Consider the following 109913-nt stretch of genomic DNA (forward strand, 5'->3'; position numbering starts at 1 on the left):
CTTCTTTTCTGCTATAAATAATGAATCTATTTTTTGCTGCAAAAGCAGTCCCATTGGGGGAAACTGATCAAGGCCATTTGCAGGGTTTTGGAGCTTTTAATGTGTTTTCCAGCTGGGATGCTTTTTCTGCTGTGCTGGTCCTCAGGCTGAGCTGCTCTCAGTTGGTGTGACACAGCCTCAGTGCAGTGTGGTCACCCTGTAAAGTTTGTCAGGGGCTTGGTTTGTGTTACATCTTAAGAACTGGAGAAATCTGTGAGTAACTTCCCACCCATTGCTTCCAGGAGTAATCTGAAACACCCTCCCTTTGCCTGTGTCAGGTATGTTTTACTCTTTTAGACTTGAATGGATCATTATCTTGTTGTAGCTTGATCTGTGAGGATTCACTGATTGTTTGTAAAGCAGTCTGTAATCTATTACTGAGATGAAATCATGTTGTCTTATAGCTGTGAAAATGTAACTGGTGTTGAGTTTAAAAGCAATAAGGCTTCTGTCAGGCAAGCTTTTCCTGACTCTTTTCTGAGGATAAATTACTTTTTAGGAGCATTCTATTACACGGGGTCGTGTGGGTGGGAAGACTCACAACTCTGCTGCTGCATCTGTCTGAGAAATTAGAGGTGCAGCAGTTTTAAACAGTCTTTGTGGGGAAGGAGTGGTGTTAGCTGGTGCTCTTGCTGAAGGGCAGTTTGAGACCCTTTAGATGTCATTTGAGTGTCAGGTTGAGACCCTTTAGATGTCATTTCAGTGTCAGGTTTCATGTGAAAGGGCAGCAGGGGAGTGGAGGAGGTTGAGGCTGCAGCCGTAGGTGCTTCAACCTGGCAGTAGGTAAAGAGGTAAAGATTGCCTTGGAGCATTTCACTGATACTGCTGGAGACAGCAAAGCATGGCTTCAATGATCAGAAGCTCCATTGGCAAATTCAAACGAAAGGGAACCGTTTCTGTTGTGTGTTGTTCGCACAAATTCAGCCAATAAATAGTGGGTTTGTGGTTACGGAATGGTTTGGCTTGGAAGGGACATAGAGATCATCTGGTTCCAATGGGCAGGGACACCTTCCACTATCCCAGGCTGCTCCAGGGCCTCACTGCCCTCACAGGGAAGGATTTCTCCTCAATATCCCATCCAGCCCTGCCCTGTGTAAGTCAGCAGCCATTCCCTCCTGTGCTGTGCATCCCCTGCCCTGCAGAGCAGTGCCATGGGCTGTGCTTGCTCATGCTGGGGGGTGCCATCACTTCTGCTGCTTTTCCATTTTAATTTGCTCTCCCACTCCAGCTCTGGGCGTTAAATACTTGCAGCTGGAATGGGATGGGCTCTGATTAAAATAAACATGATACAGCAGTTAGGCATGTGATTGTAGAATCTGTGCTCCCACCATTGTAGGTGGGTTTAAACAAAAATGAGGATGCGTAAAAGTGGAAACAATTTGTCCTTAAAAAAAAAAGTTCTCTTCAGGGCTGTAAATCAGTTTGTCAGATTTTTAAGTGCTTTGATTCAAGCAAAGGTTTCCTTTTGGTGCCCTAAAATCAAAATGAAGCCAAAAATCACAGAACTGAATTAATTATCTTTGAGTTAAATCTTGCAAGTAATACTGTTTAAACACTTGAGATCCAAGGGGGATTACAGGCAAATACTGAGCTGGTGGAACAGTTTAGGGATGTTCTGAATTGCAAACCAGGCATTTAGAAAGCATTTCTGGAGCTGCTCCTCTGGGCTGGGAGAGCATGGAGGGCAGGGTGAGGCAGCTGAGGGCAAACTCAGAAGGAGCTGGACTTGGCTGAGCCTGGAGAGCCTGAATGAGAGGAAAGAGAATGGCTGAATGTCGGTGTCAATGAGGCTTTGCCCCCTGCTCCATCCCATCCGTTCTCAGTGATGTTTGCAGTGCTCCATTTGCTCAGGGGGTTGGGGAGTTTCTCTCAGGAGCTGTGGCTCAGGGTGGGTGGAAGCTCTGCCTGCTCCAGTGATCTTGAGGAAACATCTTTGTATGGATCTGTTGGCTCATCTGGGAAATGAGCATCAGCCACAGCAGGGAACTCAAATCAACTGAGCATCGGGTGCTTGGGATGGAATTTTACTTTGGCTCATTCCTGAAATAGAGTGAGGTGTGAGATTAAGTGTTACTGTGGTGTGGCATAAATCACCTCACTGTGACAGCAGGGCAGGGGAATAGAGAACTTAGGTGTTTTTTGTGCTGAAGGAGAATAATTAGTGTATTATGTAGCTTTTAATGCTATATCAGGACAGGTATCAAGTGCCAAATTCTTTCTTGTTCAATACAAATGAGTTCTTTATCCTCTCTGTGTCTGTAATAAGACTACACATGATTAAATAATGGTTTCATTTCCCAAAGAACAGTAGATGAATCTAAAGTCTCTATCTTTCCTGTACAGGCACCTAGAGTGATTTTATATTTGTTATAGAAATAATTTTTTCTAGAATTGAAATAATTATATCAAAACAATAAATATTTTCTTATAGAAAATAAGAAATAATTATTTCTTATTAGAAATAATAAGAATGAAGAAATGAACTTCATAAGTGAAATGTTACTTTGTTTTGCTAGCATTGTGGGGTTTTTCCTCTGTTTGAAATGCTTTGACTTCTCTGCTCTCATTTTTTGCTGCTGTAACTAGTGGTGCAAGCTCTCCCTGCCCATTTCATTTTCCTGGATGATTTATTTACCAGTGACACTGCAGAGCCCTTGACACAGTAATTGCAATGATGTGATCATCCAAACATCAAAGGCAGGAGCCCCTGGTTTCTCATCTCCCTCATGCTGCTGCAGTCCTCCCACCTCTGCCTTTGTGCTCCCTCTTTGTTGCTTTAATCCTTCAGGGGAAGGAAAGAATTATGTCACAATTGGATAAGAACTGGGGAGTGCAGGAGCAGGTTTCTGTACGTGCCTGCCTCCCTGGCTGGCTTTGCTCAGAGGTGACAAAATGCTCTTCGGGCTTTGCTGTCCCCATGTCCCCTGGCTGTGTCCCAGCAAGGATGGGCAGAGAGCAGGATGGTGCCTGCTCTGCCCTTCCTGGAGAAACACTGGGGCTGGGTGGGTGGGAGAGCCCTGGTTTTCATCTTCCCCACCTCTTTCTGCATCTTCAGGGCTCAGACACGTCTTGTGCAAGAGGGGAAGGTGCTCTCCCCTTGGTGGGCTGAGCAGGACCTGGCTGTGCTCCATTCTGCTCCCTGAGTCTGATCTCAGAATCACTGAGGCTGGAAAAGCCCTCTAGACCATTGAGTCCCACCATTGTCCCAGCACTGCTGCTCCAGCACTGAACCTCATCCCTAAGCACCACACCCACATGTTTTCTGAGCATTTCCAGGGATGAGGACTTCACCAGTTCCTTGATTTTCTCTTTGCCTGCTGCCTACAAGCTCAGCCTGGTCTCAGCCTGTGCGGGAGGGAGACCTGAGACTGGTGCACAGCTCAGACCTCTCTGTCCTTGTCACCTCTGCTCTCTGGAGCCTGTCCCAGGCAGAAATGATGCTCTCCCTGGCTGTCACTGACCCTGGCTGGGGCTTCAGAGCAGTCCCAGTCCGCTCCAGTGTGTGCAGCAGGTCTTGGGTACAGTGATTGCTGCAAACCAGAACCTGAGCGTGCTGCATAAACACAGCATCCTAGAAACGTTTCCTTCTCTCTTTGCTCTCTTCTATCATACAAGAAAATACATCTTGCAGGAGAAGATGCTGGCAGGATGAAGCAGAATCAGACTAGGTTTCATTCAGCAGGAAGGAATTTTACTTTTAACTTTGAGGCTCTTTGCTGGTCTGAGCTCATCTCGTGCACGCTCTCCTGCCAGTTGCTGTGGGCTGGGCAGATGTTGCAGATGTTCATCCCCCTGCAATGCCAGCTCCCTCTGCAGCTCCTGAGCTCAGTGGGAACTGGGATGCTGCTATCTTGAGAACAGGCTCCCCAAGAGCTGGTTCTGGAAGAGGCCCCTCAGCAGGGAGCTAAATGTTCATGTGGGGGATTAAAGACTGCTTGGAAGGTGAAAGTCTGGCAGTGGTGTTGAAGTGCTAAATCACTGCTCAAGGCATGCTGGTTTCACCAATTCAGGCTGAGACCATTAATTAACTTGTTCTGTGAGTGTGCACATCTCATTTAAGCAGCTTTCTATTATTTGGGAGGAGAACAGAAGGGGAGAAGGTACTAGGAAATATATGATATTTCTTCATCTCTTGAAAAGCAGCTGGAGACTCCAGTTCCTGCTGGGAGCAGAGTGGGGTGAATTCCCACTCCCAAGATAATGTACTCTGGGATTTGGAGGGACCAGCTGACCCAAGGCAATGCACTTAGCCCTTGGCACAAATTCTCTCTCTTCCCAGACTGCAGGAGCCAAGGCTGCTGCTGCTCCATTACATGCTAATAGTCTGAGAAATAAAATACAATTATTAGTTGAATTGTTAAATGGACCTAGAGCCTGAATCAGAAATTGCTTTCCAACAGCAACTGGAGCATACAGTAACAAAACAAAACCAAAACAAAAAGAGGCAAAAGAAGGATTACTGCAGGGTTTATTTATTTTACATGCTTAAGGACCGTGCAGTGGACTGTTTGGTAGGGGGGATGCAGCTCTGGGTGAGGCTGGGATGTAGCTGTGCTCCAAGCTCTGGAACTGGCTTTTTGTGTGCAGCCAGGTCTGTGCTTCACTTCCTTTATAATAAAAGAGTGAGGTCTGTGAGCAGATGGCAAAATCTATCAAGTTTAATGTGGTACTCTGCATTGAAGCAGTGAATATCACTGTGTTCAGCCCAATGCATGTCAAGTCCAGCACTGCCATCCTAGAGCAGAATGGATTTTACTCTTCTGAATCTGGCTGTTGAGTGCTTCAAAACAGCCAGCAAGTCCTGGGGCTGCATTGGGAGGCCTTGTGGGCAAAGCTCCCCTCTCCCAGGGGATGATAGAAGATGGGACGGGATGGAAGCAGGTCCAACATGGAAGAAACCTGGTTCTTTGCTAGGTGCTGGTGGCTTTGCTGCAAATTTTGCTGTGGGTTATATCCTTTTGTCTCTTGGTGAAGGTGGTAGGACACAGGGAGCCACCAGCCTCTGCCTGTTCCCCTGCAACAAGAAAGATTCTCTTGGGAGACAGCTGCCCCCAGTCTCTCCCAAAAGAAGCCAGGCCAGCAGTGTTGAAGCTTGTCTGCAGAGCTGCAGGTCAGCATGGGATCTGCTCTCCCCACAATGGAATGCACAGTGGGGTGTGGAGGGAGAGCATGTTTGGTTCTGAGGGCTTTGTTTGTGCCAGGAGCTTGGCTGGGTGAAGGCAGATGGAAGTAATTTCAAGGGACAGGAGCCAGCTGACAGTTGCATCTTGATTCTGAACAACTGTGGGCGAGCCAGTCCTTGGAGGAAGCTTTTACCCTAACCCCTGTCATTTAGTGGTTGTTCTGTGCCCTAACAATGAGGGTTTCTGCTCCCTTACTGTCTGCCCATGGTGTTTTTAGATGCTGTTGCAACTCCAGCCCTTCCTGGTAATCCCAGAATGAGAGATCACAGATGATGGGGAATGAGGACTTCCATGATGTTTGTAGCTCTTAAAGGGTTCTGGCCCTTTGCTTGAGATTTCTTTTCTTAAATCTTCAAGTCCAGACTCCTGGAGTGTTGATACTGCAGTAGCTGCTCTCCCTTTGGTTGGTGTGTGACTGTCAGGGCAGCTGAGGAGATGCTGGAAACAGGAACCTCAGAAGGCAGATGGAAAGGAGCCCAGATGATGATAACTGGTATAATGCATTTCTCACTGCTTTATGCTGTCTTATCCCAGACAAAGCTTTATCTCTCATCCCATAATTATGTGATTCCCTGTAGGCAGCTTAAAGTGAGCTTTCCAAAGGTCGATAATTTTATCTATTAGATGCCTCCTATGATCTCTAAGTGCAGACATGGGTACTTGAAGGAAGGTTTCCAGGGCAAATTCCTGTAGTTTCAGTGAACTTCACTTACGAGATTCAATTGCTTTGAGCCTGTTTAGCAGGATTGTCCACATTTGCATTTGTGATATGGTTGAGTAATTAACTGCTGGAGGGGGTTCCTTCCCCTGCCACCTTCCCTTTCAGCTTAAGCTTTGAATGCATTCCTCCAAGATCTTTTCTTTTACCATACCTGTCCCAGAAAATGAGCAGAACCAACAGCTGGCTTTATTTTTTTAATATTTGGAACTTCATGGGCATTTAAAACATGTCCAATTGTTTTTGCTTGTGATTTTCTTCTAGGTTGCATTATGTGTTGTGGTTAGACTAAAGGAAAATAAACTTTCATAGGTGGTGAAGGGAATAGATGTTTTCCAGGCTGAATTCAGCTGCAGCTGTGAAGGACAACCCTTGCAGAGAGTGGCTCAGCAGTGTGGTTCAGGGTGCAGGGAGCACTCAGAGCAGTGATTACAGAGGCCACATCCATTCATCCCTCTGTGCTGCCCATGCTGGGACGTGGCCGTTCCCTAAGGAGAGGGGAAAAGAGCAAACCTGTGAGCTGCAGGCTAAAGCAAACAGATAAGAAGCTTTGAAAACAGATGGGACTGTTTTGAATCAAATCCTGCAAGGGGGAGTGGAAGGCATTGGGGGCTGATATGTCTAGGGGATGACTCAGTGCTGTTGTCAGCGAGGTCTCCTCTTGCAGAATTAGTGATTATTGCCTGAGAACATCATTTACCAGAACCCAAACTGGAGACAGAAGTTTTTAACCTGAGACCCCTTAGCACTGGGTCATTTCTCCAGCAAGGTGCCCCTGACTCTTGCTCAGTGCTGCAGAGGGTCCTGCAGGCTCTCAGGGCTGGAGATTCACCAGCCCTGCTCCTTGGGAAACCACAAGCACGAGGAACCCTGTGGGATTGCATTGGGGGTTGATTTGGCTGATGCAGGCATGAAGTGAAATTGTTGGATTCGTGTTTGGAGGGAAAAGTGCCTCTAATCCTGAAGTGCCTGATGCTGTGGGGAGCCTGGGTCTGGAGTGTGCTGCCAGCTGAACCTCTGCTCTCCCCTCAAAATGCTTTCCTTCCTTTTGTCCCGGTAATTGTGAGTTTGGATGTGGTACCTGCAAACTGGCCCATCATTGGGTAGATATGGAGGATGAGGGACTCTGCTGCCATCCTCTCACAATCCTGTCCTGGCTGTGTCTGATGGGTTTTTAGGAACAGCTTCTCTTGCTGAGTCTCTGCTAGATCTGATCTTTAGTACAGCCTGAGTTTTATTTAACTACAACAGATGCTAACCAGTGCTTTGGTTAGAGTGCTTCTGGATGGAAAAATATCAGAAAATTTCTTTCAAAACGCCCCTACCAAAACCCCCCAAAAAAATGCCCCTACCAAATCAGCCAACCCGTACCCCTGGAGATGTCACAGATCAGAAGAAATGAAGAGCTGCCAACCTCCCCACTGCTGCACAGGTGCCTGGTTAGAAGGCATCACCTGGAGAATGTAACACCCCTGGCACACAGAGCAATCCCAGGGACAGGGATTCTTCCTCTCCTGGGTGATATGGCCCAGGTCATGTGTGCTGTGTATCCAAACAGCCTCTTGAGAAATTTGGCTCAGCAGCTCGAACCAAGCCCCTCATTGCCTTGTGGGGCACTGCAGATCAGTGCTGGGGCAAGATTGGGCTCTCACCACAATCTCAGTTCTTTAATTAAAGGAACATGGAACAAAACAGGGAGAATTAGTTAAAAACAACAACTCTCACAAGTACAGCTTGTCTTTTTATTAGGCTTGTCCTCACTTTCTCTGCTGCTCTGATAAGGAGGATGTTCTCCCTCTGGGGTGGAGGGAATAAACTGGGATGGAACTCATTTGTTGGGGCATTATCCGTTAATTAATTTTGAACACTAATCCTGTTCCCCATACACTGTTGCTTTTTCTCCTGGTTTAGAATGTAGAACACAGTTCTGTTCAAGGAGAGGAGGGGCCCCTTGTGCTGTGGGGAGGTTTTCCCTAACCCTGTGCTGCCGCTCACTTTTGGGAAGGCGGGAGCTTTGCCAGAACATGGATAATCTAAAATTCACCTTAAAGGACACCCTGAGCCTGAGCTGCAGCAGAAAATTATTTAGTTGATGAAAAAGAAAATATGATCATATATTTTTTCTATACATTTTTCTTTTTAGAATAATCTGAAAGAATATTTGAGCCTCTGGACCATATGAGCTGGTTTCCTTTTGTACCCAGTCTTCTGATGGAAGACATTCTGGTTTTAAGTGGTCTCTTTAATCTGATGGGAAGTTTGCCATTCAAACAGGGGGGAATGTGGGCTTTCTTTAATCTTTTTTGATTAAGTGATAATATTTTTTTTCCTATTCTTTTTAGTCTTTCTCTGGCTCAGCAGTTACTCCTGGCTGCCCCTGCATCCTGCTCATTGAGCTTTGCCTAGTCTTTCAAAATCAATATGTGCTGCTAAATTACTGGAGTTGGAGAATAAAATAAAAAAATAAATCCAATATGAGGTTTTGGCATGTAAGTATGGCTTGTAAAGCCCTAGGATGGTCTTTAATACAAGCCATCTTGCTTTCTCATTTCTGGTGTATACATAAGAGTCCATAAGTGAAAATCCCTGTTCAAGGAAAGGAGTAATAATAATATTCAGCAATCCTGGAGAAGGGCTAATTCTTCGTTCTGTCCAAGTTTCTAAGCTGCTGCAGGTGTCTCAGGCAGTGACTTCATGTGCTGCCCTGCAGATCCTTTCCCATAGTGGCTCACTTTCCAGTAACAGAGTGCAGGGTGACCTCTGTGCTGTCATCTTGCTTGGAGTTCAGGTGGATTAAGGGACAGACTGGAAAAAATGTGTATGAAACAAATTCCAGCTTGCCAGGGTGCTCTTAGAATACACAGAGCAGGAAAACATTAATTACGTGCTGGCTATGGGCAAGGCTGATTTCTCACAGGGGAATTCTTGGATATGGTTTGTTTCATTCCTTAAAGCAAGGAGGCATTTGGGATCAGGGTATGGAATTGGGACCATGATGGCCTTGAAGTGCTGAGAGCGATTTACAAGGAGGAAAATTATCCTCTTCTTAAAAAACAATGTTCTTTTTGGCAGTGTATCTTAAATTATGTTCCTTTCTAGTCCGAGACCAATTTTCTTCTAAGAGAGATCATTTTTTGAAGACTTTTATCTGTAATAAAACTGAATTTGGTTGGTTAAAAGGTGGAGCAGAAGTGACTGAAGGGCAGGCCCCGCTGAGATGGGGTCATCCAGGGGGTCTGTGCTGGGTTCTGGCCCCTCAGAACCAAATGTTGGCACTGGAGGGGCTGACCCAGCCTGGGAAGGCTCCAGGAAGTTTTGGCTCAGATTGCTGATCACAAAGGGTCCCCTGGGAATATCTGATCTGTTTAACTGTTGTTCTAAGCAAATCAGTCCCAGTGGAGGTTTTGAAATCCTGGTGAGAACTGACACTATCTGCCTTAAATCCTATTCCTGTGATATTTCCTACTAGGACGAGGTATTGTTGCCATACAAAGGCAATTACACCATGGTGAACATTTACTGTAAATACCCAAAATGCAGAGCTCTCCCAGCACTGGGGTTTGATCTCTGTTTCTGGCATGAAGGAATTCAGCTGGTGAGGTCCTGGGTATTCCCATGGGAAAGGGGAACTTTGCTGTGCTGCTGTTGATTCATTGATTTATATTTGTTTGGTATATAAAACAAAATTAGGGCCTAGGTTTTTTTTTTTTTTTATGTTTGGTTTTTTGTTTGGGTTTTTTGTTGGTTTTTGGGGGTTTTTGTTGTTGTTTTTTGGGATTTTGTTGTTCTTTTGGGGATTTTTGGGGGGTTTTTTGTTGTTTGGGGGTTTTGCTGTTGGTTTTCTTTTTTTGTTGTTGTTGTTTTTTTGGGTTATTTTGGTTTTTTTTTTTTTTGGTGTGTGTGTGAATTGCTGGGATTCTTCCTGAATTTGTGTTTCCCCTCTGTACGTAGCCAAATAACTCTCTGCCTCTCCTGGTATTGTGGAGATAAATTTAGAGGTTCTGTTGAAAAACCTGAATTGTCCAGTAAATATTAAATGCACTTTCATGGGGAAAACCATCAAAAGCTGGATTTGATGTTGGAGCTGGTGAGGGGATTTGAGGAGTGAGGGCACTGGGAGCAAGGGATGTGCCTCTGAGAGTGCCTGTCAGAGCCACACCACAGGCACAGAACAGTTAATAAAGTATTTTATTAACAGTTAATAAACTATTTTATTAACTGGCCCTCAGTATTTATTATAAATAAAATATATTTATTCCTCCCTCACCCCACTGTCCCTCCTGAAGTCGCTCAGTGCATTCGTGCTGAGCTCTGGGAGCTGCAGAGGTTTGGTGCTGGCTGCCCTCTAGTGAGGCACTGCCCAGCAGGAATAAATAAATGAATGAATGCAGAGATCCCTGCCCAGCCATCCTGCTCTCCATCTGTGGCATCCCCGGGGTTTTGATCCATCCCTGGAACCTCAGCCTGGTCCTGCTCTGCCTTCCCGGTGGCAATCTGCTCTCAGCCCATTAGTGGGTGTTAAATGAGAGGGGAAAATTCGATTTTCCTCAAGAGCATCACCACTGCAGGGGGTGCAAGGCATCTGTGCGGTCGTGGTATCCATATAGTAAAATTTAATAAACTTTTGGGAGGCTTTGGACAGCTGGGGCAGTGTGTGCCCTGTGCTGGGAGCCCCCTCTTCCTCTCAGTGTGCTGGCATCCCTCTGTGCCAGCCACACCACTGGGAAAGGCTTTGCTTCGTGTCCATAGGGCTGAAATACCTCGGGATGGGCTTTTTTTTTTTTTGCTTTGTGTCCATAGGGCTGAAATACCTCAGGATGGGCTTTTTTTATCCTGTATTTCTCTGTCTGTTTGTATATTGTAGTAATTGTGATGTGGGGGGAGTGCAGTCCTGCCACCATCATCATTGTGATCACTGGGATTAAAAATGCAGTTTTTGAGGTGAGGTTGGCAATCCTGGAGTCCTTGGGGTTGGGAATCCCCAAGAAACGTGGGAAGCTCCCCTAGGCTTGAGGTTTATGTGTAAGGGCCCCCAAAACTGTGATCCATGCACGCTGCAGCTGCTGAGGAGAAAAGCCAGGGAGAGCAGGAGGTTTTGGCAGGGCTGGGTGTTTTTGATGCTGGAGCTGCCCTCTCTAAGAGCAGGTGTGTGGATGCAGGAGGGGAGCCCAGCAGGGGAACTGGACAGATTCCTTGCATAAAGGCAGCCTTGAAACCCTCACCAGCGCCCTGGGCCATGGAGAGACCGGTCCTGCTGCTGCTTTTTGGGGATACCCAAGGGCTGCAGGAGGGAGATTGGGCAAACAGGGCTAGAAGAGCTTAGTCAGGATGTGTTTGTTTAAAGGATCTGCTCCAGCCTGACTCTTGTAATTTGGTAACGAGTGCGTTTCTGCTCCTTGGAAACATTTCATTCATTAGCCTAATGGAGGGGAGGATTATGCAGAGGTGAACCTGAAAGATGCCAGGCAAGGAGGGGTTTGCATTGGGCTGTGCAGCAGGAGTGGCTGCTGGGCTGGGGGACACAGGAGTGTCACCATGGGGCTGTGCTCTGGGTGCCAGGGGCTCTCGGCTGTGTCCCTGGTGTTTTCTGTCTGCTGTTACAGGCTGGGACATGGAGCTTGCTCTGTGTGACTGTGGATAAAAATCTGCAAAAATGGTTCCATTTAGGATGCATGAGGTTTTTGCAAGGGAGAATAGATGTTCTGCCTTGTAGTGTCTCATAAAGACACTGCAACAATAGTGAAGAAATGAAAAGGATGAAATCTGTACAGGGTGTATAAAACTGAGGATGGAGAACTGTGAGGATAAACTGATCAGGTTTCTCCCAGCAGAGCAGTCCAGCAACAGGCCAGAAGCACAGATGCTTTAAATCCTGAATGTCAGAATCTCCAAGTGGAGCATTCTGGATGCTGCAGGCAGGGCAGTGGCTCCTTTGGGGGTGCTGATTTTGCACACACCTCTGGGATGCACGGTGAAGCAGGTCAGTCTCTCCCCAAAAAGGTCTCTATTAGAGGGCTGAAATGCAGCAAAGCACAGGCACTAACAGTGCTGCAGTGGTGAAGGATGAGGTGTCCAGTGACTTCTCCCCAGAAAGTCATTTTATTGGGAGAAATGAGGAAAAAGCATCCCAAGGTCTGAGCTCATTGGGCTCTCTTGAGGAACTGAAGTGAGATTGTGTCTCTGATGGCATCAAGGGAGAGTCCCCCAGGCACAGGTGGGCCAGTGGCTCCTGTGCCAGCCTGGCTTGGCTGGAACCAGCCTTTGCCTTGGCTCTCTGCTGGCTCAGAGCTGTTCTGGTGCATTTGTGTGGTGCATCCCTAAGGCAACAAAGCAGCTGCTGAAACCTGCAACCACGGGAGGTGAGATATTCAAGGTGTCAGGAGAATATAACAGGTTGTACTTCCAGATCAGCTGGACCTTTTTGAAGCATTGGTGGATCCTCTCTTTTCCTTCCATGGGAGATGAGGGCAGGTTGTTTGTAAAGTGATGCCATTGTCTGGATTTCTTACAGCCTGTGACATTGATGGGGCAGGAGGGAAGAGAAGTGGGAACAAGACTCCCCATTCCTGACTGAACAGTAAAATTAGGGCTGTAGAAGAGGAGGTGCTTATATGTAAAACAAAATCTGGGAGGAGAAAGGCTTTGTTTTGCCACAACTTTGGCATTGAAATTCTAGGTCTTGTTTTGCCCTTATTTCAGTCATCAAATAACCTCTTTGAACACAATTAGGTGAAAGCCTTAAATCCTACGAAACCACTTGATTTTTGGGTTTGTTTTTTTTTTTTTTTCCCCAAGCTGGGGCAGGAGTGAACACATGACCTGCACCCCTCCCGTGCCGAGCTGGCCCTGAGCAGAGGCAGCAGCAACAGGCTGAACCAGTTTGCTCCCTGCTTTGTGTGCTGACAGGCGCTCTCCCTGCTGTCCCGCCTGCCCTGGGAGGTGCTGCAGGAATTGCCCAGCCTGCAGCCACAGCTCGGTGCCCTGCTGTGTGCCCAGCAGCTCCGGCCAGCTGCAGCCACCGGGGGAAACTGTGCAGGACGGCCAGGACAAGGTGGGGACACTGAGAGGAGCATCAGCACACGGATCCAGGAGTTTTATGGCGTGTTGCAGAGCGTGAGGAGTGCAAGCAGCTTTCCCTTCCAGGAGGTGCCTGACTGACTGCTGAGGCTCAGGTGGGAGCAACTTTGAGCTGATGTTAATTGAACCTGGGGGGCTGTTACCAGCATAGGAGTTGGGGGAATGTGGTCAGTGGAGGTGCCTCCTGGAGCTTGGGGCAGAAGGGACAGAGCATGAAGGGTATCCAGAGGGTTCTCCCAGGTTTATTTTGGGTGTTGCTCACGGCAGAGCTGCTCCTGGTGTGGTTCCTGAGGCTGGGCTGCCTGGTGGCTCAGCTGGCCATGATGTTGCCCGTGGCTTTGAGGGGATGGAGGCTCACAGCCCCACAACACTCCGTGCTGCTCCAGCTGAGCACAGAGCCCCACCAGCTGCTCTGCAGCAGAACAGCAGCGATTTGGGGCCAGTTGGAGTGAGGGCTCTGCTCTGTACTGTCAGTCTGTCCAGCAGCAGCTCAAGGGAGCTGCAGATGGGCTCTGCACCCCAGCACTGGCGCCCCCTGAGCTCCCCATGGGGATGGCACCCTTGGGGTCAGCTCTGTGCTGGGCTTTGGTCACTGTTTGAGATCTGAAACCATTCACACAAGAGACTGGCAGCTGCCTGACTGACATCTGAGGCTCCCACAAGCACTTGTGTACCAGTCCCTTGAATTTCAGTCTAAAGATGTGGAACTGTTGGCTGCTTTTCTCCTCCTCCTTAATCATAGTGGAAAATTTGCAGCAACCCCCGGAATATTTAGAAGAGAAGCTGCTGATCTGAATGTGCTCTGGCACAAGGCACCAACAGCTGGAAAATGTGCCTTCCCCTGCAATGTGTTAAGGATGTGTAGCATCATCAAGGGCTATTCACTGGAGCTGGCACTGTGGGCCTGTGCTGTGTGACAGAAAATAAATGTTCTGTCCCCACCTTTCAGTGGGTTGTGTCCCCGGTGGGGAGGTGACAGATCCCTTTCTCTTGTGACAGATGCTCTGCCCGGGGAGGGCTGAGGGAGTGAATCCCTGCCATGGAAGCTGGCAGCAAGCAGATTGGGAAACAGATGGTGCTGTGCTACAATTTTACCTGCTGTGGGGCCAGTGCATCACTCAGCAAGGCAGAAACAGGAGTTGCAGTCCCGTGGCTGCTGTGTTCTTGGTGGGGGGAGGCATAATTTGATTTAACATTCAGCAGCAGGGGAAGGGGGAAAGGATGTTCAGTGTAACTCTTTCTATATTATTTTTTTTTTAACTCCCTGAGGATTTGAAAATGTAGCACCAGCCAGATTTGGTTTTGAAGCCCAGAATTTATTTTCCCTTCCTGTGTGAATTCTAGCCATGAGTTAGTTCTGTGCAGAAGGGAACAGATGTCCATCCCCATGTCCCTGCCAAGGCCACTGGGTGCCTGGGGAGGGTGGGAAGGACAGGGCTGTGATGGGGGGACAGTCCCCTCTACCTGTGCTCCTCAGGAGCAGTGTTACTGTCTCTGCAGGCAGCCTGTGGGACATTGGAGCCCCTTTCAGCCTTCAGCTGTGCTTTCTTTGCCCTCCAAAACCCCAGTGCTGGGGCTGTTCCCACCCAAAAGCTCCTGCCTGCCTTGAGGAACAGGTACATGGGGAGGAGGGAATGAAAGTGGGTGTAGAGGGTCCAGCCAGAAGCAGCTGGAAGTTCTTCCTCCTGATGTAGAAGAGGACCAGGTGCTCTGGTTTCCCTGGGCTGGATGTTCCTGTCCCCCTCAATCCACATGCACAGGATGGAACTGAGTTTCTGGGAGCATCCTCCAGGACCTGCTCAGACAGGCAGGCCAAGGGCCCTTTGTGCTACAATTCTGCCCGTTAATGTGAATGAGAACAGCAGGCTTTTAAAAAAAAAGTCAGTTTGATCCTCTGACCGGGCGTAATGTAAGCACCCCAGCTCTACCTCCAAGCATCCTCTTCCTGCTCCAAATGGCTTCCTTTTTCCTTGGCTAAGGTCTCATGTCCTCTCCAAGGAGGAAGGGGAAAATTCGTTATAATTCTGCAGTCTTGGCAAGTGAGGAATCACACCCATGAAAACAAATAGCCGCTAATTAGGGCCGTGAGAAGCTGATTGAATCACAGCTCCGATAATGACAAGGGCAGTTTTCAAGTCTGCTTTACATCCTAAGGGGGCAGGGAGAGGGAAGCAATGGGATTTATTCTTTTAGGAAGAAAAGAATTCTTCTTTAGGAAGCCATTTTAGCCCCTCTTTTCCATTAATTTAAAAGTTTCTCTGCCAACAGGTACTACTCAGTCCACAGTCTGCATTGTTTCCATTGGAAGTGAGGGAGGAACTGAAGTTATTGCCTGGGATAATTGTTAACAAATGCAGAATTCTCATTTGTGCCCATTATAGCAGGAATAGCTTCAAAAGTGTATGGATGGTGTCAGATTGACCCCCATTGGGGAGTTCATGCTGTTGCAGGATGGCCAAAGAGAAATTAGGGAGCTGTGGGAAGCCTGGCTGGGCTAAAGCCCCCTCACAGCAAGTCTGCTGTACTTCCCTTTTTGCCAAGGTGATGAGGAGGGAAAAGCTAAAAGGAGTTAAAAACTAGAAGAAAACACTGGGTCTGAAGTAGATTGAGTTTTAACAGCCTGTTTTATCAACGGTCCTTTGGCAGAATGGGAGAATGGGCTTTACCATTGCCTCTCCCCAGTCAGCCACAAAATGAGTGACTGAGCTGTGGGCTGAGGTGACATCCCTGCCTCTGTATCCTCGTCCTCACCCTCCACAAATGCTGGGCTAAGTAAAAAAAAAAACAAACAAACAAACAAAAAAACCCACAGTTTTTCCTGAGGTTTTGGCCATGGCCACCAGCTGTGGGGACAGATGTGCTGGCAAGGGGAGAGTTGCTGTGCCCCCTGTGTCTGGTGGGGCTTGTGGAAAGGGTATGAGGTGTGGGTGAACCCCACCTAGCAGGGACAGGGCTCCATGCCCACTCCTGCTGACCTCCGTGGGCTGCCACTGCCCCCGCGGCCACCCCAGCTGTGCCCTCAGCCTTTCCCTCCCTCTTCCTCTCTCATTGTTTGTGTTTCTGACATTTCCCCACGTCACTGCTCCCACCCCGCAGCGTCTGATAGCGCTGCTGGCGTCAGGCCTTTCTCTTGGGGATTCCTTCATAAAAAAGAGGGAAAATTGCATCAGGACTCGAGGCTTTCAAAGGAGGTTTGCTCAGTCTAAACTTGACCTCTCTTGGTGAGAACTTGGAATTTCTGGAGCATCAGTGCAGGTTTTTGTCCAGCTCCTGAAAACTCCTGGGCAAACATGAGGGTGGCAGCTGAGAGGGACTGAGCTGTGTGGTGGCTCCAGAAGCAGAATTCAGGTTTTTAATGCAGATTTTGTTGACAACAGCTACATCAGCAGTAGGTTCATGCCTGTATGAGTTCCTGGGACTGCATAGAAAAAATTTATTTTTATATAAGTATATTTAATTTATACTTGTATTAAATAAGTGTATTTAATATAAGGGTGGCTTGAATAGCTTGTGTGGCTTGAATAGCTGTTGACTGCAGAGTGCCTGCTGGGGCTGAGGAGAACAGAGCAGCAGTGGCAGGAGGAGCTGCAGGAGGTGAGGAGTCCCCACTGGGGTCACTGTGTTTGTTGGTGGGGCAGCTCATGGGGCTCCCAAGGCATGCCCAGCCTCCCCAGGAGCCTATTGAGGGCATCTGGAGGCTTTCCACTGCTCTCAATGGGCTTTGGATGGAGCCCATGGCGTGCTGCTTGTTTGTTTTGGATGCCTTGTGAGGATGAAAGCATCCTTTCAATGGCTGTTCTTTCTCCTTCTCCTTTGGACCAGCTGCTCCTTGCACCCCACAGCCACACAGTGACCCCGATTTGGGAAAATGCCACGAGCTGCTCCGCTTGTTTCCTTCTCCACAGCCAAATTCAGCCAGGCTCACCTTCAGGAGATGCCTTACACCACAGCTCATCTGGTCTAACAACAAGACATCCCAACCTGCCTCCTTTCAAATTTTAGATGGTTATTGCCCATTTATTTGTCCAGAGCTGGCAAATGAGCACTTTAACAGGTACTTTGTTAATAAAATGAGGCGCTAATTGTTGTAGCAACAGATGAGACATTGTGAAATGGTGTTTTTGTGTTTCCTAGCTCTGGAAGTGCGATTGCAGCAGACCTGTGCTCACAGAAAACATCAGTCCACAGCACCAAAAGTGTTGGCAATTCATTATATGGACTTACAGCACTAATTTATTTTTGCCTCTTCTATTAACAAGTGCTCTCTCTTTCCCTTGGTCAGTGGTTCTCCCCTGGCTGGGAAAATGCACAGCTCTGCCTCAAAGGATCTGAACTGAGCTCACCTACAGCAGGTGCAGCAAGATTTGTTCACTTCAGGTTGTGCAGGATCAAATCCCAGATGAAAACGTCCCCAGGACCATTCTCTTGGGTGTGCTGGAGTGTTGGGGCTGGGCCCTGGGGGAGGTGGAGTGGATGTCACTGTAGGACACGAAAGAACACAAGCGCACACCGCTGTTCTCGAGGTGAAGAAAAAAGGGGAGTTTATTTTCTGACTCCAACATTTATGGTTTTCTAGAAGTGACAGTGGATTGGAGGGTGACAGTGCCACCTCTCCAATGACACTGGTCAAACCAACAGTCCATCAAATTTCTCCTCTTCCGTAAAGGAATGCAAAACAATGAGCTATTTACAGAAAGTGTGTGAGAACATTCGCTACAAGAATGTCAGCATCAGAAGGCTTAGAAAATCTTAAAAAATCAGGGTAACAAAGTGGGTGCTGGTGGCCCTGGGACAGCATCACCTGTGCTGCTGCCCTCATCCCTGCCAGCCAGCAGCCCTGAGGATGGGCTGCTTTAAATGAGGATTTTGATGGTATCAGCACTGGTGCTCTGCTGTGCCAGATGCTGAATGGCCACAGGAGTGAATCCTGCTCTGCTGGGTTTGTGGCCTGGAACTGGGGATGGAATGAAGAAGCAGAAAGGCCTCCAAGATGTTGTCTTGGTTCGTGTTTGATGGAGTGCAGTGATCTGAGCTCTGTCATCTGCTACCTAGGGAAGGGTAAGTCCTTTCCTGGGTGCACCTTCCCTGGGCTGGGCATGACCCATAAAGCCTAATCAAGGGCAGAGCATTGCTCTGAGTCATGATTTTTCTGGAGGCTACAGCATCCTGAGTTACTCATGCTAAGAGAATGAATGCACTGAGGATATAATTATGAGAGTTAGATATCACTTATTCTCACTCTTTAAGAGATTCTTGTCAGGAAGCTGGTAGGTTTGGGCTCTTATTTTTGTCTTTGTCCATATATATCATGCAGAATGCTGAAACTTTACTATCTCATTTATGCTTCCTCTTACAGAGCTGTAGATCTCTGCCCAGTAATTATTTATGTACTAATTCTGCCTCATTTGCCACAGATTAACGAGGCTATAAAATCATCCTAAAGCTGGGGCAGCCCTGGCTTTCCACGCTCCTCACGTGCTCCCATCTCCTGTGAAATGCTTCACCCAGCAGTAATTAGCTGGCTTCTCCAAGCTCCCTTTAATGCCCAAAATGAGGGAGACGCTGCTGCCCCATGTTTGTCTGGGACATTATCAGGGCAGTGGCAGCATCCATGGTGGTGCCTGGGGGAATCTGGGCAGGTGTGGCACCTTTGGGGAGCACAGTGTCCACCTGAGTGACCAGAGCTGGGGAGGAGCCCCTCCTGCAGCCAGGGACAAACCTGTGGGGCTGGATGTGTCACCTGCCTGGAAGACTTGGGACCTGCCAGGTCTCTGATAAGACCCTGAAGCACCTCATGGCTCCAGTGAGGTGATGGGCAGGGGAGTGCCCAGCCACAGAGAGAGAGGGACCTGGCCCTGCTCCAGCTGCTGGGAGGTGAAGGGACTGGAATGACTCGCCTGAGTAATTGGGCACAGGAGGTGGAATTTTGTCAGCATGGTGTGTGAGTGCACAGCAGATGTTACAGTTTTGCCTCCAAAACTAGGATGCTGGAAGTATTTTGTGCACTTTATTACTCCCCACTGCCAGTCTGAGGGAGGTAGAGGTACAAGACCACTGAGATTGGAGGTGCAGAGGGTGTTCTGTCTCTTTCTATAATTTATTGTCATAGGGTGTAATTTATTTTCATGGGGTATAATTTGTTTTCAAAGGGTCACTTGCCCTTTGCTCTGCAGGGTCTCAGTCCCTCTTTGGAGGCTCTTTGTTCCTTCTCAGGCTTGGGGACCATCTCTGAGGGCTGGTATTGGGGCAGGAGGCACAGCACAGCCTGCATGGCGGTGAGAGTGACCTGCTGCTGGGCTGGGACCTAGTTAGGGAGCACTGAGGTGAGATCAGCACCTTCAGGTGGGTGAAATCAGCAGCTTGGAGAGGAATTGCTTTTCCTGCCCCAGCTTGCAAAGGCAGCCAGAGTCTCTCCCCTCTGTGCTGTCACTTCCCCTGGATGTTTCCCATCAGGACAGCCCTGAGCTGGGTGTTGGGGTGTCCTGCCTCTCACAGGGGCTGCTGGGCTGAATCGTTTCCTCAGGGAGGCTTCTGGGTGAAGCCCTCTCTGTTGGTGGTGCCAACCTCTGCAGCTCTGAGGATGCTCCACGGTTCCACCCTGTGCCATTTGATCTCTGGTTTCCTCCAGATGTGACCTGGGAGCAGAACCAAGAGCAGGATGGTTTCCCATGTCACTGGTGATGACTGTGCCCTCCTGAGGGAGCTTTCCTTGAGAAGGAAGCCCTTCCCACAAGAACAGGAGGGTGGTTTTCCAGCGTCCTGCCCCATCCTGGAGCAGGGAGGGCAGTGTCACATCCTGAGCTGTGTCCCTGGGCTGGTCTCTGTGCCCACAGGGGTGCAGATGGTGCTGCTGGTGGCTAGGTAGGTGTCAGCCTCCCTGCTGGTCCCCATCTGCTGTGCTGGCCATCACCATGCACCTGAGAGAGGGCAGAAACCTGTATTTAGAAAGCATTCTATATTGGATGCTTTGTTGTGTTTGATAGAGACAAACCCTCTTTCAGCTGGAGATCAAACTCTTCTCTCCCATGTCCTCACCCTTCTTTCCCCACAGGTCTGGTGTTTCTCCCTGCTAGGAATCTTTATGTTACAAACTGACTTTGAGGCTGTAAAGTTCTCCCACCTTAAAAATTTAAATTATAAAAATTTAAGTTTACAAACATTTGAATACAATTTGTGTGTAGCTACATGTTAATAGTGACCTGCATTGAAGTCCTGCTGCCAGATGTCACGTAGCCTCCTCGAGCATCCCCACCTGATGGGGTTTGGACACGTGAGGTTTCACTGAAGCCAGTGGAGCTGTGCTGAATTACAGCCCTGCTGCACTGGCCACAGGGCATGGAGGAACTGGGTTTGTGATCTGGGAACTGGGTGGTGTTGTTCTGCTGGTGATAGCGTGGCAGTGCAAGGTGATAAACCCTGACTCGTGAAACTGGAGCATCTGCTGCTTGTTTTGAACCTGACCTGATTTTGTACTTCTGGGTATGGCAGGTATGAAATTTGCTGTTTGAGGAATCAGACAGCAGCTGCTTAATCATTTATGAAGTTAAAAGACTGTGGCACTTCGTTTCTGATGTGAAGTGCTAATTAGTTTACTGTGGAATCCAGACTGCAGGAAATTTGTGTTTCTGGCACAGTGGCTGTTCATCTTTAAAGATGTGTTCATCACGGTGTTGTGTTTATATTATTAGTGTAGAGCAATATAGTGCAGCCCAGGCTCTGTGAGAGGAGGGAAAGCAGCAGCACCTCCTTTAGAAATATGTAAGGCTGCTGTTAAATAAGCTTATTAGAGGCTGTGCCTCATCCACGTAGGCATCAGCCTCCCTCTGGAGCTGTGCATTATTTTGGCTGTAGTTGTGGCTTTCAGCTACATCAGGCACTTGACACAGGTGCAGTTCAGTGGGCAAAAGCTGGGCATTGAAATTCCTGGTGTAGAACCTGATAAAGAAATAGCTACACTGGATGCTGTTGTTTGCCTTAAAGAAGAGTAGCATGGCCCTTTCATTCTTTCTAAATTAAATTTTGATTATGTGAATGGGAGTGGATAAATCTTTGTGGAAGTGTAGAGTTTATTTCTGAGAGGTCTCCAGATTTGCACAATGTGAAGAATTAAGTAGGTTGGTTAGAGGCACATTGTGATTAATTCTTTTTTATAGTCTCAAGGAACAAAATTGGTTTGCAAACACTTTTACCAGAAGTTGAATCTTCCATCAGCAGCTCTCGAGCAGGGCAGGCTGGATTACAGATTTATCCTGTGCACTGGTGCTGCTGCTTAAGCATCTTATGTACTGAGAGGTTAGAACATCAAAGAGAGGGTGCCCAGTGTCTGCATTTCACTTTATATTTAAGTTGGTAATTAAGGGCCAGAGTGTAGCAAAACCGATTTTTGAAAAGTCGCTTCATCTTTATTTGGGATTAATTGCATTAATGCTCACAGCTTGACAGCCTTGGTTCATGACAGGAATTTAAAAAATAAAGTTGTAGGGGATATACAGCCTTCAGCATTGTCTGAAAGTCCTAATTCCCAAGTAATCCTGTTGTTCATGCTCACAAAACCGCCTACAAAACAGCACCTTTGAGCAGTGCTTAAGTTTATTTTTAAAGGCAGTGCAATTGTGTGCTGTTGGCTTCTAACTTGAGCAAAATGGGAAGATTTTCATGCAGATTTGCACAAAGATTTGTACAGAAAGGAGAAGCGTGTCTGGGTGAAGCAGGATGAAGTGGGGCTGCAGCTGGTTCCTGGTGGCAATTCAGAGGACAAGGAGGTTTTGGGGTTCTAGCACAAATCTCAGGGATGCTTCTCATTGTCCTGGGTGGGCTCAGGGCTTCAGGGCTGGAGCCCTTGGAGTGCAGGTAACAGCAAATGTCAGTAGTGGTGTGTGCCATGAACCAGAATTGTCTCTCATAACTTTGTGAGGGCTCCTTGTGGGTTTATTTTTGTGTTCCCTGAAGTTTACTGCTCACTCTACAGAATGTTACAAATATTGGCTGCAATCAGGGGTAATCAATATGAGTGCAGAGTATGGATTAGAGCATGTTTGCCAGCTCTGGTCAGGACAGACATCTGTGAGCCTGCAGAATTATTAGACATTTTATGCATCTGCACAATAATGCACCTTCTTTTATGGAAGGTTCAGAGACTGAGAATGATCAAAGCTTTAATTTCATTTGCTGTCACCAGGGACTTTGTGTGTGTGTGTCCTTTCCTGTATGCCTAATCAAAAGTCCTGTGTAGGAGCAATACTGCATTGTAGATTTAAAAGCAGATTGATGCTCTTGTCCTCTGGCCTCACAGGCAGATGAATTCTTTATTCATCTTTATTCTGAACTTCATATGAGCAACTTTGAAAAGAGGAGCAGCAATTCAGCTAAGCCTCATTCCATTAATTTTGGCATAGAAGATAACATGCAAGGAAGCATGAGAATCCACTTGGGATCATCTTTTCCTATTATGTTGGTAGCAAACCTTTGTTCTTTTTATTACTCATTATTCTGGATCTGCAGTCAATAATGTGAGGATATGCATGAGTCTGCCACACATCAAGTTTTCTGTTGCCTTTTCAAGTGACATTCTCCTTAGATCACTGTTGTGTAGGCTCATTCCTTATCAGCAGTGAGTGCTGTGTTGTTCATATGAGTGCACATCAAACAGATCTGCAGTAGCTGTCTCCTGTGCTCCCCTGACAGTGGTACATGGATCTACAAAGACATTTTCTGAGAGCTCTCTCCCCCTCCTTCCCCTCACAGAATAGAAATCTGGATGGTACAGCCTTTGGAAACCACCTGGGTATTTATCCTGCTGCCTTTCCCTTGCTGAATGTTGTTTTCTGTTCTGACTCTAAGGAGCCTGGGTATTATTTAGGAATTTCAAACTAACCCACATGCAGTCAGGTTCTTAGAGTGGAAGTCAATAAAAGACTCAGACTGATGTGAATGGATAATTCATCAGCTGCATATAACTCCACCCAAATGATCCTAAATTGCATTTAGCTGCCCTTTGCATCACAAACTTCTTTTGCTTTTTATTTCTGTGTGTGTTTAACACTGCCCAGGTTCAAGGGACAGTGCACTCCTGTTCTTGGGTCAGCTGGGAAGGTGAACTCCAGGTGGGACTTAATTCTTACTTGTTTTATCACCTAGGGATGAAAAAATGGGTGAAGTTTCTGTTCGTGAGACTGCACTTGAAGTCCATGTGCCCTGAATCAGGGTGGAGAGAAGATTCTTGCCTTGCTCCAGCAAACCCATGGAGCTGTAAGTTTGCTGTAGGAGCATAAAGCCTGCACAAGGTGATGGGAAAAGCAGCTGGGAGCACTGAGGACAGAAGGCCTGAGTACCTCTGGCTCTGCCCTCTGAGATGGAGCATCTGAGGCCATTGCTCAGGCTCATAGGAGCTTGTGAAGCATAAAGAAAACTGTGCAGAAATGTAATTTAAGTGTAAAGATAGCATGGATCACAGAGCTATTGAAAAAAACCAAATATGCAAAGAAACCCAAAACCAAAAAAAAACTAGCACAAATCTGCTGTGCTCTGTTGAAAGAGAAAGTCATCATCCTTATTTTTCAATCTAGTTAGGTAATGGGGGGAAAAGGCAAAACAAAAAGGCACTGAGGGCAGCAGGCACAGCACAAAACCACATAAACTTTTCCTGGTGGGCTGGTTGGATTTTCCTGGCACAGGACAGTTCCCTGCACTGTTTCTTTAGCTACAAAGATCCTTTTCTTTTCTTTCAGAAATGGCACTTGAAAACTCAATCTTTTTTTTTATCTGTGTTTAAATTTGGGTATGACTTGACCGCAGTGAGCGGATGCTATTGGAGATTTTCCTGGCTGATTCCTCTCCAGAGCAGTGTTCTGGGAGGGAACAGCAATTCCCTGCTGCCGGCTCGGGTTATTGGAGTAACCCCATGCATGTTTGTCACCACTCCCTCCCAGTGGAAGAGGCAAACCTTTTCTGTTCAGTACCTGTGGATTGCTGTCAAAGTCCTCTAAACACAGTGGTGGGCAGCACAGGAATAGGAGGAAGTTTTTTTTTGTGGTTACAGGCTCTAAGTAATTCCAGGGGATGGTAAAACCCATGGAGTGGGAATATGGATGCTAGATTTCAATGTAGAGCCCAAATCTTTGCTTATCTCTTGTTACAAGCAGCCATATCCTCCTGTGCTCGGGACTCACTTTGCAGCAGCTTTACCCATTTGAAATGTGGTTGCTGTTTTCCCCATATGAAAGCAAGGCTTGGAGCGACCAAAACCACCTGGCAACAGCACAGCCGGGGGATATCAGCACCAAAAGCACCAGGGCTGCTTTCACTGTGCCGTGCATGAAAGGGAAGAGCGAGATCTCGGAGACACAGGTCCAAAGCCTGTCTCAGACACGCAGGCAGGCATCTGCCTGCAGAATTACATCACCCAGCTGCCACGGCAGCGCTCACCGTGTGCGAGCTCCTGCAGTTGGGAGCAGGCTGATGAATAAGGGATGAAGGGGGGTTTGTGAATGCCTCACGAACTGTGCTGTGGGCACACAGGTGTGTTCCTCCCTGAGGGCATTCAGGACAGGCAGGCAGTGCCCTTTGGGGAGGTTTGGTGGGATTTAGCTCTCCCACCCAGCCCGTGTGCCGCCTGTTCTGCCCCTTTCCATTCGTTGCACAGCACAAGAGTTCGCTCTTACAGGTCAGCCTTGCTGATGATTTTAGCCAAAAATCCGCTCCTTGAATCGTTTCTTAACAAGGTGCTGATGGTGGCTTCTGTCCCAAAAAAGCTTAGAAAGTGTCAAATCCTTTGAGGAGGGGTTTAAAAAGATTAATCATCTTTTGTCTTCCACCTTCCTTAGCTTGTAATAGGGAAAAGTGCTCAAATGGAAGGTTTGGGAGCTTTAACACTTTAACCCCAGGAGGGCAGGGTGCTGTTTAATTTCAAACTGGCTCGGGGCAAGGCTGGAGTCTCTCGAGGGTGATTATTGCAGTGTTTATTTGCTGCGGGCTGTTGTGAGGAGCTCGGCTACAATGCCCAGCTTTGTTTTTCTCATGCTGTGTTAATGGAGTTAGGTGAAGAGTAGAGTTTAATCATCTCTTCAGCACGTTTGGGGTGTTTTCCCCATATGATGCAACAGCCAAGGGGCAAGTGTTGAACAGAGGGATGGCTCTGTGCTGTCGGAGCTGGAGGAGAAGTTGGTGCATCTGTTTTACTGCGAGGCACTGGCACAAGTTGTGTTCAAAGCCAGCTTGGATGGGGCTCTGAGTAACCTGATCTAGTGGAATGTGTCCCTGCCCATGGTAGCAGGAGGTTGGGGACAATATGAACTTTAAGGTCTCTCCCAAGCGATTCTATTTCTGCAGGACCGATTCGCCACCCTCCCCTCCTACCCCTCCCTGCTTCCCTGCGCTTGCTGGTTTCCCGAAGTGCCTTTTCCAAGTGGGATTTCTGCTGTATAATTTGAGCACGGGCTGCGCCGCGAGAAGACGATGACAGCTTTGTTCCCTGTATAGCGGATAATGAGGTGTTGGAAGCAGACAGCTCGGGATTCGTGTGTGCAGCGCCTGCCCAGCTCACCGGAGTGCGGCAGCGCTCCGTGCCCTCCTCTCCTCCCGCAGCATCTAAACGGGCTCCCTGTCGGGGCATATGGCAAAAGGGTTAACATTTAATTAGGAAACACAGTGCTAGCTAGCGGAGCTTAACGGAGCTTTATATAAGCTGCCGAGGACAAGGCTGCTGTGTGAGCTGCTGGTCGCGCCGAGCTACTGCAGCCGCTGGCTGGGCGTCAGGAGCCGGGGCATGCCCGGGAATCTGCCCAGGAAGCGCCGTGAAAGAGGAGTTTGTTTGAAGGCTCGGCCCCGGCTCTGAGCGGCAGCATAAAGCCGGGCAGCAGCCTCATGCCAGGCGTGTGAGCGGCGCGCAGCCCATGGCTCCGGTGCTGATGTGCGGCGTGGAGGATGTGCTGTTCAGCGGCGGCCGCCTGCTCTGGACCGTCACCGTGGCCGCGCTGCGCCGCTGCTACTCGGCCCGGCTGCGGGCGGCACGCCAGGCGCTGCGAGCCTGGTGCGGCCTCCGCGATGTCTACCAGGTAAAAATCGATATATATCCAGCTCCGCGTCCCGGCTTTTCCTCGCAGCAGCATCCCGGCACCTGCCCCCGTGCGTGTTCTCTCTCCGATGGGGTGAGGATCCATGAGGCGGCGCTGGGAAGGTGCTCGGAGGGTCCCGAACTGCCTCTGAGCTGGTCCCGGTGTTGCTCTGCAAGTGCTGGCGTTCGGGGGTTGGGGGGATGCTTTCTGTGCCAAGTGTGTTTTGTCAGTCAATCCACAGGTGTGTTGGCCAGCTGCCCCCCCATATAACGCGCCCTGGGAGCCCCTCTTGCTGCTGTCACCATCCGTGCCCTCGGGATTTTGGGGCAGAGCTCCGGGAGCTCCTCTCTGCCTGTGCCCTCTCCCATGGGAGAGCCTGGCTGTGGCTTTTCTTGCTGTGCTTGTGTCACTGAATAGCGGCAGCTTGTAACGTGATAGTTCTGTGCATGGCAGAGGGATTGCTGCTTGGGAGGGATGCGGTGGGTCCTGGAACAGAGGGATTGCTGCTTGGGGATGGATGCAGTGGGTCCTGGAACAGAGGGATTGCTGCTTGGGAGGGATGCAGTGGGTCCTGGAACAGAGGGATTGCTGCTCGGGGGGGATGCAGTGGGTCCTGGAATGGCAATTAGGGGGCTGCCCTTAAACACAGCCCTGTGCTTGCAGTGACTGTGGTGTCCAGTTGCAGTGAGGGTGGTGTCACTCCTTCTCCAGTCTGTTTTTGCTGGCATTATTTATTTCTGTGTGTCTGTATTTCTGTCTCGCATGTGAACTTGTGCTGCCTGCCTGCTCTCAGCCTCACTGTGTGTGTTTGCTACACCAGGGTGAATGTTCCAGAGCAGCTTCTCCCCTCTCCTGGGTGTGTTGCAATACAGAGAGTGGCACAGCTCATAGCAAACAGCTCTCCAGAGCCACCGGGACGCAACTTGCATGGGAAAGTCCTCATGCTAAGAGGACATCTGTGCCTGTTTAATCCTAAGGTGATCTGCTGGTATTTAGCTTTAGGGAGGGCTCAGGAGTGGGAGAGCAGCTTTGCAGTGGTAAATGTACCAGTGCTTGGATGTACCTTGGGCAGATCATGCATGGAAACACTGTGGGGTGTGTCTGACACAGGTGTCACTGTGGATATGGATCCATATATGGATCATGATTAGTTAGGGAATACAGAAGTAAAGGTGTCATTGCTCATCCTTTGCCCACTTTTACTGACCTGTAGGGATGTGGTGGGATGCAGCCCTGACTCTATTATTCCCCTCTAAGTAAAATCCAGCTGCACCTGTGCTGTGTGGGTGTTATTTTCAGGTCCATTCACATACAGAGCATGCAGCCTAGACTGCCTTCCCTCCCCACTGCATCCCCATGGAGGTAAAACCCCATCCCTCCAGGGCTGGGATAAAGACTCAGTGAGGACCAGCTCAGACAACAGCTGTATTCAGCCTCTTCATCGTACTCTGATGGCTGGCTTGAGGTGAAAAGAGATTTTTTTCCATACACAGTGTAGCTGTATCTCTCTGCCCAAACTTACTGTGTCCTGGTGGCTGCTTTGTCTTCTCTTTTCTTTATGAAAAGCATCACTGACATTGTGCCAGTGTCTGAAAGTGGGGATGTGAAAATGGGGGAAAAGAGGAGATTGGGGGTATGAAAATGATTCTTCTTTCAACCTTGAGCCAGGGAAGTGGACAGGGAGTGCCCTTCCCCTCTGCCCACAGCTTGTCCTGTTGGGGACAGGCAGGGACCTGTTGCTCCTCACCTGCTGCTCTGAGAGCCCTCCCTGGGAGGTGAAACCTGGCAGGAGCAGAGCAACGCTCACATTTTAACATCAGGAATTTGCCAGCGGCAATTTGGGGTGTGTTAAAGTGAGATGGCTGAAGGAAAGCCCTGCAGCCCTTCCTTGCTGGGTTGTGTAACACTTTGCCTTTTGTGCTGGTCTTGGCTCTCAGCTGCTCAAGCCTCTGGCTGAGTCCAGTGAGTGCAGGACTGAGCACACACTGCTAAAGGTCACCCAGCTGCTCAGATATCAGAGCCTTGCAGGAATCACATTGGTTTTCTTAATTTTTTAAGCACTTCAAGCTATGGAAACAGCTAGAGGCAGTGGCCCCTGCTTACAGGGAGGCACTCTGAGCCACCCTGGGTTACTTTTCTTCACCTCAGGCTCAGTGGAGGAGCAGCAGCAGTGCAGAGCACTCCGTGGGGCTGTTTCTCTGAGGAAGTGGATGTTGCAGTCTGTGGAACAGGACTCTAATTTTGGGTGTGAGATTTTGTGTCCCATCATTATCACAGATCCTTGTTTTCCTCTGTTCCCCTGTTCTTTGTGGAAAGGGTATAGCAGCACTCCTTCCTGCCAGGGATGCTGTTTGTCATCTCAGATTTTTCCCTAGAAGTCCTGTAGTTATTGCAGCACCATGAAAGCACCTTTTTGCTCTGTGTTCTTATTAAAATTAACTCCTGGACAGGTGCTTAACATTTGCCACCTTGGCTTCATGGAGAACACTCACATTTGTGTGGCTCCTTTGCATTCATATCTCAGATGTGAAAAATGCCATGGGTATCATATAGAGGTTTTTGTGGTTACACGTGGGCTTTTCCCCTCTCTGAGGGTTCCCTGGACTGTGCATGATGTGACAGACCAGGACACCAGGCAGAACTCAGAGCACTGAGCTGCATGCAAGGGATGAGCAGGGTGAGGTGAGGTGACAGGCACTTGTGCTGCTGATCAGCCCTGGAAGCCCCAGTTTGCTTGATCAGTATTTGGGGGTCACATTTTGTGGGCCAGTGGCTGTTTTTGTGTGGGTTGGATGCTGCCAGTAAGTCTCTATTTCATCACCAGTACATCTTTGTGGAGAAAGGAAAGCAAACAGGATTCCTTCTCCTTGGGGTGGCACGTGTGTTATTGTGGTGAGGGGGATTTTTAGTCTTTTTAAAATATGAAATATTTGGTAGCCTGGTGGGCGAGCTGAGCTCGAGCTGCAGCACAGAGAAGCCCCAAACACCTCTGTGTGTCTGAGCAGGGTCCCAGCTGTGTTTGGGAGCTGGCAGGTGCAGAGGTGGTCACGGGGCAGGCTCCAATCCTCTCTGCCAGCATAAAGCCCTTACCTCCCTTAGCAGCTTTAAGCACAACTAAAACCCACCCCAGCAAGCACAAACCAGCCTTTGTCAGTCACCTTCTCCTTGGCCTTTGTGTTTCTGGCATGTGGATGTGGGAAACCTTTTCCAAGGCTTTACCTGTTGTCTCACCTGGGCACAGCAACTTCACCCCAGCCCAGGCACTTCCCCAAGCTGATCCTTGCTCCAGGATGCTCCCCATCATCTGTCAGAAGGGATGTCCTGCTTGCCCAGAGCCCATTCATCTGGAGGAGGCTGTGAGCCAAAGCACTGCTGGGGTTTCCCATTTCACTCTGAAATAACCCCAAACCCTCAGGAGGGAAGAGGCTGCACAGTGTGAGAGTTGATTCTTGAGCCCTTGGCTTCTGTGCCAGGGAACATTATCTTGTCCATGGCAGGGAGCATTTAAAGCCTGTCCTAGAAATAACAGATTTGCAGAGACAGCTGATGGAAAAGCTGGCACAGGTTGTTTTTCTAAGAGCAGCAAGTCAGTATGAATTATTGGGGCCGTTAGGGAAAATTCCTGGAGGAGAATTTGGCATAGAAACCTTTACTGAAGGGTTCCCATTTCCTACCAGAGAAAGGACTGAGGGCTGTATTTTGATGTGGAGCTCTGGCACATAGTGCTGTGGCTTTGGGGGGGTCTTCCCAGAGCCCCTCCTGATGCCCGAGATGGGACAACATGGCATTTCTGGGTGTCCTGATGCTATTCCCAGAGAAAGCTTTCTGCAGGACCCTCCATGTGCTGGGTTTATAGGCCACCTGTCTTAGATTTAATTATAGGGCAGTAAAACAAAGTGAAATTTTTATATAAATGAGGTCAATAAGCAGCTGCAAGGCCAAAGACTTCTAGAATCAACATTTATCCTGTGTTTAGTTACCTACATTACCACTGGCCTCATTTTCCTTGGGGTACTGACACAAAGTTTTCCTCTGAGATATCAATGCCAGTTGCCACCAGTACATCCCACAGCACAGGGATTCCTCAGTGGGGTTGAGCAGGAATGGGACATGGCATCAAAGTCTATTTAATGATGCAGCCAACTCTTAAAAAATAAAAACTGGTCAAGTGAAAGGTTTAGGGTCAGGGTTGAATGTGTGTCAGTCAGTCTGCTCCACACAAAGTGGTAAAAAATTGGGAAAACTGTTCCCAAACTCCCTGCAGAATACAATGGCAGGTTGAGCTTGATCTGTTGGATTGATATGGGAGCATCTCTGTGATGAAGCAGTTTAGGAGTAACTGAAATTACCAATTGCACTGGTAATTAGCTGATAAATTATGGCATAACAGTGTAAACTTTTCACATAGGTCTTTTGGACAAAGTGCTTTTTAACCTCTGAAAGGTCATTTCCTCTGCATGAAGTGAAAAATGTTGCTGATGAAGCACAAGAAATCAGCTTTGTCCGTGTGTCTGGCCCATGGCACCTGGGGTGGGAGAGGAAGTGGCTGCCTTGTGTTTCCTCCAGTGCTAACGTAGTTGGTTTGGATAGTGAGCACCATGCTTCCTCTGCTGCCACGCCTTAACTTTCCACTATGAAAAGTGCTGACAACAAACTGAGGTGCCTTTTTTCCTTTCTCTTTTCACAATGATGAAAAGCAGTGCTGGAGTGGTGAGGGAGAGCACAGAGCTGGGGCTGTGCTGTCAGGGCAGGACTTTGTTCCACACCACACAGACCCCAGGAGTGATGCTCAGCAGAAGCATCTCAAGGTGTTCTTACAGGTCAGGGCTTTTCAAAGGGAGCTTGAAAACCTTGTTAGAGGACACTGAATATGTGTATGTGTTCCTTCAAAGATTTCAGCATGTGCACTGGGGATTACTGGTTACCCTGGGAAAGCTTTGCTCTGGCTGCTTTCATCCATCCAGCTGTTTTTCTTTTGGAAGGGGTCTGGTTTAATGCAGTGGTGCTGCTCCTGTGTCACCTGCTGAAACTCCATCATGCCCAAAGCTGCCGTGGGGAGGTGTCCCCATGGCTGGGACCTTGGGGCACTGCCTCCTGACAGCTTAGAGTTAAACTTGGCTCTGCACACTTCCAACAGCAGCTTTCCAGAGCTCTCTGCCAGATCCATTTCCATCTGAGTTCATGATACAGCGTTTTCTGTTCGAGAGAGCTGATTCAAACAAAAATATAATTTCTTTTTTATGGCTTCTCCCTCTTCCCTCGCTGACAAACTTCACAACCAGACTGTGAACTCCATCTCATTTCCTTCGGGGTGTGATGGTGCCAGTTTCAAACAGTGCCTTCTATTCACACACCACTTGGGCCTGTGTAAATATTTTCCCCCTGGACGTGACGCAGCTCGCAGAGAACGTTGGATTTTGAATGTCGCTGGCGCCGCTTCCCAGGGGCAGCAGCTCCTGCACAAAGGTGTCACTGTATGGGCTTGCCTGGATAAATCTCCATTCTGGCCCTTGCAGAGAGGCAGGCCAGCTTGCTCTGACTGGACACAAACTGTATGGAAAGGTAAATTTAAAAGTATTCCAGGCACGTGCTGGTTTTTCCAAGCTTCATTTTCATCCTCCTGTGTGGTTGTGTCTCTGTCACCCCTTTAGCTGGCAGCACTTTGTGATCTTGGATGGACTGTCCATGTGCTTAAAATAACACTGTGCTATCTTTGTCCCCTCATTTTCTGAAAATCAGGCCACCCCTTGTACAGTCTGCGTTGCTCTTAAAACCTCTGAGTCATAATTAGTGATTAGTGATTCTACTAATCTTCTGTACAGATGGAGGCCAGTTCATTCTCAGAGACTGCAAAGAGGATAAAGCTATCAGTGTTGGAATATATTAGCTTAAATACCCTCCCACACACAAATACACATGTACACTTTTCCCCACTAATTGATCTGTCACTCATTTAAATGTGCAGCAGTGCTGTGTTGGGGAAGGAGATGGGGAGAACAAGTGTCACCAAAAAGCTGAGAAAAGTTTGAATGTGCTGGATTTAGCCATTAAAAGTCTTCTTTGACAGTCCAGACAATGCTAGAATTAAGACTGTGGTGTTTCTGTTTGGGACTGCTGGTGCTGTGCTGCTTCCTGAGCATCCTGGCTCCACCTTTGCTTGGCCCAGTGGTTTCTGGACAGCGGGTGTGAGCTTTTGAGCAGGCTAGTGTTTGTTAAGCCATAGTGAAAGTGGCAGTAATTCCTCTCCCATATCAAGCTCAGTGCATCTGTTCACCTTGCTGAGGGGGCCAGGGTGTGTGCTTCATTCCCTGTAGGGTCACCCTTCACTGAAGGGTTGTGGCCCTGCTGTCCCCAAACCCAGCTCATTCGTGCCTCAGAATTTCCCTATGCTCAACTCCCAACAGCTTCCTACCTCTTACAGGTGTGCTGTATTTCTTTTAAACTCTCATTTTTCTCAGTTAAAATAAGTTCTCTGTGCAGCTGAATTATGCAGCCCTGCTCTGTGTATGTTTGGAAGGCACGGATCCTCTCAGGATCTGAGCTCTCCCTCCTCCAGCTATTCCTGTCATTGTGGTTATCCCAGCAGGGCAGGAGCTGGCACCACCCAGGTAACCTTCACATCATGTCTCTAAGGAAACATGACTCACTGTCTATTTTCCATCTTATTTTTGGGGCTTTGGAGTCTGTTTTGAAAACAGATGCAAGCTGGTTGCTCTGAAATCCCTTCCCAAAACTGTCTCTAAGGTTGCTGGTGCAGTCTGGACCAGCTGGCTGGGCCTGACCTGGCACCCTCCTGCCTGATGTGGGGCCAGCTTATGGTTTTTTCATGAAACCTGTGATATTGAGCACAGGGTGGAAAGCTTTTGTAGTCTCATGACTATGAGAATGTTGGCTTTTACAAAGTAACTTTGGGAAAAAAGACAACTCTTTTGTCTGCAGCTATTGAAGGGGTGGATATTTGATCAAAGCTGGTTCTTCTGAATTAAACAAGGAGGGTGAGACACCTCTGGCACCTCTCTGCATCCCAGTGTCTGGGGTAGCTGCCCCTGGAGGTGTCTGGATTGATGTTATTTAGGGAGAATGTGAGGGAATGCTCTCCCAGCATTGTTGGGAAGGCTCTGTCCCTACACAGTGCTCTGCAGCTTCATGGAACCTGTTCTTGGCCTCAAACACTGGGCACAGAGCCTCCTGTTTGGGGCACTTCAGCTTGGCCAAGGGGCTTTAGGACCTCTGAGAAGAGGGAGCCACATCTGAGGTGTTGCTGTCCAAAGTTTGACCCGTTTTCATTCTGGGAAAAGCAAGGTAGTTTGTTCCAGGTGTTGAACTTTAGTAGAAAAAAAAAATTAAATAGATCCCTGCATTTTTAAAAGTGGGCTAGGAGAGTCTTCATAATTTGTCCTCTGACTGCTCAGTTGAGAGCATAAATAACTGAGTAAGAGCATTCAGATTTTTGAAGTAACTGCATGTGTAAATTTGAGACTGTCTGCCTGTTCTGTACCTCTGCCTGAAGGTCAGCTTGGAACTCTGGACGGTGCAGCTTCCTGGAGTTGGGTGCACAGCTCGTTGTTGTTCTGTTTTTCCCATTTTCAGTGAAAGCAGCGTCACTTCTTTGAGTTGTCTTTGAGGAGAGCTGTTTTTGTGTGACACCTGTGCTGTGCCTGACCCAGTACCACAGTTTGTGCAGCCTGCTGGGTTGATGTGCCAGTGGGGAAGCAATCAGGCAATCAAAGCAGAGCTCAGTGTTTGGCACACAGAGAACAGCAGGCAGGTGATTTACTCCTCTGCCAGCAGCCAAGTGCACTCCTGTGGAGCAGGAGCAGGTTCACAGCGATGGCCAAGGCTGTGACAAGGCCATCGCAGCCATGATGTCCGTGCTCTCGGTTGGACATGAGAGCATGTTGCTCTGAGTTCCCTCCCCAGAGTGCAGCAGCCAGCTCAGAGCAGCAGAGCTGTGCTTTGGGGGGCAGTTTGGGCAGCCCAGTGCAATGCTGTGCCTGGGGGTGTCTGATGCAGGGAGGCACAGTGCAGGTATCAGTTGATGGATGGGGTGAGGGTGGCTGTGCTGAGCAGAAAGCTCTGGTTGTCTCTGTATCCCTTCAGATGCTGCCACAGGGCTCAGCCTTGCTCCAAGGGGTTCAGACTGGGGGTGGATTGAAGTTTTAGTGCCAAGTTTTAACACAAAGGCCCCTCCTGACCCCGGATAGGAGTGTGTGGGGTGGAGGAGCTGGAGGGGTGATGGCAATTCCCAACAAGCACAGAGCTGCCAGCATGGGGCACTCTGTGACACAGGGACCGTGATCCCACACTGAGGTGTCTCCCTGCCCCAGGACTGCCACCTGTGCTGTGCCTTTGCTCACTAACTCCTGCTTGTTCATTCAGTTTTGTTTTATAATAAAGGGGTTAATATCACAGACAGGGAAAAAAAAAAAAACAAAACCAAAACCAGCCAGCCCACAATTGTAATGCTTTCCCATTTTTAACAATCCCATTTCAACCCCTTGTGTCCCCTGACTCACTCTGGAAGGGCTTTTGTTTCTGAGTATAATCAAAGCACAAACGCTAAGGTCACTTCCTTCAGACTGTATGGCAACGGAAGGAGCCTGGGATCGTGTCTCCCTTCTGCCCCCAGCTCACATGCACAGAAAACATGAAGGCTTAGTGCATGCATGCATGCTGGGGATACTCCTTGGGTTTCTCCAGTCCATTTAAACCAGCAGGCTGTGCAATGTGGAGGTAAGAGGCTGTATTTTAATTTCTGATGCTTAGCAGTGACAGATAACGTTATTTAGTGCTCCTGCAGTGTGTCCTGGGTTAAACATCGTGCAGAGCTCAGAGCTGGGAGCCCCAGAGAGCCAGGAAGCAGCACGGAGCAGAGAAAGTTTGGGGTGGGGTGGGTTGAAACCTTTCTGCTTGCTCTTCTCTTTGCCTTGGAGGATCAGTCCATAAAAATCTCTTTGCGTCTTTTGCACTCCATTGAGGAGATAAGGGGCTGCTTGTTTATCCCTGCATTTACAGCTGCTTTTTCCTGCCTTTGTTGGAAATGCTGCCTTGGCTACTTCAGCTAAATCCAAGCTGGATTCTGGTAACTTTGCTGCAGCTGGAGCAGAGATCTCTAACTTCTGGTTAGAGAGAAACCTCTTTGCAGAGATTACCCTTATGGGCTGCCCTGAGATGTGATTTAACCCGAACAAAGCATGGATTCATGAGACAAGGCGGTCGGTGCCTGGTACAGTAACTCCTTTCAGAATTCAACTGTTAAATATCTCCTCATGAGGTCCCCTCCTCTCTCACCCCCTGAAAAACCCCTGGGAAGAGTGGCCTGGAGGTGCAGCAGTGCACACAGAGCTGGGGGTAACGGCTGCTGAGAAAGAGCCTTTGATCCAAGGCACTTGTTTTGCTTTAAAAGTGAAATGTGGAACCATCTGGATCAGCCCCCTGAGTGCCTGGCAAGCTGCTGGCACTGGCAGTGTTGGCTCCTTGCCTCCACAGAAACGCTGCTCACTGCCTGCCCCAGCCCATTCCCACTACTGTGACTTCTCTTGCTTTAATTATTTGCTTTCTGCAATTTTTTTTAAAGAGTTGCAGATTTAAAGGACTTGTGCTTTAGCCTTCTTCTTAAATTATTTTTCATCTCCCTCTTAGCTGATGTCAGTCCAAGGCTGGCATATGGGTTCCTGAGGGGCTGTTGCCAAGCATGAGTGGCTGGAAAAGTCCAAGGGGAAAATGCTGGGTGCAGGGAAGAAGAGATTCCAGATGACTTTGGAGGATGAGATGGTGCCTGGAGGGGATGGTAGTTATTTGATCAGTGCTTGCTCTGCATGTGTCTCCTGCTTTGGGAGCCTTCCCTCAAAAACCCAACTCAGGGGTGAGCAGGGGACAGAGGAGCATCCTGTGAAAAGCCATCAGAAATGGGGAGAGGCAAAAAGGCATCAAGCACAGGGTGTGGGGCTCCAGGGATGTGAAACTACTCTTCTCTAAGGGTATTTTTTCATCTTCTGTAACAGGCAAAGCTGAGTTTGTTCTGTGGGTCAGGGATGGCTTCTGGGGTGAGGTGAAACTCAGGAGTTACCAGAAGCTCTGCACAGAATAAACCCTGAGATTCCTGTTGTGGAGACTTAAGCAAAGAAGCTGGAGCTTAACTGCTTTGCGTCCTGGCTGAGGAGCAGAGGTCAGGACAGGGCACAGGAGGGCAGGTGGCCGCTCCTGCCCTCTGTGGGCACTGCTCATTCAGGGACAGGGGGTGCTGCTCCCTCATGGGCAGCATTTGTTGTGTCAGGTAGCAGCAGGAAAGCACTCTGATCCCACAGGAGACCTTTTTCCCCTGAATTCCCAGGAGATTGCACTGGAACAAAGCACCCCAGCGGGCTGTGTGCAGTAATGACCTGCCTGCAGTGTCTCAGCGCTGCTGCTGCTGCTGAGTGTGTCTCCAGCAGACACCAATTTACTGCCCGTGTGCTGCCAAGGAAAGCAGATGTTGGATTTCATTGACTTGAGATTTCTACTGATTGTTTCCTATTAATTTTCCAGATAGTTTTTTTTTTTTTTAGTAGCATTAGTGTAGAGTTGCCTGCCTCTTCTTTTCTCACTGTTGTTTTAAATACACTCAAAGTGGCAAGAATGGTCCGTCAGCACCTCTGGAATGACATGACCTGTTCAGTTTTCAGCTTGAGACACCTTTAAAGAGCATGCTCCTGCAGTAAAGGTGCTGATCCTTCAGAGGATAGCAAACCTCTCCCCTCTGTCAGAGGGACTCAGCATCTGGGATAGCACTGCCAGGGAGATCCTGTGGCCTTGAGCAGTGCCAGGATAGGTGAAATGCTGCCTGGGCACTGCTTGGCAGCTGGAGAGTCTGCAGAGACAGACTTTAGCAGCAGTTCTTGCCTCTACCTCCTGCACTTCAGTGCTTTCATCCTGTGCTGGTGCACAGTGAGCAGCCCCTGCACCTTCATGTGGGATGGAGCAAAGGCAAGAACAGGAAAAAGCCATCAGGAAAGGCAGCCACACTGCAAGATTTCCTCATGAATAGGAGGGGGGTGAGTTTTTCACACTGCACGCTCCTGGTTGGGAGCATAAAGCTGCAATTCTGCTGTTTATATTTTGCTCTTGGCAAAGGGCTTTAACTCCTGGCTGGGTTGCTGGATTTATTATTTTGAGGAAGATTGAATTAATTGGTTTCCTGGATTTTAATTTATCGCTGTTCTTTGGTTTTGCTCAGTTTTTTGGGGTCTTATTACAGCATACTCATGAGATGTAGAGCCCCATGACCTGCTCTGGTGAGTGGGATCTTTCTAATAACCCCAAGAGGCCGTGCCTGTCACCCTGTACAAGCCATCAATGCAGTGAATCAAAGAGTCCCTTAGATCTGCCATCCCCTGCCATGAGGAATAATAGAATAAATGGGGAAAGGAGGGTTGCATGGAAAGTCTGTTGGCACGTGGCCCTGCAGAGCCCCAGTCCTGCAGTGAGGGAGAGCACTTGGGCTGTTCCTGTGCCAGACTTGTCACTGGCTCAGCTGGTGGGGCTTACATGAAAGTCACTTGATGCTCTGCAGGAGCCAGTTTTTTCATCCTATCTCCAGCTCTCATGGCTATTTTAGGAAGGTGCCATGCAACCCAGGCAGCCTCTCTGTTCCAGGCACTGCTTTATCTCCAGCTCATTGCCAAACTGCAGCACAGCCAACATTTCCATGTAGACCATCATCAAAGGGGCTCCAAAGTGCAAAGCTTGCACTTTTTTCTCCAGCCTGTCTCATCTTAAAACATTTCTGTGCCTGTCATGCAGTTATAAGTGTCTGTCCCTGCCTGGCTGGTGCTGGGAAAGAGAATATCCTGAGGCCTGGGAATGGCTCTGCACAGTCCCTGAGTGCTGTGGGTAAACATCTGATGAGTGTGCAGAGCCCAGGTGGCCTCTGGGGCCCTTGGGAGGGATGGCACCTGGAGTCACCTGGTTGGTCCTACAGGAGGGTTTGCCAGAGCACAGAGGATGAAAGATGCAGCCAGCCACTGTGCAGCATCACTGGCTATTGAGCATTAGGCAGATAGTGGCTTCTGTTAAAGGTTAATGCTGAGATAACAAACGATTTAAGGCAAAACCCTGACCCTACTAAAATTAATGGCAAAATTAATTGACTACACTGGAGACAGAACTCCAGCCAAAGGCTTCTTTATGGCTTGGAGATTAGGAAGGAGAGGCAGTATGTCTGGAGACATGGTCTGCCCCCATAAAGCTGGTGGGAGCTCTGCCCCTGCCCTGGAAGGGATCAGTGCAGGTTTGTTGTGTCTGTGTGAGCCAGACTGTGGCGTTGTGGCTGCCACACTGGCTGGTGGGAGCAGAGACTGGGGAAACTGGAGTTTGGGAGCCAGAGCTGCCCCACTGGGCACTGCAGGAGCTGTCAGTGAGTCCAGAGGGGCTCTGCTCTGATCTGAGGCTGCTGGAGAGGCACAGTGGGGTGGGATGTGCCAGTGGCTTGGGGCAGTGCTTCCCTCCCTCACATCTTCACTCGTGGCAGAGTGGAGCATTTCCAATCCTCATCCATCAGTTTCATCTCCCACCGTAGGACACTGAGTGGTGGCACCCACACTGGTTGGGGCAGACAGGCTCCCCAGAGTGTGCATCAGGGTGTTTTGGGAGATCTGTGCAGATTGATTAAAAAGCTTCCACAGCAATGCTGGTGTAGCCCCAAACTTGTGTCTGTTTTTTTCCTGCTTACTCCTTCCAGCTCTGAGTGACTCCAAGTGCTGGAACACGATGAAGCTTTGCTCTCCCCACAGACACACCAGGAAACTCTGAGGTCATTCCAACCATTATAACTTTTTCCCTCTTCCCCTCAGCTGCAAGCAGGCCCCTTCCTTCCAGAAGGACAGGCAAAGGTTTTTATTTTCCTGAGATGTGCCTGGCTGGGGCAGCTCCTTATGGCAAGACATTCTTGCGTGTGATTTCACATTTTGATCAGGCTGTGCACGTTCAGGGCCAGACATCAGCTGGCTGGTTGTACCAAAGTCAATGAAGCAGTGCTGATCTGAGGAGCTGATCCCAAATGCCTTCAGAACCAAAGGAAAAACCCACCTCAAATGCCAATGAAAATCTGAAGTGTGGGGGCTTCAGTATTAAGCTTTGAAATCTCTTACAGGCTTATGAGTTACAGAAGAGAAGTTTGGATTATAAAAACAGAACCTTTACAAGAAATTACTGGTGATGCTTTAATGGGTGGTAAAGTGCAGCTCAGGCAGGGATTTGGACATGGTATATCCTTTAAAGATCCAGGCTGGTTCTTTAGTGCACCTGGAAAGCAGAGCTGCTGCCTCTGTGCCAGTGCCAAAAGCAGGATGGAGGCATTTTGGGAGGCTTTGTGAAGTCACTGTGCAAAGGGACAGCATTGCCTTGTGAGAGAGGGAATTCTGCTTTTTGTTAGCTGTATTATTTTCTCCAGTGCTATGACTGCCTGAGCCACTGTGCTGTGCCTGTTTCAGGAATAAATGAGCCAGTTTTTATAATCTATGTGTTAATCATGTGCCACAGTCCAATTTCTCACTCTTCCAACTCTGGGTTTAAGGCTGTGTGCTGCCCATTTATGTAGTGAAAATGATTCCCCTTTCTCTCTCATCACTGGATGCATCAGCACAGGTGATTTTTTCCTTCTTTTGGAGCTATCCATCTGCCAGTGAAGTCTAATTTCACACAGTTACCCTGCCAGGAGCTCATGGAAATAACATGCACAGTTCAGTGCACCTGGGACCGAATCCCTGGTGTCACCTGGGATGTTTCCAGGAGCACCCAGGCCTGTACAAAGGGGTTTATACTGGGAGAAAGGAAAGAGGAGAACTGGGGGGAGAGTCCAAAATACTTCTCATGGAATTCAGAGCATTAGAGTGTGAAGCCTTGCTGGATGTGGGTGGTTTAAAGCTCTGCTGATGAGTATTTAGGTGGCTGCAGGAGAGGGCTCTGAGCCTCAGCTCCCAGTTTTGTCTTAATTATGTGCAGCTTATGTGTAATCCTCTCTTCTTTGGCCAGAAAGTTTGTAGGCTTTGGATCTTGTTGGCTCCTTTTCTTCTTCTTTTTTTTTTTTTTTTTTAATTTTCTTTCTCTAGACCTTAAAACAAAAAAGGCTTAAAAATAGAAGTCAGTGTCCATAGGCCGAGTAAATTCTTTGTAACTTGCCCCGTTCTGGGAGGGAGAAATCTGACCTGGAGGGAATACAGCACGTTGGGGTTTGCTCCTGACCCCAGACCCTTCAAAATTCTCCATTCTTGAGCTTCCCTTCAGGAGATGTGTTATTCTGACAGCTTTGGTTTTGTTTTTTTTTTTTTTTTTTGGCTTAAGGGTGTTTTTTTGAGATTTCCTGTTTACACCCTGTCTAATTACTCTTTTTCTTATTTTTTCCCTAACGGGATGACACACATGGATGTCTAAAAATATTGCATGTAACAACCAGCTTTGCATAAGGAGGATGTTTCTGTCCAAGAGAAATAGCATAAATATCCTGCATGTGCTGTTTTCCCAAATAACCAGTCAGGCTTAGGATATTGTAGGGAATTTGTCTGAGTAGCCAAGAAGTAGGGGTTTTTATTCTCTGCCTTCTCTGATGATTTTCTTTTTAAAGGATGCATGTTCTGGAAAATCTGCTTTGATTTTAGGTGGAGAATTTGTCTTTTTTTTTTTTTTTGTGACAAAAAGGGAGGGCAACATGTTGTTTCCTCCCAGCTAATGAAACCTTTATGATAATGCTAATTTTCTATGTAGAGCTACAATCTCACCATATGCTTTAATTTCCACACATGAATATTTTGAGAATTGTTTGTTTCCCTTCATTATCTGCCTTTTTTACTGAAGATTTGGGTGAATCAGATTCTTGCTGACAGCCTGTAAATTAGGAGAGCTGCAGTTTTTTGGTGTAACTGTATTTCTACAGTGGAAAGCGTGTTTCTCCTTTCAGTCCTCTCAGTTTTTGAGGTTTTGCTGCTTACTTGTGTACAGAGAATACAAGTGAATTTGGAATGCTGGATTTTTGTTGTTTCCCAGTCTCTCAGTATGGTTTTGCCAAAAATAGGGCTGTGTAATGTCTCTCTCCTAATTTCCTGTTGGGAATGAGATGAGACACAGAGATGCTTCATGAATTTTATGTTGCTACTTCTTTTACTGGATAATAGCTCAAATATTAGCAGGCTTTTAAAAATAACTGCTAAGATGACCAATTTGGGGGCACGTTGCAAAAATTGTTCATTTGTACAGACAATGCCAAATCAATGAGAATAAGCTGAAAACAGATGTGTGTGTGTATAAATATCTCAAGACTGTTCACAGCAGCTCTTGACTGAGGCAGACAGCTGTGCTCATCTCCTTATGGATTGGTCCAGCACATAGAGAAAATCAATTATATTGTTCAGATTAGCTGGGTGTCCTGAATTAAAGATGAAAGAAAATACATTAGTAAGGGGTCCAGGGCTTTGGGTTTTTGAGGATCTTGGTGCCCTGGGATTGGGACACAGCACAATTCCCTTCCCACAGCCTGAGGAAACAGACCTGCAAGCAGATGTGCTGTGGGGAATAAATCTAAAAAATCACCCCAGTGTCACTGGGGGAGTTAAAAAGGAATGCTTTGCTGCTGTGGCTCCAGGAGCTCAGTGTCTCCAGCTGCTGAGCTGGGGGCACCTTTCCCTGGCCAAAATCCATGGATGAAAGTGATGGAAGCCTCTTCAAGAAGCTCTCCAGCTTTTCTCCATGCAGGAGGATTGGGACCAGGTTATTGGTACCTGTGACAGTGCTGGGGCATTGCTGTGCCTCAGTCATGTCACACCTGGGGATTGACACTCCAGAGCCTGTGGGGTGAGCTTGCAGCTGCCACAGCTTCCAAAGCTTTTTGGTTTTACCTCCTGTACAGAAAAGGGTTGTGGAATGAGTGCTGCCCTGTAGCTCAGAGCCCTGTGTGCACAAGGAGGCAGCTGGATGTGAGGAGAGAGCTGTCTCCTGGAGATGACCTCTCTGGTGGGCGACATTCCTGCTGTGGGACGGGCTTGTGCTCCCCTGTGGTGGTAATTTGGAGTGATTTCCCTCTGATTGCAAGGACAGGGTGAGCCAAGTGCTGTGCTCTCTGCCCCACCAGGAATGGGGTGGGGATGTTGGAGTGAGCTCCTGCCCAGCTGCAGGAACCAGGGTGCAGGAGGAGAAGGGCTCAGTCCAGGCTTTGGTTGGGGATTGGAGCCTGCAGATGCAGAGCTGATGGTCACAGCAGCAGATGTGTGCTCCTGGAGCAGGCTGTGGTGGCACACACTGAGTATCCCTGTGTCTCATCCTGGCTGGAGGAGGTGTCTTAGCGGCAATGTGGCCCTCAGGTGTTCGGGAATGGGCTGGGGGGGCAGAGGGGTGCAAGCAGCTCTTCTCAGAGCTACAGCCACAGGCATTTCATGGCTCTGGACATCGCTGTGGCTTTGTGATTATGTCCCCAGCTGTTCCTGGGGTGACACGAGCGCTGTGGATCCAGGTTTGTCACAGCAAAGGCATTTCACAGTGCTTTGTCATGGGCACCTCGGCATCTTCTGCAGCCTCTTCACTGAGCTTCCCACCACTCTGGGAAGTGGATGTGTGATTTCTGAGCAAAGATTGCTGGTGCCTCAGGTTTTAAATGTTGTCGGTGTGTATATTTGTAAATGAGGCTTCTAAACTGTTTCCTTATGTTGTCCTCATCAATAAAATCAGGGATAATTATATCTTGCCTACTTTCAGGGCTGTTATGAGTTTTATTTACTTTTAAGGTGCTTTGCAGTTACCTTGGATAGCTGAATTGAAGCACAGATGATGCTTGGTTTTTTTTTTATATTTTAATCCTTACAGATACCTTTCTTTCTCCTCAGCATGAGGCTTTGTGGACGTGTTTGCTCTAACAGAAACCTTTTTTACTTAACAACAGACAACTGAGGCAATTAAAACAGTCAGAAGTGATTGATGTGATTCCACTGGGTGAAAACTGAAGCAGCTCACAATTAAATAATGGCAACCCTCGTGCTATCTGAGAGCAACAGATGGGGAATTATTTAAAAACAGCATTGGATCTGACACTTCCCAACAGGGGCAGATTGGTAACAGTGTGTCAGAGCCAGAAATCTGCTGCACCTTGAAGGGTGTGCTGATGAAATGATTAATTGATGGTAATGGGCAACTTAGTTATGAGCCTGCCCTGGCAGCCCTTCAGCTCTGGGGAACAAATGGAGCTGGGAGTGGATCATGATGGGTTTAAGGGTGCTGTGTTTGGGCAGCAGGGAAATCTCAGGGAGCCTGCTGCAAGCTGGAGTTGGGGTGCTGCAGCTCTGCTTCCAGAACTGAGGGATGGATTGCTGGAGGTGTGCCTTGTGCCTGGGGATGATGCTCTGCAGGGAGCAGCAGCAGGGGATGCAGCTGTGGGATCACTGCTGGCTCTGGGCTGGAGCAGCCCTGTCCTCTGAGCTGCTGCTCGCCGTGTGCCACTGCTCACCTGGCACTTCTGCACAGGTTCATGATTGCAGCAGCAATACAGGGAAAAGAAGGGATTTCTGTCCTCTAGACTCGCTCTGCAAGCAGTCCTTGTACCAGTGTTGCTGTTTTATGGGCGGTGTGATGCTCAGCAGTGCCCAAAGTTGCTGCTGCCCAATTTTCCAGACCACTTCAGGGAGTTGTGCCTGCAGATGCTCCTCTCTGACCTGCCTGCAGAGCTCCTCAGGAGGGCACTCCCTCTCGCTTTGTGGTCCAAAGGAGCTCAGTGAGTGGGACAATGGAGCTTTGTTGCTGTGGGAGCTGGGGGCAGAGGCTGGCTGGTGGCAGAGGTGGCCGTGTCCGGGCAGCCCTGGCTGTGCAAACGGGGGCAGAGCTGCGAGCTCTCTGCGGCCCCACTGTGATCACACAGAAATCGTGTTTATTTTTAAGTCTCTGCAGCGTGCACAGGGGCAGGAGGTGATGAGAGGGGCTGATGGCACCACAGCTCAGCCCTGTCCTTGTCCCTGTCCCTGCAGAGCCAGAGGGATGTGAAAGGGGAAACCATTGCATGCTGCTGTTTAATCCCTCTGGGAGCCTCTGTCTAAGCAAACACCCCTGGCCTCTGCTCACAGCTCACAATTTATGGTGTGCTGTCAGGAAAATGAGCTACTTTGAGGCTAGGAGAACAAATATGAAAGCCAGATTTCCTTCACCAGTTCTTGCCCGGAGAGTGTTGCAAAGCTGGTCCTCACTGGAGCTGCTGAAAGGCCCAGAATTAGAACAGATATTAAATAATGTAAAAGCTTTCATTGAAATGTATTAGATTTCAAAGAGCAGATACTAAAAGGGCATAATGGGCAGCTATTTCTGAATTGCTTGTCTGCTAAAGAGAGGAAGAGACTTAGTTTGCAGGAGATAAATGTGACATGAAAGAGGTGGCTCAGATATAGCATCACCCCATTCTTAGTGATGCAGTTCAAGCACCTTCTTGATGTGTGCAGCTCCTGTGTAAGAATCCCATGGAGGTGATGACTTTCAGTAGCTGCTCAAGTGAAAATGTTACTCCATCTGTTCTACAGACAGGTCAATGGACCAGACCTGGGCTGACCCATCTGCAGGGAGGTTTGGATGGATCTGGGTTTCTTGAGTCCCTGTCATCTCCTCACCAGAGCAAAAGCCCAAGGCTGTGGCACTGGCCAGCCTGGTTCATCCTCACATTTAATTCTCACAGCATTTATGTTTTTTTTTAATCTGATCCTGAGTGCTGCTAAGCACCCTTAATTCCAGCGTGGGGTTGACAGGAACTGCCAGTGCCGAGGCAGCTCCCAGATGGAGTCCTTGGAGAAGGACTCGGCTCTGGTACACAGTCAATTCCCTTATCCATCAAAATCAGACACTGGCTTCACCCTGCCCTTGTCCCCAAGGCTCCCATGCTCTGGTGCAAGCAGGAATGCTGTCCTTGCTGACAGGCTGTGCTGCTGTCTTTGCAGATGACCGAGGGCCGGCACTGCCAGGTGCATCTCCTCGATGACAGGAACTTGGAGCTGCTGGTTCAGGTACTGACCTCGCTCTTTTGGGCACTGGCAGCCAGGGCCAGGCTTCTCTGCCTGTCTTCTTTTGGGGGCTGAAGTGAGGGCTGAAGACAAGTCATTCTAGAATAACTCACAGAATGGAATAGGTGTGCTGAGGCAATGTGTGCTTCTCCTGACACTTGGATTGGCTGAAGGATTTCCCCTGCCATCAGTTCTGCATTCACTTTTTGCTTTCACCAAAATTCACACGGGACATTAAACATACCCCTTGTGCTGGGGTTTTTTTTTGTCATTTAGATGGGAAGAAAACACTGTGGTTTTGACGATGTTTTTTTCCCATAACGGAACTCAAAGCACGAGATCCTCCACTACACAATGTTTTCTTAATTGCAAAATCCTTCCTGCCCTAAGTGCAGGAAAGCCTGGATGCTGCCTTCTCCCCCAGCAAGAGGAAAGCAGCACTCAGTCTGTGCCCTTCAGCTTAATGTCATGGATTAAGCACAGAATTGCCTCTCCATGCTCCACACATCCCACACAGCTCCGCTGAGACACCCTGAGTCTGGTACATCACTTCTGTATTCACTTGTACAACAGGGGTTTAGCATGGCCATGTGTACTTAAGTGTCAGTATTTGTACAGAAAAAAAAAATATCATTTTTTATTAAAAGCCTGGACTGAAATGAATAAAATTGATTTTATTCTTTCAACAGCCCAAACTTTTGTCTCGGGAGTTGCTGGATCTGGTGGCCTCACACTTCAACCTGAAAGAAAAGGAGTATTTTGGGATAACATTTATTGATGACACGTGAGTGTGTTTGTTTATTTAAACAGCTGTGTCATTATTGCAGTGTAAATCCTCTGATACTGTGGCAGCTTGGCATGATAGAAAAATTTCTTTTTCTTTCAAAGAAGAAAGAGTTTCCTACTTTGTCCTTGTGCTGCTTGGCTGGGGAGAGGGGAAGGCACAAAATAGAAAATATTTGGAAAATATCTTCTGGGCCCAAACCAGAGAATCCTTGTAAAATATTTTCCTGATGATTTCACATTTCATATTTGTCTCACACAGTGAAAAAACGGATTCAGGGATAATTTCCTATTTCCCATGTGAACACCCTCAGCTTTCTTCCTCTGCACTTTTAGTAACAATGAAAAGGTTTTGCATTTATTTCCAAAATGAATTGCTTTGCACCTGAATCTCAAATATGTCATTGAGCCTTTTAACCCCAAATTTCCCGAGCAGAGTGAGCTGTGAGGTCAGTCCTGCCCAGGGACCATTTTGCTCTCTCTGAGCCTGGCTGTGATGCTGTGGGAGATGTGTTCCTTGGCATTAACCCAGAGTCAGATGGGTTCATTACCTGCAGTCTCACCTGGTGCTCATCTCTCAGCAGGGCACTGAAATGCTTCCCCACATCTGCTGGCAGTGTCTCTAGTGGAGTTACCTTCAGCTCCCCCAAAAAGCTGGAGCAGAGGTGCTCAGGGCAGTGGGGACGTGGAGCTGTGCACTACAACAGCCCCTAAATAAACCTCTTGTCTAATGGGAATAACATTGTGACAGTGGTCACAAGGGTGGCAGGATGAAGAGAGAGACAAGAATGTTAACTTTATGTTCAGAAGGCTTGATTTATTATTTTACGATATATATATAACATTATGACTATACTAAAAAGAAATAGAAGGAAAAATTTTCAGAAGGCTAGCTAAGAATAGGATAGAAAAGAATGAATAACAAAGGTCTGTGTCTCAGCAGAGAGCGAGACTCAGCCTTGCTGTGAGTGGTCAGTAAATCCAAACATCTACAGGAGGCCAATCACAGATGCACCTGTTGCATTCCACAGCAGCAGATAACCATTGTTTACACTTTGTTGCTGAGGCCACAGCTTCTCAGAAGAAAAATCCTAAAGAAAGGATTTTTATGAAAATATGTCCGTGACATAACATTGCTTCCTGTTGCTCTCCATCCCCACTTTCTATGCAGCCCTGGATGGAAGCCTCCACCTACAGATCCCCTCAGAGCCGTGTTTGGGGCCACCCTGCTGATGCCCATCCCATGTGGGACACCCTGGAGCTCGTGGAGCTGCTCCCTCTGGGGCCCTGACCCCAGCCCTCTGTTATTTTTTACCAGCCACTCACATCTTGGGCTATCCCTGGAATATTTTTGTCCTTTCACTTGCTGGAAAATATTACCCCCAGCTCTTCTGTAAATCCCTTGAGCATACTGTTAGTACTTGGCTTGTTTTTTTGCCCCAGAAGAGCTGCCATGAAATCCTTCTGGATGTTTTTGGTTGCTGGCACCGAGTCTTGGTGAGGTTTAAAGTGCTGCCGGGGGATTATCTGAAAGCTGCTGGATTCCCCAGAAACTGCAGTGGGGTTCCAGGGCCTGCCTTGGTGTGTGTGCACAGGGCTGGGTGCTTGGAGGGAGTGTTGGCCTCTGGAGGGCACCCATGGCTCAGCCTTGCAGGGTTAAGGGTTAGGAAAAACAAAAAAAAAGGAAATTATTCCATGAAGTGTTTGCCTGCTTGGGGGCTGAGGCTTGAACTTTTTAAAGTAACACTTGGACCAATTGGGGGCACTGAAAAGAACCAATTTCTGTGTTTTCCATCGCAGTTTTTAACCCTCTCCCCAACCTGTTTGCACAGAGGTCAAAGTGTCTGGCTGCAGCTGGATCACCGTGTCCTGGACCATGACTTGCCCAAGAAACCAGGCCCAGCTACTTTGTACTTTGCTGTTAGGTGAGTAATTGTTTCCACCAAGCAAACATCACCACTTGGGTTTATTTGTCACCAGGGGGTTTTGTTTAAAGGAGCTGATTACAGATTTGATAAAGGAAATAAATGTCAAAGCAATGTGTTATTTTTAGAAGAGATTAGGGCCTGGCTAAGTGCTGCTCTCTTTTGTATGTAACTGTGAAATAAAGTAGGTTGGAACCTGATACTTTTTAAACTCTTATTAGGACGTGATTCCTAGGGTGGGTTTGGGTTTTGTTTTTTATTTAAAGCCTCATTTTTTAAAGTATCTTCTTTGCCTGACGTGTCTTTGAGTGTGCTAAATTTCAATACGCTTTATTCAAACAATTTAACTTACTTTTTTCTTTCTGTTTACTTAAGGGCTGTGTGTATTTTAAAGGGATTGCTGATGGCTGTTTTGCTCACAGCTTAGCCAGGCCCCAGGAAAGAATAAAATCCCTGGCAAAATGATGATTTTGGCCAATGTAATTGCATTACTTTAGGGCTGTTGCTGGCAAAGCTCTGCTGGTTAAGGGCCTGAAAAAAATCCACATCCTATGAAACAGAGTTGGCAGAAGAGCTCAAGCATCATATTCTTAATATTGTTGGAGTCTTTGTTTTCCTTGAAGTCTGTGAGGGAACGTGAGAGCAGACTGACCTCATTTGCTTTTCAGATCTGGGTAAATTTATGCCTGGTGTGCTTAATTATTTGAAGCACTTCCAAAGCAGAGCCTCTCGTGTAGCTGGGTCAGTTGGCGCTGGTGCCTCCCCGTGTCCCCCACTGTCACCAGGGAGTGGGACAAACAAGTGGCACTTTGTTCTGCCTGAATACGTGCTGGGGTGTGATGGTGTCCAGAGCTCCTCTTCCACACTTTGCAGAAAGAAAAAGCTCCATTTATTAAAAGGGGTGATGGGCTCTTCACTGTGTTTGCAATGATCAGGATCTGGGAGGCCAAAACCTGTGGCTGCCCAAGAAAGTTCTGAAGGCAATCCTATTATAACTTGAGCATTCTTTTGGTTGGAATTTATGCTCTTTGCTCATTTTGGCCCTCTCTGTTGCAAGATGGCTCTCAGCAGGACAGGGTGTGCAGAAACTTGGGCAGGAGTTAATGTGTGAGGAGTGGGCTTAGAAAGATCAATATTCAGAAAGGAATTTTAAGCCTGACTTACTCTGGGGTCATGAGATCCAAAACAGGTACCCAAGGAGGCGGGCAGTGAGATGCAGAGCAGGAGGAATAAGATACAGAAATAAATAGCACTGCAGAAACTGCCTGATCCATGGAAAATAGGTATTCCAGCAGAAATGCCACTTCAAAACCTGCAGTTTCCAGTTGCATTACTGGAAATGGAGGAATCTCCAGATTGCTGGTTTTTCTTCACCTCATCCCTGAAATTTGCTGTTCAATAAGGAAACATGATAATCCTTTGAGATTTTAATTATTGCCAGCTGGCATAAAGTCAATCCAGTCAGGTTTTTGGATGGCACACTCAGCTGAAGGGCTCTGTGATGCAGATTGAGGACTTTCAGAAATGTCATTTTAGTTTCAAGGGTGCTGACAGCACTGGAAGTAGAAGCAGAATTTGCCCTTTATGGTGCTCCCAAATGTGCCTGCCATGCCCTGAACATCCTTATCTGTCCTGGGGTGATGAGAAGGTGCAGCTTGTACCACAGAGGAAATGGAGCTGGGATTGGGGCAGTGCCCCCCGTGCCCTCACCCTAAATCCACAGATCCCACAGCTTCCTGCTTTGTGCAGGAGTGACTGGGAGCTGCCTCTCTTCAGAGCCAGAGCTGTCCTGCTCCTGAGCCACACCTGAGCCTGGCTGAAAGAAAGTGGAAGTGCACATGAGGTCATCAGCTGAGGAAAATCACTTCAGGGTGCAGGGAAGGCTGCAGCAGGCTGAGGAAGGTCCACTCTGAGAAGGGCTGGTCTGGCAGGAGGATGGGAAGGGAGGAAGAGTGTGGGTCCTGCCCTCTGCTCTGCATTTCTGAAGAGAAACACTCAAGGGTGTTTAAAGTAAAATTTAGCAAAGCTGTTGGGGTAAAAAAAAAAATATATCAGGTGAGATCAAGAGAAGGTTGAAATACCTGTGGTTCATAGAGTTCATGGGGAAAGGTGAGTCATGGAAATGTAGAACAGCTTTTCAGATGTCTGGGGCTGCCCCTTGGCCAGGCTGCATGCCTGTGAAATGGGTAAATCATCTGCAGAGGCGTTCTGGAGAGTACTTTAAAATTAATTCAATGGGACACGCTGCAGGAATGTGAAATATTAAAGCAATTACCATTTAATGCATCACTTTCCTGAAGTCACAGCATAAACAGTGCAAGCATTCCTGACACCTGTGGCAGGTCCCAGCTTCCCTGCTGCCTAGCACGGGCTCTGTGCTGCTTGTTCAAGTGTCCTACAAACCATCCATGCCATGATCATCGGTCAAAATTCAGGGGATGGAGCTTGAGGAGCTTGTCAGGAGCCTCAGGAGCAGCCTAGGGAGAGGTTGGTCTGGCTCTGGTTGCCCTGTGTGGGTCACCCAGCCCCCTGCCCCCCGGGACAGGACATGGGGAAGCCCTGGGTGATCTGCATTGCTGAGGCACTGGTGGGCCAGGTGTTTGCTTGGCTGGGAGAAAGTTGTGTCTCCTGCCTGGCATTTAGTGGGAGCTGGAGTGAAGTTAGGGGTTCTTACAAACATCTCTGCTCCAACCCCTGTCCTCCAGCAGAGTGCTGGACCAACTTCCCCACCATGTCTGGAGTGGCTTTTCCACTGCTGTGACTTTCCCTGCAGAGGAGAGATGGGCTTTGCTCCTGTAGCATTCAGAGTTTTCATCTAATTTGAAAAGTCATCAGATATCCGGGATCTGTTGAACCAGGAGTCCCTGTGTGCTGTCAGGCTGTGATTTTCTGCTTGCTCCCTCCTAAAAGGCAGGAAATTAAGTGCAGTAGCTCGTAGTTCCTCTGTGCTATTTTATTGCTGGAGAACAAAACACTGAGGAAATAAAATGACTTGGGAGGAATATGAAACCTATTCAAGAGAGTCACTCATGGGTTTTGGTTCTTTTTTTAATTTTCAGGTTCTACATTGAAAGCATTTCCTTTCTCAAGGACAAAACTACGGTGGAGCTGTTTTTTCTGAATGCCAAGTCCTGTGTACACCAGGTAAGACTTGGAGCATTTTTGTGCATTTTTCTTCTATTGCTTTGCCACATGCTCCATCCTGACAACTTGGTAGGAGCTGTGTCTGATTTCTAGAGCTAATTGAAGTATTAAGATCTCAGCATGTTGACTCCCTCCTTGCCTTGAAAGCTGATGTTTCGTGCACATGAATGAGGCTGATGATGGTTCCAGCCCTGCTGTGTGCTCAGTGCTCTGCAATGAGTCTGAAATACTCAAAAGCTTTTAAGCTTCTTGAAATCTGGGCTGTAACTTCCCAGGTAGGCTCTGCTCAGTGGCACATCCTCCTGCAGTCTGCATAGCAAACACTCAGTGCAAGTGTCTCTTTACTGACCTTTAATCAAACTTCTCTTAAGAAGAAAAGGCCTGTGCGAAGGTCCTGTGTTGTGGATTTGGTCCCTAATTCCTTTATTTCCTGCCTTAATTCAGTGAGATAGTAAAGTAACAGTAAATAGTAATAGCAAATCCTATAAAGTAGCAATCACAACCAGTTGTTTGAATATTTTCTGTATTTACTTTCTGGTTGAAAAGCTTCCACTGTTTTCTTAAAATATTCAGATTGGTAAAATACATGTTTTTAAAAGGCACATCAGGATGTGGTAATGAAAATCTAAAGAATAAGGTTGATTTGCTGCAGGTGCATCTTTCTCTGAAATAAGAGTGGTGTGACAGCCATCTTTGCCATGCCCCTACATGCAGCTGCAGTTCTGTGAACTTTACTCTCATGCTTCTGGCATTTTCCAGTTAATGTCAAACTCTGGTGCCTTTTGTTTTCACTCATGGTTCAATCAGTCTGAGAGGGTCACTTGGTTCTTACAACCTTTCCTTGGGACACAATCCTAGGTGGTGGAGCTCAGTGTAGCCAGCCAAAGCTTTCACCTTCAACATGCTTCAGATTTTGGAGGATTCTTATTCAGGATGCAGTGTTGATTGTTTTATGAAAGAATACAGAAACCTGAAAGTGGTGATGGCAGAGCTGTAAGTGCTTTGTACAGGAATTGCTTTCTGGAGGAGTGAAGGAAATTTGGTGCATTTTTACAACATGCTGAAGTTTGAAAGATGCTCAAAGAACTTGGGGCCTCACTGGTTATGGTTATTAAAAAGCAAATCTCCATTTGATATATCTGCCACTTAAAATGAAGGGTCTTGGCAGCTTGTAGCCATCCTTAAATTGCTCCTTAACTGGAGCAGCTTAACAAATAATTTTGGAATTGGAAAATGGGTCTGGTTTTGGGATGGAATGTGGTAAATGCCACTGCTGTTGAAACAAACCCTATCCAATATTAACACATTTGGGTGCCAGTATATGTGTTTATGTGTAGGTATAAGACATATCAGAAAGCAAGGGTGAAGAGAAGCATAAAAAAAGAAATTTGAAGGCAGGCTGGCTCTTTTATTTTTCCCTATGGTTTGCAAAGTGTGTGCTCTAATTGTAGCCACCCAGAGTGTGGCATCCCTGTTCCTGCAGGCAAAACTGCCAGAAACAGGAGGTATCTGTTGTGTCCAGTTTCTGTGGGCAGCAGAGGGATGAGGAGCATCCCTTCCTCCTGAGAGGAGATCTCTGTGCAGCTCCGGGTGATTCAGCACACAGGGAGAGCTGGGGATGCCTGGCTCTGCTGCAGCCCTCTCTGTGCAGTTTCACAGCCCAGCTCAAGCCTCTGGCTCCTCCAGCAGGAGCCAGTTCCTCTACTCCCAAGCAGCTTTTAACCTTCCAATTAACTCCTGTGAAAATATTCTGTTCTACGTGACAAACTTCGGGTCAGTCCCAGGCAGTCTTGAAGGGCACGTGGGTCCAGCCTTCATCCTGAGCCCTGGGATGGGGCAGGAGGATGCACAGAGGCCCCTCAGATGTGCTCCCACAGCCTGTGCTCTCCCCTGGTGCTGCTGGCTCCTTTGTGGGGCAGGGAAGGAGCCAGGGGTGTCTGAATAGGAGCATCCCCAGCTCCGTGAGGGAAGTGGCTGATGCTCAATGATGACAGCCAGGAATGTTCCCTGGCACTGCTCAGTCCTTAATCCAGCTCCAGGAGGTTAGCCTGCCTCAGCTTGGCTTTTTGATTTTCCCTTTTTTTCCCATTCCTTTTCTTGTTGTATTCTTGGAGTGAGGAACCCCCAGTGTGTGAAAAGCAGCAGCTCACACCCAGCCCATGTGCCCAGGCAGTGCCAGAGGATGCCCTGCCAGGGCAATATCCTAACCTGGATCTCTGCAGGAAGCCTGTGCTCTGTGTGGGCCAGGAATGTGGTTTGGGATAGATGCTGCAACACCTGGGCTGTGCTGAGCCCTGTGTGGATGAGATTGCTTCAAAGTCAGTCGTGTTTCTTTGCTTTCACAAAGGTGTTTGCAAAGTTTTCGCTGCAGCTTTTCCCCGTAGGGGAAACCCAAATCCAGGGTGGTGCAAATGCCTGATGCTTGAGTGCTCTTGTGACATTCCTGAGCACTGGCACGTGTTGACAGCACAGCAGAGTGTGGGCACCTGTGCTCCCTTGTCTTCAGGGGGCAGGGATGTTTTTGTGAGCAGGGAGGGGGTGATGCTGCCCTGTGTGTGCCATGGGGTGCCCGTGCTCCTGCTGGCACGTGGGCACACCAGGAGAGCCAGACACAGCCAGCACAATGGCAAAGCGCTGTGCCAGCCCTTCCTGTGCAGGGGATTTATCCTTGGCTAACAAAGTACAGAGGCTGCACTAGAAATGTATTTACAGTGTTCTTTGAGATGTCTGTGTGTGAAATCCTGTAAGGGGCTGTTTCTAATCAAAGAGAATGGAATCCTCCTAAGGAAGTCCAGCACCTCTGGGGTCAGGCTGGAGCTGCTGGGCAGTGTGTGCTGGGTGTCTTGTAACAGCTGAATAAAAACTTAGGGTAAACACTATACCATTTTATATTCTTAGTTACATAATATATTACAAAATATGATCATGAGTAATAAATAATGAAATCAAAACCTGCGTGGCAGCTCTGAAAAGGGTGAAGGCTTGCTTGGTGTTCTGCAGTGCACAGCCATGATTCTCTTCCTCACCTTTCAACCCCACATTCCTTCTTGCAAGTCTCTCTGCTCCTTTCTGAAATCAGGTACTGCTTCACCCTGCCAGGACTCGGAGGAATCTGGGCCTTGTGCGTTTTGCAATCTCTGTAGACATTCTGGCAAGGAAGGGACAAGACAGACAATGAAATCTCAGCTGCCAAAAATGTATTTCTTTCTACTCCCCACCCACTCCCCCACCTCTGTGCTCCTCTACTGTCAAAGCTGCTTTGTGCCTCTGGGACCTTTGCTGGCACGTGCCAGGTTTGTGCATCCTCTGTGACCTGTGCTGCTCTCTGTGCAGTCTCCTCTGCCTGTGGGGAGCTGGGGGAGACCCCTTTGCCTGAGGCACAAGAGGGCTGAGACCTCATTTTAACTTTTGTGAAGCCCCCTTTGCATGTGAACAGAGCACAGCATGTGCTGCTAAACTTGGTGCCCCCTCACTGCACAGACCTTGGCATCCAGCTGAGACAGCAAATGCTGCCAGAGCTCTCACCCTGCCCTCTGCCATGCCAAGCTGCCCGTTTTCCCCTTGGTCTGGTCCCTCTCAGTGCTGTGTGGTCCCAGCAGCTGGCTGGCTCCTGCTCTGCAGCATCCACGCTCCTGGAGCTTGGAGAACTCGCATCCATTGCCAGGAACAGCTTGGACCACCGAGGTGGGAGCTGGTGGTAATTATATATCCAGGTCTGCTCAAGTGCTCTCCAGTCACTTGGTTAAAAACTCATTTATCCACATGTATTCTGGGAGAATGCAAAGGCTGCAGTTGCTTTGTGTACATCTGGCCTCTCTTTTCCAAGGCTTTGAGTGTCGCTGCCTGAGAACCTTCAGTGGTGACAACTTCACTTTAAAAGCCTTCTCACCCACCATTGACTTCAAGAAGCTGAGTTAAGATTTATAGCTGTCTGAAACCTGCTGGAATTCAGGAGAGGGCAGCCTGGTGCAGTGGGTATCTGGAATGGCTGTGTTTGCACAGGGAGCTCTGTAAATGTGAAGTGTTCAGTGTGTTATTGCACAGCCCATGACCATAGCTGGGGTGCTTGCAGGGAGGTGGGTCAGAGCTAGTCACGCACATGCTGGTGATAAAGTTGGAAAGATAAATTAGTCTTTTCTTCTTTTGAAACAGCCAAGTTTGGAAAAATAACACCCTGCTTGGCTAGCAAAGCACTGTCAAGTTTATTATGCATTAGGGCTAACCTCCATATAGCTCTGCAGTCGTGTGGTTGAGTCTTTGCCAGGCCTTAAAATATGTTCTGTAAAGTTAAGATCTTGGTCAAGTTGGCTGTGTTCCCCATTTCCTCTGTATCTCTGGGTGTTTTGGGGGGTTTATTTAAATTCCCATTTGTTTCAAGGACTTGTAAGAATTGCTTTAAAAAAGGGAAAAGTTAAAGGAAATGTAAGTTTTCAGGGGAGTCTGTGCTCGCTCCATGAACAGCAATGCTTGTGAGCACTTGGCAGCCTGGGGACCAGTGCTTACCAAGAAGAGCTGTTGAAACAGACCCCTGGTGTGAGCATAAAGTCTGGCTGGTTCCCAGCTCCTGGGGAGCACAGTGGTCATATATCAGAGAGCTCTCGAAAGTTTTATAATGGATATTTCCTAGTTCTCCCCGTCCTCCAGGGAGAGGGGAACGTTCCCGTGTAGCCCTGTAACAGTGTGTAGTCTGATCCTAGCCAAGGCCATTAAACAGCCTCTGTCTCTTGCCTGAGTTGGCTGTTCTGCTCCCAGAGGCAGCACATGTGAAGCCCAGGTTGAGGTTCAGCAGGAGCACTTGGCTTTTTCCTCCTCCAGGGCTGTTCTATCCTGTGGATTCTGCTGTGGCAGCCACCTCCATGGCCCAGCCTTCATGTCAGCAAGTGAGGAGGATGGAGCCTGTGAATAAAATGTGATAGGACCCCACTCTGACGCAGTTTGGCAGATCTCCATGGGGCCCCCATTGTACCCCCAGACCTCACCTGGGGCTGTGCTGGTGGCTTTGGCCATGGTGTGGGGACAGTCCAGGGCCTCCTGAGAGTGCTGAGGTCAATCCAAGTCCTGCTGTAAAGGGTGCCCCAGGGACCTGTGGGACTCCTGGGGAGGTGCAGGTTGTGTCCCAGCTGGGCTGGCCCCATTGCATATGAAAATTCAATTGATTTGCAGCCAGAGTTCTGCTCCTCACATCTCTGGATGTACTCACCTCCTCCTGGGACTAACACATGGGTTAATTGCCATGGAGAGTCCTGCACCTTTGATGTCCTGGCCACAGAGCAAAGGTGCTGTGACAGCTCAGCCAGTTCTGTTGTTGTGTGTGTTGATATCTCCCTGTGATGGTGGGGTAGCAAAGCAAAAGGCTGTGATTATATGTTAAGGCTAATGACACTTGCTATGTGCCCTGGTTTGCAAACCAGGGAAGTCTTCAGGCCTTTCCCCATTCTCTGCTTTTACTCTTGTATTAATAAGAAAGTCGATGTGTTCCTGTTGCACAGTGCAGGTGAGTCCTGGAGTAGCTGCTCCTGTCCCTGGAGTTTCACCTAAGTGTTGATGAGGCACAAAAAAGGCAGAAGGAAATGAATGAGAGTGGCTGGCAGAGACAGCAAAATAAAGGGTGTAACAGGGAAACCTGAACCTGTCCCTCACCACTAACAGCTTTTATTTTTGAGCTGGGTTGGCCTCAGCCCCTGAGGTGGGAAGCAGCAGGAATGGCCAGGGAGGAGCTGCATCAGCCTCTGCACCTGCACTGAGCTGTGCTTGGTCTCAGCCTGTGCTTGGTGTGAGGGGCTGTGGGGCTCCATACATGAAACAGAACCCATCATGGACCATCTCAATTCTGTGGAGCAGCTGTGAGGCCTTCTGAGCCACCCAGGCTGCAAGGCCCATGGGGGAAGTGCAGCACAAGTGGAAATCCGCAGTGTTTCTCCCAGGAAGGTCGGGAGGAGCAGAGTGCCATTTGCTCCTCTAGCAGCTCGTATTCTGCTGCTTTTGTGCTTTGCTTTACCTCCCTGAGGTGCTGGAGGCTGACACTTGCTTTGCTTTGCTTTTTCTCAGCTCGGTTTGTGTCCTTGGAGCAGAGTCCCAGCTCAGGTGCTCTGCCAAGCCTGGAGCAGCTGCTGCAGGAGGGATGGGATGGTGCCCCCAGTGCCCTGCAGGGCAGTGAGAACAGCAGGTGACAGCACCAGGGCTCAGGTGTAGGTGTGAGTGCTGGTAATTGGGACAGGCAGTTGGAAGCTGGAGTTATCCATGTGTTTGTCTCTGTGCAGTAATTAATTCCCCAGCACAGGCAGGGTGAGCGGCAGGATCTGCCTGACCCAGTTCCTCCTGCACAGCCTGTGTGGTGGAACAGGTTGTGGCCAACACCCACTGCCCTCCCCAGCCTGGCACAAAAAAGCCTTAAAAACGCTGAAAAGCTGCTCAGCTTTCTGCCCTGCTGGGCCGTGCCAGCCCATCTCAGCACACAGAGCAGGGATTCTGCATCCCTGGTGGGAATCACCTCACTGCTGGATCAGGGCATGGGGTGCTGGGACTGCTTTGTTCACTTGTGATGGCTCCACACCCAGATAATTGCCTGCCTAGGTTTGGGTCCTTTCTTTCCCTCTGCTAATTGCACCCTTCTTTCAGCTTTTTTTAAAGCACCTTTCGGTAATCACTGGTAATTATATTCAGTCTTGTGGCTGTCTTGAGGCTATTCAGTCATGGTGTGTGCATTTTTGGGGGTGTCTTTGGCTAACACAAATTTTTAAGGAATTAGTTTGAGGGAACAAGTGTGTTGGTATCTCAGCTCTCAGATCTGCAGGTGAAATGATTTTGTTGTCAGACTTTAACCTCTGGAGGTTACATGTGGTTTGAACAAACCATGTCCATTTCCACTTCTTGCTCTAAAGAGTTAAACACGACAGTTCCTGTGTGTGCTTATTTTTTTAAATCTGCTTTAATCTGAGTTTACAGCCTAAAGATTTGCTTAACACAGTTAATGCTCATCTGACTATCATCACTCTTGATCTGAGTTTTCATCAGGATTTCAGACTTGTATCTCTATGGCAGTAAATTCTAGTGTTGTTGCTGTGTCTAATGAGGGTTCAGTGCTCTATTCATGACCAAGCTTGTGATTTTTATCACATTATAAGTCTATGTCTGTGTAGCAAGAGCTCTTATCTGAACTGGGGGCTGAATTCTGCCCATGGGCACTGAAGGTTGAGTTGTTCTTAACCAGATGCTGAGATAGTGACCCACTCCTGCTCTACCGTAATTGCCAACCAGTTTGGACACCTGCTGCAGCCTTTTATTGCTCTGATGTTTATCAGGATGACAAAAGCCAGCACCTGAATCCGCTGGACCAAGTTCAGTGTTCAGATAAGCCAGTGGTCTCCTGGCTGAATCTGTCTCACTGGTTAAAATGATCAGCCCCTGTGCAGACTCTAATTGAAAAATATCAGTTTCATCCCCTCCCTGGGGCTGCAGTCACCAGTCTGTTTTAAACTCATTTACATCTCAAGTGTAGAAGAGTCAGATTCCATTATCTGAATGACATACATCTGCTTAACCTCGTGCTGCTGACCTTGTTCCCACTTGGATAAATTTAGGAAAATCTTCATCTTCAACATGTGGCTGTGGGAGCCCTGGCTGCCCTGGCTCTCAGGGCCCCCTCACTTGCCCACTGAAGTCTCTGCTGGAATTACCCTGGCAATAGCAGGCAATAAAAATTAATCTTCTTACAGTCATTTTCCTCATCTATTTTTGAAATATGACCTTGCTGATAAAGCAATACTAAGAGAGAAACCCCCATCTGCCAACCTCCAGACTGAAGGATGATTATAAAATCAAAATATTGCCTGAGTGAGAAGAGTCATGATCCTGCACTTCAGAGCAGCACATATCACTGTCTGGATTTGTGTCAAGCCAAGGGCTGTCCAAACTCCATGACAGCCTAGGGCAGACCTGGATTACATTACAGCAATGGCCAATTGGTGAGCCAGATGGCAAATAATGTTACATTGTGATGAAAAAGTACTTGCAGGCTCAGAGGGAATTGCCCAGGAGACTGTCACTTGGAGAGCATTAGTCTGTCAAACACAGGCTGAGCTGGGCTTTGGCATCCTTGGCTTCAAATCCTTGCTCTGCTGCTTAGCTACTGCAGCACTTCGGGGCAGTCCCCTCACTTCCCTGCACCTTTTCTGTGATCTTTAATCCCTTTAAAGGGTGGGTTGTTCTTAATGTTGGTTGGTTGGTTTTTTTGTTTTTTTTTCTCCTGAGCCTTGCTTAGAGTGGCCTCAGTCTCCTTCCACTGTTACTGTGTGGGCAGTAACTTGGGCTGTGAGGTTTGCAGCAGCTGGAGAGAATGATGGCAGCCCTGCCCCTGGGGTGATCTGTTTGTCCCCTTTGCTTGGTCAAGAACATCTTCAAGAGGACTCTCTTGCCTCTTCACTCTTTACAGCTTCTAAGCAAATTTGAAACTGAGAGCACTGGCACAGCAAATCCCTCACTCTGATAGCAAATTGAAACCTCCTCACCTGGATAAGCCAGTCCCCCTTTGTGCTCTCTTTGGTCTCCTAAAACCCTGAATAAAGTGGTTTGTGGAATCACTGTTAACACTTGTGGCCATGCCATGGCAGCCAGTGAAATGACCAGTTTCCTAAGGCCAGTATCTAGGAAAAAGCAAATAAACACAGAAAAGCAGCCTCATAATTATTCTTGCTAATTAGTTAATGGCTGTGAGGTGCTGTGAAGATGAGAAGTGAGGAGGTGCTTGGTTATGAAGTCCCAAACACCCCTGTGAGGCCAGCAGCAGCTCCTGCTGTGGGTCAGCAGAGACTCTGCTGCAGCAGCTCTGAGTGCTCTGAGCTTATCTGGGAGCCAGCAGTAAATCAAGAGGGCTTTGGAGAGTTAAATCTCCTTGAGTTTCTTGTAGGCTTAAAAGGCAACGAGCCCCATGTAGCTGACTCTGCCTTGGGGCAGGGCAATGCTCTTGGTGAGCTTTTAAAGCCCCTTCTGCCCCTGTTTTCCCTGATTTTGTGATCCAGGGCAGCTTTGCTGAGCCAGATCTCACCTTTCCTGCTGAGCTGAAGTTCCCTGTGATGGCATTTTCTCATATCTGAGTTCTTTGTGTGCTGGTGAAGGACACCATGGTGCTGGGGTGACCTGATCTCCTGTAATCCTCTCACCACCACAGCTGGCATCAGAGGTTGCTTGCCAGATGCAATTTAAGCTTTCAGAAAGCCAGCTCAGATGTGCATGACAAAGACTAACCTGATACAGACCTGGAAGTAACAAAGTGCCTTAAAATTGCACCTACATGAGGAGTTTTTGGGCTGCAATCTTGCCTCTTTTCTTAAGCACCAACATGAAAGAGATCTGAAGGAAGGATGCACTTCAAGCTGGTTTTTTTCTCTGAACTTCTGATGTGCCCCTCCTCTTCTTCTAATAAAATATGTCTGGGAATGCTTTGGGGGCTTCTCCTGCATAGCTGGTGCCACACCTGTTGGGAAGGGGAAATTCCTCCTGGTCTGCCTGTCAGAGAGGCCTGGGGGAGTGCTGCTGCTGGAATGTTTTATTGACAAAGCTGGCAAAAACACTTCCTTTCCATGAAAATTGAATTATTTGTTTGTTCAGCTTTTGAATTTAGTCTCTGTGGGCCAGACCTGCAGCTGGGGTAAATTAGCTCAGCTCCAGATGTGCCCTAATATATTTTGAGATGTCATTTCCCTGTATCTGTATGTGATTCTCTAGGTTTTGCTGCTGCCCTGGTTTTGGCATTGTTTCAGCTTTTGGTCTGCTTTGTCTCCTCATTCAGCCAACAGATCCTGGGGGCTAAGGGTGTGCTGGGATCTCAGTGACATGAGGCAGGCATCATGTCCACTGTCTGCATTTGCAGAAGGTCACTAAGAAAAATCTGTGCTCCTGGGCTGCTCCATAGGCTCAGGTTTGTGCTTTGCCCACTGTTTGCAAGGTGCAGGAGGAGTAAAGAGTGCCACTGTCAGTGCATCTCCTTTGCTCTTCCAGTGTCACTGCTGGTCCCTGAGTACAACCAAGGCCAGGGGTTTTCCTGGTAAGAAACTAACGTGGAAAGTTTGTACTTAAGCTTGTAAGCAGGAGAAAAAAAAAAGGATCCTTGTGTATTTTTGATGCTTTGGCACCTGTGGAGTTTCTGAGTACACAGTGCTGTTAGGACAGGGCTGGTTTTGGGGTGGGCTTCAGGCACACATTTTCATCATGGGATCCATGGATCCATGCAGTTTTTCTGAACATTGCTCTAGAGCTCCAGTGGAGTTGGAAGAAAGGAAAGCTGTGGGATGCAGACTGAGCAGGACAAAGGACTCAGTGATGCTATCCTTGTGATTAATCAGTATGGCTGGTTTAGCACCAGGGGCCTGTGTACCACAATCACAGCTAACAAGGAAAGGCCTTAAAACTGTAAGCAGTAAAACTCTTTACGGAGAGATGGATGTAGTTCTTTGGTTTTCTCTTGGCTGGGACAGGGCTATATCCCAGTGGATAGATGCATGCAAATGAGTGGAGAGCACAGAAATGAGCTGGGAAATAAATACTTTTCTTGCAGATGGTGTCAGGGGTTTAGATCTTGTCAAATACTGCTGTTTGTGGAGCTGATAGGTGCTCCTGGGTGCCATCCAACCGTGTATCTGCCGTGCCCCATCCCTGCAAGTGGAACTTCAAAACCAGCAACCACCTTAAAACACATACTCGCCCACCGGGTTCACTGACACATAAGCCACTGCTCTGCATTTTTTGGTTGGGGTGACCTTGGAGCAAAATAAAACCTCCAAAAATTAGACCACACCTCTAGACTGAGAGCAACCCCTCAGCATGCTAACAGCATCCAGACCCAATCCAATTGATCAATGGACCAAGCTACCCCAGGGATAACAGCGGAATCGCAACACTTGGCAGGGATGGAGCGACCTGGTCTAGTGGAAGTGATAGTGGAGCCCTGGAAAAAGTTAGATAGAATCTAAAATGTTAGGCTTTGTGCTTTCCCAGATCAACTGCACCTGCATAAGCAGTATGATAAATTATATAATTGTTAGATGTGATGATTGTTTAGTAATTAAATATAATTATTATATAACCATAAGAAGAATAATGAGAAACTATGTTGGAAATTCAGAGAGGGGCTAAATTTATGTATGCAATAGAACAATATAAGTTTAATAATTAACGTGAAATTTATATAACGATAGACTATAAAAACATGATCATTTCGGATGTATGGTCGGAATCAGATTTGGGTAATACCCCGATTCCTAGAGCACTTTAATGAAAAGCACCGCATATAATCCCCCGTGATTATGTGTTTTTGAACGCTAACAGGAGGTGTCCCTGCCCAGGGCAGGGGGCTTGGGGTGAGATGGTTGTTAAGGTCCCAAACCCAGCCAGTCTGTAATTCCATAGATTGCAGTGTATGACGGCCAGTCCGTGATGCTGTGACCCTCCCCATGAGGATGGGGTGTGCGTTAACATCCTTGGGGTGCTGCACGGCAGGTTGGGGCTGGCAGCGTGCGGGCACGGGGCAGCATCCCGCGAAATGCAGCAGCACCACGGGGCAGCATGCCGCGAAATGCAGCAGCACCACGGGGCAGCATCCCGTGCAATGCAGCAGCACCACGGGGCAGCGTCCCGTGCAATGCAGCAGCAGCACGGGGCAGCATCCCGCGAAATGCAGCAGCACCACGGGGCAGCATCCCGTGCAATGCAGCAGCAGCAGCCGCGTTCGTACCGAGGGCAGGGCTGGGGCTGGGCTGTGAGCACGGGCTCTGTGCGTGTGTCGGTGGCAGCGGGGACGCGGGGCGGGAGCGCCGCTCTGGCAGCGCCGCCTCCGCCGAGCCCCTTCCCTTCCCTGCCCTCCCTCCGTCGCTGCCGCCCGCTCACGCTCCGCTCTCTCCGCACAGGGACACATCGAGGTGGACAGCGAGACCGTGTTCAAGTTGGCCGCCCTGGTGCTCCAGGTGAGTGTTTCCCCCCGGCTGGGTTTGGCTCAGTTTATTCCCTTCCCGGAGTTTTTCCCTCCCCGCTCCGTACCGAGCCCCCGCTGGCTTGTTTGTGGTCTCCGCGGCTAGGGAGCTCAGAAAAAGCTGGAACACGCAGGAGGTTCTTTTTGAAATGTTTGTTTGAGGAGTTTTAAATGGAAAGAGTAAAAGCTAATTGAGGGAAGTCGTTTATCTGGGCAGGTTTCCATTCATTTTATCACTTAACCGTAGTTTAAATGCATTCCAGAGATCTGGGAAGAAAAGTGTAAATATTGTAGCTCAGTCAGCTGTGTTATGCCTGTGAATCTTCTTTTCCAAACATATGGTTTTGATCCCTCTGTTATGTTAAAATATACAGTGTCAGTTTTCCCTTTCATTAATCTAGTTTTGCTCTAATGAGACTTAAATTCCAGTTTTTTACCACTTTCTATGAAATAAAATTCTGCCTGTAAAAAATTGGGGTTTTTCCCCATTGCATTGTCACTGACAAAGTGCCACAGCAAAGCTGCAGCAGCAGCTTGATCTGCCTGAACAGTTGTTTTCATCTCGAGTGAGCACAATTCCTCCCAAGTGCTGACCTGACTGTACAGCCAACCTTAGCCTGGATGGGAGAGGAGGGAGAATTGTATTTCACTTCTTGTGCACTAAAAGCGGCATTTGATTTGCAATGTGAAACTCATCCCGGTTTTGGAAGCAGTTTTATTTGTGCCGTGGGTGGATTGTCTGCAGCTGGGAGCACGAGGGGCCAAGTCCAGCTCCTGAGCACATGCAGGGAGTGTGGTGGGGGTCAGGATCTGCCTGCAGAGCTGTGGGAGTGGGGAAGGGAACAATGCTGGGAAAACCGAGGGCTTTGAAGAGATCGTGTTTTAATTCTGTCACTGTTTTTCAATTGTAGGAAGCTAAAGGGGACTATTCCAGGTAATAACGTTTTCCTTTCTAATACTGGTGTGCTTGATGGATGTGTTTTTCTGTGTTGGCATTGTACTGCAAACAATCACGAATGGGGGTAAAGTCCAGCTGCGAGCAGTGCCCGAAGAAAGTGAAATGTGCTGCTGGGCTGGATAAAATCTGAGTCTGCAGGGTGAGCAATGCCTTTTGTGAGCAAGCTCTGAGTCAAAACAGCGTTTGAGGCCACCACGCTGTGCTCCCCTCCCGAGTGTGGGTGCCACAGTGGGAGAAGGGGGAGCTCCCACACCTCCCTGCTGGGAAAACCTCTGCTTTGCCAAGCTTTGGCCAAGCAAATCATTGCCTGTGCTTCTGCTGGCCTGTGTTTGGGTCCCTGTGGGTGACCTTGCCCACAGCCCTGAGCCATCAGCTGCCCTGGGATCAATGAGCCGTGTTCTCCTGCAGCTGCCCGGGGGCCTCTCCCTCCCCACACTTGACCCAACACTTGTGTTCTGGCTGATGTGCACCCCCCTTGCTCTGTTTAAAGCTTCATCATCAGGCCTGCCTTCCCCTTGGAGGTGCTGCTTACCCAGCTCTGATTGTGATAAGGGGCAGAGGGGAGCAGGTGGGGTCACCTGGACCTGCTGGAGCCACGGGGAAAGACCTTCCATTAGAAACAGCTCGCTGAGCAAATAGAGATCCAGAAGATTGGCTTTGGTCACGTTAATATTTTACTGCTTGCTGAGTTTCCATGTGTGGGGAGAGGTGTGTTTTACGCTTTTGCTACAAGAGCTTTGGAGAGGGCTCAGTACAGACCCAAATGCAGGGAGCAAGTCACGTTTGACTGCCTGAGTGGCTCTGCTTTCCCTCGAGGGGGCAGTTGTCAAGTAAATGCCAGTGCCAATCCCCAGACCCCTTCCTTTCAAAGGGCTGTCTGTTGTCTGCCAGAGGACACGCTCTCTGAAGTCCATCAAACCCCCTCCTCCTATTTGTTGGCATGCTGTCACACCTGCAGGGACAGAAAGGTGTTTTTGGTCACCTGGGTGGGCTGGCTGTGCAGGCCATTTCTGTTCCTGTTCATGCTGCAGACCTGCTCTGTGACCCCCAGTGTACTGCTTACACCTGCAATATGCTGCGTTTTTCTCTAGAAAGACCCCTTATCTTGCCTGATCTCCACAGGGACGCCCTAAGTTTAGCTCAGTAAGGCACAGATAACCAGAAAATCACTGCTGACTCCACAATAAGTAACTTGTTCAGCTGTAGCAACTGGTGGCACAATTTTCTTAATTCTCAGGAACAGGGGTTAATGTTAAAAACCACCTTGGTGGTGAAAAGCTCCCCTTATGTGGTTTAAACCTAACACAGCCTCCTTATCATTTGCCATAAATAGGTTTGTAAGTATGGCTTCACAAGCCCAGGAACTGTGGCTGTGGCTGTTTTCCAGGGACATGTTGCAAGGAGTGGATTGCCCGTGGTTACCTTCAGAAGTATTTAAAGAAAATTGTAGGGAAGAGCACTCTGCTACAAGAGTGATTTCCAAATGCAGCTCTTCCCCTAAGAGTTGCATAGAAATAGCTGCAGCAATTGTTCCCTCTGTTAAACTGAACATATGTTATGCCCCCGTGGCAAATGAGCACAGCCAGCTGTCCCAGGCCCAGTGAGCACACCAGGAGTGAAGGAATTCCATGTCACATATCACAAGTGGTCCTTTGGGCCAGTGCTGATAAAGCACTGCCTTAATTACCAGCATATCTTAGCGAGGATACCGAAGGACTGGCCTCTGCTGCACAGCTTGCTGTGCTGCGCACACTGCGTCCCTGTGCACTGCCTTGAGTTTAGAGTGCTCTCTGCCTGCTGTCATTTGGACATTCTGCTTTGAATCACCTTCTGGAATGTGGCTCTTGCACCACCTCCGTGAGGACGCGCAGGTTGATTTTTCTGGTGCTGGATTAGTGCTGAATGAATGCCGGCAAATACAGGAATTGCCTGGAGTCCTGGAGATTAGCTCTGTGGAAGTGAGGGTTGGGCCAGTCCAGGCAATGCTGGGGATCTCTTCCTGTCTGATTTTTTTCACACACATCCCCTAGGCAGCTTTTCCATGGGGACACATCCTGTGGTGGGGTCACCATGTGGCATTCCCCTGATGTCAGCTCCATACCAGGGCCCAAACACTGCTGTGTTTCTCTCCCGTGGTTCTACAGGAACCTCTTTCCCAATCCTCTGCTCAAATTCCCAGATAACACCCTGATGGCAGGGAGCAGCAGCCTGCTGGGAAACACCCTCCCCTGCCCCATGCTGAGTGGGTGAGCACATTCCTTGGAAATCTGTTTCTTTTCAGTGAGCAAACCTGACACGTGGGCGCTTGGAGAAAGTAAAAATCTTTCGATTTCTGCACCTACCAAGGTCACTCTGGAGGGGCTTCACAGTCTGGTAGAACTGGCAGCATGGGAATAGCAGGGACTTTGGGGTTTGGTCCTTGCAGGTGCTTTGCAGGACCCCAAGGTCCTGAGCTGGTCTCTTACAGGACAGGAGTTTCACAGAATCATGGAATAGTTTGGGTTGGAAGAGATCTTAAAGATTTCGTGCTTTATTATTTGGGGAGAGACTTTATGTAAGATGGTAGACCCACATTCCACTTTGAGAGGACCCTGGTTTTGAAGACATGTTTATAATTTGGGAAGAGACTTTATGTAAGATGAACCACCCAAATCCCACTTTGAGAGGACCCTGGTTTTGAAGACATGTTTATAATTTGGGAAGAGACTTTATATAAAGATGAACCACCCAAATCCCACTTTGAGAGAACCCCGGTTTTGAAGACATCTTTATAAAACTAAAGTACATGCTTCAAAATTGCACCCCCAGCATGTCCTGGTTTGGACAACTCTGGATTCTCAAAGGCAGCCACGACTGGCTTGGGGACACAGGAGGAATGAGGAGCAGAAGTGGCAGCAGGCCACCATGTACCCATTTCCTTTTCCTGTTTACCCAGCTGGTGATCCCAGCCAAGATAATTCCCTGCTGTGTGTGATGAAGAGGATGTCACAGGGATGCTCAGTGAGTTATCCCTCTTCCCCTAACTGGGATGGTGTCAGGGCTGCCCTGGGCAGAGCAGGACAGTCCTGCAGCTCTGCTGTCCCCACGAGGGGCTGCAGGACAGTCCTGCAGGGCTGAGATGCTGCAGATTCCTGCCCCTCTGCCTCCCTGAGCAGCGCTGAGCACGCTTTGCTCAAGAGGAAGGATGTAACGCTGGCTCATGTTTGCTTTTCACGACTCATGCACGGCTTCCAGTTGACTGCTCGTGTGTTTCAGCTGAGTTCCCAGCACTTTTTACCCAGCTCCTCCTGCAAGAGGAACCCCAAGCAAGCATTAGTCATTGATTGGAGTTTTGAAACTCTGCGTGAGTTAATTGCGTTTCTCCACTCTCCTGTTTGCAAATGAAATAGAAAAATCTGCAGGCCTGGTTTTTTAAAATCTTGTGTTTTAAACTCTATGTAAAGGTTTTAGAAAGATAATGTGATTCAAATTGCAGCTTCTGGCATGGCTCAGTTTTGGGGGGAAAACATACATATTCTGTTTATTTTAGGAATTCTTTTTGAATTTTAAAGAGACAATGTTTTGGCAGTCTGTTAATTATTCATCTTGTAGATATACAACATATAAAGCTTGGCCTCCTTGGGAAATAAATAATTTAGCTGTATTTAGTTTACAAATTAAGCATCTGCCCTCAAAAATCCTGTAAAATATTATATGCTTTTATTTTCCCTTGTAGCTTGATGAGAGAGACAGTTTATAACTGAGAAGTCCTAAATGCTGTCTTAGCACTGGAAAAATGTTTATCAAAATCAGATTAGCTACAGGGACTATATAAGGAAAGCAACTTGGGGAAAAAAAAAAGAAGTTTATTTTCTGACTGGTAATCTTGGACTGTATTTTCCCCAGTACAATTTCCAGGACTGAAACCCGGCCCTGCTCCCTGGAAGTTAATTAAATTGCTGGAGGAGGGCTTCTATTTTCTTTAAATAGCTGACACATTCGTTTTTGATTCTGGCCTGTGGGCTGCAAAGATAACTCCCGACTGGTATAACATAACACAGACAAAATAGTGAATTCCTGATAGCTGACATGTGCGAGGCACCGGGGTTTATCGTTCTGGGGGTGATAAAGGAGTTTGGAAAAGGGAAAAGTTTGGGTGAGAGATAGCCCTGCAACTGAGGCTATGGAGTAATTGGTTCAGAGAGTCCCGAATTTTAAAATCCTGCATGGAAAAAAAGTGAAGTTCTTGATCTAGGTGCAGAAAGTGGTATTAACAATTTGCTTTTAATTAAGAGTGCTCAGAGTGGGATTTTTGGGTACTGTTTTGTTGGGGAGCTGAATAATTTGCCCGGCAAACTGGAAGATCTCTTGGTGGAAAAGTATGTGGGAAAGATAACATGGGCAGTGCTAGAAAACAGCTATTGGAAAGAAGTTAATAATTGCCTGATAGCAAAGCACCTGCTCACTCTACCGCTAACCCCAAGATTAAGGAAGGTACCCTCGGGAACAGGACACACCTGAGGTCTGTTGGAGGTGGCTTGTCCAGCCTGTTTCTGGGAGTTTTGCCAGGTTTATGTGACCAAGATTCCAGGTGTGGCCACACCCAGGACTGGGGTTGGAGCAGGAGGACAAGTTTGGGGATGAGTTACCAGGGCCCATCTCATCTGGCCAGAGCACGGTCTGGATCCTGCTTCAGCCCAGCCATTTCCTCACACCTGTGTCAGTGGCTGATACAGAGCTGGTGGGTCACCAGAGGATTCACTCTCAGAACACCCATCTGGTGCCTGTAGCAGCGCTGCAGTTCAGTTTTTGATGTTCTTTTCCATGCAAATGCACTTTTTAAACGCCCGTGCACTGATACCCTGAGCCTTTCTGCAGGCTGTGTCTGCCTGGCTGTAAATCAGTGCTCAGCCCTGGCGCTGCCTTGTGCCCCTTGTGCTCCTGGCCCTTGTTTGCCAAGTGACTCATTGTGTGCTTTGCCTTTCAGCTGTGACTCCCAGCACTTTTTCTTTAAATACCTGCTGAGGCACTGGCTCTGAACCATTAACTCTCTCTTGGTCAAACCCAGCTGTGTACTTTCCTCAGCTCCCTCTTTCTCAATAAACAGCTGATTCAGGACAAGATGAGCAAAGATCTGCTTACTCAGAGCCTGTTAGTTGAGGGGGTTGATTATTTATTTTGCTTTATTTGGGAGCATCTGATGAACCAATGTAGTAAATAAGCACGTTTAGGAAAAGTCATGTTTCATATCTATTTCATATAATGATGATGCTCACCCTGCTGACAGGTATCAGATACCCACTTTCCCAAGAGCCTAATTGAATTTTATACCCTTTTCAAAGAAAGCTGATTGAAGACTACAGTAATTTTTCTCTAGCAGGGTGAAAATTTTGCTTTCCTTAGTGAACCCGTGCAGGTCTGCCATGAGGAACAGGTGCTGAGGGGAGCCAGGCAGGGAACTGCTGAGCTCCATCTCCCTGAACACTGAATTTGAATTGAATTAATTAATTATGAAATGAAAACATTGTTTTCTCCTAGAGTTTTATTTTTCATGCAAACCAGGTGCAAATACAAAGAAAAAGTACTTAAGATGCCATTTCTTGTGTAGACTTTTCATAGCAACAGGGTTTTTTTCTACTGGTGCTACTTGTAGATTCATCAGTTCAAGGCAGACTAAAGCATATGCAGTCTGCAGTGATGTCATTGTAATGGTTTTTTACAATTTCCTATTTTAAAGCAGTTCTGTGAGGACTCTCAGGGAATTCGTATAGAATGCTTATTATGGAGCAGATTAATTAGGTGGAAGCACTGTGGGTGGAAGTGAGCAAAAAGGATTAGATGAAGAGGGGGAAAAAAAGATGTTTGCAGTAATTTAATAACCTGATCTCATGGGATTTACTACTTGTATATAGCAATTTAATTCTTAATATTCACACATAATTATGGCAGTTTGGTAAGGAACAGTGATTTTTAGATTTCATATGTGTGACGTTTGCACAGTTTCCAGAGGGGCAGAAAAGGGGTTACTGTGTTTTGTCCTCTTTAATAGTCTCTCCACAGTACTTTCTTTTCTTTGGTTTTTTTTCTTTTTTTTTTTTTTTTAATTATTTCTAACTCAGAGAGCAGAGCTAGAGTGGGTACAGTCCAGCTACCTAGAGAGGTCTTTTGTGTGTGCTCTGCCTGCAAAACAGATGAGAGACAAGGCAAGCAAGGTGCAAGGAAATTCAGCAACTCCCAGCTTGTCCCCCTGCAGGGAAGAAGCTGTCACATGGGGCAGCATCATGACATCCACAGCCATAGGTAAAAGATGCTTTTCCCTTGTCCTAGAAATTCCCTTAAGTACAGATTCAATATTAAAACACATGGCCTTTCCTATTGTAAAAATAACATTTCATGCTGAAAAATCACGTTTCACATCCATTTTGTCTAATAGCTGAAAAACTTTGTGAGGCCTACAGGGATTTTTTTTCCAGTCTTGCACCCTCAGCTGTGAGCAGGAGTTTGGGCTCTGGTCTGAATCCTAACAACATCCTCACTGTAGAAAAGCAGAAATAAATCTTTTGCTTTTCCTTCCCATGGTGGCATGAGGTGTGTTTTGTGCTTTGAGGAAATGGAGCGACAGCTTTTCAATGTCAGCTTTTTTTTGCTTTTGCAGATTTGTCAGGTCTTTATCATTATTTGGACACTTTATTTTTCTTGTGGTTCCATGTATCTCCATGTATCAGCTGGGCTGTGATAACAAGCTTTAAACTTTGCTACTGTGCTCAGACACACTAAAAACCCACAGCTAATATGGCTAAGCTGACCTTTGTGTGAGCAGGAAGAAAGTGTGAATGTTAGAAATAACAGTCTGCTTTGTGAGGAAGGGCTTGGGTCCTTCAAGCTTTGTATCAGCTGTGAATATCCATTTTTGCTTGGCAGTAAATCCTCAGGTAAAGCTGAGCCATGCTGCTTTTGTCTGGTCTGTTAGGGGAGGACTGCTAAGGGTGATGTTTAAAGAGCAAGCAGCTCTTTAAATGTGGATATTTCATAGCAGGTCTGTGGGATGGGATCCACCACCCATTGTAGGTGGTTGGTCCAAGGACCAAACGGGTTTGTCTTCAGAATATTCATGTTTCAGATCAAGAGCTGCAAAAGAAGACCTGAGGATTTAGGGCAGCTGCAGGTCACAGATTTTCTCTAGCCATGAAGAGCTGCTTCCTTGGCACCCTTGTCTGCAAAGTGGAAGTTGTGGCATTGTCTCACCTGGCAAGGTGGCTCTGGGAGCAGCTCATGTTCCTGCTCACCACGTCCTCATATGGAGAGGTGTGTGCTCACAACTGATGGGAGAAATGTTGCATTTTCCTTGGTGCCCCTGGCCCATCTTCCAAAAGCCGATGTATAGAGTCACCAAACGCCTGCAGATCAGCAGGTGCTGCTGCTCTGCCCAGGAGTTGGGCAGTGCTTGGGAAGCAGAGAAATTTGGCTCAGGAAACAGGACTGGAGCTCAAGGTCAGGCCTGGGAGCCCAAGGCTCTGCTCCAAGTATGGGGAATGGTCATCCAGTCCCAGCCACGCTTTGTGTTTGGTGCAGCTCCTCCTTGAGCTGTGAAACCAAAGCTGTTGCAGCTGCACAAGGTGGGAACCCGCAGCACAGCCTAAATGTCCAACAAGCTGGGGTTGAAAAAGCCCTGTGCACTGCTTATCAGGGCCCTTCTCACAGATGGGGCTGGAGGGCTCTTAAATGCCCCTTCAAATACCTCTCTGAGCAGGCGGCTGCTATCTGCTGCTCAAGTGCAGCCTCTGCTCCCTGCCCCAGCCAGGCTCTGGAAGGTCAGGCTCTGCAGTCCTGTACCAACATCAGCCCCTTGTTCATGGCCTTTCCACATCCTGGGCTCCCCTCAATAGAAAAATAACTTTCTAGAGTGGGCCAGCAGACCATGAACTGAAAGGTTGGGAAATGATGGGAAACGTCTGGCATTTGTCACAAAAGAGGATTTGTCGGAGAGCGCATTTCAAAATCCCGCTGCCAAGATCCTGCTGCTCTGGCATGCTCAAAAGCTGCTCAATCCATCGTGTCTCCCTGCACCTCTCCTGCCTTTTTTCTCCTGCACTTTTAACCCTGCTCATGTTTTCCCCTCCACTGCCTCACTGCTTGCTCCTCACACCTGTTTCTTGTGGTCCCTCCAAGGGCAGAGCAGCCTGGGGTTGTCTTGCTCTTTATTTTACAACAAACCCAAAGCCTACAGAGGAGGCACCTGTTGCTGAAGCAGCCCAGCTACAAAGGAATGGTCCCATGTTGTTGGTTCTCATCTCTTGAGTGTAAAGAATGGGAGAACCTTGGAAACCTTGGTCATGTTTCCCTGAGTCTGCACCAAGCTGAGAAAGTCACTAGATCACTTGAGAACGTCACTTAGGACTAGGCTGGGGTGTGGGCAGCAGCGCAGGATGTTCTTGTACAATTTGGTGCAAAGGAATTTGGTGGTCCTTCTAAAGAAATAGGGCTGTTACTGACATCAAATGAATAATCTGACCCTCTGAAACCCTTGATTGTCAAGCTTTCAAGCATCTGCTCTAATTTTGTGCTGTTTTGGAGTATTTATTTTGCTAGCTGTGAAAATCTTGAAGAGAGTGAGGTGATAAGTCCTAATGGAAATGCTTTGAATCATCTTCATGATGTAGGATAATAGTATATCATACTTTTGCTGTGCAGCTGCACATTTCCCTGAATCTCGTACGTAATTCTCAAATTTGCTGATATTTCAGTGTCCGTGAAATTACTTTCAGGTTAATTTTGAGAGGCTGATTGACATTTCCTAAAGGCAAGGCCACTCTAAATTCTACCTGTGCTATGCCTAAAATTCATTTCAAGAATTAACTGAACTTAAGATAATGACATTTAGGAGAACCTGGGAGTTACTTGTGTGAGGTCAACGAACTCCAAGAATAAAGTTGCTATACAGTGCACTTTCCCTAGTGATAAATTTGTACCTTATAACGTGTTATAAACACAATTCAGGCACGCCTGCCCTTGCTTTAGTCAGTTAAGAGTTGTCTGAAGTCCTGTCCTCATCGAGTTGTTAATATTTACAAAGAATCTGTGGGCTGATAAGCTTCTATGCTGCAGTCCCATATATGGCTGTTGCTGCTGGGTGTGTTGCTTGCTCTTCACGTTTTGTTACTCTCATTAGCCACATCTTACTCCATCTAAGCTCTTTCCTGCTTTAGCAAGGGGCATAAGCTGGTTTTTGACAGTGGGTGCAGGGAAACCCATTGACAAATGGTCCTAATTAGCACAGTTCTGTAAATCTCTGCCTGGCAGGGAGTGTTGTATCATTCCATTACAGGCTGTCAAGATGCACTTTCTGGGGGCATAAATGTGTAACTCTTTTTTAATTTTCAGTAATGTGCTCTAGGCAGAGCATGCCACGATGGTCTGGCTTGGTTCCTTCATGGATTTCTGGTGGGGGTTTTAGCAAGATGCCAAAAATCTCACTGTAACATCAGCAGGGTGTAGGAAGCTCCTGAGATTGGTCCTGTTTTGCTGCTGGAGTTTCAAGTGGGAAGTCCTGTTGATAGTATGGTACATGGTTAAATATTTTTATATTAAATATATTAAATATTTAAATATATTAAGTATTTTTAATCATGTTACCTGGTTGTTTTAGAGTCAAGCTCCCTCTCCATAGAGCTAGCACTGACGAGCAGGGCATGCTGGGGACAGCATCTTGCCCAATGTTTGATCATGTTGGGACAGAGAATTAATTATGGGCAGTACCAGGAGTGCAAGTTGAGGTTCAGTGTGAGTAGGCTCTGATGCAGATTTTCATTATTTCCATTTGCATTGCCCAGATTGATTCAAGTTCTGCTTTGTATCTGCCAGAGAGAAAACTCCTGTTTAGAGGGTGGAATAGGAAGGAAAGGGTCTGTCTGCTGCCTTTGTTTAATTCTTCTCCATAGTGGAAAAATACTTGAGTTGAGAGTTTCCTATATTCTCCTCCTGGGGAATAAACAAACCTTTTGCCAAAAAATGTTCAGTCCCACTGACTCTGGGCAGTTTATATATTGAAATTATGCCAAAAACCGCCAGTCCAGAAACCCCCTCTGGTGCAGGGGTCAGATTAAATGCAAGTTGGGCCTCCCTGTCCCGACCTCCACGTCCTCCTCCTGGTGGGAACCCACCATGGACGTGCCAGATACAGCCCTGGGTGTTGGGCTGGCAGATAATGGGGATGGTGGGACATCTGGAGCCGGGGCTGTCTGCCCTGGGATTGCTCTATCATCTCGTGGTCCTTGTGAAACCAAACAGGAACAGGCCATCATTCAAAGCGCCGCTCCTGCTATCGGGAGTTGTCACCTCTGGGGAACAGCTGGCGCTCAGAGGGCTTGGGAAAGTGATCCTGAAGGTCAAGGGGAGACTTGCTTGGTGCAGATCAAGTGATAATGGACTCTCTGAAGGAGGGGGAGGACCATTTGAGGCTTTCATTATCCCTGAAGCCGTGAATCATCCCTAATCCTGGGGCGTGCAGTCAGCAGATCCAGGCTGCTGCGTGCCAGCCTGCACTGTCTGAAGGCATCCAGCCTGCAAGGAGCTGTGCCCTGTCTCTCCCAGGTCTTTCACATTTTTCTAGGATTGTTTCATGCTTGATCCTACAATTATGCAGGGAGAAAAAAAATCATGTTGCTTCTCACAGAGAGTTTCAGCCCTTATAAGTCCATTTGGATGGACTTCCCTCAGTGCTTGTGGATAGGATGGTGTCTGAACCTCAGGGTGTGAGGTTGGGTCCTGTGAGGAAGACAAGTCCCAGGAGCCAAATTTGCCTCATAAAATCAGTGTTATTGCGAGAAATTGGATGGGTTTGTAGGTTGGCAGAAGAAGAGAGGAGGCCCAGCTCTGCTGTGAGCTGTCCCAGCCCCGTGGGCTCTGCCTGCTGACCGTGTTCTGGGTCAGTGCTGCAGGGATGTGCCCCCTGTCATGGCACAGACGTGGTGACAGCCCTTTGATCACTGCTTGCCCCCCCAGGTCAGAGCCCACAGGCCCTGCTTGGAGCCAGCTCTGCTGGCTGGCCCTCAAAATTTAAATTCAGTGGTAGACATTTTCGTATTGATGAGCTGCTACTCATCACTCGGGCTTAACTAGCACCCTCCTTTTGGCATTGATGAGGATAAAGTTGCTACTTAGCCAGATTTAGATAGTCAGGAGGCCCAAAAACCAAACAGAGAGGTGAGGGGCCCAAAAACCCAACAGGAATGCAAGTAGTGCTGTTGGAGGCTGCAAGTGGTGCAGAAGGAGGCATTTCAGAGCATGGGAGATGCAGCTGCCAGGATTTGTGGCATTTCTCAGTGATGGGGAGGCTCCTGGCTCTGTGATGGCTGGGGAAGGAGAGTTTGGGGCCTCTCCACCCGTGTGTAGTGGTGACAGCTGGGTGTCAGCTGTCCCCTGCTCTGCCCTGGCTCCCCAGCATCAGCCTCCTTATTTCCTCAGCCCTTAAAACCAGGTTACTAAATAAGGGTTTAATGACCACCCGTTAAACCTCTGATTATGAATACGGGGCTGAGAATTGACATTTACAGAAACAGCCCTTTTGTTTGGCAAAAATTAGCTATTTTGTTAGTACTGCCTTCCAAAACCTCTCTCCTCCTTCACTGTAGTTCCCTGCCAACTCTGCCTGCTGGAGCAGCCATTGCAGAGATAAATCAGGTTTAAAAATAGGAGGAAAATTGTGGTTTAAGTATCATAATTATCAATTATCCTGTGAATCCATGATTGAAGTTGGACAGGACCTTGGAGAGCCAAGCCATCCATCTAGCTTTATGAGGGAGTTCAGGCCATGTTGTATTTTTTTTGTTGCTCTTTTTTGTTTTGGGGCTTTTTGGGTTGTGGGTTGGTTTTTTGGCTTTTTGTGGGTTTTTTTGGTGTATGTTTTTCAGGTTTTCTTGTTTGGTTGGTTTTTGGTTTTTTTGGTTTTTTTTTTTTTTGGGGGGGGGGGGTTGTTTATTTTATTCTTTGCTCTGGTTTCTGGGGCCTCAGAAGAGCATGCTCTACATCTGCAATTCCATGTGACCCTACAAACCCCTGGTAATCTACCTTTGCAAGCCAAGATGTCCTGCAGCCTTTTGATCCCATCAAAATAGGCCTGCAAGGGGTGAATAAAACTCAGCCTTTGTGAGCATTGCCTGCATTTGAGTGCTGGAAGGAGAGATCCTGATTTTCTACCCAGCTGTCCTCGTTTGTGGCGCTTGGGTGCTGGCCAGCTCGCAAAGAAAAATGGATATTCCTGGCAGAAGAGTGCAGCAAGCAGCACTCCTCGGTGCTAATTGACCCCTTCTTGGCAGCCTCATCAAAGACGCTGAAGAACAAATAGGCTGCTGATTGAAGTGCTCCCTTGTCCCCAGAGGTGGTTCCCCTTACTCAGGGCTGAGGCTCATTGTCAGGGCTGGGGAAGAGCCTTGCACAGAGCCATTAGCCTGTGCTCCCGAGGAAAAAAACAAAACGAAAAAACCTTTCATCTTCTGCGTTTTCCATGTGGCATCTGGGAGATGGAGTCCTGCAAGGGAGGGTTGCTCCATGTGCAGAGCTCCATCCTCAGTGCCCATGGCAAAGGGGGACGTAGCTCTGGTGGAAACTCTGACAGTTCAGTCTGATGACAAGAGAGGTTGGGAGCAGAAAAACACCTTCAAGGAAAGCCTGGGCAAAGTTGAGGCAGATGCTGGTGGACGGGGCTGGTGCATTCTTTGCATAGAAAAGTCGTGTTGGTGCTTGCTGGTGCTGAAGGCATGCAGAAATCCTGCCCAGATGGGGTGTGCAGGTTTCAGCTGATTAACTAATGGACCATGTGAGGAGAAAATATGAACCATTTTACTGATGACTGTAAATAGGTTTTAAATATTCTACCGGGGTTTCGTTGTGACAAATTGCATTCACATACTTCAGCCCCCCTGTATTTCATTTCAGGTTGGGCCTAGAGTCCAGAATATTTGAACTTTCTGTACAATGCCAGTCCAGGAGAACTATTTTCACTGAAAATGTATGAACTGAAACCCTTTGTTTTGAATCAGATCACTGTTAAACTTCTCTGATTTAACAAATACCACACTGCTTCATGAAATAAATTGTTGAAGGCAGAGCAAAGCTTAGCACTGCAAGCCTTACTTTTGGGCTCTCCTGCAGCTGTTTCAGGGCTCATTCTGCACTCAGCAAATAGAGTGAGGGTGTGCAGAATAAATATTGATACGGTGGTGGCCTGAGCACCACGTGTGTGTATAATGAGCATGACACCATATCCATCACTGTCATGTGAGAGGACATCTCGAGTTACGTTGCTATGACAGCCTGACATGGGGCTGCACTCCACGTTTGTGAGCAGCAAATGCAGCCCTTCCTTCTGCCCAAACTGATGAGTCCATCTCTGATTCACTAGCACTGACTCTGGGCCGTTTTTGCTTTTTCAGTGATGAGAATGCCAGAAAAGACTTGAAGACACTGCCTGTCTTTCCTACCAAGACACTGCAGGAGCATCCATCACTTGCTTACTGGTGAGCTGTTAATTTAAAATGTAAATCATTGCTATGAATGATAACAAGAAGATCACTTTTAAGCAGTCTGCAAACTCCTCTAAAAGTTTTCAGCCCGGGACATGGAGCTGATTGCTCGTGTTCAAGCATTTCCAGTTTTTAGAAGATTATAAATTATGCAAGATCTGGTGGAAATTCCTCCTTGGAAATTTGCTCAGATTAAATTGCTGTGTCAGAAACTGCTGGATCAGAGTATGTGGGGACCCTGCAGTAGGAGATGAATTCTGAACTCCAGCCAGGCCTGGGTTTGCAGAGAGCACCTCAGTTTTCATCTGTCACACAGTGGAGCCTTTGTGGTGGGTGACCTTTGCTGGCTGCCAGCTGCCCACCCAGCTCCTCTGGACAGGACAGGGGAAGAAAATAATCTAGAAAGGCTGGAAAGAGAAAGACAGTTCCAGTTCTGGGGCTTGAATTTGCTGTAGAAGGAACACAGCATTTAGGATGAATCAGTGATATTGTTTCCTTGGAATTTATGCCCTTTGTGCAAATTCAACCTCCTCGTTTGTTTTGGTTTTTTAGGCTTGATGTGTATGTGATGGATTTTCAAGTGTACCATGCTTGCTTATTATTTGTTTGTCTCTGAATGTATACTGCTGGGTTTTTCTTTGCTTTCAAGTGTCTTGACACAGAAATGCATATTTTATTTCACATTCCTCCGAAACAAAAATGTTGAAATATGTAACAGGGAAAAATGCAAAAAGGTCATTGCTGACAAATGTGTGGTTTTTTTTCACCTATGAAATGTCAGGGGGAGAAAATAGACAGGAATGAAAACAGCTCTGGTTGAACTTCTGTCTTGCATATGGAGCATTAACCAGGCTTTGAAGTTTGGGTCCTTTAGAACATTAAGATGAATTTCCACAATTATCACCATTGTTCTGCAGCAGCATCTGCAGCAGAACAGGCTGATCTGAAATGGTTTGTTAATGAGTCTGGAAGGCAGGATGTGATGGTGGGGACCAGCCAGGCAGCTCCACGCTGCCCAATGAAGGGTGGGAAAGAAATCTGCAAAAACCAGAACGTAAACCAGAGCAAGAAATGGGCAGGGGGACCCTTCCCTGCGTGCTGAGCAGGTGGCTGAGCTTCGGCACATGAACAAAGTCACTGAGCCTCTAAATTGGGTTTTGTGCTTGGTTTGCAGTGAGGACAGAGTAATTGAGCATTATACACAAATTAAAGGTCTGACCAGAGGACAAGCCATTGTTCAGTGAGTATGACACTTGTTAATTTGTGAAGATGATATTTTTACTTTTCTCCTGTTCTTTTTTGGTTGAGAAGTGGCAAGGCAGACTCTTTGGGTCATTATTGCCTGCAAATGATGTCGTTTGTATCTGCCAGATTCTCTTTTTATTGTGTTACATTGCAAAGTGGAATTATTTGAAGTCTCACATTTCACAGGCTTGCAGTTCAGCATTTGTGTAGTCATTTGGGTACCTCAAAGACAAAAGAAATTATTTGGATCTTACTTTATTGGAAGACTCTTCTCCATACCTTGCCTGCCATCAATTAATTTTCACTCCAAACTCTTAAGGGTGCATATTACCCCAAGTCCTGTAAGAAACTCTGAAGTGTTCAGAATTTGGCTTTCAAAACATCAAGGTCTTCCAAGCTGCCCACTGAGCCTGTGGAATTTTATTTTTCATTTACCATTAATATTTAGTGTTCCTCCCACCAGCAGATGCAGTAGGATGTGTTATGAGATGTTTGAGATGATGGCCATGACTGCACAGTGCAGACTTCTTGCAGTTTTTCTCACGTGCCTCAATGCCTGTAAATCTGTCTCAGTAATTTGTGGTCTTTTTTTCAGTAGAAACAAGGGAAAAATGGTCTGTTCAGTGGTTTTCTGAATTGCCTCATGAAACAGTTGTACAATGGCATAAATGTATTCATTTGGAACCTGTCCTTTGTAACCAGAGCTTCATAATGGAATAATTATAGGCAGGTCTTTACTGCCAACATTTCCCAAAAGGCTCACATATTCACTTCAGAATTTTTGCTTTCAGTTCTATGACCTTCTGATAAAAGATGAAATTTTCTGTTGTATGAGAAATTTTCCTTTTGCTTTAGCTGGGCCAAAATACCCCATCTTTCCCCAAGCCAAGATGCTAAGTTTTTTTTCTGAAAATATGGGCCTTCAGCTATTAAGGCCTTCAAAATATGCAGATGATAAATGACGTGTCCTGGATGTATGTGTGAAAAAAATATGTTAATAGATATTACTTCCTCCAGAGAAAATAATCTGATATGCTATAAATCTGTCTGCAGGTACATGAAAGTGGTAGAAGCTTTGCCAACATATGGAGTTCATTACTATGGAGTAAAGGTCAGTAACTGACTACAGATAATGTGATTGCTGAGCTTATTATGAGGGATTGCATTCCTAAAGGAGCAGTTGCATGATTCAGTGCCCTTCTATCAGTATGGAACCCCACATTTTTCAACCTCTGTAATTTTTCCCCATTCAATGTACTTTAAAAATTGTTTCCAGACAGCAGAAAGGAATCTTTGTAAAACCTTTATGTAATCCTATCAGCAGCTAAATTCCTATCATCTTAATTAAACTGGATATCACTTCTAGACTTGAAGCAGCTAATAGTTTCCCCAGAGACATTAATCAAGATTAGAAAAATAGAATGTGGAGAGGACTCCTCCTAAGTGGCAGGTGATTAGAGGTGCTTGCTTGGAGTGGGGAGATGCTGAGAAATACTTTTGGAGAGTGATGGAAATGCACCATTTATTCCCACTTGTAGAGCAGAGCCGGGGCCAGAGTGCTTTGTGCAGAAGAGCTCAGCAGAGATGATGTCTCCTTGCTTTTGAGTCATGGCCATGACTGTGGTACCTGAGAAGCTGCTGTTCTGTGCTGGTGTCTCCTCCTGTGGCTGCCCATGCCTGAATTTAGTGGTATTGGCAGTCACTGGCCACAGTTTTCTCTGTCCCCTGTCCCTCCCCTTCACAGCCACTCCTCCAGCAGTGACACCCTGTTGTTCCAGCAGCACTCTTGCTTTTCTGCCCACGTTGCTCAGCCACCACCTGGGTTTGTGCCTCTGGGAGAAAGTTTCCACCTTCACCCCAGCAATCCACTTCACCTCAATTTGTTTGCCAGAAAAATCCTTGCTCTGTACCTACTTGTGCTTGTCACAGAGTGAAAAGGGCTCTAATCCTGGAATTGCCTCATTCTTAAGTAGCTCTTGGTTGACGCAGACATCCCATTTTTCAGGATAAACAAGGAATCCCGTGGTGGCTTGGAATAAGTTACAAAGGAATCGGCCAGTACGACTTACAAGACAAAGTTAAGCCCAGAAAAGTAAGTTTTTTTCTGTATCTGATTTTTTTTTTTTTGGGGGGGGGAACATGGTGTGGTGTTGCATGTCAGGATTTACTCTTTTAAGCTGTTGCTTATTAGAGTGGTGGGCAAAAGACCAAAGGCTGGAGGCAGAAGGAGAGTTCTGCTGGCACTGAGGCAGTAAATCTCTGACTCTCCTAGATAGTGGAAACTCCCTTTGGGAGCTTTGGCTCGTGTGTCTTGAGTTTGGTGGTCTCAGGATGGGGATTTTGGCAGCCCCCAGGGATAACTACAGAAATATGAGGCAGTTGTGTTTCTGCAAGGCCTTGTGCTCGGGCAATGTTTTCACTTCACTTTTGTAGGTGTGTTTTTTTTTTTTTTTTGTGCATGGAACATAAAAGGCTCCACTGATAGAGGCAGAATACAAGAGGAAATGTGTGAAATTGAAGGCTTGTTGAAGTGTGTGCTTCCATAAATTCTAAGGGGAAATTGAGAATAAATGCCAAGTACTGGAGTTCATTCTTCTCCTTTTCCAACCCACTGCTTCCCAGAGTGTCTTCACTGAAACATCTAAGCCATGAGGGGATGGAGACCTGGGAGTTGGCTGTTCTCTCCCCAGGAATGATCTGGGCAGGAGTTCACATGAAGCTGTGCTCCCTGCCAGGGAATTTTTACATTTGCAAAATGATATTGTTTAGTGTATTGGTGCCAAAAAGCACAGCTTAACAAAACTTCCTTGTTAAAGAGTAATCCCCCTCTTCAAGCTTCCAACTTGATCTTGTCTTTTTCCAGAGCAGGCTATGACTTGGTTTCTTTGGGTGTATTTATGTACCTGTGTGTCCAAGGCTGAGCTCTCATGTCCTTCCTTTGCTTTGTTTAGTAAAATACAGAATTTTATCCCAGGTGTCTCTTCCCATGCCTGCACTAAAAGACACAGGAGGAACCCTCTGTAAATCAAATCAACTTGATGAAGCTATTGAATGTCAAAGGAGAGCATCACGGAGGTCCTCTTGCCCTTAAGCACTTCCCTGATTTTAGGCAACACCCATAAGATTTTCCAGCCAGGAAAAGTTCATTCTGCAGCCAAGATGTCCAGCTGTGACCAGCAGTGCTCTCCAAGAAAATGGAGCCTGCCTGGCTGAAAGCATTGCTTCGCCAAGCATTTCTTATGCTTGTGGGATTTCAGTTTACAACATCAACCAGGCAGATTAAGAAAATTTTTTAAGGTCAGCAGGGCCCAGATACCAAGTCACACCCTGCTACAGTTAGTTACGAGGCGTTGCCTTTGAATGCAGCAGGAGTTGTGCTTAAGAAAAATAAAATAAAAACCGGAGGTCATCTCTGCAGTGGAAGCATGACAATGGAAATGAGAATAGTTGTTGGCTTCACTGAAATTATAATTATACCACAGAGCATAGAGATTTAAAGGGGAGAGAGAGGAGCCTAAATGCAGGTGGAAGGTTTAATTACAGTAAGCTCATTGAAACTGTGGGGATGGATATGGCTGTAGTGTCCTTAAGGATTTTCCTGGTGTCAGTGCAAAGGGACAAAAATGATGTAAGCCACAGCTTGTCCTGAGCCATGGTTGCCTTTAATAAGTGGGTAAATATACAAACAGTTTCTTTACATGAAAAATGTTTCAGAGTTTGAAATACAAAGAGCACTTTAGGTAAGTGACTGGAATCAGATCACTTTTGGGAGGAAAAGCAGACTTCAGGTCTAAAGGGGCACCCACACCTGGACTTGGGTTTGGAGTTAAAATGCTGAGATACTGCTGCTTATTTCAGTGTAGCTACAGCCCAGCTGCCTGTGATGCAGCAAGCAGAAATTCCTTTTAATCAGTGTTGTTGTTTGTTCATATTTATGAATGTATCAGAATTTAATTCAGAGAGAGAAGAGCATGGACAGCTTGCCTCAATCTCCCAGGAGTCTCTCTGGAGCAGCAGGCAGGAGGGGAATAGGCATGTGAACTATTCCTGTCTTTTGGAGCAGCAGTGCTAGTTTTGCTGGATTTAGCAGAATTTCCTTGCCTTGCTTTTTGGGAACGGAGCCAAACTCACAACTGCCGTGTGCTGGTGTTATCCAGCTGTTTATGCCATGGATCAAAACTGCTGTTGTGTTTATCCCCAGCCATCTGGGAAAGAGCATCCTCATTGTGCTCCGCTTTTCCTTTTGGTGATGTTTAAATATACATGCAGCTGATAGATAAATAGAGAATAATAAGATGGAAAGGCTGAGTCCAAGTCTAATGAAAACCAAATTGGCCTTCCTGAATTTTAAAGCTACGGGGGATCTCTGAGTGTGCAAACCCCTCTGACACTGGTTGTGGTGGGAAAGCTGCAGCATTTTGGATGGGAAGCTTTTAACAGGAATTGATGCCTGTGCTGCAGTGAATTCACACCAGGGGGATTTATTCAACTCCCTGTCTTTTCTGCAGTGCTCTCAGGTGTGTTTGCTCCACCACAGAATCACAGGCATCCTGCAAGAGCCAAGTCCATATTTAGAATAAAATTTTACTATTAATAATAGAAATAAAATCTACATTAGTTGCACCCATTAATGGAGGCTCAGTTAAATCCAAAGAAACATAACCACCCTCTTAAAAAAAGTGAAATCTTTAGGCTTTATCCAAGTAGGTCTTCAGGCCAAGACACCTAAATCCGAGCCTTGGAGCGCAGTGGTTATCCCGAGGTTTTGTTATTGGATCAACACCAGTGCATGGAGTCCAAGGCTGAGAGCTCCTCGCAGGAAGGAGCTTGCAGGAGAGGCCTGGGTGAAGCAATCCCCAGATCCCTATCAGCCAGGGCTGAGGGGAGCCCAGTGTGTGACTCGGGGCCGGACCTGGAGAACCTGCCCTGGCTGTCTGTCTGTCTGTCTGTCTGTGCAGGGCTGGCTGGGGAGGTTTGGCTCCAGCAATTAATATTCTGCTGGCTGACCTGAGATGGTTTGGACAAGGGAGTTTTGTTGCTCCAAGTCACTCCTGGGAGGTTGTGTTGCTTTGGGAGCAGGTTCTAGAAAAGCCCAAGTGTTCCCCATCGCCCAGGAGTGCCAGCTGAGGCACTGAGGGAAGCACTGGGCTCCAGCTCTGTAACAGACTGAAAAGGGAGAATTATTTTCTGTGTCATTGATGAAAATTGTCTTTGTAGATAAAAGCAATGGCTCCACGCTGGCTGGAGGTTATACTGAGCTCACTTGATTATCATCCTGAAGTCTCACAGGGCATTAAAACAGACTGGATTTGGCAACCCTTGTTCAGATTTGAGCTCAGACCTGGGATTAGCTCTGCAGTCCTGCTGCTTTGCAAACATATTCTCATTCAGTTGCAGTTAATATTGAGAGTCACCTCCTGCTTGGAGAAGTGCCTCTGCTTGCTGTGAGGTGGCATGCCAAGATCCTGTCCCCAGCATCCTCTGAATCAATTAGGAAAAGTATAAAACAGGTCCCAGGACTTGGTTTGTCATTTCAAGCCAGAATAGATCTCCCTTTTTCTCCACCCCATTCTTCTCACTGGTGAGATAAACAATGTAAGTCTTGTCAATGGAGGGTGTATTAAGGCATGAGTGGAGTTTATTCTGCGTTCAGCCAATATGTGAGGATCCTCTGAGGGCTGGAGAAGGCAGCTTGCTGGCTCTCTGACTTGTTCTCCCACTTCATTGTGTTTCTGTGGGCAACTCCCTCGTGATAAATTAACTCTGTTATCTGAAGAGAAGAACTAATCTTGCTGTGGCATTGTTTCAGATGTCCAAGAATATAATTTCTGCTGCTTGATGTCTTGACTGCATTGTGTTTTCAGAAGTGTTTTTATTAGAATGTACTCGTTTTGAAATGATGGGGTTTGTTTATCACAGGATGGTGTGGGCTGGAGAACCTGAAAGATCATCTCATTTCAACCCCCCTGCCATGGCAGGGACACCTTCCACTGTCCCAGGGTGCTCCAAGCCCCATCCAGCCTGGCCTTGGACACTCCCAGGGATCCTGTGCCAGTGCCTCATCACCTTCACAATATCCCTGGCTGGATTTAATACTTTCAGGGCTTTAGCTTTCCAAACCAGACCCCTGGCTGCTCAGACAATTTCTCTTTATTTCTCCCACCCTCTTTGGGGGTCTTTTGGTGACTGAGTTTGTCCAGGAGCTCTTTGTTAATCCTTGCAAGCATCCTGACACTTTTTCATTACTTTCTCTTTGTTGGGATGCATTGTTCCTGAGTTCTGAGGAGGAAGTATTATGATACTTCTTTCTTAAATCAACATATGCGAAGAGTTGATGCTGAAAATTTTCCCTTGCGGAACATTTACTTCATGTAAATTTGCTGTCCTGCTTTGCTGAATAGTTCAGAACACAGCAGCATTGGAACAGCCTTCTCAGCAGGCAGCTCTAATTAGGCAGGGATTTCTTTTATGGTGTTTATTTCTCACCAAGCCATTGATTTAGATAGAAGATACTAAGCTCACATAATTACTTAAAAAAAAAAACCACAGAGGTTTTATGAGGCTGCTCTGAAATTCAGATCTTTCCAGATGTGCAAAAACGTCACCTGCTTGAACGTCACCTGCTGCAAAACACAAATGTTTGGGGGTATTTTGATGTTGAGACATCTCTCAGTCTTACGAGGCCAGTGCTAGAGAGGACCAGGCACAAAAGCATCTTAAGGTATTAGAAAGATACATGATTGAAAAGGCTTTTAGAGGACTGGTTTAACATTTAAGGGATGAAGTATGCCTGCAGGTGAGCTCTGCCGGGTTGTGCTGGCACAGGTGGGAGCTGTGTCTGCCTCCTTCCCTCAGAAGCTGCTGCAGGTGGGGCAGTCTGGCTCTGCTGCCATCTGCTCAGGTGCCTCTCTCCACGGGCAGGCAGAGCAGCAGTGGGACCCAGGATTCCAGCTGAAGGCAGGGTGCCAGGCAGCTGAGAGCAGCGGAGGGGCTGAAGCACAGCCTGTGCTGCCAGGGTGGTAATTTCCCTCCTCGGGCGGGGTGCATTCTTGTGGGTAGAAATCTTTTTATGTTTCCTTGCTCTGAATTGCCAGATTTGTCTGCAGATTGCTGTTCCCAGCCAGTTCCTGAGGTGCTGCTTGCTGGGCACTGCACGTACCACGAGGTGCTTTGGAAGTGCTTCCCGAGGGAAAGGCTGCTGCAAACACTGTGCCATGGCTTGCACTTCATGCTGGCCTTAACCTAAGACCCTGTGGGTGGAAAACCTGAGATTTGGGTCATTTAGCTCCTGGTCAGAATTTGTCACTAACCTTGGGAACAGTTCTGGCACAGTGGGCTGGTGCAGCAGCTTGTGGCCACACAGCCCCTGCACTGAGCTGCTCTCCACATTTACACCTCGGTGCAAAAAGAAACCTTGTAAAAAATACTAAAATATTGTTTTTTAAACAATATCCATCAGGCTCACAGCCATACTGAGCCAGGAGCCTGAGCAGCTCCTTGGGCAGGGTTTCTGGCAGCTCCTGCAATCCCGACAGGGCCGTTTTTCTGAGCCAGTTTGCTCCTGCTGTCAGGCCAGGACAAACCTGCATTTTATTCAAAACTGAATACCAGATCAGCCAGGTGAAAAACCAGCTGCAGCTTTTAAGGTGTTTCAGCACTTAGCCATGTCTCCTTGGGCTGCCTTAACTATTATGGTTCTTTTTGTGCAGGAAGGACGGCGATTCCTTTTTGTTCAGTGCTCCCTGGTATCTGCAATTGAATCCCAGCAGAAATACAGGGAAGCCTAAACTCGTGGGCTGGGTGGGTGGTAGGAGTCTGGCTGGTGCACAGAGGTGCCTGGGTAATGAGATGTGATCAGAGCTGCACCTCTGCCTTCTACCAAAAAAAAAAAAAAAATCAGAAAAACAGCCTTGACCAGGCCAAGTTTTACTCAGAGTCAGACAGGCAGCCCTTGGGATGCTCAGTAGTTTTCAGGAGCATTTAAGGATCTGACAACCTACATGGATGGGAAGGCTATTAAGAAAACATTAATTAGCTCAGGTGGACGTAATCATCTGGTTAAAGGGAACATACATTGCAAAACTTCCACAAAAACATTTTAATTATTCCTAATTGTTCTTCCAGCCCTCAAAAACCAGTTCCAGATTTCCAGATTTTTTTTTTACCACTCTTTTGTCTTTAAATATGCATTTAGTTTAGGTAAGATTGAAATTAGGAATTATTTAGGAACATGTCTGTACAGGGTAGAGAGTATATGAAGGGAACAGGATATCTCTGGAGCACTGACGGTTTCCTGAGTGTTGCCTTTTGACCACGAGTTAGAAAAATTTCAGTTGAAGAAAGTTTATTACTTTATTGCTTTGTCCTTATTTGTACTGAGTCCGTTTTTTCCCTCTTGCCTTTCATGAATCTAAGTGTGCTAGGCAGGAAAGTGTAATACTTTCATTCGGGATTATTTTATTTGCATCTGTATAAATATTACTGGCTCACAACTTACTCTGAAGCCGTTCATTTAATCACCAGCCTTTTTTTACAAGGACCTGAGTTAGGAGGGTTTGATAGACGAGGTGATAGCTAAGGAGCTTAGTTCTTAAGTGAGATAGTCTGAGGACAGGGCACTTTTTCAGTCCTCAAGAGCAAAGATGTGTCTTGGGTACAATTCGCATCTGTGGGATGTGATGGGAGCAGCAGAGGGGGGTTATCCCAAACTTAGTGCAAGGAGGCAGAGATGTCTTTGTGCTGAATGTACCCAGCAGTGGATGCTTGGGGCGCCCGTCAGCTCCTTTTGGGCTGGGATGGATCTCACAGGGTGGGGAGGAAATGGAGCAAAGCTCTGCCCACATCCTGAGGCAGTTCCATGCAGGTTTTCTTAAAAATGCAAACGCTTTTTTTTTTTTTTTTCCTCGGCACTGGAAGTGATCCTGGTGTCAGATTAGCACAGACCCCCGTGTCCCTCTGTCCGTCCCTCTGCCAGGCAGGAGGCTGCTCCAGGGGCTGGGGCTGCTGCATTTTGCCCTGCTGCCAAACGCGCCCCTCCTCACCTTGGGACAGGTGCTCCGTTTTCCCGCAACCCTTTGGAACGCCGAGCGCATCCGGAGAGGGGGGAAAACCCCAAGGAAGTGATAAAAAGGGCACGGGGAATCATCCCCCGCCACGATAAGAGGCAGTTTTTCCTGCAGAGGTCATGTTTGAAGCACGCCCATGGTTTTTACGGGCGTGGGAGCGGCGGCCGGGATGATGCTGCTGGTGGAACCTGCTGCTGCCCTGGGTGTGAGTCAGGGCTGGCGGGGCAGGACGCGGCTCCGCGGGGCCCCCGGGCAGCCCCCACGGCCCTGGGGCTCACAGGAACCTGGGGAGGGCTCCCAGGGGTGCAGCCCCTCGCTGGAATCCTCGTTGTTCGCTCTCTGTTGGGTTTTTTTCCCTGGATCTGGGGAGCAGCGGGGTGTGGGCGGCGCGGCGCGGCGCGGGTGGGCGGTGATGTCAGGCGTGTGTCAGCACTGGGAGGCGAGGCTGCCGCAGCACAGCGGCGGGACGGACGGACGGACAGACAGACAGCACGGCTGTGCCCTGCCCATGCCAGCCCTGGCACTGCCCGGCGGGGCCGGGGAGCCGCGATCGGGATCGGGGCTGCGGGCAGGTGAGTGCGGGGCACGGGAGCAGCCGGGGCCGTGCCGGGATCCGGCTGGGATCGGCGCCCACGGGCACCTATCGCTCCATGTCCTGACACGCTGCCTGGGTTGTTTCCTTTGGCGTTTTTGTAAATGTATTTATTTTCACGCGAGCGGGTGAGTGCGGGACATGGGGAACAGCCGGGGCTGTGTCAGGATCCCGGCCGGGATCACTGCTGGAACACCCACGGGCACCTATTGCTCAAGGTCCTGTCACACTGTCTGGGTTGTTTCCTTTGGCGTTTTGTAAATGTATTTATTTTCATGCGGGCAGGTGAGTGTGGGACAGGGGAGCAGTGCCAGGATCCCGGCTGGGATCGATCTCTGCTGGAGCATCCACCTGGGATCGATCTCTGCTGGGCACCTGTTGCTCAATGTCCTGGCAGACTGCTTGGGTTGTTTCCTCTCTCCTTTTTGTAAATGTATTTATTTTCATGCGGGCAGGTGAGTGCGGGACGCAGGGGGCAGTGCCAGGATCCCGGCCGGGATCAGCATCCACGGGCACCAATTGCTCAATGTCCTGTCACACTGCTTGGGTTGTTTCCTTTCGCGTTTGTGTAAATGTATTTATTTTCATGTGGCCAGGTGAGTGCGGGGAACAGCCAGAGCTGTGCCGGGATCCCAGCTGGGGTCGGCACCCACGGGCACCTGTTGCTCAATGTCCTGGCAGACTGCTCAGGTTGTTTCCTCTCGCGTTTTTGTAAATGTATTTATTTTCAAAGTTCACGCGGAGTTGTAAAGAGGCGTTTCTGACAGCGCTGTGGCTGGGCAGGAGGGCTGTGAGACAAACATAAACTTATTTAAGCAGCAGAGGGAAACTTTCACAACCGTTGAGAAAATAACTTACTAATTCTAGTAAATTGCATTTCCACTCGGCTTCGCTTTTTCTGTGGCAGGTTCTAATAGTCAGTTGTATTCCTAGGAAAGTTTTAATTAAACAGAGCGAAAGGCTGCCGAAAGTGCCACTTTTCCCCTGAAATCAAATGTGCTGGGCTATGTTTCATGGTGTTATAAATGTTTCAGATGCATCACAGCCTAATATGTCGTTTTTTACAAAACCTGAAGTGTTTCTGTAGTGGGAGGTAGCATGGAATGTCAGGTTTTGGCAAGGCCAGTGGGGATGTTGTGTGTCCTGGGGGTTTCTGGTGTGGCGGCTGCACCCTTGGAGGCTTTGGAAAAGCTCCAGTGGGGGAAGGAGGGAGCTGCTGTGAGGGCCTTGGCTGGATCCCTGGTGTCCAGGGCTGATCTCTCATTAACCCTGTCCCTGCCTGCCCAGCTGGGTGGAAGCACCCCCGGTATCTCCGTGTGAGCAGCTGATGTAAACTCCGTCATGCTGCTGCGCCTGCGTGCCCTCCATGGTCAGGGGGGCATCCCTGGGGACACGCCGTGCACATCCAGGCACCCTGGCACTGCTGGAGAGGGTGCTGCTGCCCAAACCTGCGAGGCTGGGCTGGGAAGATGCAGCCCCTGGTGGCTCATCCATCCCCAGGGGGATCAGCAGGGCTGATGCTGCTCCTGCTAAAGGAGAGCAAATTCAGATGAAATTCTGATCCCACGGGTGCAGCTGCCAAGCCCCAACTGACTTTCATCTCTTCTCACAGCTGGCACTTTGCAGGAAATACGTGGGTTTCTAGCAGGAGGATGTGTTGGGGGTGGCTTCCTCCTGTAGCTGCTGTTGTTCTGTACGTGCTGTACCTCTGCTCCAAAATGTCACGCTGGATGTCTCACACAATGTCTTCACAATAAAAAAATTTTGGTTTTTCCAAGCTGCTGCCATTCCCTGGGGATGTTCTGACTAGGGAACTAGACCATAGTTGTCTATACAATTACTTTGTAAAGAGATTTTTGCGTTTAATCAGAGAGAAAATTACTTAAGCTGCCCTGCCAAGATCTCTGGGAACTTCTAGCAGTGAAATTAAATGTGCTATTGATGGAGGCACATGTTGTCACTGGCAGAATCCTCAATTTGCAACACATTGTCTGTAAGAGTGTGAAATTACTGAGGGGGCATCCTATACTTATGTGCTTCTTTTAATTGATGTTATGAATGTAGTTACTGCTCAGTCCATGCCACAGCTGAGGATACACAGGAGTTGTAATTTGCTGAAATGATATCACCTTGGGGTGAGAAGTTTGGAGATTTAGTGACCGTGTTCTGCTTCTCTCTCCCAATTCTCGCAGCTATTTCAATGGAAGCAGCTGGAAAATCTGTATTTTCGTGAGAAGAAGTTTGCTGTGGAGGTGCACGATCCCCGCAGGTGAGGCTGAGCAGGTTCTGCCATGGGGGTTCATCTTTGCCCACCATCGTCACCTGTTGGTGGATGGGGTGGGTGGTGCCTCAGAGCTGACCCCTGAGTTTCCTCTGGGCTTTGGGATTGATCCTGATCCAGTTTTTGGTGGGGCAGACTGGGGCTGTCACAGCTCTGGGTGTCCTCTCAGATTCCCTCTGTGTCCATTCAGGGAGTTCTTGGAGCAGGGGGAGGACTGTTTGTCATGGCAGCACTGGGTGATGGGATGAAGGAAATCTGAGTTTTTTGCTTCCCTAAAATAAAGGCTGAGCCTCACCTGGTTAAGAGAGAGGCATTGTGGACTTTAAACCTCAAAGACCTGTCTTGAAATGGCATTTTTTTTCACCTCCTCAGGATTTCAGTGTCAAGAAGGACCTTTGGTCAGAGTGGGCTGGTGGTGCAGACCTGGTATGCAAACACTTCCCTGATCAAGTCCATCTGGGTGATGGCAATCAGTCAGCACCAGTTTTACTTGGACAGGAAGCAAAGCAAAGTAAGTTATGAGGCATTTTACTGCAAGCATGCGTTTCAACACCTTTCAGCATGTGTTTTTCCAGGGGTGAACTACTCTCCAGAGAAAAACTGCAGATTGTGTTTGTCAGCTTTCTGAGCAGTTTCTTAGTGCTGGTATTGGTATTCAGTCCATTTTAGCCTGCCTGCAGTTAAGGCCTGTGGAAGTGTAATCATGGAAGAGGGAATTCCCATGTCTGCTGGGTGTCTAATCTGCCTTTTCTTTTGTCTCCTTTCCTGTGTTTGTTTTGAAAGCTGCAGAGATTTTGAGCTGGGAGATGGTTCAGGTTTTTGGGGAGAGGGGAAGGGAATGCCAAGCAGACCTGAAATACCACAAGCACCTGTGTGATGCTGTTGCTTTAGCCCTTAATTTTGTGGGAGATGATGTGTGAAATGTCATCTTCAGTGATGTGTTCTGAAGTTAATTAGAGGTAACTCAGTGAGGCTGTTGGGTTTTTTTTTTTACTCCTTCAGGCAAAAATTCCATCAGCCAGAAGTTTGGATGATATCGCCATGGATCTGACAGAGATGGGAACTCCAAAAGTGTCAAAGCTGGTGACCTTGGAGGCCAAGAACCAGCTTATCATGGCCAGCAATGGCAGTTTGATCTCATCAGGTAATACTGCCCATAAATGTGAAGCAGCCAGGTTTAATGGGGCTTGTTTGTAAAAAGGGAAATGAGACTACCAGCCAATTAAAATGGCCTTTACCTGGAAATCCTCTGATAACAGAATGTGTTCTCCAGGCTCTCAGGACTCAGAGGTCAGTGAAGAACAAAAGAAGGAGAAAATTATGGAACTAAAGAAGAAAGAGAAACTCCTTCAGGAGAAACTGCTTCAGAAGGTTGAGGAGCTGAAGAAAATCTGCCTGCGCGAGGCGGTGAGAGAGCTGCACCCCACCCTGGGCTCGGGCAGGTGGGAGCCCTTTTCTCCCCCTGGGCCTCACCTGGAGCCCTGTGTGTTGTTCCCCACCAGGAGCTGACGGGGAAGATGCCCAAGGAGTATCCCCTGGGGGCAGGGGAGGAGCCTCCCCAGGTGAGGAGGCGCGTGGGCACCGCGTTCAAGCTGGACGACAACCTGCTCCCCAGCGAGGAGGTGAGCGCGGCACCTCGCGTGCACACAGGGCTGGGCTGCCCACACCAGGGCCCAAAGCCCTTGGACATCATCCAGCTCTTCCCTGGGGCTTTAAGGGGAGGCAGCTGGGGCAGTTGTTTGTGTGGAGTGGGAAATTTTGGTGGGTTCTGGCGTTTTTCAGCCACGCGTTGAACTGAGCAGGAAATTGGCTGTTGCTAAAGGCCTGAAGTTCACCCAAGCTGAATCCCTGCATGAGTTTTAATGGATGTTTTGCTGCTAATTAGAGAAGATCAGGTGCATAATGCCATTTGGCAGCCCGTGGCTTTTCTGGAGCGTTGATTTGTGTCATGTTGGGATGGTGTTTGAACCCAGAACATGGCAAGGGTGTGCTCTGTCCCCCTTGCAAAATCATCTGTGAGCATAGTTCTGTGACAGGTGACAGGAGGCGGAGTTTTATCTGTGGCTTAATGAAGATTCCACCTGAGTAAAACCTCCCTGCATTGCTCAAGAGGCTAAAATGAACTTTGCTGGCAGGGACTGACTCGAGTGATAGGGTAATTCAGATGTTTGCAGTTTCTGGACACACTCCATTCCCCCTCATTCCTTGTGACATTTGTTAACAAGCTGTATCAGCCAAATAAGTAGGTGTTGGGCACTTGGCATCTGTCTTTCACCAGAAACTCACTGCCCTGCCTCTCAGGGCTGGTGTGCTCCTTGTCTGCAGCAAAGTGGTTTTGTGGACTGCTTAAATGCTATTAAACCAAAATCCTGCTGACCAGATTTAATAACCTGTTGCTTAGCACTTCTGCAGTGCCTTTCATCTGAGCTTCTCAAAGTAGTTTACAAACAATTAATTAAAGCCTGAAACTCCCTCTTACGTAGGTATGGTGATACCAATTTCCATTTTTATGTTCTCTGAAGTAGGGAGAGATTTTGAGTGATGTTTTCAGGGTTGGACTCATAGCAGGAGGTTTAGCAGCCTAAACCTGAATATAAGAGTATGTGTTATGTCACCTGGGCTTCAGAACTTTGGACCTTGCCCAAGAGATCTCAGAATTGTACTCTACTCAGAAATAAGATCTCAGACTTTCATATGCTGAGATTGTCTTGTGTATGAACTTTGGTATTTCTGCATTTTGTGCTCAGAATTTCACTTAATCACCACAAAAATAGATCTTTATATTAATGGCTTTCATTGGTAATTTCTCTCTGGAGTACAAGCAAATAACCTCTTTCATGAATTTGCAGGATCCTACTTTGCAGGACTTGGAGAGCAATTTTATCATACACCAAAAGCTGGTGGAAGCTGCAAAGAAACTTGCCAGTGAGCCAGACCTCTGCAAAAACGTGAAGAAGAAAAGAAAGCAAGAGTATGCTGATGCTGTAAAAAAGCTGCAAGAGATAGAAAACTCCATAAATGAATATAGAATCAAGTGTGGCAAAAAACCAACCCAGAAATCAACTCTGGCTCTACCAGGTGAGAGAATTCCCCATGTTCTGATGCAAACAGGAGGGGAAAAGAGCAATTTGGCTTACTTAGAAACTTTGTGTACGTTTTTCCTGTATGGTTTTTATCTTCTCCAAGGCAGTTAAATAAGAAAAAGGAGATGAAGCTGCTGCATCTGATAGACTCAGTGCACTGGTGTAGGCTGGGGGCGGAGTAGCCGCAGCTTTAGGAGCAAGGCATGTTCCAGCAGCAGGTATGGGCTGAAGGTGCTGTGCACAGAAAGGCTCCAGCAGCACCTTGGGTGAAGCTTTTCTGATGCCCGAGTTCCTGTTGTGATGAGTGTAGTTGTACATCTGAGCTGCCACACGGAACATCTCTCCCATCCCTCCTGTGGTGCTGCAGTTCCAGCAGAACCAGAGCAGGCAGGGTTCTCTGCAGGATGGAGGACATTGCTTCTCGATTCAAAATTCCTCCTTTCCCAGAAAACTTCAGGAGTTTATGAATGCAATTAGTAGCAAACAGATTTTTTTACTAAACCCAGTTGCCACTGATGAGCACAGCAAAAGCAGATACTCCTGGCCCCTGTCTTAGTGTGTTTCTCCTAAGGGAAGTGAGATTCTTGCTGCTTTGTTGATAATGTGTGCAAACCTGTTGGTATCCAAGCCAGTTGAAGGAGTTTTGGATCCTTACCCCTGACACACCACAGCATCACTGGGCTATCCATCATCACAAATGATTATTCTGAAAGGCTGATGATCAGCATTTAATGTGGCCCAGCTTGTTCCTGATTGACAGAGGGGAGGGAGACATCTGTTTTTCCAGTCCCTTGCTCACCAGTGTGGATAGTGATTGTGGAAGGTCCTGTATTTCCTGGGCACCTGGTGTGTGGCAATGACCAGGAAGGCTGGTGAGCAGAGATCCATCCATCCATCCATCCATTGTTGTTGTTGGGTGCCACTGTTGTTGTTGGCAGTGTTTTTCTCTGTTGTCCAAGCCAGCAATAAGCACTGCATTCCCTTCCAGTGCCAGGCTCCCAGCCTGCAGTGTGTGTTTGTTTACCTGGAGCAGAGCTGTGCCCTGCTCAATAACTGATTTTGTGTGTAACCTTGTCACCATCTCCAGCAGTGCTCTCGAGCTCCAGGTCTGGGTTTCAGGAGGCTGAGCAGTGATGAGTCACTCGAGTCTGTGAGTTCAGGGAATTACTTGTTGCAAGTAATATGTTAAACAGTCCCACTGATTTATTGAACCAAACCATAGCTGTTTCCAGCCCCAAGGGATAGGAGGTGAAGGACATACTGGACTGCTTTCCGTGTTCCACTTTCTCTTCCCTTTCCTCCCTCTCTAGCCCAGACTTTCTTCCTCCTTTGCAGGGAGTTTCACAGACCTGGGATTTCAATTCAGATATGTCACCATATCTGAGTATGTCAGCACTGCACACCCCACCGAACCCAGCCCTGTAGCTTTAGGCTGGCTTTTTTCTTTCCCTCAGCAGGCTTTGTTCCTCCCCACTCTGGCCCCAGTTCCACGTTTTACCACCCTGTGGTCAAACCCACGTTAATCAGCTCCCCTGGAGCTGTTTCCCAGTGTCAGGTTGCAAGCAGAGCTGCAGCCCATCCTCGGTGGTCTGACAAGTCCCCCCAGGGCAGGGGCCAGTGCTGGTTTTTGCTGTTTTTGAACAGCTGCTCTCTTTGCTGCATTCTTGTAGCCAGAGCTTTGCTGGCAGCAAGCTGTGACAGCAGCAGCAGTGCACATTGCACTGGGGGCACAGGCAGGTGTCATGCACAAAGTGGCTGCCACTCTCGTTTTTTATTGCTTCCTTTCTCCCATGCTTGAAGATTCATGGAGGTTTTTTACCCCACCAGTGCCATATTTTGCCAGGAACAGCCTAGGGCTTGAGCTGTCCATGGGTTAATTATGGGTTCAGCCTCATTTCTCTGCTGCTGGTGGTCTTCCCCAAACGTGAGTGAGGACAGGCTGCTTCTCATTGTGTAGCATCAAGGTGAGACAGGTACAGTCAAGTGCTGTGAATAAACAACAAAATTTAAAAACCCCAAAAAATTAGTACGCCCATGGAACAGTTCCTGTTTTCTGTGTTGCTGGAATTTGCAATACCTTGATAGAAATCAGTGGAACTACTCTGGATTGATCTTAGTTTAATTGAAACAGGATCTGTGTGCTGATGAAACACTCAAAAGTGCGTGCCAAATTTTAAAAGGCTTTTTTGTACCTACCTGGTGGGGTTTCAGGTGTACCTAGAGGAGATTAGCTGCTAACAGCCAAGATCTGCATGTCTGTGTAGGCTCCTGACTCCTACTGAAGCACCAAAACACCCTGTGAGATCTGTTGGAAGTGGGGTGGAAAACACCTTTGTAAATCTTGGCCTGATTCCTGCTGCAGATTAAAAAAAGAAAAAAAAAATTCTCCTTTGATAATTACCTGGGTCGCTTGCTTAACTGCAGTGAACACACAGAGTGATGATGCACCAGGACTGTCTTTAGGCTAAAGAATAAGGATTGCAGTGTTACAAGTATCAGCTGGCTCTGAAACTCTAGAAAATAAACTGTATTAAGATATTTGTAAGTTGATGTTGGCTCTTTTGTGCTTAAAGTGTTTGTTTTTATTCACAGATGACATAATTCCATCTGAGAGCAGCTCCCTGTCAGACACAACCACCTATGATGATGGTATGGTGCTTATCCTTTTTTTTTTTCCCAATAAGTTTATCCATTCAGAGATATTTCTTTGACTTAATGTCCTTTAGCATGTCCTATCCCTGGAAGTGTTCAAGGCCAGGCTGGACAGGGCTTTGAGCAAAGCATTTTAGAGGAAGATTTCCCTGGCCATGGCAGGGAGTTGGAATGAGATGAGCCTCAAGGTCCCTTCCAGTAAAAGTCATTATATTATTCTCTAATTTTGGCGGCTTTTGATGATAAATTACTTTATAGCAGAGGAAAAAATAGCTACTCAGGAATGTCCTTCCTCCTAATGGGTTAGTTTCTGAAGGGTTCTGCTCTGTGAGCTGGCCTGAGTCATCTTCAGAGAAGGAAGTTGGTGTTAACATGACCAACCTGCAAGCTGAGGACACTGTGAGTGTCCAATCCGTTGTCCCTAGGGCCTGGCCTAGAACTGAAGGACTTACAAATTGGGAGAATTAGCCCAGCCCTTCTGCCCTCACAGCCACCATAAAACTTAGAGAAAGGTGCAATAGTCACAGAAACTAACGCTCTATTTACGTTTATCTGCTCCCTGGTGAGCTTGCATCTTGCATGGGTTGGTGTTTGCTCAGCTTACTCATTTCACACACACACCCACAGACACACTCACACCCTGTTCCACAAGGTGGAAAGGACTTGGCCTGCCTCTCCCTTAAACTGGATAATCATCATTTGGGGACAAACATTATCTCAATTATTACTCACTTTTTGGTTTGGGCCTGATTCTGATCTCACTTTGTCCCAGATTTAGACTTGTACAAACCAGGTGGTGCCATAAAATGAATTTACACCTGATTCCTGCTTGTACAAGTAGAAGTGGAGCCAGGCTTGTGAAGGTGTTCTCTGTGATGCTGGTCCTGCATTTATATGTATTAGTTGGAGTTTCCTGTTGGCTCTGTCGGGACCTGGTTGTGCCCTAAGCAAAGTGAGAACAAGGATCAAACCAGCATCTTCCCAATTGCCTTCAGCCAAATGTGTCTGTCAGTTCCCTTTGCTCATTCAGTCGCTTTTGAAGTCAGTCTCTTTCAGGTTGTGTTTCAAAACTAATTCTTAAAATGTCATTTTCAAGAGCTGGAAGGTGAGGGAGAGGAACTGGCCTTCGCAGAGGCTGAGCTTGTCTGCTTGGCTCTGGGAAGGATTGCTCTGCAAGCAGATGTTTTCCCCTTCTGTGATCTGGCACAGCCCCAAGCTGGGTGTAGTCCCAGTGCTGCTGGGATCTGTAGGAGCCTCCACAATGTCCTGTGTGTGTGGAGAGAGCTCAGTGCAAGCAGGAAATCTCTTCTAGACCCACAGCTCCTGTCATTGTCTCTGTACTGCAAAGTGCTTCTCCTTAGGGGCCACAGATTTGCACACAGGGCACAAATATCAGGGATTTTGCTCTAACAAAGTGCCTATTCCTTTCCAACAGTCAGTGAATCACTTCCTGCAGCAGCACAGAGACCCAGCTCTGCACAGCTTTCTCCAAGGCTTCCCCCACCAAAGTCCCTTGGCGTGGAGAGAATTCACCTCAGGAAGTCATCCATAAACGAGCAGCTCTTGGAAAGCAGACACTCCAGGTAGGCAAATCCCACTGCTGCTGCGCTCTGCACCTGCTGCCACGTCCCTGCTGAGCATCCCAGCAGAGCCCACTGCTCCTTGCTCTTCTGGGATTACAGGGTTTGGAGATGGGAGCTGAATTTCCTGGCTAGGAACAAAAGTGTGTATGAGCAGTTGACACAGTATCTCACACCAAAGAGTACTATAATTTTTGTGAGGAGGTTTGAGATGGGTGAGAAATATAATACCAAGGGCTGCATTTAAGGAGTTCTCATGCTGTCATTCTTTGTGTCAGTTTCTGGGTTTTTTTTCAGTGTTCATTTAACAACTTGTCACTTTCCTGATGACTGTGCTTAGTGGATTCAGGCAGCACCAAACCCTACACATCCCTCCTGATGGCGTCAGTGTTTCAGCAGGTACATTATCAGAGCAGACATCATTCATGTGAGGCCTGATAGAGAATTCTCTGTTTACAAGCAGAGTTACTGGCATTCAGACAGCTTCCATCATTAGTGTCAGCTGTGTCTCCATCCCAAATCTATGGGATTTGAGCACTTTATGAGCTAGAACAGCTCCCTGGAGCACATCAAGAGCAGTAGGTTTGCAGGTGATTGTGTGATCATGTCTGGTGCTAGCAGCTGTACCCAGTGTAGGGATTCTCACTGACCCTGAGATTTCTTGGACTCTCTTGGGTGAACAGGCTGTTAAAGACACACTTTAAAATGTTTTAGAGTTTTGAGCAATGCCATGTCTTGCTTTTTCCCTCATCTGTCCCTCAAGACTAGCGGAACACTCCTGCATGAAGTTCAGAAGTCAAATTATAGCTATAAGTACCCATGTGCTTCATTTGAAAGCCTGATTTGTTTGCTTCTCTGTCACCTGCTCTGTCTCTCCTCTATGGTTCTGTCCTTTGGCAGCAGCTTGTCCTGCTGCTGATCCTGTGAACACCTCCCTTTAACCACAGGAAGGGATTGAATTTTCCTTCCTGTTTACCAACTCTTTCTCGCACATCCACTTACGTTTGTTCCACTGTCACTATAGGACACAAAAGCACATAAGCACACACACCACTGCTCTCAAGGTGAAGAAAAAGGGAAATTTACTTTCTGACTCCAACATTTACAGTTTTCCACAAGTGACAGCGAATTGGAGGTGACAATGCCACCAACAGTCCATCAAATTTCTCCTCCATAAAAGAATGCAAAACAATGAGCTATTTACAGAAAGTGTGTGAGAAAGTTCGTTACAAGAACGTAAACATCAGAAGGCTTAGAAAATCTTAAAAAAATCAGGGTGACGTTCCACCCTTCCTTTTGCTTCTCCGAGACTTCAGGTGCCCGTAGTGGGTGTGCTGTAACTTTTGGGGGATGTTTAACCCCAGTGTGTGTGTCCCCTTTGCTGCAGGGACACGCTCTCGATGCACAGCAGCGTAGTGGGTGTGCTGTGACTTGTGAGGAGATGTTTGACCCCAGTGTGTGTGTCCCCTTTGCTGCAGGGACACGCTCTCGATGCACAGCAGCCGTAGTGGGTGTGCTGTGACTTTTGGGGGATGTTTAACCTCACTGTGTGTGTCCCCTTTGCTGCAGGGACACGCTCTCGACGCACAGCAGCCCGTTCCGCGCGCTGGAGCGGCCGGCGCCGCCGCAGGGCGGCAGGAGCATGCCCACCACCCCCGTGCTCACCCGAAACGCATACAGCAGCAGCCACCTGCAGTAAGAGACCCCTGATTTGGGTGCCACACCTGGCTGGGGAGGCACGGGAGTGAAAGCAAACGGTGTTAAGAGGGCAGAGGGTTGATGGCTGGGTGGTTTTGCCACGGCGGGGTATCAGTGTTTCAGCAGGTGCATTGTCAGGGCTGACATAATTCATGTGAGGCCTGATGGAGAGTTCTCTGTTTACAAGCTGAGTTACTGGCATTCGGACAGCTCCCTCATCATTAGTGTCAGCTGTGTGTCCATCCCAAATTTATGGGATTTGAGCACTTTATGAGCTAGAACAGCTCCCTGGAGTACATCAAGAGCAGTAGGTTTGCAGGTGATTGTGTGATCATGTTATGTGTGATCACGTCAGATCTGGTGCTAGCAGCTGTACCCAGTGTAAGGATTCCCACTGCTTTCAGAATGTTAGAGATATGACTGTGGGAAGCCAATTCACAGTGGAGAAGGAGAGATGCTGAGAATCTTAAATAGTTAGCTCAGGGTTTGTTTGATGGGGTAATGCAGCCTTGCAGAGACAGATCAAAAGGAAACCCATCTTCCCATGTTCTGGTCCAAGCTCATTACCTGTGTAGGCTTTTCCTTTCGGAAAGGAATGGAGATGGAGAGTTCAGATGTTTACATGATGTTTACTGATGGAGAGTTCTCTGTTTGCAAGCAGAGTTTCTGGGATTCAGACAGCTCCCATCATCAGTGTTGGCTGTGTGTATCCATGGCATTTGGACACTTTATGAGCTAGAACAGCTCCATGGAGCACATCAACTGCAGTAGATTGCAGGTGATTGAGGGAGCCCTCCTGTAAATCATTACCAAATGTGTGTTTGTGACCTTAGCTCAGTGTGTCCCTGTCACAGATTAACCTTGCTCAGCCTGACAGATTATTATAAGGCAGATCTCCTGCTGTTGCAGCCAATACAAAATTCAGCCAAACTGATGCCTGTGCGTTGCAAATACTCTGTGTGGAAACATAAGGCTGGATTTGTGCTGTGCTTGGGCTGGGGAGGCAGCTGACCTGTCCTTGCATGCTCTGTGTGTTTATTTGTGTGAGATTTGCCTTTAACCAGCCAACATCTGCATTGCTGTAGGCCAGATGTTTCCCCACGCCACTGCCGGCAGCGCAGCGGGAGCCTGGAGTCCCAGACCCACCTGCTGTCCGAGGCTCCTGCTGACAAGCCGGCCTTCTCCCTCTGCAAGTCGCAGCGGAGCAGCAGCACAGAGATCCTGGACGACGGATCATCCTACACCAGCCAGTCCAGTGCAGAGTATTACTGCGTGACACCCACTCCCAACCCCTATTACACCACCCAGACCCTCGACAACAGGACCAGGGGCCGGAGGCGCTCCAAGAAACACAACATTTCCGCCGCGAGTTCGGGGAGCATGCCGAACCTGGCGCACAAGGACGTCCGCAGCGCTGTCTTCCACAAAAGCCAGGAGCAGCCTTCCTCTAATTACTACATTCCTGGGTACTCCCCTTACACTGAGCCTGACGTTTATTACAACGGGGGGTACGTTTATGAGAGTGACACGGAGGGGCAGTACAGCGTGAACCCCTCGTACCGCTCCTCCGCGCACTACGGCTACGAGCGGTACCGGGAATTCCGCTCCTACCACGAGGACGAGGTGGACAGAGTCCCACACAACCCCTACGCCACCCTCAGGCTCCCCAGGAAGCAGGTGGCTAAAACGGAGCACATAACCAAAAACATTCACAAGGCCTTAGTAGCAGAGCATCTCCGGGGCTGGTACCAGCGTGCCTCCAGCCAGAAGGAGCAGGGTCACGGCCTGCAGGCGGGCTTTGAGTCTGACCGAGGATCTCAGAGGAGTTTGGGCTTTGCTGCTCTGCAGACGCCGTTCTCGCCCAGCAGTCGGGTGTCGTCTTTCTCTTCGGGTAATGTCTGATTTCATCTGTGCCCAGTGGTTTTGTGAGTCCCTGCAGTGCTGTCAGCTCTGCCCCCCTGTCACTGCCTCAGTGGAGTCAGCAGAGCTCTGTCCTGAAAGGTGGATGAGGAGCCAACTAGGATCTTGTTCTGTTCTTGGAAGGAAAGTCATGCTTGTTATCTTCTCCTAAGGGTAAATCAGCCTTTTGCTCTTTGTGCAAGCACAGTAACCCAGAGAAGGACAAAGAGCATTTGAGTTTCAGACAGGTATTTTTAGCAACTAGAAGCAGTGTACGAAGCTTCATGCCATGTAAATGCAGTGGCTGTGATGGCTTCCAAAATAAAGCCCAGTGAGCATCACTGAATGTGTCAGCAAGCACTTTAAGAGCTCCAGAATACCACCTTTACAGGTCTTGTAAATCATATTTTGTGTTTGCATTGTCTGCCTGTGTCCTGCAAAACCCCATAGAGATTGCTGATGAGAATTGTCTTGTTTGCCTCAGCTGATTTAGCTGAAGAAAGGTGTAATTTGTTCTAAGAAAGGTATAATTTGTTGTAATCCTTTTTTTGATTCCAGCATCTTCTACAAACACTGCTGGGAACTGGAGAACCCCCCTTGCACTGGGACTTTCAGACTACGACACGTTGTCTCATTCCTCCTACGCCAGCTGTTACGGGAATGTTTATGGCAACCTTCCTTTGCAGAGCAGGTGAGTGGAATACGTGAAGATTTTCCTACCCTTCCTCCTGCATGTCACTGGCTCTTAAATCTGAGCAAATCAGCTTGATTTCAAAGAGCCTGGATGAAGGGTATTTAGAAAATTGGTGTTGTGAGGGCAGTTTTCTGTTTGGATGTGTCCCCCCCCACTGCAGAGCACTTGGCTGTGAGGACAGAAAGCTCCTGCCCTGGGGAATGGCTCTGCCCCCACAAATGCCATCACATTGAAATGCACTTATGCTCAGTGTAATAAGTGCCCCACGTGTGCCTCCTGCTTTGTGGGTTGCAGTTTGTGCTTGCTGCCAGACCGACTTGTGTGAAAATACTGAATTTTTAATTCTGTTTGTTTTAAAATAAATGAAAGTGTAAGGGAATACATAAAAGCTGCTGCTAGATCCTTTTTTTTCCTAAGCTAAGTGCTATGGGCTGTTTTACTGAAGTGATTAAAATATCTATGGCAACAGTGTTTAAAAATACTGTTTCTACTAATTTTTTAATTTCTCATAATTGAGCTTTGAAAATTCTGCTTGTATTAGCAGCTTTATCTAAATGAGGTTCATTAGCTATTAATTTTCCACATTCTTAATCACTTGTCTGATTGTTCATCTGCTTTATTTTCTACTTTAATGTGATCATGGCAAACAAGCAATCAGTACACCCAACAGCCTTGACAGAGCTCAGGGCCAGGTTGGATGGGGCTTGGAGCAATGTGGTGTAGTGGAAGGTGTCCCTGCCCAGGGCAGGGATGTCGGAACAAGGTGAGCTTTAAAATCCCTCCAAGCCAAACCAGTCTGTGATACTATGACAGTTTGGAGCAGCTGGGATTGCTTTGCACACAACTTTAATGATTACAGCACAAAAATGGGTTTGTGCTTGGAGGCAAACTCCAAATAACCAGCATCACTCTGAGCCCAAGGGAGGTGCGTGGGGAGGGCCCTCAGCTGACGCTGGTGCCGTGTCTGTGTTGCAGGACCTGCGTGGAGCCGAGCCAGCTGGGAGGGGACGAGGAGGATGGCCTGGAGGCAGAGCTGCCCAGCAGCGAGCAGAGGCTGTTCTGGCACGAGGACTCCAAGCCCGGGACGCTGGTGTAGCCCCCGTGCAGCCCCTCACTCACTCACTCCCTCCCTCCTACCCCTGCGTGCCTTGCACAGAACGCCGCACCCGGCCTCGGGCGGAACTTTGCAAAAGGAGCAAAAAGAGGAAGCAGAGGCTGTTTGTCCTGCTGGGAAAGGTGGAATTCAGCGTTCAGAGGGACTGTAGCAAACTGACAAAGTCTTACCAGGAATGGCGTCTCTTTGTGAATCCGTACAGCCCAGGGCAAGCCACAGTTCATCTACGAGCAGCTGCAGCACTTGGTTGAAGTATTTATATTTAGCAAGCACTTTTTGGGAAGATTGGAAGGTGTTGAAGGCAAACCTCAGAGAAAAAAAAAAAATGTGAAAAGGAGACTCTTATGGAAAAACCAGGAATTATAAGAGCACAAGTCTGATGTCTGAAAGAAGAAGAAAAAATGAAAATTTATTCTGCCATGGCTTATGAGGACCTGGAAGAGGTTTCATAGGCTTATGAAGGATAGATCTGTGTGTGTGAGTGAGGCAAAGGGTGACTGAATCAGTATTGGAACATTACTTGAAGGAAGGCTGGAGTTTTTGTATTATGGAGGTTTGAATGAGTCTGTCTAGTTTTTGGGGTGTTGTTAAGAGTGTTTGTTAGCACCACAAGCAAGTTCTGGAAAGAAAAAAAATGTGCTGATGCATACATCGTGTAAAACTAATAGCTAGTTGTGGATTTGGAAGCAGAAGCAGTGAACTTTGAATTCTCTTTTCCATGATAAAACATAATTAATTATGGCCCATTTAATGACCTTTCCATGGTACAGCCTCAGTGTGTGGAGGAGTAGGCAAATTTTCACTGTGGCTGCACGGTGACCCCTGTTCAGCAGTGACAGTGACATGTTTCTGTGCCACAGTGGGTCAAGGATCCACAGTGGGGAGCCCCAGGGACAATTTGGTAGCAGTGGCCAGTGTTCTAAGGTGGATGCAAACACAAACAGCCAAGTGGGTGCCTTAAAATGAGGGGCATTAGGATTGTACCAGGAGTCACCTGAACTGCCAGGTGCGTTGCAGAGTCAGAGTGGCAGAACAGCCTTTTCACAGAACCATTTGTGTAGGAAAAAAACACATGGCTGCAGTCTGGATTTAAGAGGGATAAACCTACCTCAGGTCATCCATCTGCAGGAGCAAACTGGCACGGGGTTATCCTGCCTGATTCCTGATGACTCGTCTGCATATGGTAAAATCTCTCTCGTTTCTCAGCTGTACTGTGCTTCAGGATTCCAGAAATGGTGCTCTTTTGTTCTTTTATACAGAAGATTAGTTACTCCTTGTTCATATTGTGAATAGAAAGGTTTCTGATAAACTTTTTTGACATTTTTTACCAGTATTCCAGAGCATGTAATATATACAGAAGGACACACTTGTTAAGCTGGTACTTAGTTGTTTGTATTATTAGAGTCGCAATTTGAAATTAAACAAACAAAAACAAAATAAAAAATAACTTATTTCCTTGGTTTTGCATATTTGTATAGCCTTCTAGAAATGCGAGAGCTCTTTTTGCTTATTCTTTTACTACTCCTGAATTTTTTAGACCTATTATTTTGTATAGGTCAATAAACTGAAAAGTGTGCTACCAAAACCACTTCAGCATTCCTCCTGTTTCTCCTTGAGTGCTTGGGAATGTGCAGTGTGTGATATTGCAGGGCTTTGAAGTAAATCATTGTGGTCTGATTTCTTTTGGCCTGTGGTGTTGGCTGGGCTGTAGAGGGTCAGTGGTCTCATCTGAAGGAAGGTTGGCGCCAGGCAGGTCAGAGATCCCAAAACATCAGAATATCAGGTCAGGATTTCTGCTTCTCCATCAGCTGTACTGAGGGAGCCAAGCTGGGCTCTCTCACCATCCCTCCAGTGATACAGACACAGAGGTGTCCTTGTGTTGTTGAAAATGCTTCTTGCTCATCTGTCCTTGCACTTAGGAATTGTCACAGCCTTTCCCATTTGGAACGTGGCTTTTAGGGTTTGTGTTGCTCACCTGCTGGGTCCTGTTTGGAGTTTGTGCCCCCTGAGACACCCCCTGTCTGTAAAAGTGACTTGGGTTTCAGATGTACAGCTGCTTCTGCAGCCTGGGCACCCAGTAGCTAAGGTTATTCAGTTTTACTCTCCTCTCTTCTGAGCTGTCATTCCCTACTTTTTTATGTGTCCATAAATTTCACAACCACCACTGAATTTCATTCTTTTTTCCAGGTTGCTGGTGGAAATGGGTGTTTAAAAAAACCTGCATGTGTGCCCATTAAAATTACCCCCATGGCACCGTACTTTTGCATTTCTCCAAGCAGCATTTGAGGTTTGTCTGCTGGCAAGTTCTTCATGCCCTGACTGCTCCCTGCTGCTACAAACCACCAGTGCTTTGAGCAGGAAGCTGAGTGGTCCCAAGTCTCCAGTTCCTTACCCAGAGCTCATGGAATCAGCACTATCAAAGCTTTTCCTGCAAAAAGGAAATGAGATGTGTAACAAGGCTTGTTCCCCGTTTAAAGCTTTGTTTGCAATCCTTTGTTTTAATGCTGCACCCACAGAGTTCTGTGTTGGCTTTTCTGACAGCATTCAGGATTCAGCTCAGCCCAACATATCCGTGTTGGCACAGCCCTGGCACTCAGCCTGGCTTGCTGGGACAGCACCAGGGTGATTTTGGGTGCAGTTGTTGAGAAAATGGGGATTTGAGGTGGGTTTGGGTTGAGGTCAGAGCCTGGTTGCAGTTTCCAGTTAGCAAGAGCCGAGCAGAGGAGCTGGAAATGGAGCAGGGGTGGTGGAGCTGTGGCTCTCAAGCCCCTCTCGTCATTCCCCACATGCCTGGCTCTTCAAGGGTTTTGTTTTTAGGAACTTCTATGAAGGGTGAAAATACAAAGTGAAGAAGGAGGCCCAGAAGAAGAGAATTAGAATATCCAGCTTTTCTCAGGTGTTGCTCAGGGTCAGTTTTGGGTGGCACAGGGAGGGAAAGGGAGACCACGATGTCTCTGTGGCATCTCCTGCCTATCAGGGGAGCTGCTGCTGCACCCAGTTGTTCCCCAGGACCTTTAACTTTGCCTTTTGCAGATTCCCAGCTTGCTTTGTTGCATTTCTGGAGTGATCTTTTGATGCAGATGTACAACTGTTCACAGAAACAACTGCAGCTGAGGAGGTCATAAAGACATACTTGTAATCATGATCTTATTTGTTCACAGCTGAAATACAAATTGCCCGTGCTTTGTTTGAATTCCTATCTCATCTCTGTGTAGCTGTTTAACCACAGCCTGCCTCTCCAGGATAACTGAGGACATCTAGTGCCTGACAGCAGAGATGGAGAGAGGAGCAGTCCTGCCTCTTGTGCTCCTCTAGAATCCTCCCTCACCCTTCCAGTATGAAGAAATATCTGGAAATTGTTATTTGGTAATATCAGAACAAAGCCAAGAGGTGAACAAGGTAAAACACGAAACCACAGGGTTTGATTTTACAAACATCTTTCTCTTCAGAAGGTAGATGCTGCTGATGGGAGTGTGGAGGGGAAATAAAACCCCACTGAAATCTGTGTGTAGTGGAGTGGTTTGGAGTGCTTTGAGTTAAAAAGAAGACCCAGTCCTTGCCAGGAATCCTTAAAAAGGAATTTGGGCACTGAGCTAAAACAAGCCATGCCTGATATTTTTAATTACTGTCTGCTTCTTCTCTGCTGTTTTGAACAAAACCACTGAGATAAGGGAGGACAAGCACTGATGGGAGTTACCAGAGCCCTGTGGGAGGCTGGTGCTGGACATTCCTCCAGTGCAGGGACCAGGAGGGATGGGGCTGAGCCAGGAGCCCCTTCTCCAACACAGGAAAATCTTTTAACACCACTAATCTTTAAAATTCACCTGACTATACTTATGTGAAGCTTTTTGGCCAAAGTCAGTATGTGACTCTTGCAGGTTTCTGCTGACTTCTCCTTTATGATCTTGGACTTGCTCAGCTGAAGAGTGAAGAATGCAGCAGCAATGTTTGTAACTCCTGGGTGGGTGAGAGGCCTCCACCATGACCCAGCCCGTCCCAAAACGTGTGTAGGAAATCCTGTAAACACTGAAGGTTTGCTCCATCTTCTGGGCTTTGGGATCATTGCAGGAGAGCTCTTGAGCCTGGGGAGAAGTTCCCAGTGCTTGCCTGACACTGTCTGGATATGTTCACACTACTCCTAGGAAAGTTTCTGCATTCTACACTGTTCTTCCATCTCCTTTGTACTTTTCTGTCGTATTTAATACATTTTTAAGGTTTAAAACTGACAGTGTCAGCTACAGCAGGGACTCACCTGTCACAGACATCTTTTCATGAAAATCCTTTCAGTAGGATTTTTCCGGCTGAGAAGCTTCAGCAACAAAATGTAAACATTGATTATCTTCTGCTGTGGAATGCAACAGGTGCATCTGTGATTGGCCCAGCTTAGATGTTTACAATTAATGGCCAACCACAGCCCAGTTAGCTTGGACTCTCTGTCCGAGACACAAACCTTTATTATTTATTCTTTTCTATTCTTAGCTTAGCTAGCTTTCTGAGATGAAACTTTTCCTTCTATTCTTTTTAGTATAGTTTTAATGTAATATATTATGTAATAAAATAATAAATCAAGCCTTCTGAAATAGGGAATCAGATCTCCATCTCTTCCCTCATCCTGAAAACCCCTGTGACCCCTGTCACACTCACCTACTGAGTAGTGAAATCTCTCTCAGTGAAATCTCTCCCAGGGCAGGATTTACCATCAAAGTTTTTTATCCTGTGCTCTGCTGGAGCACATGAAGTCTGAGGTGACATTTCCTGCTTGGAAAAGGGGCAGTGTGAGTTGTGATCAGTGCTGGTGGCCCAGGAGGACACAGGGCACAAAGGTCAGGGTTCCAATGACACAGAAGCAAGACTCCTGAGAAGCAGCAGCTCCTTGCCATCCATCCACCTTAGTTATCCCTGCCTGTCCCCTGTGATGAAGGGCACCACCATAAATCCTTCAGCAGGTGCTTGGCTGCAGACGGATGTGCTCTGCCTCCCTGGGCACCTCCTGCCCTGTTCAGCACAGCAGGGAGGAGTCTCAGCTTCTGTTTCATCATTAGAGTGCCACCAAAGAGCTGCAGATGGAGTTTGCAGCCAGCCAGGGCTCAGCTGGAGTAACTCTAGAAGAAATCCTTGCACCTGCTGCAGCCTGAGGTTAGGGCAGGACGTGCCCCATGCGTGCAGGACGAGGTGCCCACGTGGCCTTTGCAGCATCCCTGCCTGTGGGCACGTTTTGGTGGCAGGAGGACACGAGGTGTGGGGCTGTGATAGGTTTGGATGCTGTAAAAGAAAGATACACCCTATTTCAGAGTGAAGGGTGACATTGTTTCCTAGGATGATTGTGGCGGTGGTCACAAGGGTTGCAGGATGAAGAGAGGCGAGAATGTTGACCTCATGTTCAGAAGGCTTGATTTATTATTTTATGATATATATACTACATTATAACTATACTAAAAGAAATGGAAGGAAAAGTTCTCAGAAGGCTAGCTAAGCTAAGAATAGAAAAGAAGGAAAAACAAAGGAGCTCTCTCCAACTCTGTCCCAGAGAGAGCTCGGTCTTTGATTGGCCATTAATTACACACATCCAACATGGGCCAATCACAGATGCACCTGTTGCATTCCACAGCAGCAGATAACCATTGTTTGCATTCTTTTTCTGAAGCCTCAGCTTCCCAGAAAGGAAAATCCTAAAGAAAATATTTTTATGAAAAGGTGTCTGTAACAGATGACTCTGTTTCTCATCTGATCTGCTTATGCTGAATTCAGTGTTTCATATAAATGTGGAGGTGATTGCTCCTTGCAAAGGTTTTGTTGTTGCTTGTGAAGAATCCTTGACATTGTATTATTGCAGTTCTGATTTAATAGTGCTGCCAGGCAACACTGAGAGTGAAAATAGAGATTTGGCCTAAAAGAGAGGGTATATTTTAACATTTAATTCTGGCCACTGCTTTTAGCATGAGGCTTTTGTCATTCCTAGGTTTTGGTTTTTTGTGGTTTTTTTTCCCCTGCAAACCCAGAGCGCAGATAAATTGTGAGAATAAAGGTAGAGTTAGCAGTAAATAATTGCTGAATTGCACATGCTGTCACAGACAGGTTCTCACACACTTCTCAGGGAGATTAATATCTTGTCTCAAGGTCTGAGCTCGCGTTTCTGATGCCAGTGTGAATCTCTGAGCCTGTTTTGCACAAAGATTTGGAATGGCAAGCCCTGTGTTAATAGCAGTAAACATTTGGGTGAATGCCCTGTGCGGTGCCCATGGGCAGTGTGAGGTTCAGCACCGTGTGTGCCTCGTGCCCAGCCCAGCTGTGCCCATCACACAGGAGCCAGTGCTGCCCCAGGCACTCCCTGTGCAGGGCTCAGTGTCCCCATAACAGCCTCAGCTCTGTCCCAAAGCAGGCAAAGCCACTCTGGGCCAGCTCAGGGCACCTTCTGGGTTTGCCCATGGGTGAGAAGCCCCAGGTAGAGCCATAGCTCAGTCCCTGAAGTCGTGGTCAGGTAACAAACACTATGAATTGCCTGCTCCCCATAAAATAACAAAATTACTCATGGTCTCTCACAGACCTGGTTTTATTCACCACAGGCTGGTTTTCTCCTCCTTTTGGCAGCTGGTAGCACTGTGCTTTGGGAAGAGGAGGTAACAAACCACTATCCATGGATGAAAACATTCAGGTATTTACAAGAGCTTCACCAAG

General features: G+C 47.6%; 1 protein-coding gene across 2 annotated transcripts; it reads left to right on the forward strand.

Moving 5' to 3' along the window:
* Nucleotides 1-25907: 25907 nt before the first annotated feature.
* On the forward strand, nt 25908-104826 carry FRMD4B (FERM domain containing 4B). 2 transcript variants are annotated; one of them, XM_059480289.1, is made up of 23 exons: nt 25908-26069; nt 45002-45067; nt 45754-45848; nt 47680-47772; nt 50832-50916; nt 62817-62873; nt 63790-63812; nt 77246-77329; nt 78510-78575; nt 79634-79691; nt 80586-80672; nt 90430-90506; nt 90891-91029; nt 91521-91662; nt 91792-91925; nt 92021-92140; nt 93368-93596; nt 96194-96250; nt 97689-97836; nt 99403-99528; nt 100617-101422; nt 101989-102121; nt 103100-104826. In XM_059480289.1, exons 1-23 carry the CDS (start codon nt 25908-25910, stop codon nt 103218-103220), a joined length of 3108 nt encoding a protein of 1035 aa, XP_059336272.1. In that variant the 3' UTR covers nt 103221-104826. The 2 variants fall into 2 exon arrangements, with proteins under 2 accessions (XP_059336272.1, XP_059336273.1); XM_059480290.1 differs by lacking the exon at nt 25908-26069 and adding an exon at nt 34638-34802.
* Nucleotides 104827-109913: the final 5087 nt, after the last annotated feature.

The sequence above is a fragment of the Ammospiza nelsoni genome, chromosome 11 (assembly GCF_027579445.1).
Source record: "Ammospiza nelsoni isolate bAmmNel1 chromosome 11, bAmmNel1.pri, whole genome shotgun sequence".
Lineage (NCBI taxonomy): Eukaryota > Metazoa > Chordata > Aves > Passeriformes > Passerellidae > Ammospiza > Ammospiza nelsoni.

Excerpts from the sequence above, each read along its gene's own strand:
- FRMD4B (XM_059480289.1), top strand. The coding sequence starts at position 25,908 with ATGGCTCCGGTGCTGATGTGCGGCGTGGAGGATGTGCTGTTCAGCGGC. Across the intron at positions 62,874-63,789 it reads TGGCCGCCCTGGTGCTCCAG|GAAGCTAAAGGGGACTATTC; the intron begins GTGAGTGTTTCC and ends TTTCAATTGTAG. Across the intron at positions 77,330-78,509 it reads CATCCATCACTTGCTTACTG|TGAGGACAGAGTAATTGAGC; the intron begins GTGAGCTGTTAA and ends CTTGGTTTGCAG.